The following is a 136101-nucleotide window of genomic DNA, read 5'->3' as shown; positions in this document are numbered from 1 at the left end:
TCATAGCAGTGTCTGCTATTAACATGAAGTTAATATTGATGGAAATGAAAAGTGGAGCATAAAAGACAAGAAGAAAGACAAGACTGTGGCTTTTAACCCCTGCGACACCTGAGAGGGCTTGAAATTTGATGCCTAGCTCGCGTTGATGGCTGAGAGGTAATTATCATCTTTGGTCGACAGTGTCATTTTAGGAGAAAGTAGCTACAGCATGCTCACATAGTCATTAGAAATCCCTAGGGGATGCTAGGGACTCCTTTTTTATATTAGCTGAAATGCCATCTTCATGTGCATATGTATAATGAAATGGGTAACACGAAGTAGGAAAAGTGTCTTACTCTTCCCTACCAGCGTTGTGAGACCGGGATGGAGGAAACTATTAAAAAAAGCTTAGAATGAAGAATAAAGGAGTGTACTGGCAGGACAGCGAGTGATTGGTTGAAACATACAACAATGATCAGTGATTGGGCAGAAGGTACAGTGCTGATCAGTGATTGGTTGAACAAAACAACAATGATAAGTTGATTGATTAAAATGAATGGTGGTGATCTTTGATTAGTCAAGAGGGAACGGTGGTGATCAGTGATTGGTTGAAACGAACAACAATGGTCACTTATTGGCAGGAAGGAACAATGGTGATTAGTGATTGGTCAGAAGGTACAGTGGTAACCAATTTGGTCCAACCAGATAATGCTATACAGTATTGCTACAGTATAATCTAATAAATTACTAAACTAGTTACCTCCTTAGTTTTGGTTATAAATATAATAAAATGAATATTTAAATAAATGTTGCAATAAACAAGTAAATATTTAACATTTGATTTGATTAATTAATTTTGGTTGTTGTGATGGAAGGCGGAGTGTTGCTGCCTGACAGTTTCATGGTTCAGGCTTCAACCCTGGGCTCAAGTTGCTTTTGGTATGGAGTTTTGCATGTTCTCGTCATGTTCTCATGAGTATTATGTGGGTTTTCATGTCCACATAAACTACAAAAAGAATGGTACAAAAACATTCTCTGAGAGCAACTTCTCCTAACCATCCAATAACAGTTTGGTGACGAATGAGACCTTTCCAGCAGGATGGATCAGATTGCCATAAGAAAAAAGTGATAACTGAGTGGCTTGATGAACAAAAATGTTAAAATTTTGTGTCCACCCCCCATCCTCAGACCTTAATCCCATTGAGAACTTGTGGTCAATTCTTAAAACGCGGTGGAGAAACAAAAACCTACAAATTCTAAGTTGATTGACAGCATGCCAGGGCGAATGCAGAAGTAAAGTAATATATTTGTTGAGAACTACGTGTGATGTGGTTTTGTGCTGTTGTCACATTTATAAATGTGAATTTGGAACTCTGATAGTTACTCACATCAAACAGCTTATGCAATGCAAAAAAATGACATCTCACCATGTGAAATATTCTTGAGACTAGCCAGACCTGTCTATAATTTCTTAGAAGTCTACAACAAACCAGTTATAAGATTATTAAGCATATTTGTAGTTAAATGTTACTAAAATATACTATATAGAAATCAAAAGTCCAAAAACTAGCAAAATTATCTACTATTAGAACAAGACAGTTTGCTTACAATTGAACATAAATCTGATTAGAAATAATCATAATAATATTATTGGTTAAAAAAGTGAAGATAAATATAACTATATTCAAGATATTTTTACTTTGCTAAGATATAATATTTTACATTGTATTTTAGTAGTGGGAACCATGCATACAGATAGTCACCAATCTACATTCATCTCAGAAGTATGAAACAGTCGATTGGCTAAAACATTGGCTTGTTTAAGGTCAGGCTCACCTTGAAGATTATTAGTCAGAAACAGAGGTTAACGGTTAAAGGTGTGTTCCTTTCATGCATTATGCGCCTATGCACACTAGAGACTGTTGTTCTGGGAATTTCCGTGTCCTTTGGTACATATTGTTACCTTTGACTTTGTGATATACAGGTGGAAGATCACCAGGGCTACAGAGACCCTACTTCAGGTCATGTGATCCCAGAATGGGAAAGAGACTCCCAGCGGGATTTCGGCAGAGCCTATCAGGGACGTTTGGGTATTTGTACTGCAGAGGTAGAATATCATTTCAATAAAAAAAAAGGTTTTAGAGACACTTTTTATTTTATAAAGAGCCTGTATTTAGAAAATAGTAATTCAATTTAAAAAAATAATAAAAGTACGCAAGATCAGCTCACGTTATATAGAAGCTCCTCCTCTTGTGAATTTTGACCCTGATATCTCAGTATCTCCATTTAACAGCTGGCAGCCATGCTGTTTCTAAGGCAACCCAAAGCATACCCTTGTTGGTCTTGTAATAAGAACAGAGTGTGAAACAGAAAGACAGACCTGGTCTGACAGGTAAGAAAGTTTTTCATTTTTTCAACCATTGCAAATCATAACATTTCATGGGATGATATTTAAAAAGATTTTTCTTCTGTGCATTTAACTGTAGTTCTGTTGTTATTTATATACTTGATTAAACCATATCTCAAGAAAGACCAAATGCTCAGTAATACATTAACCATTAAAGAAATCATTGACGTTCTTTCTTCCATTTATCATATAATGTTTACAGTGTTTGTCTTAGTGTCTTTGTACATGTATCCAAAACACCTTTGCATCATATTTGTACAGTATATATTTCCACAATATCTGTACCGTATGTGCAGCATGGGCTATGACGTGGAGCGTTTCGTGGGCTACGTGAACGAAGGCTTGCTGTGCTGTGTGTGTCGAGACGTGTTGGAAGACCCTCTGCAGGCTCCATGTGAGCATGCTTTCTGCAATACCTGCATTCATGCTTGGCTCGTGAACCATCAGAACTGCCCTGAGGATCGGCTTCCCCTTAGCATCAGTAACCTGCGGCCCCTCTATAGGTACTGTAGAACTAACTAAGAACATGCATATCGTCATTGTTAACATGGTATCCGACATGACTAGAACATACAATGCAATTTTAAATAAGAATATGCATGCACGTGTCTTCCCTATTCTTGTGTATGATGCATACATGATTTGCTATAAACACTTTGTATTTAAAATTGTGGTTTGTGGTTGAAGGCATCAACAGTTGTACTTGACTTTCCTCCCATAGTGTATGCTGATTGCCATTCCCAACTTGTCTCCATTTGGGGTGTTCTCCACCTTATGCCTAACTTCTTTGCTCAGTTTTGTTAATGTTTTTACATACCTACTGTATGTGTTCCTAATTGGAAAAAAAAAGTATTGTATGTACAGTTGCAGTTGGTGGTCTTCTGAATAAGTTCTGTGTGTTCTCCACATACTTATGTGTTCTTGGTTGAGAAAAGGTCAAATGTCATCCATGCATAGTAAAAACTCAAGTAAAGCTTGTTTTGCAAATGGCAAATAGGATAGTTTTTCTCTGCAACTTGGTCAAGAGAAGAAAAAGTTAGCCAACTCTATCTAGTTGTCTGCTGTACTAGTATAAATAAACAAGTAGCCAAAAACACAATCATTTTGCCCCAGGACTGCTCACTTGTCCACCGGTAGTGATATTCAAACCACCCAAGAACATAAACCACTGCACACTTGTCTGCTCGGTTGTTTCTTGGCCAGATATGCGTCATCATTCCACAATGAGTTTAGGAACAACAGGGAGTTACAAGGGTTTGATGTTGATTGTGTATGTCTATAAGATTTATTTCATTATTATAATTTGTTTTACAGATATATGCGAAATGACTTGGCACGGCTCCAAGTAAAGTGCATTTATCGCTCACAAGGATGTGAGGTCATCTGTGCATTGGAGTCCATACATCGGCATGAGGAACAGTGTGACTTTGCTCTGTTCAATTGTAGCAATGCTGGTATGTGCACACAAATACACAATATTAGCTATATATATATATAGAACCCAGAAGTTAACAGAGCTGATATTGTAAAGCGGAATAAGTGGAATTATAAAGATGATTCTCCTTATCTTTTTAAAACATCGTGAGAATTTAAAATGCCTTTCATCCCAGTTAATTTTACTAACTGTTGGTTGGTAACGGTTGGTCGCCCGATTCAACAGTGGTGGTTAGTTAGTTCGTAGCAAAAGTATATGCGTGGGCAGAGAAAAATAACTGATGGCGTAAATAAACAGATCATTATCTGTTCTGTTCTGTTTTCTCATAACTTGCATCCAAAGACTTGGAATTAGAATTTCCTGTATTTAGAAGTCTTGAGGAATCGTTCTTCAGGCTTCCAAAAGCATGTTTTTAATCCTCATTTTAAGTCAAGTTTCAAAGGGATGCTTTTTGTTTGTTCAGCCACACAGTCACCTATGAATCATTCAAGCATAAAATCATTCAAATAATTACAGCATGATCCAGTGAGAAACAGATACAGATGATAACAGATGATCAGGCCAGTAGTTAGTAAGCTGGTGATGCTGAATGCTGAGTGGTTGGAACAGACGAGAGGGGAAATGAGGTTGCTGTTGAGGTTGTTACATAAACAGTTCATTTTTAAATTGTATCTTTAGGTACTTTACCTCCTGTTGCAGTAAAACATTTATTTCTAGTTCTTTAATTTAAGGTACATAATTCAATTTAATTTAATATAGAGAAATGACGGTTTGCTCAATTATACTATGTATACTTGCATATACATAGTATAATTTTGTACCTGTAAGTGCAAAACTTTATGCCATATATCAAGTATCAAATGATATGCTATTGCCTTTTACTGAAACACACAATAGTAACAAGTGATGACTATAGAATGAAGTGACCACAAAGTCTAGGCAACAGAGCAATCATACTTTTAATTATTAATGAATTGGCCCCCTGAGCAGTGTAGTATCTTATAGAATTGAGCTCAACCAGTAGGCAAATCCACACTGCAAAATATATCTAGTAAAAATATTTTAAATTTAGTCCAACAAAAAAAAGTACATTTCTCATTATGTAATTAGGAAAAAATAAAAGCTACTAATACAATGTTAATCTAATTAATGTACCGAATCTAATCCGTGTGCCATTTTGCATAGTCTTGCATGGGTTTTTTTTTTTTAAACATTACGGAAATAGAAATTCTGGATATAAATAAAACGAATTTGATCTCAGATGAGTGCGACGATGGTGAGGCAAAACCTCCAGAGATGACATAAATAAACCTTGAGAGGAACCAGACTGAATAGGGAACCCATCCTCATTTGGGTGATACTACAAATAGTGATCCTTAGATCCTCACCCAAATGAGGATGAGTTCCCTGTTCAGTCTGGTTCCTCTCAAGGTTAGTTCCTATGACCATTGTATAATAGGAAATATGTTTAAGTTGATATAACATCCACTTTATTGTGGTTAACTGTTCACGGATGGAGACTTGAGTACAGAACTGTTCATGGCAAAGACAGTCCTTAAGTTATTTAACAGATTGCTGTCATAAGACACCATAGTGCAACTTTATATCAATGCGATTCAGGTCATTTTCTTGGTTTATTAATTGAAATTAAAAGCTCTTGACCCCCGTTTACATTATTTCATACATTGTGCTGCTACCCAAAGACTGGCAAATTGGATAATTGCATTAATGCACCAGTGTACAGGTGTTTACAAAGTGGGTGGTAAATAAATGCATCATCTTTTGAGACTTTAGAGAGATTTTAATTTCATATTTTCTATCACATACAGCCTAAAATATATATATTTTTTCATGTGCAGGTGAGGAGTACTTGTGTTACCGCTGTGGTAGGTTTACGTGTCACTATCTTGCATGTTCACAAATTCCATATTGTACTATTCTCTGTTTGAAACAACCCAAACAAATAGATGTTAAAATGCCCCAATCGCCTTCTTACACTGCTTCTATCTACTCTCTGCTTCTCACAGATTGTCCAGTGCAAGTGTCTCAGCATTCTCTGGAAGCACACCTGTGTGTTTGTGAGTACCGCAGCAGAGTGTGTGCAAATGGGTGTGGATACACACTATCAAAGGCCAACGAGGCTCAACACAACTGCATCTCTGAACTCCGAGCTGAGCTGGACATGCTGAGGTAGACGTCCGTTGGTGGTCTGGCTGACGAGCATTTTTGCACCCATGTTTAATACTGTTTTATTTATTGCTTTAGTATTATAAAATTATTATGAGTGAGCCTTAAGAGCACATTAGGAATGTAACTATTACCCATATTAAACATATTCTTTTAACTGGAATCTGTAGTCATACCATTCCTCTTAGGAACATCAAAAGAAATCAATCAGATGTTTTGCTTCTAATCACACAAATACAAGGGGTGTTTAAGTGAAACCGGGACTTTTGATGAGTCAGACGTGACTGTACAGTTCTGAATCTAAGATTCTGAAAAGACATCATTCCAAGCTTTCATGTTATCAAATCCTATATAATTCTGCAACGTTTAGTGTTGCTTTTGCCCTTGGTTCCATAAAAGTAAACAAACTTTCATTCTAAGGCATTTGTTCCCCCTGGCTTTACAATGGGTTTACATTTGCAAAGAAGAAATAATGTAGAACCTTGTGTATTTTTTTTAGAGTTTTAATCATTACTGATGGCTAGTGAGCTGTTAGATGGAAGGGCTGAACTCTATTAGCTATCAACAGATTAACAATAAAATTATTAAGGTTCAGAAATGCATAATTGTTTTTATTATAGCCATGATAAAAATTATGTGGGCAAACTCACTACTTCACCGATATTATTTAGTGTATTACATACATTAATAGAAGTCTTTACTGTCCTACTGCACACCTGCCATAGAAATAAATAAAAAAATTATTAAAACAACAAAAGATAATTTGTGCCTATCACATAGAGCAATCTGTATGTATAAAAAGAATGTTGGCGTAAATAATCCACCTTATTTGCATTCTTTACACCCTGACTGTATTTCAAATGCAGCTTTTGAATGATTGCTAAAGACATTTGCCTCACTTCATCTGATGCTGCTTCTAGTCATCCATACTTTCATATTTACCATTTTCATTATCATAATTGTAAAAACTAATTGTAATATGGAATTTAAGGCACTTCTTAAAGGTGTGTGTTTTATAGGACTGAATTGAATTGTAAGGTTGAGGAAGTGAGACGTGAGATGGAGTCCCGACTGACTTCTCAGAGAAGGCACATGGTACAAAAAGAGAACCTGCTGAAAAACGAGGTGGATGAGCTCAAGGTATTCTACGTGCACACACACACACAAACATAAACAAATATATATAAATTTTATGGGATTTCCTGCTCAAGTGTGCCAAGGTCTCCAGTGACTAAGTACAGATTTATTTAAACTTATGCATATAAATGTGTAGATAAGGCTACAAGTCATCACTGATTCAAGCCCAAGCTCCACCAAGTTGCCCTGTTGAGCACTTGAGCCAGGCCCTTAACCCTGTCTGCTCCAGTGTATAGTATTACTGTATAATGGCTGAGCCTGCACTCTGACCCCAGATTCCATTAAATGCTGGGATATTGCAGGAATAAGGCATTTCACTGTGCACATTGCACTAATGTATATGTAATTAATGAAGGCTTAACTCATTTGAAATCCATTGACTTTTTCTAACAGATATTTAAATTTTGTGTTCAGGGCCAACTGTCCCGTGTGGTGTCGGACGTGTGTGCTTTATTAGGAGCAGAGCGAACTCGCAGGCAGGAGCTAGAGAAGGCGGAGCTTGAGAAAGCCGAGCTTCTGGAACGTCTGAAGCATAAGGTTCTTAAACCAGGCACGGCTGCTCAGACGGTGATGCGTTATGACGAGGAGCACCGTAAGCAAAACCCACACAGCCTAACGTTAGACTGCCACAAGAAGAAGAGCAGAGATGTCACGGTTCTCTGAAAACCAACACAGGGTCTGTTAACTGCCAAATCCTACTGGTGCAGATCCATGCTGCTAATGAACTACAGATCAACACTTTTATAGCATTTTACCACAAAAATATAAGATGTTTATTATACGAGCAGTTTTATAAATGTCTAAAGATTTTCAAATAAATATTAAATGATTAGGGACCTTCACATGTTTTTTTAAATGATTTATTTCACAATATCTGTCCAACTATTTTCTCTAACTAGCTCAATAAAATACTTTGGAAAACAGCAGATTCTAGCATATAAAAATGGACACTTTTACACTAATGAAACTCAAATATAAAATAAAAAAAAATATTAAAGACAAGTGAATATTCACAGAATTTTAATCAGGTTTTTACACACAAAAAAAGAACAAAAATAACATTACATAAATGCATCCATTGCTTCTGATGACTAAGTCCACAACCTGGTTGGTCCTTTAGTGCCATGTGGCTGAGTCTTGTACAGTTTACTGTTTTAGCGAGTGAACGAGCGTACATGCCGGCCTCGTCCACCTCCGCTCCCGCTGCTGCTGAATTTCCCTTGACCACGCCCACTGTTACTTACGCCACCACCTCCCACATTTAGTCCTCCTCCACTTAGCCAGGAAAGGCCAGTACCTCTTCCTCTGGGGGCACGGTCTCTCGGAGCCAAACGGTATGCACCTGATGAAATTACGAAAAAATATTTTTTAAATATTTCTCCAATACCACTGTTATTTACTGACCAACTGCAAAAACCTGTAGTAAATACCTGTATTCGGGCATTCAAAGTTTAGTATTTATTCATAAGACTAAAGTTGTTTCTACAGGTCAATTAAATCCATAAACACCGATTTTATTTTTCTATTATTTTCATTGCCTTGTCTAGTCTGCTAGTTTTTATGACATTTACCACCTAACAGCTACTTTGACTGCAAGTACAGTACTGTGCAAAAGTCTTGAACCACCCCTCATTTCTTCATATTAAATAATTTATTACATTACAGCTGCAACAGGCTTTAAAGTGCCTAAAAATACAATTTAAGAATTGCTTGTTTATGCTAAAACCACAGCATCAACCTCTCATCTGTTCCAACCACTCAGCATTCAGGATCACCAGTACACTAATCATCATCTGCATCTGTTTCTCACTGGTTCATGCCTTAGATGTTTTTAAAGCTTGAATGAATCATGGATCACTGTGTGGCTTAACAAAGAAAAAAGGTGCAGGGACTGGACTAAAAATAAGAGCCTGAAAGGTCCTTCAGGAAGCCTGAAGAACTATTTCTCAAGACTACATTAAAAATAAAATATGAAAAAAATGAAAGGGCCTAAAGACACACAAACACAGTATATTTAGTAAACACCTAATATTTAGTTTATTAGATCACAGGTTCTTAAAAATTTGGCATGGACCTCCTATTTTAATGGGCCCCCACAAATAGTGTAGTAGACTTCACCTCAGAGTAACAATTCCTTAGCTATTTTTTTTACTGAAAGACGACTTGCAGGTAGCCTGGTAGTTGCAAAAAACTTGCTAATCTTTAAAAGATACCTGCATAAATTTGTGGCCTGATTAAAAAAAAAAAAAATTATTTAATTTCATTATTCATAATTTGCCAGGAATTTAAATGTACTTAATTATCTAGAAATACTAACAAACTGATATTCATACATATTTCCTTACATCTTGCAAACTTTTCATTTTATTTATTTTATGTTAAGCTGCTTTGCGACAAAGTTAAAATTGTGACAATGTTATGATTTAACCATTGTTAAATGTGTTACATAACTAAAACCGAATAGAATTGAATTGAATTAATACCTGCATGACCTGTTGGTGGCTGTCTCGATGGTAATGGCCGTGTGAAGTTACTTTGTGCTCCTCGTGGTTCACTGTATGTCCCTCTGTGAGTGACTGCCGTCACTGGTGCATTCCAAGTGGAGCCCCGCCCAACCTCTCGCCGAGGATAATTACCTTAGAAGCGAAAAAAAGATTAAAACAGCAATTTACAAAAGTTATCAGACTGCATTAAAAAGATCAGTATAAGCGCTTGAGTATTATCAGTTGTGCGTACTGGCAAGCAAGGCACTCTTGGGTGCGGGGGGAGTGAAGAAGCGGGTGTGGCTCTGGAAGCCTCGTCCTCTGGTTTCTCCAGTAAACAGTCCTCTAGTTGGTGGCTTGGCCCCTCCCCCTTTAAGTGGGCGTTTGGGTAGAGCCAAACCTGGGGGCAGGCTCACTTCCTTAAACTCTGCAGCCAAAAAGTCATCCACGTGCATGGAGGGCGGCCGACTCGTGTTCTGTTTGCGCTGCCGGAAGATGTCGTGCGGCCGGTTGAGCTGGTTGAAAGCACCACGGCCACGTCCGCGAGGAGCGACCATGATGTGAGCACGTTTGGCCGGCTCCACATACTCCGATTTGCCACTGGTAAGAGACACATGTAAATGTATAAAATGTAGTAATTATTGGGGGCAAATCTATGCTCACAAAGGGTGTTTTAATATATGCAGTATTTAGTCTATATGCAGTATTTAGTCTATTTGAATTGAACCCTAGTGTGTTTTTCTTCTTTAAACAGGTGAGACACCAGTCATACTGAACTGAGCCAAAGGGCAGAGCTGTAGCACTGTAGAAATCCAATGTGTTCTTCGCACCGATAAATAAAAGGTGAAATGTGATAGAGATTTAAAATAATTAGTTTTAAAATAAACTAATTGCTTATATAACTCCAGCTCCTTTTTTTCCTATGTTTGAGTAATTTTTGTGATTTCTCCATGCTTTTTGCAAAGCTTTTTGCATCCCTGTGTTTTTGACCAATGGAAGTGCACAAGAAAGTGTTTTTGTGTACCTAGAAGTGATAAAGGTTTCATGCTTGTGCTTCCCCAGTCTAAATCCCTTTGCTGGTTTGCTGTGGCCTGGTGAAGTAGGCTCGCTCAGGAACGACCGGTCTAACTCCGCCTTCAGGTTGAGATCAGGGCAGCACTGCTGCGCCAGCGTGACCAGGTCGACTTTAACCTAGAAGTGAATAGAAATTTCTGTAACTAAGCTGAAAGACTGAACTGGACTAAGATAAAGTAAATCAAAGCAAACAAACACACTCACCATGTCTTGTTCTGTCTCCATTTCATCTGACTGGAATGGAGAATACCAAAGAGCCCTCAGCTGATCGTCCAATAGATCCGAGAGAATATATACAGTTCTTTAGGGAGAGAACACACACAATCACACAGGAATATTAAGAATCAACATTAAACTTGTTGATTACCACCAAATAAGTTGATGGAGTAACAATTAACAATCAACAAGCAGTCCCTTTTAATACCTGTTGTTAAACTGGGTCTGGAGAGGTTCAGCAGAAGGCAGAGTTGGCTCTGTTTCATGTTCTGCTTGACTCATAGCCTCTCGAGAACTTTCCACTATTTGCCGCAGTCCCACCACGTTTTCCAGCAGAGCTTCCAAGGAATCATCCTCTTTAAGGAGTTCCTGGGAAAGTTTAGTAATAACAAAAGCATTAGATATCAAATACACCAAAATAAAAAGTTCAAACTTAGTCAGACAGCACAGTAGCTTTGAAGCAAGCATACATGTACACAAGCTAAAGACCACTGATTGAGCATACTGTTTCAAATAAACAGGACACAACATTAGTTGTGGCACAACATTAATATTCTGTGCAGTACAGGGCTGCATGAACTGATCAATTAAAAGTCATAAAATTTGATTGTAAAAAATTGTCGCCAAGAGATTTTAATAATGATTTGTTGAGCCATGTCCATGCAATATAGTTGATGGGAAATGTATTGCCACACATACTGTACATACATATTGTGCCCATAATCTAAAACACAAATTTCCAACCCTGGTCCTGAAGCAACCCCTGGTCTGCGTATTTTTAGTGCTTTTAGAAAAAAATAGCTAATGAATTAGTTCATCCAAATATGTGCAAATTAATTATTTAGCATGTTAAAGGGATAGTTTGTGATTTCTTTCGGTTCAGAAGTTTGTTTAGAAGTATAAAAAAATCTAAAAATAATCAATCAGGTTGTTTATAAAATCATAATACTTAAAGAATTGCAATACTAATCAAATCTTCATCTGTGTATTCGATATTATCATATTGGGTGGTCCTTGGTGATTCCCATTTCTAGCACTTAAAACAAATGAAACTCTTCATTCCACAGACATAGCTTTATGGCTAGTTCCGGCTAGCCATATGACGAGTTCTGGTTCGTCATACGGCGAGTTGTTACATTTCTGCTGAATACATGGTAAAATTTGAAAGATACCAACTCAGAGGGACTACAGAAGCTTTATGTGAGACTCAGCTGAAATTTGAAATGCATTTCTGCATGGGACAAAGGTTGTGAAATTTAGCTCTGATTTACTTTACTCACATTCCTGGTGACAAACTTTATAGGTTGTGACCTACTGTAATGTACTTACATGTACCTTAAATTTAATTTTAGACAGACTTGAAAAAACTATTATTACTCTATTTCCATGGCATACTTATTAACTAAAACACAGAAATTATTGCTCCACACTTTGCTTACATTGATATGTCTTGAAAAGCGTGGAAGAGCATTGCTTCTGATAAAAGTGGGCCACAGTTACTAGACCAGTGACTAGACTTGGTGCCTGCATATTGTACTTACTGCATCTGGTGCAAATTGTCCTTGTCTTTTCCTGCCTGAAGTTAAAGGCTAACACATGATTCTCTGAGACACCTAAAGCTAGCCAACCATATTGTTTTAAACAGGAAGGGAGGTGCTATCTGTATATAATGCTTTACAGATTTAGCTCCCTTGGAGTCCTGTACACGCGTGGTTATGTTATTGTTAACATTCAAACATTTTTATTGCTGATGCAGTTCATACCGTGATGTGTTTCTCTAACTCTGCAAGTGGATGATCAGAAGCATCATCTTTCCACTGGAGCAGCTGTTTCATATCGCTTACATTCAAGGCCAAAGAGCGGGAGTCTATATCTTCATCCTGTTATAGTACACAAATACTCACATAAACTCATAGTACATTTTTCATCTCTTCATATGCATGAACCTTAATTTTAACACACAATTCTGGCTTTATTACAACAAGCAAGAAGCTAGAAGTAATTTTATTGCTTACCACCGAATCGTTGTTGATGATCTGCCGTAGAAAATCCAACATGGCAGAAAGCAGTTCAGCCGATTCCTTGTTAAAAGATGCGATTTCTCTCCGTAGTAGTGACGACACAGCAGAACTGTGCTTCTTTAGTGAGCTGCAACATAAACCCATGTATGGTAAAAGGTCAATAATCGGTTAATTGCTGCAAATACATACATACATACATACAGACAGTAAGCATATCGTTACCTCTTCAAGTGATAAAGCCCATAGTCATGTTCGGTTAGGAACATCATTGTTCGGAGGCAAGTAAGCTGGAGGGTGTAGCTGCTGTGTGCGTTTCTGAGCACTTCCAACATTCTGTCACATATACCGGGCATCATGTCCTTCGAAGGCAAGGCATTAGCCAACTGCTCCACCTCAGACACACACACCTCCCCTGAGCCGCTCACAATCAGCGAAATGTCCTGGTCACACAGCGATTGGATAATCGATGCTATCAGTTCACTGTTCTGTTGCAGCGGTAAGCTGGCGTCCACCGGCGGAAGCAACATTGCAAGCAGCATCTGCAGCATCTCTGTGAGTTTGTCTTCAGGCTTCCCCTCACTCCGTACTTCGCTGCGTAGGGCTCCGCCCAGCAGAGCCAACATGGCTGCTTTACAGGAGCGCTGAGACACCAGTGAGTCTAGCAGGGCTAACAGCCTTGTCAGCTGCGATGTCACAGATTCCCTAAACAGAAAGCAAAAAATAACTTACATAAAATAAACTAACATCTATCTATTAAGATCACACAAAACCTTAAATCTTCACAGTAAATCAGCACTCCTTAGCCATGCACATATCTTACAGTTGCATCTCTTCATGCAGCTGCTCCAGCAGAGTTCTTATGACAAGGGTGGCAGTTGGAGCTGCAAGGTCACAGAGCTGCACACACACTCGCCGGAGCACAGACAGGAGAGGTGGGCAGCTGCTCACACACACACACCGCAGCACCTCCTGTAAAGTGTTTGCCTGAGCATGGAGATGCATACTCCACAGCTTACGGGTGTTCATCGCCACTCCGATGTCTTGGACTGACAAAGCCTGCCATAAAGAAAGAACAATTTATGTCATGTTTAAACAACAAAGTCTTATTCAAATGCAACTCCACAATTATGGGGCATCAAAGCGTAAGATCAAAAGTGTTAAAGAAGCATAACTTTCTATAGGGCAAAAATACAAAAAAAAATAAATTAATAAATTCTAAGAGTGCCAATAACAGAGCCATATTATAAAACAATAAAGTTCACGTATTTCAGCTACTATTTACCAAGTATAAATAAGAAAGAGAATTTTAGTATTGAGGAAATATATTACTGATAAATGTGCATTAATGTATTTAAATTTCGTCAATATAATCTACATTATAAGGGTTGGACAAGCAAAAAATTCATTAGCTAGCCCACTGGGTAAGTAAAAGGTCCACTGGCATGTTCAGTCCCATATTATGATCTCCCAAAAGTCCAATTAAAATAAGATAAAATAAGACAATGAATCTATTTCAATCAAGTATGATTAAGTTAATTAACACAGACTATAAACAATAAATGATAATAAAAACTAAAATTGTAGCTGTAATTTTGTTAATTCTGTTCTGAAGCATCATGTTCATGCCGACATTTTTGGCTATGAGCTGTGGTGGTCAATCTTTAGATGTAAAGACATCGGTAAACTTCATGTACACATGAGGAGCGTTCAAGTCCAAGCAGGACTTTTGATTGTGCCAATAACAGAAGACAGTTATGAGAGTAAAAACTAAGTTTTCTCTATATAATACCCTGCTACACTAATGCACTTATCCCAGTGTTTCACTAGTGCTTGGACACAGTCAAGGTAAAAAGTTTTCTCAGTATGCCAGAGGCATTATTGGACAGCCTGCTCCCTGTTCCTGGATTCCCAGGAACCCCTTTGATGGGCAAACAAATTGAAATGGCTTGGAGCAAGGTCAGGACTGTGACCTAAGCTAAACTATAATGTGCAAGTTGTGTTCTTGAATGATTTTCTGTATAATTCCTTCAGACAGATGCATCTCTTCCAAAAGTTGGTGACAAGTTATGGGTCAGAAGTTTTACTCGCTGAATGTTTATAGGAATGACTGCAGTGGACTACAGGTCACCTCGGCCGAGATCCCTATTCAAAGCCTTCTTTCAAACACTTGCACTATTCAAATGTTTTACTGCTGCCAAGATCTCATTACCCTTCCTGAAGGCTTGAGGCCTCTGTAAATGTTGGTTTTACAGCGTCATCCACGAGTCCCGGTTTGACTTGAACTCCCTTTGTACGTACTGGGACCAAATCATAATAATACAGTTTTGCAATAATGTGCCAATACAGGATAAATCTGTTACAATAAGCCATTGTTTTTTGTAGAATCCTGGTCATTTGCATGTTCTGTTGCTTAGCAACCAAGACTTACTTACTTAACAGACTATGTTACATGCTGAAAAGAATTTGCTTATTTATTAAGTATAATGAATAAGAAATAAAAATGTGTGTTACAATAGATTTTATCAAATTGTTTTTTGTTGCCGTTTATTCTAAAGCAATTTGCCATTTGAGGGTGTGCAGTACATGCGTAAGGACTGATTGTTCAGCATCTGTTTAAATTGATTTATGCCAGAATGCATTTCTCTCATCAGTCCCCTCCAGGTGTATGTGTGTATTACCTGTGTTGTTTGCATGGGCAGTGGTAAAGGCAGCAGCTCCGATAACAGACTAAGGCTGCTGTAAATGTTCTCCGGTGCGGCGGTAATGGAGTTGAGCACCTCTTTTAGCATCAGAGACCAGCTGTTTGCTGCCACGGTTTCCTCAGAACCTGTTTCCTGCTCACTCACTGCATGTGTGAAAGTCAGCAAAATGTCAGTGATCTCGCTCTGCAGACGCAGCTCCTCGGGATCCAGACGTCCCAACGGCGTAGAGAACGCGATCGTATGCAGGGTGACGCACACAGCCGGAACACGTACGTCCCTGAACTCGCATGCACCGCCATGCAGCAGCTCGCTGAGCATCGCTCGCATAAGCCTCAGCGCGCAGGACGCCAGCGACATCATCATTAGCCGCTGTGGCGTCGGGCCCAAGGGTCCATGTAATCGCCAGGGAGGTAGTAACACCGAGGTCAACTTTTGGAGGACTTTAATAAAGGTGTCCATTCCTTCAGCGCTGAACAGTGTGATCACTGCCTGATTCCACTTCAGGTCCTTCTGCTGACCTATATACACGAAAACAGTTTTATGATAAGTGTCCACAAGAGATGCACACACACACTGCCTCATTTTAAAGAATTTATCTGTAAAGGAAGCAGGGCTATAATAATAATTACAATAAAAAGTCAAATGTTGCAATTTTGCTATTTTCTAATGACATTTCTGCTGAAGATCAAGAGATGAATTAGACATTAGGTCAGAAGATCATGTTAAATTTTCTGATAATACAACTCGACGTGTTAAAGAACTTAAAACATGGCACCTTTGGTGGCAGAGCACCAAAGATATTAGTACACCATTTCCATTTACACCATTTACACCACAATTTCCTCTCTTTAAAGAGTTTCCCCACTGTGGGATAAATAAAGGTAGATCTAATCTTTTAGGACTTTCCAAATCATTGTATTGTCCATGCAAAGTGCTTGTGCGACAACTCTGATCAACTTCCTTTTATTTCTCGGCTTCAAAATAACTTGATTTAACTTCCCCCCCAAACACAGCCCTCTGGTCTTCATTTTGGTTTATTCTTTTGAATTTTTAATGCAGCACTAACAATCGAAAAACTGTTATTAAACTAAGAGCAAACATTAAGCACTATTAACTTTTTAAACACCTGGGCAAAAAATATCGGTCAATCACGTTTCAATACATTTGATCAGAGCTATGCGATTCATCGTTATTATTGATTAATTGGAATTTGCGGTTCATGTCAATGTTCGAAAATAAATTTAATTAATTTGATTTTAACAATGCCATAGTCTCATGCCTGATGCAGTAGACAGGCTTGTGTTTCTTGCTAACCTTGTAAAATGCTTTTTCTTCAGTAATTAAAAATATTCTATTCTTTTTTTTCTTCTTCTATTTTTACAACTATTTTACAAAAAGTCATTTAGGTCTGCAGCTTGCACTTTACCAATTCCTCATTTGCTAGAATAACCAAAAATTGTAAAGACTGGTGACAGTTTACACTTTATTGATCCCAAAAAGAGATATGTATGTGGTTGTACTGATTATGTTTTTTCTAAAATAACAAGAAACCTTGTTAGTGGAAGTAAGTTTGCATTTTGCATTTTCCAAAGAAGCAGTTTTATGTTGGGTCATATTCTTTTTGCTTAAATAAAAAAACTAATCTTATATACTCTAGCGTTTTCTTTATTTTAAGAAAAATTCTCGTTTTAAAACTCGAATTTTGTCTCAAAAAATTGGAGATTTTATTTATATCATATATCACATATCACCCAGGTCTACTTTGATAATCTGAAAATGGATGGGTTTAAACAAAAGGTGCCATGCACATAATCCAAATGCCTTCAATGTTTGGCAAAGTGGACATATTATCCTTGTCGTTCCAACATTTTAAGAGTATCATTAGGATCTGGAAGTGACCATTAAATAATTAAGATCACACTATGTATCATGTTTCATTAAATTATTCAATTAATAAACTGTTATTTAACATAAGAAATGCTATACTACATTTGACTGGACATTGTGTGTGTTTGTGTGTGTGTGTGTGTGTGTGTGTGTGTGTGTGTGTGTGTGTGTGTGTGTGTGTGTGTGTGTGTGTGTGTGTGTGAGTGTGTGTGTGTGAGAGAGAACCTGGCACAGTAGCTGGTGGACAGGCGATGTGACAAAGTACTCTTAGAGCAGTAACAAGGCCCACTCCGTTTGGTGTCATTACATTCTCCAGATTCTGCCACAAGAACCACAATCTCAGTTATGCACAGCTATACATTCAGTAGCTTGTCCACAATATAACTGGGTCATTGCATTGTATAAATGCATGCATTAGTCCCAATTATACATAAACATCTTTAATAACCGTGTGGTAAATTTTAAACTCTATAATACAAAAAAAATTATTATAGCAACATATTTAATGCAAACAGACCCAAGTCAATGGTGTATCCTGACTGTTTAAAATAATTGTAGCATATTTGTTTCCTAGGAACGGTCCGATTATTTCATAGTATACTTCAGAATATATTTATAAAATTCATTTAGAAATATAACTGTAGTAGAAAATAATATCATGCAATGGTAAATAATTTTTATCTTGACATCATAAAAGATGTTCTGTTACAATGTTCAAGATAAATGAAAAAAAAAAAGATCTACTAATTAATTTAATCAGCCAATACTGTGACAGCAGTAACACATAAAATTATGCAGATACAATTTAGAACAAAAATTAACATTAAACACCAAACATCAGAATGAAGAAAAGAACAAAATGTTAAAGAGAGACCAGGACTTGGTTTATCCCCATCATGAACTGATGACCAATGGCCATAAAATTTTACAACTTTTCTCTGTAACATTTACACTATGTGGGTTTTAACTGTCTGAAATGATACAATATTAAGTCAATACTTGTTTATACAGTCATTTACTAATGCTATTTGTCCTTACCGCTCTTCAAGTGCAATGTTAATAACTGTATTATTTTTCCATTCCAAGTGCAATATAGGTAAATTAAGTACAGTTAAATACTTATCTAATTTCTCTCACTTGCTCACCGTCTATACTGCTTTATCCTGTATTCGCAGAGGGCCTGGAGCCTTTCCCAGGAGACTTAGGGCACGAGACACCCTGAGTGCCAGTCCATCGAGAGCACACACACATACACACACTACGGGCAATTTGGGAACAAGATTTGGCCTGAATTGCAGGTCTTTGGACTGTGTGAGGAAACCGGAAAAAAAAATATTGCATGGTGACAGTGCTAACCACTACACCATCAGGCCATGTCTTATTTATTTTAAGATTAATGATAAAGTTCTTTAAATCTTAAATCGTCCAGCAGCCTATAGCCACCATAGCCTAAGATTCATGTTGCATCCCAACTGTTTGGTGATTTGTGTATATTAATATGCTTTCCTTCTTACCACGATTAAAAATAGTTACCATAATGTCCAAAAAACAGAGGAGGAGTTTGGCCTCCTCGCCCCCTAGAACTGGTATTTATTGTACACTTGTTCCCCATCATTCTGCATAAACACTAAAAATTTTTTTTTTTTGCATGATTTTGTTTTGCATATCTGTCACATGATTGGATAATTGCTTAAAATTTAATTGCAAACAGATGTTACTAATAAAATGGCCAGTGAGTGTATTTAAAACCAAATTCAGCAAATAATTATAAATACTAAATCAGACCATAATTTTCTTGTTCTCATAAGAAATTAAACAGACCTGTTTGATGTAATCAATAAGGGTTGGTATCCCACTCATATCAAAACGTAGCTTCTCCAGTGGTTCCAGCCATTTACTCAGCTCTGAAACGAAAACCACATGTCACCGACTTAAAAATACGATATCGATTTATAATATATATATATATATATATATATATATATATATATATATATATATATATATATATATATATATATATATACACACAGTATATACCTGTTGTGCTGGGCGGGATTTAGTCAGGCTACTGGATATTACACACCAGATAATTATAAACGAGTAATTTAAGTGCATTTAACGAGTAATAATATCAAGCATAACAGCACTGGAACGTCAAATAAATGTATCACTCCACATTACAAGTGTTCTAAATATCGTTAATTACACTAGGTCAGCACGGTCCACACTACTGGAAAGAGGGAAGAGCAGCTGCCTACCAAAACCCATATTCAAAACCAGTCATGTATGCAACCACAATTTAAGAAAACCTGTTTTTATTTAAATCCCCGCTTCTTATTATTATTACAGTTGTTGAAATGCTTGATTTTTATTTAATGTATTATATAATTTATTTCTGTAATAAATTTATTTTTAACATTCTCGGGTCCTGTGTCTGCCATCAAACTTTCCCACGGATCTTGGAAAAGGTCAGGCTATGCAGCATTTATCGTTGCACTCTCCGTTTTTATGGGAAAGAAGCCTGCGTATGAAGGAACCTTTGAACTAAAACAGTCCTTGTTGCAACTCTATGATGTAATCAGCCTTCAAATTTATCCTTCAAATTATTGGGTCCTGTATTGAGACACACCGGTGGTCTCCTATTGCTTTTTTTTCCCCAGCCATCTTTTCATATCATCACATTTTTTTCTAACTTTGCTCTTTATTTTGCCCACAAATTGCAGAAATATGTATGATGTGCAATGACATTATTTACAGTAATACTTTATTTCCACATAGGATGTCCTGCGGATTTGACATACCTCAGTGACATAATAATAGAGATATTTGGACATAAGTACAGCACTTCAACGTTTGTTTTTATCATGTTTCTGTGCTCACCACATAAAATCATGACTTTGGTAAGATTTTTTTTTTGTCTCACCTTGAAGTTTTGTGTTGTTCTCGTCTGCTTTGCAGATACCGAGTAATGGAGCAGCGTAGTGTTCCATCATTTTCAGCTCGGCAGAAGCCTGTACGACCAGCAGCACGAGCATGCAGGCATAGTTGTATGTCACAGACTTTCTGGCTTTTCCCTCCCTAAAAATAAATCAACACATTGGAGCACATTCATGCAGGATTCATCCACAGCTTATTTTGCTTTCGTCTACTGCGTGGTGTGTGCGTACTCACCCCTGTCCTTCTTTAGCGTGATGCTCGAGCAGGTTGACCAGGCAGCCGAGATTAACGTCCAGGCTTAGTACGTGTGAGACCGCGTTTCGTCCTGTGCTGCTGAAACTGATTAGATACAAGCTATGGAGTGTGGACAACACTTCGGGATTGTCACCTTCCTCGATCTCCAAAGCGTTCAGTTCTGCGACAGCTTGCAGGGCGTGCAGGGCCTGCATTAACCACACCCAGAAGCCATCGTCCAACGAGCTCTCAGGACCAGTGGCGGCTTCCTCCCCTTCTGCCTCCAACAGAGGGGTCATTGGGGCAATGTGAGCTAGGTTTGTAAGGGGTGCCAGGTGTGTGAGAGGTGTAAGCAAACGTAACAGGATGTTGGTGGGTTCGTGCTGGCTCAGAAGGAATAAGAGGCCTTGCTGGGATTGAGACAAGAAGCGTAGCAGCTCTCGCACGGCCTGCAGTACTCCCACGTGACTGCAAGTGGCTGGAGAAGTCAGTACAACCGCCAGTGACTCCAAGAAGTGGGCAGCATGCATATACCTGTAAGAAAAAAAATATTACTATAAACTTCATACATTTTCACTATTACAAATAATCATTTAGCTTTTTTTTTCATTTAAATTGTGTGTAAATTATTTCACACGTCAAAACTAAATATAAATTTCATCCTAAGTTACAAAGCTTTTGGTAACACTGACTCTCTTCAAACTCGCATGTCTGGTAAAGCCAAATAAGCGCATTTAAAGCACGTCTTATTTAAATTTCATGGTGCATCGACTACCACAGACACACTAACTTTTTCCTTTTATAGAAAGTCCAATACTTTAAGCTAACATGATTCTGACAATCACAAAAATAACTACCAATTATTTATTTTTTACAACAAAAAAGTCGCACAAAAATGTGACTAGGTTTCTTATCTTTGCCTAAATGAGTGAGATGAGGGGTGGTGGTGGTATGGGGTGGGGGTTATTATTAGACTAATCACCTGTAGAGTGTTGGATAAGGATCATCTCTTTCTGGAGGTCCAGTAATGCGTGCAGTGGTAGGAAAAGCTTTGCCAGGCGGCTGCACCATGCAGTGAGGCGCCGTTTCCAGCAGGTGGAGCAACTCTTCTAACAAACCTTGCAGCCTTTCCAGGTCAGCCTCTGATAGAGAGTTCGATTCCAGCAGCGTGTCGATGTCCATCGGGCTCTCTGGCTCCGCCTCGATGTTGTCCCTGTCTCCCTCCTCTCCCTCTCGATCAGTGCTTTCTCTCTCCCTCTCAGCTCCTTCTCTTTCTCCAGCCTCACCGTCTGCGGGATGGTGCTCGGCCCACACACCCGCTGTTTTCTGAAGGTCAGTCAGCACTTCGTAAAAATGTCCCTTTTGCACGATGGCAGCACCTGCTGTCGCCACTCGGACGGTCTGGTCCAACAGGAAGAGCTCGAGCAGACGCTGGTAGCCACTGGTCCCTTCGCTGTCTTGTTGGTCCGCTCTAATCAGCGCCTCCATGCCAAGGGGGTCACTGATGATGCTGTCGAGGGAGCGCAGAACACTGAGTTTCAGTGTGGATGACACATGATCGGCGAACAGGAGGTCTAGCAGGAGACCCACGACTCCCTTTCCCAGCAGGGCCTGCACAGTTTGAGTACCACAGTCGGCCAAACAAGATGCCAGTTTGGCGCCTGCTTTCAGTTGGCGCAGGTTCAAGGCGATGGGCTGTGCCAGGGCTGAATCAAGATTTAGAGCTGCGGATGTCCATTCAACCAGCAATTTCAGCTGCTCCTTCTGGCCCTCTGGGTCCTTCACCGCCATGAAGCTCAACCCTTTCACTAGCAAAGTAGAAACTTCCTCTAATGCTGTTACCCAGCCTGCACCGCGCTCTGGCTCTGGCCCCTCCCCACAGGCCTCTAGCAGTTCTGACAACTTGGCTGCAGACTCGGCCCATGGCAACGTTTGGTCCTGAATATCTGTTGCCTTAATACAAGTCAATTCAGCCTCATAGCGTGTGATATGGGGTGCAGTAAAGTGCTGGAGGGGGCGGAGTTCCCGTTCGTACGGATCGTATTGGACGGTCGGTAGTGATGCGAGGTCCTCAGGGGTACAGTCGAGATCGAAGGCTGGCAGTTTAAAGGGCCCACTCTCAAGATCCTCCTCATCACTGGAAATTTGTTCATAGCCATCGTCACCTAGAGTAACGAGAAAAAAATTACATTTTAAACTGAGTACAACAAGAATCATAAAACTAAATGAAATATATTCCCGCATGCAACATCTCAAAGTCTGCTTGCTTTCATTACGGAATTAACCATCTTGTAATATTTCCTCATATACGACTATGCAAAGCAGAATGAGTATAAGCTTGAGACATGGACATAAGTAACGAGTTCCATATCTATGCTGTGGCTGAGGGGGAGGCGGTTTAACATGCAGTGAGATTTTAGTTACTTCCTCTCTGCGCTCAGGTTAATGTGTGAGCATGCTGGGAGAAACACATCAGCACACACGCCTGAGGGACGCACACCGCGCTGCGCCTCCCCTACCTTCACCATCATCCTCCATCTCCTCCTCACCCTCTTCTTCCTCCTCTTCCTCCTCCTCCTCTTCCGGTTCGCTTCCTTCGGAGCGAGCAACTTCGTCTTCATCCTCCCCTGCGCCTTCATCTTCTTCCTGTTCCTGGTCCGAGTACGCATCGTCAGGAGGGAGGGAGCTTCGTTCGGGAGAGACCGGCTCCAAATCATCATCTCCTCGCTCCACGCTTTCCTCCTTCACTGGACCTGCAACACCATTGATTTAAAACACATGAGTACAGGATTGGATAATTTTTTTCAATTATTATTTATTTATATATATTTTATATATGGAACATTTACATACATGTGTATTGCATTCTTAATTTCAGCAGTACTGTGGGCAATATTCTTGAGCAGTACTGATTTTTCCCTGCTGAGCATTTGCCATTATAAAAATTCTAATTAATTACTTAATCATCTAGAACCAGTAGCTTAAAAAAGATAGGGAAATTTGCATTTCCACCACTTTAAGTGTATGAGAGGGTGTAATATTTTCGCCAGCTGTGCAGTCGGAAGCCGTGACGGCAATAACGAAAACTCAGCTGGATGGTGGATTTTAGGTGATTCGGTACTAATGCACAAACTGCGACTCCAAGCCCTGATGTTACATTATTTTTGTAATTTTTTGTGTTTTTTTGAAAAGTTCTTTTTCTCTTTTAGTTTTTTTTTTAGGATAAATGTTTCACTTTTCACACATTCATCAATTATCTAACTCTCCAATTCTATTACAAGGGCACAAGCTTACAAACACACACTCACCCAATCATACACTACAAGCCTCCAATTATGAGCCTCCAATAACTACCTGGACTCAATTAACATCAATTAACATCAACTGTTATACTAAACTGCCTGCTGCCTAACACACAGTATGAATGCAGATCAATTCCTGCTCTCTGTTTCACCCAAATGAGGATGGGTTCCCTGTTGAGTCTGGTACCTCGCAAGGTTTTTTCCTATTGCCATCTCAGGGAGTTTTCCCTTGCCACCGTCGCCCTCGGCTTGCTCATCAGGGGCTATCTAACCATTCTGATTCACAAAAAATTTACATTCCACATAAACTTAAATAATTCTTTTGATTGTGTAAAGTTCTTTGCAACAATCACAATTGTTAAAAGCGCTATACAAATAAAATTGAACTGAACTGAATTGAAATACAGGCAGTTTAAAAACACCAATCAGCCTTTACTGCATGTTAATGCACCATGGGAAGAAACCGGAGGACCCAGAACTATATTCTTGCACACAGACTGGAGATGAGATTTAAACCCCTAACACACTTGGAAATGCAAGGTGACAGGTGTCTCACTTAAAATAAAAAATATATATATAATAAACAACAACCAGTTCAGACACCTGATTTTCAATCTAAAAAGTTTCACACACCTGTCACCGGCAGTGCGTCCTCTTCATCATCATCCGGGGGTGGAGGCCCTGGTGGGGTTCGAGGGCCTCTGGGTTGTGGTCGGGGTGGACTTCCATTAAACTGCTCCTCGTTATCCCACTCTGACACAATAACAACACAATATGAACATAAAAACAATATACATTCCGTTACAACTGCCTCTAATGAAACTAGACTCTCCACTTTTCTTCTTTTAAATAGAGCCTTTGATTAAAAAGTAATGTTTAAATTTCTATATCATCCACATGTGTGTAAATATCTGATTTACTGACCATGCTTAACATTCCTCTTAGAGGCAGGTGCCTGTTGTTGCGGTGGCGGTGGAGGGGGTGGGGGCGGAGAATCGCGATCATGGCCATGTGAGCGCTCAGCCGTACCATACACCGCCAACGTTAGACACGTATACCAACCTCGCAGCACCAACCCGTCTGTATTAATCTAAAACAAAAATAGCAAACAATCAAGCAAGGTCTTGTCTCATTATGGTAATAACTCTTCTTCAAACCTACTACATATGTCTTGGTCACTACAACTTGAAGATGAAATAGTATGTAAGTTAATCTCATGAATATGAGGGAAACAGAAAGTATACCTTGCTGCTTATTGAGAATTATGGCATGAAATTACACAAGCAACCAGCAAGCGAACACTGATTACAGACAGACTGGAGTTCTTTATCATTAGATAAAATCAGACACTTGCAAAGTCTGTTAACAGTTACTCTATTTCCTTTAATTCACCAACTATATAATGGCTTTTTGTACAAATTAAAAGCATGACACGTTTCTTTTTATTGTTTTATTACTTCCTCATTTCATATACATGCAAATAGGAGGGCAGTCTTCATAATAAATACTAAAAAAAAAGAGCACCATGCTCAAAAGAGAAAAATATGACCCTATGCTCAAACTTCACTTTCCCTTTTTAAAAGGTCCGTGCTATTTCAGAAACCCTCTCGTTTAAAGGGGAGGGGCAAAGGGACTGCCTTATATGCAAATATGAAGTTCTTCTCATATTCAACATGTCCAATGACACAGAATTACTTTGCTTTTGTTAACTGAAACATGTCAGATGTAAAGAAAAAAAAACTTGTCTCTGATTTAATGCAGTTAGATCAGCTTGTGTTATGAAAAGATATGATATTTGATCTAAACACTTTCCCATGATAGGGAGAGGTAAAGGGAATTATGTCAAGCATGCAAACAACTGATGATTTGCATAGCCATCCTAGAGCTAGAAAGTCAAGTTAGTGTAGCACTTGTCGTATAGGAGTAGACAAAGGCTGCCATGGGTAGCATTGATAAAAACATTAGGACTTCTTTTTTTTCTTCCACGCATTTAAAATATACTTAAGGGAGAGAATGTTAGACAAATGTAAGTCTACACGTCTCTCACCTTTCCACTGGGCCTGAAGACAATTGATTTGTTCTCATCGTACTCCAAGCTAAAGAAGAATAAATGACAAGCGTAACATTAGGGAAATGACTGATATCAATAATATTTGTGAAGTAATTAACGACTATAATCATTTCATTTTAAAGCACAATAATTAACCATGTGTATATTAGTTGTAAATGTTGGCATTTGTAAGTGTGTGCGCACTGGTGTGTTGGGTGTGTGTGTATATGTGAGTGTTTGTGTGTGGTGTAGTACCTGCCCAACCGGTCAAACACTGGGGTGCTGGGTTTGGACACATTGTTAAAAAACAGGTCTAACTGGAAGGCATGAGGAGCAGTTTCTCTGAAGAAAAAAAAAGAAAGAAAATGTCCACACACACACACACACACACACACACACACACACACACACACACACACACAGTGTGTACATCAGATTCAAGTTTGACGAAGCCCCAGAAGACACACATACTTTCCATTGGTTTGGAAAGGAAATAAAAGCCCATTAAATCATGAACATCACACATTCTACTCAAACACCAATACAATACCGTATAGTTACACTGCCCAGGCCTTTAAATCTAATTCCCTTTCAATTTCATTAACAAAAGTACAATATGTGGCACTGTTTCCACTGACAAAACATGAACTTCATGAACAATACCTAACAGTCGTAACCACATTTTTAAGCAAAAAAACTCTGGTCCTACAGACAGTAACCTGAAATGACCCAAAGATGTATTATTCCTAAATCTAAACAGCTCATTAAGAAAAAAAGTCATCACAATAAGTAGAAAAGGCATTCAAGAAGACAAACACACAGATAGGTGAGTCATAACTGAAAGCAGGAGAATAGGGGGTGTGGTGTACTTGATACCTAAGACGACTGAGAACAGGAGAAACCAAGACACACACGAGAAAGAGTGAAAAAGTTAAAAAACAATCCTGTTTTATCAATACAAGCTTCAGCTAAAACTATTACTTCGACCAGAAAGATTAATTACTGTCCGCCTTAAAGAAACCAGACTAATGTTAATGATGACAGCAGCATATAATTACTAGTATTGACGACACTGTGGTTTACACATCTGTGATGTGTATTATTATGTTTTATGATGAGGGAGCAAGGAAGCAAAAACACGTGATATTTAATTTAGATTAATTTGTTAGATTAATCGATCATTGTTTCTATGGTTAATTTAAAGAATGAAGAGATTTTTTAAAATAAATACAACATGACCATCAATGATGTTATGCAGTGACTAAAAATTTTATTTTAATTAATTTAGAATTTTAGACACTGTGTTTTGTTAACAGATTATGACACGTAAATTATGGCATACATTAACTAATAATGAATAAACAAAATTCATTGGAAATCATTCATTCACATGGAAAACACCTACAGAATCTACTTACAGAACTCACTTCTTGTTAATACGAGGGTTGTTCAAGTCAAACCAGGACTTTTGATTGTGCAGAATATCAAAGTTATGAGAGTATAACTATCTTTATTTCTCTTTATAATTCCCTGCTGCACTAATGCATGTCTTCCAGCGTTTCACTAGTGCTTGGATACCAACAAGGTAGAAAGTTTTCTTAATACACCGGGCTATGACTGGACCGTCTAGTTATGTTTTTAAAAGACGATGTACAACCTCATACTAGCACCGCATCACTTTTAGATTACAGGAAATTGAATAGGAGTTATTTTCACCTTACTATATAGTTCTGAGCTTGCTTCAAGTGATTTCCACATGTTTGGATCACTACAGGGGTTCGTTGGAGGCAGTCCAATCTTTCTACCTTGATGGAATCCACTAATAAAACGCTTTATAAGTGCTTTAGTGTTGAGGGGGAGTCAAAAGTCCTAGTTTGACTTGAACGCTACTCGTATTCACAGTAAAGTCTTCATGCCTGCTAAGCCACTATTAAAATATTTACCCAAAATAAATCATGCCAAAGGTAACAACGTCTAAAAAAATTCAAGTGAAAAGCAAATATAATATCTTGAAGGAAGAAGAAGAAAAAATTGTTGCATAAGTGTGCACATTTCTTTATGCGACTGTGCTCAAAATTAACCAACCACATTCAAACTCGAGCTAAAAATGAACCATAATATGCCTGTCATCAATGTTAACTCTGATTAACACTAAATAACGATTAGCAGTTTCTGTACTGCACTGCATTGCTAAAGCCATGGTTTGCAAAGAGCTTACAGGTAAGGGGCTGGTAAAGGTTAAAAATGGTTGTCATTAGCTTTACCATGGAACAAACAGGGCACCAGTGTTGACATTACCAAGAACAGGATGTCCCTCTAAAACCGATAAAAGTACAAGAACCATTTAGAACCGCTTCCAAGAGATCCCCACAACGTTAAAGAAGCTGCTGGAAAATCTGGTACACATTCTGCACTTGTCAACAATCTCTACTATTCCTCACATACTTATATATGTTCTCTCGTATGAAGAAAAACTCCACACCAAGCAAAAGTTTGCCAAAACATGTACGCACAGTCATCGGAAAAAAAACATGTAGCAAGATATTACATGATTTATAGAGACCTGAGTGAAACTTTTGGCAAATTCAATTCAATTCAATTCAATTCTATTTGTATAGCGCTTTTAGCAATTTTCATTGCCGCAAAGCAGCTTTACATAGTCAAAAGAATTATTTAGGTTTGTATGAAATGTGAATTTGTATGAATCAAAATGGTCAGTTTGTCCCTGGTGAGCAAGCCGAGGGCAAATAAGAAACATTTTTCCCACAAGAAAAAAAAAAAAAAAACACCCCAAAGATGACATCCACAGTGAAGCATGGTGGTGGTTGCATCATGCTGTAGATATTGTGATTCAGAAATGTGTTCCATAAATTGAGTAATCATGTTTACCAGATAACACTATACTATATACTGTATACTACACATTAATTTAATTCACTTAATCAACTGATATAGTCCATCTAACCAAAGATATTTAGTAAAGTTGTGCTTTGGTAAAATTGATTGCTATGATTGTTTTTGCCTTTCAATACATTCATAAGTATTGCAATAATTTTCAATCATTATAAGGGAACTACATGACTACAGATTCTCTCACACACTCATTCACTATACTGCTTACCCTGTACAGGGTTGTGGGAAGCCTGGAGCATATCGCGGACTAGGGGCACAAGGCAAGATCTACCCTGTGCCAGTCCATCACAGGGCACAAACACAAAAACGTACACACTACGGGCAATTTGGAAACACCATCCGCACGTCTACCCTGCATGAGAATTGTTTGTGCTCTTACCCGAAGGCTCTGCTGTCCGGGAGGTTGCTGTGGGCTTTGATACCTGGAGGGATGACTCGGACCTCTGTGATCATTACACCATACGGAAACCGCACCACATCCACATTTGTGAACTACAGGACAGGAAATAACCACAGAAAAAAATGGCACATAATGTAAGAACTTTCCAACAGCTCCAACATGAATATAGAAAAAACACTGGTTATCTGCTATACAACAAATTAACTTTTTTTGCCTATTATTTCAACATTTAGTTTTTTATCAAAATGACCATCATTGAAATGGAAAAAAAATCAATTTCTACAAACACAATTTGGCAACGTTTTGATAAAACAAAAATCTCTAGTTATTTAAATAATCACCTCCAGCAATTGCTCTTATTTAAAACTGAAATAAACCTGCCCCCTTAAGTTCTACAAAACAGAAACTGGCTGAACGATGGCAGGTTTCATGTTAGTTTCAGATCATTATCATCCAAAACACAAAGTGCTAATCTCAACTGTACCAAAAATGGAATAAGTAGAATTTATGCTTTTAAATAAATAGATATAAAAATGGACAGACAGATAAATAAAACTTGGCTTGACATTATTACAGCAGAAACAACTTTATCCCACAGCACTGCTTAATTCTTTAGTCTGATTTGGTGTTGATTTTTGAATTTACTTTTGCTATTGTTTTCATTTGATTAAGTTCAAGAAACAGAAAAAAGTGGGAAGGTGTATATATATAAACATTTGGCTGGTAAGAGTAACTCTTCTGTGATTATGAGAGGCATTCAAACCAGGACATTTGATTCTGCAGAATAGTATAACACAGTTCTTAGAGCAAAAACCCTTTATTTCTCGATATAATCCCCTGCTAAACTAATGCACTTATCTCAGCATTTCACTAGGGCTTGGATACCACCAAGGTAAGGGTTAGTCCTCTCAGTTCAACAGAGCCATGATTGGACATACTGCTTCATGTCTGAAACTCTGGTCTCGTAGGGACTTTTACAATTGTCACCCACAGACATACAGGCTTCTTTAAAACATGTTTTACCATTTAAATGTTTTACTGCAGCTGAGAGTCTTAACACCATCCTGTGCTTGTGTGTGTGTGTGTGTGTGTGTGTGTATGCATGGATATATATTATTTTATTTTTATTTAAAATATCACTTAATTTCAAGGGACAGAAAATTTACTTTGAAACTAGTTTCTCTAATAACATACATTTAACAGGAATGAATGAATGAATAAATACTGGTCATTAACAGAACAGTGTAGATTTGTATAGATGCATTCAGGTATGAAGAGGTGCGTGTTTTAAGGGGATAGGAGACGGAATGACTTTTTTAATGTGATTAATCACATCTTATTAGTATCCATGCTGCAAATGACAGCACTTGAATGAGAAAACAAACAGGAGAGACAGTTATCAAGATTCTCTGCTCTGCAGTGTGCCGGTGTTTGTTGGCATCGATTTCTTGCCGTGTATAAATGTATGCACAGTCTATAAGTCTATAAGCAATAGGTACAGATGTAATGTTTACTTAAAATAATACTACTTCAACATCCTGGTTATTACAATAACCACGTCCAATAATGTTCGCTTTTGGACGTGCCAACATGCTAGTGCCTTTAGCCACTCTGCTAACTACCTTGCTTGTTTACAAATCACACAGACAAAAAAAACAAGCTCGTTAACTTGGCAGACAACATATTATTGAAACTGTCTCGCACAATAATTACATATGCAGAACGCCATAATTTACCTCTGCACTCTGGTGCTTAAACGTGTCTAAAAACAGAAGCTCCATTGAGGAATCCCCCGCCATCTTTGTTGCTAGGTCATTTGTACTTCCTGCTCAAAATTCACTTCCGGGTCACTGCAAACTGCGCCAAAAAAGAAAACAACAATAAACCAGATTAAAGCCTGATTCTCTAATGCGTTTAATGTATACAGCATGAATAGAAAACATTAAGTATTCATATTGCCATATAAAAATGCTTTATTACTGTAGGCAAACTGTATTATTATAGAATAATTATGACCAGTGAGATTCCTTTTTTAGAGACAATTCTGGCATTTTCCTACATAAGATGTAAGATGATTTATATAACAACAACAACAAAAAAAAAGGAAAAAAATTGCACTATTTCTTTTCCACTATATGGTGCTGCACATATCTCCATGGAAGAACAACATTGCTTAGTTTATTGGAGAAAACATTTCCACAGTTATACACAATTTTTAATACAATGACATACCCCCTTTATTTTATTTTTATCTTTTAATACAGTTACATTTTTTAACAATAAATGCACCCTAGTATGTTTCTTTTTTAAATATAGTTGCTTGTCTATTAAAAAAAGAAGAAAAAAGAATATATATATGTATGTATATGTATGTATATATATATATATATATATATATATATATATATATATATATATATATATATAAACTATAATACAAAGAATTGTAACTTTAAAACATGAAATTATTTCTCACTTTCAACGCATCAACATCCATATCAGAGTCTATCTCATCCAAGATAAAAAAAAAAAAATCTCACAGCATTTAAACATGTTCATGCTAGCATTTGTGGTCTGTTATTGTCAGAGACGAGGTACCCACACACACACACACACACACGCACGCGCACATGCTAACTCCATGATCTTTCTTGATTTTTATTTCTTTCTACACTGTAAAGCAATGACAAAGTCATCCAAAATATGCAATGATCTCATATATTGAGATGTGTCTGCTACTCATTAAAAGTAAAGCCTTCATAATGGCTCTAATCTGAGATGCTGTTTGTTAATTGGTGATTTCTGAGGCTGGTAACTCTAAATGAATTTCACCTCTGCAGCAGAGGTGAGTTTTGGTCTTGTTGTTCTAGCAAGGTCTTCATAAGACTCAGTTTCATCATGGTACTTGATGGGGTTTCCAAAAGCATTTGACTATACTGTTTTGCAAGAGCAATTCCAGAACAGCTAACCTTTGTTTCCTAAAATAACAAGAGTGTTGTTGTTACTTAATTACATAATTCCATATGTGTTATGTAATAGTTTTAAAATCCTCAGTATTGTTCTTGTAGAAAAATAAATCCAAGCTTGTGTCTAAACTTTTGACTTTATATATAAAATTGTGTTCAGGATTTCTTTTTGTTTAGTTTTTTTCCTGAGGTGGAATTACACTAAGCTTTAAATCAACAAATTTACAGAATATTCCTTTGATTAAATTGTTGAACAAATCCTAAATAACTACATGCATTAGACGCTGCACTCTGGCTTTAACGCTTTACTATTCAACTTTCTTGGATGTAAGAAGTGTTTGGTGCTTCTTAACTTGTTTATAGAAACACAACCAACTGAATGACATTGCAAAGACGAGTTAAGTTACAAGTAATTAGAGGTAGCTTTTTAAACATACACAATGATATATTTTTTTAAGTGTTCCTCTTGGATTAAGTTACCTGAACCTTCAGAGATCAGTTAGGATCGAATATAACAACTGGCTTCTATATAGCATAATATTAACAGAAATTGATTTGTTATCACCTCAGTTTTAAAAATACAGCTTACCTCTTGTCATTATTTATAGATTTCACTTTTGAGTTATATATTTGGGTCAAAAACAATAAAATGTATAACCATAAAATGTATAACATGGAAAACAAAGCATTCCAAGTCTTTAAGTGGCCTGCTTAAGGTATTTACAGGTTTTATATAATACAACTCTGAGGCACAATGTTAAGTCACTTGGAAGTTGGATCCTTCAATCCTTCTAGTGTTTCTTGCATTGTTAGAATTTATTTGTCAAATCAGGCCTGGTATTTACTGTTGAGCGAGGATATCTCAATATATTTTAAGGGTGCATGTAATTTTGAACACATATTTGAATAAAACTACACAATGTCTCTGTATTTCCTGGTTTATACACAGAAAGGGCATTCAAGACAAACCAGGACTTATGATGACATTTACAGAAGACATCAAGCACAGTACGGTGATGAGACTCTTAGCTGCAGTAAAACATTTGAATAGTGCAAATGTTTTAAAGAAAGTCATGCGTCAGTGAATGACGATCCCGACCGAAGTGGCTCAGAGCCCACTAATGAACATTTAGCAAGTGGAACGCCTGATCTTCTCTTAAAAATCTGTGATTAACTTGCTATCTCTCTGTGGGAACTGTACACATTATCATTCATAAATTCAACTTGAACAATGCAATAATTTGGTTTGGGCATTATTGTCACCACTTATACAGTCCTGAACTTGTTCTAAAAGATTTTTAAATGTTCTGGCCATTAAAGGAGTTCCTGGGAGCCAGCATTTCAGACATAAAACAAGCAGTCCAAAAATGGCTCTGAGATTCTTAGAAATCATTCTACCTTTATGGTATCCATGCACTTGTGAAACTCTGGGATAAGTGCATTAGTGTAGCAGGGGCTTATATAAAGAAATAAAGGTTGTTTTTATTTTGGTAACTGTGCATTACTGCCTCATAGGTCCAAGGTTACTTGGATCCTTGGATTACTGTCTGTTTGTTCTAGTCTTGCATGTTCCCTCTTTGTTCGTGTGGGTTACTTTCTGTTTGTTCTTGTTTTGCATGTTTCCCATTGTCCATGTGGGTTTCTTCCGAGGTTATTCAGTGTCTCAGTCAGTCTCCTACCTCCCAAAAACATACCAGTAGGTGGACTGGTTATGTTAATTGTGTGTGTGTGAATAAGTGTGTGAGTGAACAAGTGTGTGTGTATGTGTGTGTGTGTGTGTGTGTGGTGCCTTTTGATAGACAGGCCAACCATTCAGTCTGTGTCCACATCTCACACCCAGTTTTAAGGTCCGTATCCACCCATCTGACCAGGATAAAGCCATTACTAAATATGGTATAAACGAATGCAGGGTTTCAGGAATTTTGGGGGAAAAATTTTATTACTTAAAAACACATTTCCGAATTATTTAATATTTTATCTTGACATAGTTGATAATTCATTGTTAGTGAATAGTTCATGAAGAGTTCTATACTGTACTGTACACTTACAGTAGAAAGGTCTTAATAGTATTTAATAAGCTCAGTTTTTTCACCCTTGTATTTTCAATATGTTAGTATGACCTGAAAATGTGAATATATAATTTATCTTTCAGAATGACAAAATGTATAATTGGACTGTAATTACTAAAGATAAAGCTTTAAAGGTACAACAAATGCCACTTTCTAGGTAAAAAGATAGTTGGGAAAATTTAAATGCTTAAGAGCTTGAAGCCACAAGCAATGGAACATGGGGGATGTCCTAGGATCATGTAAACACTGCTTAACATACGCCTTCAGTTATCGTTTCTCATCTGGAATGTCTGATTTTGGTACAGATCACCATTTATTTTATTTGATGGTTACTTGAGTGGGCATGATTTAATTCTAATTAGCTTCCAGAGAAAAGCGGGTGGTAAAATGTACAATTCATATGTATAATGGACATTCGTAAGCATAAATTTCTTTGCATATTAACATCAATGTTTATGTTTTTTTTATTCTTTAAAAGAATTTAATGTTACTTTCATAACTTTAAATTAATTTTCAGCATGGTGGTACATATCTTGTCCCTTAATCTCTTTTACAAGTGGCACACATAGATCAGTGACAATTTATATATTCTGAAAAAATTATGTCATTCAATACTGCACAATTCTGAGCCTTATATTTTTTTTTAATGCAATGAAAAACAAATAATGGCTAAGACACTTTGGGTTATGAGGGCTACAGGTACACTATATCCAAGTTTCTAGGTGTAAGCATGATAATAAGGGTACAAAAGATGCACCTCCCTGCTGAAAAATCCAGTTTCTTCAGATCTGCTTTTCGACCACACAAGCTGAACTAGTCAAGCTGGTAGACCGTTTTATTTTTCTTATCAACTATTTGTCTATGATGTCGTAGGAATAGCAATTAAACCAGTGCTCTCTAATGACTGTCTACCTACCAGCTTAACTAGTTCAGCTTGTGTTTTGAGAGCTGTTGGGTTTTTCCAGCACTTTTTACCTACATATGATGGAAACGTCCCTGTGTACCTAAATGTGCAAATTAATGTATCACTTGAGGTACAGAAACACAGTTTAGTACACTATTTATTTCTTTAAAGGTATAGTGATAAACGAATTTCCGAAGATATGAAGCTGGTTTGGCTTTACTCTGTGTTTGTGTGTGTGTGTGTGTGTTTTTCCTGGTCCAATGCCACGTCCCTGTTTCCGAGCACCAATGAGAGAGCGCGCTCGTGCTGGCCAGGTAACGCGCTACCTGTGGGTCACGTGGGCGCTGGCCAGGTAAGAGGCGCGCACAAAAGTAAGCACGAGCGAGCAGCCATTACAGGGCTCGCGCGAGTGTTTTTTTTTTTTTTTGCATAGAGTTTCACACGCGATCGAAAGGCCACGGAGACATAAAGGAGCTCGGAGCAGCGCGTACCTGTTCTTAGGTGTGGGGGTGACTGGGTGCCCTTGCTTCACTGTCACCTGGGGATTTCTTTGGTATCAGGGTATCTTGTTGTTACAGGGTTTCTTTCTTTCCATTTTCTTTCTTTTTTTTTTTTTTTTACTTCTGTATTAGTTTTTTTTCGTTTTTAAAAAAAAATGACGGTTAATCCAGAATACCTGGTGCTGCTATTCACCACGACGTCGGGCGCGAGCGCCGAGCTTTTAGGATCAGACGAGAAGGAAATCGTTCAGCTGGTGTGGCAGGTCCTGAATTTAGGCACTAAAAAGGTGACTTTCATATTTTTTTAAACCGTATAAGAGAGAATAAGTTCGACTATTCATAATAAAATACATTCACGATTAACTTTTGTTTCGTTCTTTAAACTTATTTATTAGGTTTTTAAGCGACTGTGTTCGGCTTTTTCCCCCCAAACCGTGAAGAAAAACCTCCAACATATATGTTGGTTATAACAGCCACTTATAGACGGACTATTTCACCCTGTTAGACTTGTATGAGACGTGAATGCTTATTGTTGATGTTGTTGCTGTGAAGACTGGTGCAGTGAATGAAGAGCTGGTGAAGCCGGAGTGTGTGGAGCTGACGGAGGAGTGTGTGCAGGTGAGCGGCCTCACCGTGGAGGCCCTTTCAGCTGCTTCTCCCCTCGAACAAGCCCTCAATCAGGTGAGGGAGAAAACAGCGTGGAGTTACACACACTTCCACATGCACACACATGATTTTTTATTAATTTTTTTTACTTCTATGATTAAAATAATAGCACTGAGTAATTTATTTTAGACATGCAAACCACACAGTGGAAATACACATGACATTCATAATCATTTGCAGTTTTGCAACAAAAGGGAAACTATTTGGAATGCAGTCATAGTTTCTTAATATAACATTATAGCAAATAAAATAGATAATTATTTAGCATATTTCTATGCAAAAAGAAAATACACATTGATTTCTAGAAATAAACCACCAACAGAACCAGAAATCTATAAATATTAGCAGAAAGTGTCTATAAATAGGATAATATTATGTTTTGCTTTATTACTTATTTATTTATATACTTTATTTCCTATAAAAAGAAATATTAGACAAATTCGACTAGATGCAATATATTTCTCTTGCCAAGTATTTATTGATTTCATGCTTATTGGAATTTAGAGATAAATTGCTGTCACAAGGCGGACACCAGAAATGTTTACTTGTGATTTGTCCAGACAATTTGGGCTCATGAGTAGTTACGATCGGAAATCAATTTCCATGTACCACATACTACATGCTTAATAGTGCATTGCTTGTACTATGTCTAAGCTTATCAACTCGTGCAACTGTCACTCCCAGTCTGATATTATCTTTGACTTTTTTTGCTAAAAAAAATAAATGACATGAGAGATGTCATAACATAGGGTACTGTGTGCACAGCAATACACAGTCTTTGACAGTCAAAAAACAACAACAATAAGAGTGTGTAAGCAAACATGTTGATTCAAGTATGATGAGCAAAATCAACAAATACACAATACAGAGACTGTGAAAATGCACAGAGCTTAGGGGTGAAAATCCAGACCATGTGTTGTAAATAATCAATAAATAAAATTTCTTTGTATATATGTATATACTGTATGTTTAAGTAAGATGTGAGTTTTTGGTCACAGTATTTTTTAATGACATTTGATTTATTTCAAAACTTTGACATACACTTATTATAGCCAGAATTTGGATACTATTTTTAAATAATGAAATTCCTTCGGGGATTTCTTTAATCTGTATTCAGTTTTCTTTGTAATATAATCAGGAGCATAAACGTTTCAACTCTACCTATCTTTGTGTCGTGTGTCTAGTTTAACCAAAGGTTGCACTCAGAAATAAGCACAAGTTCAGAGAAGTCCTTCTGTCTCTGCACGGATGGCCAGCTTCACCTGCGTCAGGTTCTCCATCCGGAGGCTTCGAACAAGGTATGAAAGTTTTTTAACATAATGTTATAATTCTGTCATAACAGTATGTGCTGTTATACAGTATCAGTCATATCAGAGTCATGCAAAGTCATTAATGTTACTGGGATTAAAATTAACTTGAGTCTAAATGTAGTGCACTTTTTGTTGCAGAATATCCCATTACCCGATTGTTTTTTCTCATTTTTTGACCTGCGGAAAGAGTTCAAGAAGCATTCTCCAGCTGCGGCTGATCTGAAGGACTTGGACCTTAAGTTCATGGCAGATTGTATCCTTTAGCTTTTTTTTTGTTATTTATTGTTTAGCATCAAGACCATCAACTGTACAGGAATCTAAATATCCAACCTGTTTGAGAGTGCAAGTTAAACAACAAAGTAAGATGCAATGGTCAGAGGGGTGTAGAACAGGGGTAATGGGTACAAAACACCTTTTTACAGTTATAATAAAAGCTATACCATGCTCTTTGTTTGAAAGCAAAGTTTGTATTTTATGTATGTAAAAGTGCATTTAGACTGAAGTCAGATGACAGCCTAGGTGAGAGCTAGCATGCTGAAGGGTGTGTATATGTGTGTGGAAAAGGGTGTTGGCTGCAGGAGCTTAGGGTTTTGAAATGCAAATAGAGTGACAATAGTTTGTGCCCAATAAGCCTGCAAGAGAAAGCAAAGAATGTTTAGCCAACAAGCTTGAACTGCTCCACCCACCTAATGGCATCACACATACATACACACTCATACACATACTCACATATGTGCATGCACCTGCACACACATGCAAACTTGATTATATACTGTATATACATACATACATAAAGGTATAATAGTTGTTACTGTGTTGTAATAAGCTGTTATCCTGTTTTTTTATCACATGTTTATGAATTATGGTGTCTGGAGTAAACTGTTTGGTAGCTTTCCTTAACGAGATCTCTTGTCAGACCTGAATGTAAGTGTGGATCCTGATAATAACTTTACGGCGCTAAAGGTTCAACAGATGTCCAGCATTGCTCTAGCACTCCTCTCTGAGCCTGTCTGTAAGTGACACACACATACAAACACATTCTTTTATACACAAAAAGTGTATATAACATAAAAGCAGTTCGTTTAATTTCACGATTTTAAATATCATTACAGGCCAAATGTTCACATGCCCTGAGAAAGTGAATGAGAAATTTGAAACTGGTACCTGGTAAGAGTTATATATATATATATATATATATTATTTAACCAATTTTATGTAGTGTTTCTTAAAGTGTTATATATTTTGATACGTTATATAATACTTCAGGGTTATTTATACAGTATATTAGCATATCCTCCATGTGTGTGTGTTTGTGTGTGTGCACAGCAGCAAGATGGAGCGGATAGATGACAATACTGTGATTAGAGCTCGAGGCCTTCCCTGGCAATCCTCAGACCAGGATGTTGCACGCTTCTTCAGGGGTCTCAACATTGCCAAGTATAACCCTCTAATTAAAGCAATTTAAAATGATGATTTGAAAACAATTTTGCATTACATAATGCATTTTAAAGCTAACAATCTAACAATGCCAAAGCACAAGGCTTAGTTCTTATTGGTTAAGAAAATGAATGCAAATCTTAAAAATAGGACTAGATAATCATAGGGCTATGTGTGTGTGTGTGTGTGTGTGTAGAGGGGGTGCTGCTCTGTGCCTGAATGCTCAGGGCAGAAGGAATGGCGAGGCACTTGTTCGATTCGATAGTGAAGAGCACCGGGACCTGGCACTGCAGAGACATAAACATCACATGGGCTCAAGATACATTGAGGTGCTTTTTCTTAATCATCCTTTTTTACACAAAGTCTTAATGCAAATTAGGGTTTATCCATGTTAGTGTTATATGTTATCCTGGTCTCTTATTAAGAATTGTGTTATGTTATCTGTCTTTTATCTTGCCAATGGTAGTACACATATTTTATCATCTTTTTTGAAACAGATTAGGAGTTGATTTACAGTGTTGATTTAATACAAATCCCAAAACTGTGCACATCAATATTCAGAACGCCGATTTGACCAAGCATTTATTTGGTACTCAAACCAAATAAATTTGCGTGTGGGGAGTAGAGTTCTTCAAAAATGTTTGCATTTAATAATACATAAATAAGAATGAAACTTAAAATTTGTCCAGTTTCCAGTTCTGAAATCATCCAAAATTTTGAAATAAGGTACTCCGGTTTCCTCCCACAGTCCATGATCCCAAGATATGCAGGTTAGGTTAATTGGCATTCCCAAATTGCTCTTAGTGTGTGAGTGTGTGTACAGTATGTGTGTGTGCCCTGCGATGAGTTGCCACCCTGTCCAGGGTGTACCCTGCTTCGTGCCCTAAGTCTCCTGGGATAAGCTCCAGGTCCCCGCGACCCTGAATGCAGCATAAAGCGGTATATGAAGATGAGTGAGTGAGTGAAGATATAAGCTCAAGTAAGAATATTACATCTAGTGCCAAAATCTGAGAAACAGGTGTAACCAAAATAGATCATGATAAAATGTAGTCTCTAAAATTAAAAATGTACAAGACCCCATATTAATTAGAGACATCTTAGAGATTAGTGATATGCTGGGATAAATGGAGCACAGGATTATATAAAACAATAAAGGTTGTTTTTACTTTTATAAACATATTCTGTTATTCTGCACAAATAAAAAGTCACGGTTTGATTTAAAAACTTAAAAATAATACAATAACAAAAATATTGCTGTTTTATTTATTCAACCACTCAAACTTGAAAATTTAATGTATGAAAAAATAGCCTACATTCTGAATACACATGCGATTTACTGAATTTAGTGCACGAAAATGACTGTTGGTGAACAAAAAAATCATCACAAAAAATCAACAACATGCTGGTATTTATTTACTAACCCTGAATACAGCTTGTATTTATATGCATCCTATTGTAGTACAAGAATACATTAAACATTGAATCCTTGACAGTTTTACCCTATACTGTATATGTTTATAATTAAAGCAATACAAAGAGAAAATACTGTACCTTTGTCTTTCAGGTTTATAAAGCAACGGGTGAAGACTTCTTAAAAATAGCAGGAGGTAAAGAAACCGTCATCTTACAGCTTTCTTATGCACTTTTATAGCATTTTATTAGTAATGCTGCCAGGTAATACAAACATATTGTGTTTCATATTTTAATAACAGGCACCTCTAATGAAGTTGCAAAATTCCTGTCACGAGAGAACCAAGTGATCGTGCGCATGCGAGGGTTACCCTTTACCGCCACAGCTGAGCAGGTGCTGCAGTTCTTCTCTCCATCATGCCCAGTGACCGATGGCACAGAGGGTATTCTATTTGTGCGTTTCCCCGATGGCAGGCCCACCGGGGACGCCTTTGTCTTGTTCTCCTGTGATGAATACGCAGAGAATGCACTGAAGAAGCACAAGGAAATCCTGGGCAAGAGATACATCGAGCTTTTTAAGAGCACAGCAGCAGAGGTGCAACAGGTTTGTACAAATCTTCACACTGTCTATGATACAGTATATGGTGAGCATGCAACATGACTTAAAACGCGCTGTTAATTATCGCACTACTAAGCAAGATGTTTTTCCCGGAATAATTCATTAAAGTGGTATGAGAATTAGAATAATTCTTCCCTAGAAGTTGTTTAGATCAGTGGTTCTTAAAATGGTTCAATAAATCATAGTGAGAGAGTCAATGATGGTGTTTGATAGACTGGTAACCTCAATAGTCAAAAACACAATATTAAAAAATATCAGCATAGACCTACGTGTTCTTTAAATGTAAAAAAAAAAATCCAGACAGCCCTATTAAATAGACTGTGAAATAAAATTTCATTAAAATAATGCTATGCAACTAGATTTTTGATGCAGGCTCCAAATGTAAAAAGTGTGAGAACACCATGTGTAGACATCTCAAGCCAGGTAGTGCTTTTCCAGCTCTTACTTGATTTGACTTGTCAGCTACATGTCAGTCTAATTTACTGGCTCATCTCAGTGTGTTGCAGCAGGGATGTTACATAAATGTGTAGAACTGTGGTCTGTGGTAATCTATCTCTGGATTTTGACACACCTGTACTAGATTGCCTCTTGCCTAACTTGCCAATGAACTTGGGTTTGAAAGGTAACAAGAACCTTTCCTAATGAAAAGCATATTTATTCTCATACGAACAACTTTAAGTCGTTAATTTAGTCAAATAATCAGTTTCTTGTTTTCCATTTGTTGGTGAGATGAAGGCTCTGGGGAAGCACCTCCTGGTAAACATATATTCTAAATATAAAAAAATAAACAAACATTAAGTAACTTTTGAGTTTGATGGAATACACCAAAACGTGTTCATTTTTGTGAGTGTATGCAACTTATGCTGCCTTTTTAACCACCAGTGAAATGTTGATAAGCAGCACATTTTGGTGATTGCTTTCAGTTTACCCAGATTAAAACACATCTACATCTCACTTCTGCACTTCTGTGTTGTGTTACCAGATTTATCTAGTGCGAAATAACTAAGACATGCTCACTATGAAGTCACTACAACTACCCGGATGATCTTATAGGCAAATTTTCATTTGTGCACTTTATGGAGAAACTTATGGAGAAACTTATATACAAGTAGCAGCTATCATGTGAACTCCATAGCCATAACGATCACATGTCTGTCATTTATGCCTGCACAGAAGGTTGCTAATTCACTAATTTGGCAACACAGCTTCTGTGTTTTTTAGTCCAACTTAAAAGCTTTCTAAAGTAAAATAAAAGGGAGTGCTTTTTATAGACCCTGATTTAAAAAATAGATTATAAAGAATAGAATCTGTTTTGAACTACCCTATTCATTTATCAGCAAAAAGAAACTGCAATTAATGCAGGGGAAGTATGTGATAAATATAATGATGAAACTGCAGTAATTATATTGAAATAAAGTATTTGATTCCTAGAGCAGTGTTTTAATTCAGAACATTGTAAATCCTGGTGTTTTTGTTTAATAGAAGGAAAGAAAAAGCACAGAAATCTTGCCTTTGGTGGTTTGCAATGCTAGCAAATGATGCTTATAATGTCTGTGTGTGTGTGTGTGTGTGTTTCCTCCATCTAAATTCCTTATTGAATGAGCTTTTTGAGGGGTAACACTTCACAGCAATCCGCAAAACATATTTCAGTCAAACTATATGTGGCTGTCCTGAAATTGTTAGCGTTGAATGTCATTGAAACGTATATTCTTATTTGTACATTTAATTATTTTCTTATTAGTTAAATGTTTTACATACATAATTATTTTTAGTTAGTTTGTTTCTAAAAAGCAGACTCTCCAAAAAGAGCAACATATCATACATTTCCCTTTATTATGATAAGTTAAAAAAAGTTGAATATCGTTTGCTAGTACAGTAACTAATTCTTTCTTCACTCAGTTCAGTTATACCATAAAAGACTTACTCACTCACACACACGCAAACACACAGGGTGTGTATCAGTGTGTTGTCATTTTATTGCCATTCTGCAGAAAGCAAACACTGGTATCCTCTTGGACCAGTTCCATAACTACAGTAAGCTGTGGATTGCTATAATATGATGTAATGTGTGGAAACCTTTTCATTTCAATAAATGGTGGTTTGTTTGTGTCAGGTTTTAAACAGGTATTCTTCTGCTCCACTGATACCCGTGGCCCCCTCACCTATCCTGCCCTTAGTGGCTCAGCCAGCATTTGTGCCATCGACAGTTGCTGCCATACCAGGAACGAGGGACTGTCTAAGACTGAGAGGTCTGCCATATGACGCTACCGTTCAAGACATCCTGCTGTTCCTGGGCGAATATACAGCTGATATTAAACCACATGGAGTACACATGGTCCTCAATCAGCAGGTAAGACATTTCTACACACAAATTCTTCTTCCTATGGTTAAGATGTTAACATACGTAATGCAGAGACAACATCTACAAAGACTATGCAAAGGCAAAGCCACCATAGCGAGCCTAGCGGTTTGCTATTGGTTTGCTCTGTACAAGTGCTCCACTCCTACAGGTAGGTTTATGACAGGTTCCACAACCTCAGACAGAAGGCTGCCACTCCCTAAATTTATCCTTTGACAGAATCAGCTTGGGCATGCATTTTTTGTAACACCTACTGTAGTCACAGGTTGGGTCACATCATTTTTTCTCTCTCTCACTCTCTCTTTGTTTTTTTTAACTGACAAGTGCACAACACTGAAAGTCAAGCCCTTTGCCGAAGTCTGTGCTTTCTTCACGATTTTCACGATCTCTTGTTAATGGAAACCAATGAAACGTTGTCACAGCATGAAGTACATAGAGTGCTTCAGGGCAGCTGGTTCTTCTGTCACTGTGAAGCTATGTATTTTGCAAAATGAGACAAAGAAAGCTATAACGCACTCACTAATTTTTTTTAAATTTTTTTATTTCAATCAGCCCATACAGTAGATAATGTGGTAACGTGCTGTGGAATGTGAAACTTTCAAAGATAGACCTCAGCTTCTGTCAAAAATAATTCAGCCCAGCCCACTCATGACAGTTATTATAAGTGTCATGTTTTGTAAATAAAAAACATATATGGGTTTGTTTTTCCTTTTCATCATGCAGGTTCCCATTTTTGTTTCCTATTGGTTATATCGCTGGGAAAAAAATGCTAAATAATATGAATAACCCATAACTTAAGGGTTAAAAAGGTTTAGAGGATTCATAATATAATTGAAACAAATAAACCAGAAAATCTACATAATGTAAGCTTTGACTGGACTTTGCCTCTTGAAATTGATTGAAATATTTGCAACATATATATTTTTCAGTATCATATATATATATATATATATATATATATATATATATATATATATATATATCATTTTATTTTTTTTATTATTATTTATTTTTATATGTTTGTTAGATTTTTCCAATTTTTATAAATATATATTTATTTTAAGCATTATGGCTAAAAAGAGACATAAGGCATGAGCTTATCTTTAACATCAGCGTGTGTTTCTATACATTCGTGCGTGTGTGTGTGCATGTGTGTAGGGCCGTCCATCAGGTGATGCATTTATCCAGATGCGATCAACAGAAAGGGCACATGCTGCGGCTCAGCGATGTCACAAGCGCAGCATGAAGGAACGCTATGTGGAGGTATTCGCCTGCTCAGCACAGGAGATGAACGTGGTGCTGATGGGTGGCTCGCTCTCAAGGAGCGGCCTTTCGCCGCCACCATGTAAGTTACGACGTAAGTGCTAATGGGCTGCGGGGCTGCTTCTCTCAGCTGCGGGTAGGTGTTGCTTCTCGCCCTTCTCTTCCTCCTTTTCCTGCTCCCTTCCTCCTTTTCACTTAGAAGTCCATGGCACTAAAAGAAGAGGCCAGGAAGTGGGAACCGGCAGGAGCGAAATCATCTTCGTGGATGTTCCTTTTTTTGTGATTATTTGCGGTGACTGATTCCATTTTCACTCATTTTCCAGCTGTGGAGGGTGGGGCTCTAATTTGGGACTGATTTGGGATTGGTTCAAGTCTTTGATTTATGAATTAATCTTGTGATTCAGGTTCATTTGTTTTAAAAATTGTATGGCACTCTGATCGCATGATGCACAACCTCTCAAGCACAAGACATGGCGTAGACAAAACAGTAGTATAAATGTCTGATTGCAGTATAGATTTCTTCACTTCCTTCACTTTACTGATCTAGACTAGATTATCAGGTTGCTAACCTTTTGACCCCAACAACAAGCACTCACACCAGTAGAAGCCAGATCATTTGAAAGTCCCACAGACACCACATGTGCTTTCTGCATGTTGTTGTAGGTGGAGGAGGGTAGCACACCTGACTAGTTGTTGAATGATGGTGGCAGTCACTGATTGTTGAGTGAAGTTTAGACCAGATTGCTTGATTTTATGAAGGGGAGAGAATTGTAATAGTTGAGATGTATAAGAATGGGATTTTAAGCTTTAAGTAGAAATTAAAATGGGAATTTAGACTTGGTCAGAATATGAAACATTACAGGGCAGATGAACAGGCTCATTTATAGTTTGGAAAACGGAGGAGTTCATTGTTTGTGTGCATGGGTGACTGCATGATTTTCTGACAACAAACAATGAACAAGGTCAAAAAAATAGGTCACGAGTTACAATGGATTTCAGATATTGAACTGAAGACTATAAATTGGTAAATTGAAAAAGATAGTGCTGTAGACCAGGGGATTTATCTGCCCTTTCACTGTTTTTCACATCTTCTCATCTGGTTTGCAGTGGTTCTTTGGAGCCACTTCAGCCTGGTGAGTAACAGTGATTGGTGCATTAACGATGACTTTATTTTGAAGCGTGAATGGGCATGACGTGAGGTCTGAAACTCAAAATACTAACAATAGGATTTGCCTAGTCACTTGGACTAGATGCGAGAGGTATTCGTTTTAGGTTATCCAATCTTAACCTAAAACTCTTTCAATTATGTTCTGCAATTGCAGGTCTATCTCCTGCATCTTACTCTTTCCCACCTGCGGGGGCTGTACTTCCTGCTGGAGCAGTGCTCCCAACAGGGGCAGTTCTACCTATGGAAGCAGCAGCGCTCTACCCCTCCCAGTTCCTGTTGAGTCCTCGCCCAATAGCACCTGCTCCGTTTTACCCAGCTAACAACCAGATGTATGTAAACTACACTGCCTACTATCCAAGGTAAGATCAAATACACGGTCATTAGCATATTAAAAGATACACAAACACATTCGTCTTAAGTTCTGTTTCCGTGAGTGATGGGCCAGGTTCTGATAGAGAATTGTGACTTTTAATGTTATTGATAAATGTTGTTTAATATTACAAAATAAAGAGAAAATTGTCAACGCCTACTTCCCGAACAACGTTAGATGATTTATTTCACCAAATTATTTCAAAAAAGTTTAGTACTAAATAAATTTAGTAGCAAAACTTGTGTGTAACACTTAAAGGACAACAAAAAAGTGAGTCAGTGTCAGGCTTTAATTCTTTAAGAAGTCTGACGGCAAGTCTGAAGTTTGGGCAATTTTATTATTAAATTTGGTTTAATTTTAACTCTTAATAAAGCTGGTTTTAAGTTAAACGTCAGATATACTAGATTGTCTTTTGCCATGTTTTTAAATGTTGTAATGCTACCGTTATAAAGTCATTCAGTTAATGTAAAGTTTAAAGATATCCAAAAAGAGAGAGAGAGAGAGATTGGAAAACAACCTTATTTAAGGTAGAAAATAAGGGTGTAAATAGGTTGAGAAATGTTAACTACATTTTTTGAATTAAATGTTTGAAATGACTGTTTACTTATAACAGTACAATCTAGATGTAATCTAATTGGAAAGAGCTGAAGATCTTCATCACTCTAATTAGGCACAACACAAATTTATGTTTTACAGTTGCTATGTACAATATGCTGTTTATACTCCAAGTATACCTGTTCTTGATAAAACACCCATTTAAGGTGTAATTTCATCAGTTTCATAAACTCCAACAAATTTGTGCTTTGATCACTATTTGTTTAATTTCAGCAACATTAGTAATTACACTGTAATAAAACATGAAAAACTCCAAGGTGTCCACAACCAGTGCAATACAAAACATGTGTGTGGGTTGTCTCCTAATTTATTTCATTCTTACTGTTTGTTTAGTTTGGTAAATCTGTATTTTGATAATGTATTTTTTTTATACATAACACAATACAAAAGCAAAACCCTTTTTTTTGGAGTCTGTGAGTTACTGTAGAAGTCTCAAGACCTAATAAGCTCTAATAAGACCTTGTGGCCTGGAAGGAGTCTTTTTTTATTATTATTATTATTATTATTCATTGTTTTTTGTTTTAGAAGAGCAGCTAAATTATTAGATTATTTTCCCATTATTTTAACATAATATTACAAAATTATCCCAACTAATCAACCAATATATCAAGGTGTGTGTGACTGTGTTATGAGTCACCTTCAAATAAATTGTGGAAACTTGTTACATTTCTTAGTAATACACAGCATTTACAATAATATAGTTTACATTTACTAATGAGCAATGAACAATAATTGAAAACTTTTTCTTTTTTTTTTTTTTACATGTATTTATTTTTAATAGCAAGTGTGACTCTGCATTAGGCAGCTCCACAAGTCACTAACAACTGTTACAGCCTTCAAGAAAGACTTGCGCAACCAGCACAGCATGAATTAGCTGGGTGTGTTACTTTATTCCCTGTGTGTGTGTGTGTGCCTGTGTGTGTGCGTGTGTGTGTGTGTGTGTGTGTGTTTTTTACACACCCAGCTCCTATAACCCCTTTACGGAAATGTGTGTGGGAGGACTGGATGGGTTACCTGCTGTACATTTGAATAAATCAAATGAGAGTTACAGTAGGTTGACCTAGGTCTGAACAACTCTTAATGAAACAGGAATCATGACTTTTATATATACTGGTGCTAATTAATTGGTTGCTGTTTTATATGTTTTAAATTTCTTACAGAGTTTCTGGTTGTTATAACAATCAGGTTTTATTGTTAGATCCTAAAAAATCTTTTCTCATTTAAAATTTTCTAGCGACTTTTAGAATATCGTTGGAAAGGAAAATTTTAACATTTATTAATGTAAAATTTAAAGCCTTAGAACTTTATTTGTTTAAGCAGCATTTACTGAAAATTAGGTGAGGAGGCTAGACAGGATAAAGGCCTAAAGGCATCCCTCTCTTTAGGTAGAGATAAAGCAAGGCTTGAATTCCTTTTGTCACTTACAATGCTACAAACATAAAAAAATACAGTATAGTACAATATTGTTATACTTCTACACCTTGCTTTAAAACGACTTTGTCTTTAGCCCCCCAGGCTCTCCACCCAATGTGGGCTACTTCCCAGCAAGTACACACACACCTGGCTCTATCCTCTCCAGTCCACATGCAGCACTGATCCGGATGCAGGGCCACACCTCCACTCATACCTACGCCACTGGAGTAAAGGAAATCCTCAGCATGGTGCAGGCTTATCAGGTGGGTGGAATAAATATATATTCGTTCTTCGAATATTTGTCCTACATGATGGTGGTAAGAGTGTGTGTTTCTAGGAAGGAGATTTTGATGTCATTCCTTATGTCTCTCACTAGTCTTTGCTTCTGTCTTCAGTGTCTGGCTGAGGAAGGGACATTGACCGGCTTGCCATTTCACATCTTATCAATCTTAGATGAGACTAAATTCTTATGACCAATCACGACACAGAAGGTGAAATTTGTCAGAAAAAGATATGAAGATCTCAGATTAGGTTCACAGCGTTCAGGACCACTTAATCTAATCAGAGTGAAAAAGTATTGTCCATGTAAAGACAACATACAAATCACTGCCATTATAGACACTACACTGGAATTTTTAAATCAGTTTAAAGTTAGGGGACATCTTTAGATGTTTAATCTAAGTATGTGGTGTTAGTGACTAAAATCATAAACTGATATTATTTTTGTTATTTAAGGAGAGCAAGCGCTGTCCTCATGTCCTGCATGCTATTCCAATAGTTCACTGTGAAAATTAAAGGTGTGTGTGTGGCTGGGTGTTTTTAGGTAGGGCTTGGTTGTAGAGAATATTTGGGTGTGTCCTGTGTCCTGTGGTGTTAAGCATTTAAACGTTTTTGTGTTGGAAGAGTCGCATACTTCTTTTCTGCATTGAAGTGAACAGGTTCATCTGGTCTGAATTCCCTCACTTGCATTGCACAGGGCGTGGTACGCTGGCCTGCTGGAACACGATTCAACTGTTTGGTTATCTCTATACCTGTTTGTAGCTGTTCATCCTCAGGCTTCTTCCCATGTTTTGAAGCAGTGAAAGTTTGAAGGAAATTCGTTAGTAGTAACATATTTCTATGCAAAAGAGACTGCGCTGAAATAAGGAATGAGGTTAACTTAGAAAAAAAATGATGCATATTTATTTTATCCATGTCTATCTGATGCTGAATAGGCCAGTGATTTGAAACCAAAAGTCAATAAAGTTATTGCAGTATGCTCTCTAGGAAGAGCGGTAGTTTCTCTTCTCACACTGGAACCGAAGGATAGTGGACATATTACAAGATGACAAAAATGTTGATCAGAGTGATAGAAGATTCAAAAACATTGCAATAACTGTGTTTTAAGGCACCTGGTATTCACTATAAGCCGAAACTGAAGCATACTGTTGTATAAAGTAGCGTTCTGACCCATGAAACATATAAAAGCATAAAAACAGCATGGTGGTTGGAGGACCTGCAAGCAAGATGAATTTTAATTAATGAATTAACTTCTTACTAAATAGCTCTTATAAAAATGCACTATTGTTTCAGAGAGTTATTTTCTTGCCACTGTCACCTTCGGCTGGCTCACCATCTGGTGTTAAAAAAAACTTTTTGTTCAGTAAGCCAGTATATAAAAAACACGTTGAAATGTATCTGGTTTAACATAAAAATCAAAAAGAAATTTTATCAAGTGTTGCAAATTAGATCTTACAAGCAACACACGCCTGTATGTAAAGGATACTTAGTTAATGAGGCTTTTAGCGCCGTGCTATAGAATGGTGTGGAGGTTAAACTAGCTGTGCAAGTTATAAATAGTAATATTTCTTTCTTTCTCCCTCACAGCCCAGCAACAGTGAAGCCTTGGTTACTCTGCCCCCCCTGCTCTCCGCCAAACAACCTATTGCAGATCAGAGTCTCGGAGGAGGAGCCTACCTGGACTTGCAGTTGATATAGACTGTGCCAGTCATAAAGCCACATGCCTAATTGTAAACGTTTGGCCCTCAGAAACATAGCTTGTTTTGTCGTTCTTGCTATTTATGTGAAAAAAAGAATATGTTCGAATCTCTGTATATATATATATATATATATATATTGCACACTTTTACTGCATTAGTATACGAGTTCACTAATAATCTGCTCTCGTAGACAAGTAGTAGTTTCTGTCAGAGATTTGTGCCTTTGTTTTGAGTGTGTGTGTGTGTGTGTGTGTACATGTCAAAAAAGAATAATCGCTCAGGAAAAAAGTTAAACCAGAATGATCTTTTTTTGCCGTTTGATTTGAATCAAACATTTTTAGCCAAATTGTAAGACAAAAATGCATATTTCTTTCTGTAGAGATCTCTAGGAACGTGTGTGTGTGTGTGTGTGTGTGTGTGTGTTTGGCCCTGTCTTTACACATGCTGATGTGAATGTTTGCCTGCATGTAAAAGTGTTTGTGCTTTTATCCCAGCCGATGTGACTCTGCAGATAGCATGTGGCAATGCATATAGACGTCCTCAAGCTTGACTCAACTATTATTATTTTTTTAAGCTTCCAAAATGAAGTTCAAAAAGCTATGTAACGCAAAATGTTTACAAGGTATGCCACATTCTTACGCGTGGCATCGTGCAGTAGGTTCGGAGCACAGGTGTCGTCGCTCACAGAAGTTTTCTTTAATCATTTCGCCAAATAGCCGTTCAGGGTCAAAAACAGGAACAACCAGTACTTACTGTACTCAATATATGTATGTATGTATGTATGTATGTGTGTGTGTGTGTGTGTGTGTGTGTGTGTGTGTGTGTGTCATCATTTAAATACACAAGTGTCATTCTCAACTACTCCAAGGAGAAACATTTGTACCACTTAGTTTTAATTGATGTAAATCTACTGACGTTTTTATGTGTGTGTGTGTGTGTGTGTGTGTGTGTATGAGTGGCTGCAATAATCAGTGTGTGTACTTACTGTGCTCAATGACTGTTTTGGGCCTTCTGGAACAGACATACACACACATGTATTTTAAATTATCAAGTTTGTTTGTGCATGTTATGTGATTTAAATTACAAGCCTGTTTAAAGGCACAGGCTTTTTTTTAATGCCCATGATTCTCAAAGGCTGGTACTCTGCTTTTTTTTAGTAAAGAATTTTTGACTATGCCTAGACTTTTATAAAATGTAGAATTGAAATATTTTTCAGTAAAATGATTTTCGCTCCATAGAGTTCTTTCCAAGATGTGCCAACAGAAAGTAGTACAGAAAGCACTACTTAATTATACCAGGAAAATCTCAGTTTATGCCATATCAGATTTCAGATATCAGATATGTGTTTGGATATAATGTTATGGAGAAAGTGTTATTTTATTTTGATATTTTATGTTAAATTAAAAAAGAAAAAAATAAATAAAACTGAAATAAGACAACTGTAGCGAATTGCATTATGGAGTTAATATTGTAATGTTCTTTAACGATCTTTATGTGTAATCCATCAGAATGCAATAAGGGCAAAACGAGCACTTATTTCCCATCTGACTCTGCATCATTGGAAACCTTGGCCTTTCAATAAAGCACATAATTGCCATCTAGTGGGCTGAGAGAATATTCATGGTTTACCGGATATTAATGATTATGCACTTTCATTTTACTTTAGAGAGCAATTTTCCCAGTTAAGGCATGAGCATGGTTTAAAATCTCTAAAGCTAATATATTTCAGGTTAAATTAGGTTTTAAAAATATGGTGAGCATTCCTGCTAAAAATTGGTTTCATGCACAATGAATACTGCATTTGCTGAGAGAAAAATCACAGCGCTAACAAGATTGGAAATAATCGTAGAAGGACCATTTCTTTTCTCTTCACTCAAATCCACAGGTTAATTATGACTGAAACATTGGATGGTCATTGGAAAATGTCCCCTGCACCCGACATTATGCAAGTTTGGAGGCATCTTGCAGAGGCAAGAAAAAAATAGTGAATAAAAATTTCTTATGCAGAATTCAGTATGAACCTACTGCCATAATTTAAGCTGGGTATCTAATATTTATCTCTGCTTGCTTGGTTACAACCAGGAAGAGCATTTTATGGCTTGGTGGCTCATTTAAATGGTTATTTATTGTTCTATTGTTCTTTTAGAAAAGGTTGTTGGGTGGCACCTTCCATTTAATTCAATTCAGTTCATATAGCACTTTTACCTATAGACATTTTTATAAAGCTGATATCAATGCACTGAATTTACTAGATATTTAAAATTTAATTGTTGAATAACCACATTTGGTAACATACAAGTGCCTGTAATAGTACTTTTTTTATGTAGTAAATTATGTAAAAGAAACTTTTCTTTATGTAGAAGAAAAGTATTTTTGCACATTTCTTTTGTTTAATTGTATCTGTTTTACTGTATACTGTTTTAACTAGTTGGACGAGGAACCATACATTGTAACTTCACTGACTTTCATTTGCAACATAAATTGGCAACAATTTTTTTTTTTAAAGAAAAAAAAAAAAAAAGTAAAAAGGTATTGGCAAAAATTTTATTTTAAACATCCAAGTTTTTGAATGAGCGCCTTAAAAAAGGTTAAATTTCTGGCAAACTATTCAACCTGGTTAAATTTTAACTTTAGGTGTGATGGCATTCTGAAATGCTTGTGTAATGTTATATCAATCAAGTAAAGCTTAGCAACTACTTTATGTGTTAAAAGGACATTGGCATTTCTCATGAGGGTACTGTACATGACAGATTTTACAAAAATGTGCAACTTCATGTTTATGTTGTTTATGGTTGCAAGGCGAGTGAGAAGCCCAAGTCACCAATGCTCACATAGGTGGTTCAGGCAGTTGAGGTTAGGTTAATGGTCAGAGGGTGGGGGGTTCAAGTCCTGCCATGGCTAGGTTGCAACATTGCACCCTTATTCCCATATGAAATACCCAGTCACTGAGATGCAGGGCCTCACCAGTGCCAGCCCCACGCCTAGGAAGGGCATCTGGCATAAAACCTGTGACAAATCATTGTGGGTCAAATATACACACACACACACACACACACACACACACATATACTAAAGGATTATTAGGAACACCTGTTCAATTTCTCATTAATGTAATTATCTAATCATCCAATCACATGGCAGTTGCTTCAATGCATTTAGGGGTGTGGTCCTGGTCAAGACAATCTCCTGAACTCCAAACTGAATGTCAGAATGGGAAAGAAAGGTGATTTAAGCAATTTTGAACGTGGCATGGTTGTTGGTGCCAGTCTGCTCAGTTACTGGGATTTTAACGCACAACCATTTCTAGGCTTTACAAAGAATGGTGTGAAAAGGGAAAAACATCCAGTATGCGGCAGTCCTGTGGGCGAAAATGCCTTGTTGATGCTAGAGGTCAGAGGAGAATGGGCCAACTGATTCAAGCTGATAGAAGAGCAACTTTGACTGAAATAACCACTCGGTACAACCGAGGTACACAGCAAAGCATTTGTAAAGCCACAACACGCACAACCTTGAGGCGGATGGGCTACAACAGCAGAAGACCCCATTGGGAACCACTCATCTCCACTACAAATAGGAAAAAGAGGCTACAATTTGCACGAGCTCACCAAAATTGGACAGTTGAAGACTGGAAAAATGTTGCCTGGTCTGATGAGTATTGATTTCTGTTGAGACATTCAAATGGTAGAGTCAGAATTTGGCGCAAACTTTAGGCCCCTTAGTGTCAATTGAGCATCGTTTAAATGCCACGGGCTACCTGAGCATTGTTTCTGACCATGTCCATCCCTTTATGATCACCATGTACCGATCCTCTGATGGCCACTTCCAGCAGGATAATGCACCATGTCACAAAGCTCGAATCATTTCAAATTGGTTTTTTTGAACATGACATCTTTGGGATGTGGTGGAACAAGAGCTTCGTGCCCTGGATGTGCATCCCACAAATCTCCATCAACTGCACGATGCTATCCTATCAATATGGGCCAACGTTTCTAAAGAATGCTTTCAGCACCTTGTTGAATCAATGCCACGTAAAATTAAGGCAGTTCTGAAGGCGAAAGGGGCTCAAACACCGTATTAGTATAGTGTTCCTAATAATCTTTTAGGTGAGTGTACATTGTGGCAACCCCAAGAAGAAAAAATAAGGAGGGGAGGAGCCCCAAAAAGATAAACTAAAATTTCTCTACTAAAAGAAAGTTTTTTTTTTCATTCATCAATTTTTTTCAAGAATAAAAAACTTAAATTGATGAGTGATTTTTTTTTTTTTTAAACCCTAGCCCCACGGTGGTTCAAACTAAATAAAAAATCATGGTCATTTAATAATTTGTAAAAAATTATATCATTATATCATTAAATATAATTATGTCTGTTTTTTTTATATTGTTAAATTTTATGTCAGTAATTAAATTTTATGTGCAGTTGACTCCACATCGCAAAGTCATAAAATCCGGCAAGAATGACCTTTAAAACACACTACACCATTCTGTTTTGATTACCATGAGAAATCAATTAATCCGTTCATTAAATAATTCAGTTTTTATTATATTGTGAGATACTGTAGTGATGAATATAAATTTAAATACTGTATAGTGTTTGTGCAAAGCGTTTCCTCAAAATGTTACAAAACCTGGGTGAAAACAAACGACAATGTGAAAGATCCCTGGTTTTTACAGTGTATGTACAGTAGCCATGTGTCATGTGTTATTTACAATAATCATATACAATATGCTCTAAACATGGCATAAACAATCATAAGGAACAAATTAATAATTAAAGGGTGTCAGGGGGGAATTACATAAACATAGATAGATAGGATTTTTTGAAGCATGATTTTGCATGTGTGTTGGTAAAGGTATAAGCTTTACAATAAAAAACAATAGAATAAAAAATTAAATTAGACTTAATGCCATGTAAATTAATAAAATTTGTACAGTGCAACTGATTGTGCAGGTGTGCGTATAGTGTTAGAGTTCAGTCATTTGTAATGCTCTCAGCAGTTTTTCTCTATCCATTCTCAGGTCTTCATTGCTAAATACAAACAAAAAACACAAAAGAAAGATTAAACACCTTATAGTGTAAAATAATGGCAGATAAAAATACTAGTAAAAATAAAAGCAGTACAGATCTCATGCACAAAATGTTCTTGCAGATTCTTATTACATTATGGTACAAGAATCAATTAAGGACTTAAATTAAAGTGACTTAAATATTAAGCCTATAAACTGATCAGCCACAACATTAACACCATTAATCACCATTGCACATTGATCCCAAAGATTCCTGAAAAATGTTGATGCTTGCTATGATAGAAAGGGATCAGAACATCCAGTAGATCCAAACAAATGCGATCCATGAAGGCCACACCTTGCAAATTACAGCACTTTAAGGATCTGCTACTAACATCCCGAGGGATCAGAGCTGTTTTGGTGGTACAAGGGGAACCTACAACTTAATGTTTTTCATTTAATGTTGTGACTGTTCGGTGTATGTGCATCCTCCATGGCGGAGTGCGCATTGAAAAGAAAGAGTTGAGGGACTAACCCTGGATGAAATGGAGATTTGTTGCTGTGCTCCAACGGCGAGACCTTTTGCTAATTAAAGAACAGCAAGAATGTAACGCCAATGGCAATCATTATTATTTATAATGACAGCCTAAGATTATTGAGAATTAACAGTGGAATAAATATTACCTGGGGGTAGATTGGAGGCTGGACCTGTTTGTCCAGTGAGCTGTTAGATGTAGATCTTCCCATGTTGCTCTCGGAAGATATGGCCGCGAGCGCATCTGGGAGGTCATCTTCATCACTGTGGTTACTACAGGACAAAGCTGTGGGTTTATTCCCATATATACTATATTGGCAAAAGTATTCACTCAACTGTCTTCTCATGCATATGAATTTAGGTAACATCCAATTCTTAATCCATAGGGTTAAATATGATGTTGGCCCAGTCTTTGCAGTTATAACAGCTTTAACTCTTCTGGGAAGGCTTTCCACAAAGTTTAGGAGTGTGTCTATGGGAATTTTCGACCATTCTTCCAGAAGCACATTTGTGAGGTCAGACACAGATGTTGGACAAGAAGTCCTGGCTCGCAGTCTCCACTCTAATTCATCCCAAAGATGTTCTATCGGGTTGAGGTCAGGACTCACATCAAGTTCTTCCACACCTAACTTGCTTATCCATGTCCTCATGGACCTTGCTTTGTCATATTGGACCTGGTGTGGGGTTCCTTTATAGGAGTTGGGCTCGGCCCCTCACTTCTAGTTAAAGATTCTTAATGCTTCAAGACAATTTGGACAATTTCTGTGTCTGACCTCAACATTGTGGAAACAGTTTGGGGACGGCCCTTTCCAGTCTCAACATGACTGCACACTAGTGCACAAAGCAAGGTCCATAAAGACCTTGTGGAAAGCCTTCCTAGAAAAGTTGAAGCTGATATAGCTGCAAGGGTCGGGCCAACATCATATGGATTAAGAATTGGATGTTACTCAATTTCCTATGCATGTGAAGGCAGGCGAGCGGATACTTTTGGCAATATCGTGTTTCATCCTCGCAGAGAGCAATGAAAAACATTCCTCATAATTAAAATGTAAACACGTAAAAAGTTTGGAAATTCCTCTCGCCTGATTTTAGTGATTTGTTCAAAAGAAATGTGTTTAAACATAAATGAACATAAATTAAAACAGTTTTCTCTTTTTTCAATCGTTCCTTAATCCTTACATAAGGTCAAACCAATCTTTAAGGACTCACAAGCTGAACTGCCTGACCAGGCGTTTGCGGCGTTCCACCCGCGGCCTATCCGTGGTCACAGTGTTGGAGGCTGAATCCTGAGAGGAGCTGGGCATTCTGCGAAACCCCACCACAAACAAACATATATTAAAAGGAATGTGAGAAAGACTGCCAGAGTTTGACCACGATAGTTAGAAAAAAAAAAAGAAAAAAAAAAACTCAAAGCAAAGCAATAGTACCACACAGAGTTGCGTTTTCCTTGATTAAATATACCCAATTTAGCGCTTCACCTAATTATCAAGCTCATTATGAGTTGGGCTTGATTGTGTTAGAGTAAAATAAACACTAAATTCTGCATCGCTGGAGCTCTGTTCCACTCGAATTCAATACCCATGAGATAAAAAGTGAGCTGAAGAGCAAGAACCAATTACACATCCACACACCTGTTGTTCTGCTCTCCGCTGGAACAATTCCCCTTTGAATTCGCACTCTCACTGTGCATTACATGCTGTGGAAAAAGAAAGAAGCACAGCTTTTGTGAACCTTGACATATAGACACACAGGGCTTCAATACTAAACCGTATCAATAAATAAATTTAGTATTTGAATCAAAGTGTGTTAGAGGACCATCTTTTGCATATGATGCATATTAGGATCTTGCGTATACCCTAAATAATTTCGATACAGTTGGAAGCCAGGTTTTACCAATGCTATAGACTCACCCGCCACTTGTTTGTTAAAGCAAATATCTAATTAGCCGATCAACTGGTACAAATCAATGCATTCAAGCATGTAAACATGGTCAAGACCATCTGCTGAAGTTTAAATCAGAAGGGCAAGGAAAGGTGATTTAAGCGACTTTGAACGTGGCATGGTCGTTGGTGCCAGACAGGCTGGTCTGAGTATTTCTGCAACTACTGATCTACTTAGACAATATCCAATGAGTGGCAAAAAAATGTCTTGTTCATGCCACAGTACAGACTAAAAGACTGGTTAGTGCTGTTAGAAAAGCTATAGTATAAATAAAAAATAATATTTCATCACAACTGGATATGCTGAAGAGCGTCACTATCCAAAAACAAAAAGCACCCTGTTGAATTTATGCTGAAAAGAATAAAGGCATGTAAAAAAAGTTTACCATCAAATGTAAGATGATGCCCATTAGCTAATAAAATAAATGTGAAACAAGCTGTGATTAGAGGTTTGATTCTTCTGTCCGACTAGGACTAGTCTGTGAACGGAAATTGATTGACATGGTAACAGATCTTCCAGTTTCAATTAAAGTTGCACCTTCCTCCTGTTATCTTGTTGTTGTTTTTTTGTAGAATTTGGTGTTTCAGAGACAATTAAATGCTGGTTACATATGTAACAGTGGTTCTGAAAACCTCGGGTATCCATTGGATACCAATCTAGTGGATAAGGTTCCGGGTATGTGTGCATGCATGCGGAGACATGTCAACAAAGTTAGAATGATTTATGATTTAGTATATCTAATAATGAAAAGTTGCCAACTGTTTCAAAAACTACTGGGCATACCCTCCAGGGAATGCCCTCCAGATTCACTATCATAGAATGCTACATGGTTATTTGATTAAGCCACATAACTTGGTTCAACACACAAGAATCATCTGGCCACCACCAAAGGCAAGCAGTTCTACCTCCATTAACCAAACAAAACAACAAACAAACAAAACAACAAACAAACAAACAACAAAAAAACCCCTCTGTATTTTAAGAAACTGGCATCTTACCTACTTGAGTTTATAAGTCTCTTAATCTATTAAGGTATTAAGGCTCCTGGGGGTGAAGTGGATGATCAGACCGATAGTCCCAAATCTGTCCATTTATTACGCTCATTTGGGAGAAGAAATATACTTAAAGAGGAATCTGCAACACTATTCCTATCACTAATGACCAAAACCATTGTCTTCCTGGCTGTGGGGGAGGAGACCATAGAATGCATTCTGTGCAATCTGGCCTGAGCAGATTTGGTGTCAGTAATTGGCAGTGTGGCCAGTTTTGAGCCCATGTGTCGTGTCCCAGCAGACTATCTGGCTGTACCAGGAGACACTATGATCACAAATGAGTTTATATGGCTTCCGCCAAGAAATTCCAACTGGCCCTTAACAAACCATGAACAGAAGACCGCTTCTGAATGAAGACGTCCCTCTACCAGGCATTTATGCTGCCTTAAGAGTGTATCTGCGGCACTTCCTGTTGGTCAGTGGTTCTTACTGACATTAACCTTGACTGTCATATCTTTTGAACAGACCAACTCATGGTGATTTCTACAAACCATACAAAGACCTTGAGGGCTGGATATATCCTGTTGCCGCTCTTAATTAAACTATTTTAGAGGGGACAAGGGTGGAAGGACTGGGCATGCCCCTGAGGTGGCAGAGGTTATTTTAGTGGCTGCTCGTTGATTCTGCTTGGTCCGAAGGTAATGTCAGTACTGGTAGAAAAATTGGGCCTTGGCCATTTAGGGGTGTCCTGATGTCCACATTCTCCTCTCCAAGACTTTTTGGAAAGACAGGGCAAATTTGACAGGGTTAAGTTGCATGTATATGAACTTGATTGGTGGAGAGATCGTCACTTGTCTTGACCGAGGTGTCGAGTCTAGTTGCTAGGCGTCATATTCAATCAGTTTTGCAGCTTAGGGATTGATAGCTACAGATGGAAGTGATTCTTCCGATCCAGCAAAATGGCTAACCATCGGCCTCAGTGCACCATTAAATTCCTTCCCTGGGCTACTAGTCTTGATAGTTCTGTCCCCAACTTCTACACCCCCAACTGTCTGACAGACTAGAGGGCATGTGGCTACATATTGTTAATGATCTGACTGGATTTCAGCCCCAGCGCAAAATAAGTTTCTCTTGGTTAGTTATCTAGGATTTGGACCAGAAGTTGTCTTGGTTTTGCACATTTACACATTTGTAAGACTAAACTTAATGTATACGCTAATCTTAATGCAGTTTGTAATGTGTACACCGTAGGTGACTCACTCTGAGAATATTGCTTTTGCGCTGATCATGTATGCAAGCTGGAGACGAAGGTAGGCTTTTCTCTGACAGTTGCTTTTCTTCTGCCTGCATACAGTAAAATAGTGAGGATGGAAGACTTTAGAAACAATTTTAAGAGATTTTATGATCGTCATTTGAACAGTTACAAATATCATCTAATTTCCTTCTTCGCAAAAGTAGAAGTACACTGACTGTATCAATGTTGATGTGAAGGGCTGGCCAGGGTATTGAATCCGGCTGTAACTGTTTCGGGCTCCGTAAAGGTCGATCGAGATCTTCTGTGTGTACCGAGGGAACATCCCATGGCTCTGAAACAAAAGTAAGGAACAACCACTGCACAGGTAGATTCAATGGATTTATTTAGATGATATGATATGGTTCATTTGAATTCTTACTAGGCTTTGTTAAAGTGAGGCACGGGACTTCCTGTTTCTCATAGCCATGCCATCGATAGCAGTAGTGGAGCGTTGCGGAAAGCAGAGTTTCATTCTCTTCCACACTAAACCTTTGGGTATCTGCACTGCTCAGTGGGAAACTAAAAACATATTACATAGTTTGCAAGGTGGCAGTAAACATCCGAACATCCGAATACCAGTACGGACTTACTCATCAGCATAGTACAAGCGACTATTGCTTATTCAGAGTTTCCAGGTCAATCATAAATTTATAACTATACTGTATGCACTATGTACCAATCAAAAGTCTGGAGTCATAGAAAGGTTTTCACACTGTTGGCATTTCTAATACCAGTTACAAATGTATGATAGAGCTTCACCCTGGAGGTTCTCATATAGGGTACGCAATTGGTGTTAGCTTCTGCCAGATTGGTCATGAAAAAGTACATTCAGATGGAGATGATACATTTTGTCTCATAAGCAAGTTAAAAATCTTCTTTGTCTTTCAGCTGTTCCCTTTTAGGGGTCGCCACGGCCAATCATCTGCCTCCATCTAACCCTATCCTCTGCATCCTCTCCTCTTACACCAACTACCTTCATGTCCTCTCTCACTGCATCCATAAATCTCCTCTTTGGTCTTCCTCTAGACCTCCTGTCTGGCAGTTCCAACCTCAGCATCCTTCTACCGATATATTCACCATCTCTCATCTGAACATCAATCTGGTCTCAAACCACCTCAATCTGGTCTCTCTTCAAAACATCTAACATGGGTTGTCCCTCTGATGGACTCTTCTCTCTCTTCTAGGATTCTTGATCCTATCTATCCTCGTCACTCCCAAAGAGAACCTCAACATCTTCATCTCTGCTATACCTTCAACTCTGCCTCCTGTCTTTTCTTCAGTGCCACTGTCTCTAAGCCGTAGAGCATCGCTGGTCTCACCACTGTCTTGTACCCCTTTCCTTTCATTCTCGCTGATACTCTTTTAACGCACAACACACCTGACTGTGGGTTTTCTCCACCCATTCCAACCTGCCTGTACCCGCCTCTTCACCTCCTTTTCACACTATCCGTTGCTCTGGACCGTTGACCCTAAATACTTAAAGTCCTGCACCTTCTTTACCTCTGCTCCCTGTAGCCTCACCATTCCACTTGGGTCCCTCACATTTACACACTCATGTATTTTGTCTGGCTAAACTTCACTCCTCTGTACCTCCACCTCTCTAGGTATAAGCAGGTTACAAATCTTTTGTCAAATCCACATCCCCCCCTCCTCCAAAAGTAAAAATGATATATCAAATCTAGAAGCTACTGGCTTTGACTGGCAGATTTACAGAAAAAAATACTATAACTACCAGGATGTAGTGTAAACTGTGCATTTATTTACTGAGGCAGTTTCCATTGCAACAATTGCTGATCAGTGACAACCACAAACACCTCATACTTTAACGCTGCTATAGTGAAACTACAGTCAAAATGTCAAAACACAGGCACTACTGCAACCGGTTGTGACGTTGCAGTGATTAAGGCAAGAAAATGGTTTTTTTACTATACAGTAATTGCATTAAATCTTGAAGAGAGAACTTTGTAATAAAAAAACAACAACATCTATGAAGCCCCAGCATATATGACGTCAGTTCTTGTAACAGTTTGAAGATGATGCCATAACTCGTTTTAGAAGAGATTATTACACATACCAAGATTAAATCCCACCAGCCCCCAAAGCATGTAGCTTAATTAAAACAATAAAACAAGATTTGCCTAACAGATTTATTGAAGTGACCGATGCATGCTTCATTTGTCAGTTATGGTTTCTAAGAATCTGAGAAAGTAACTAAATCAGCCATACAGAAGCCTTTTTTTCCATTGAGTCCTTGGTAAAATAGGCTTTTTGTCCAATAAGAGGACCGTTAAGGAGTTGAGTCCAGTCGCATGAGAAATGGGTGGATGGGTGGATGGATGGATGGATGGATGACTGGATGAGTTAAAACACACAGTGTTAGTATCCAAAGGGTAGGATGAGATGCAGATGTTGAACCAGCTGTGATGATACTGTATGATGAGCAGTGGAGCATTCTGTTAGCTGTTCAGTGCAGTCCGTCTCATTAGGGTTTGTGACTCCTACGCACTCAGAGTGCAGTCATGACTTTGTCTTTGTATTTGACGGACACACTTTTGTTTGCGTAGTCATATGAAGTCTCCAATACCATGTCGCTGAATGAGGGTCTGCCTGCATGGGGTGGTCTGGAGCAGACATAACATGCAAGATACATAAGTAATGTAACATAAGTAACAGAAACATACATGTGAAAAAAAAAAAATAATGGACAGATTTGTGCACATTTAATATAAACGTTGAGTGGAAAAGAATGTAGTCAAGCCCAGATTGATAGTAATAAAAAGTTGGGGAATCAGTCAAGCTTAAGAAGGAAGAACTGTGATAATAACACACTATACATCTTGTTGCTCGATTTGGTCCTACATGCATGCAAAATTTTGCATTTGGTTTTACATTTTAACAAAAAAAATCCATGCTCAAACAAAATGTGCAGATAATCCCAGAATTAAATACAGACCTGAGCATTTATCAGTACGCGAGTGTGTGTTTACCTTGGAGGTGGTGGATTGTGGCCCATTTCAGTGGGCTGGATGAAGAGTGGTGGGGTCAAAGTGGGTGGGAGTGGTCTGGACCAAGGCTCCTGACCAATCGGAATGTTGTGCGGATACTTCAATAAATAAATAAATAAATAAATCACTGACTGAATAATCATTTATCGCGAAAACTTAAAAAAAGCTTATATTCCTACGATCTTGTAATAAGAAAGGAAGTGAAGTATACCAGTTTTAAGCCAGGATCAGGACTGGGCTGGGCACTGGAGAAAAGACACACAAAAAAAAAAAAAAAACGCTTAGCGTAACAGAAACAGTTAAGCTCTGTTGAAATAGTGATAATGTCGTTCCATTTGCAAGCAACACTAACCTTGGATGGTGGTGCTTTGCTGGAGTAATGGCTGTAAAAAACAAACAGAAACCTAAGAAACTTTTACCACTTTAATAGGAACACCTGCATATTCTTTCATGGCCACAGGAAAAGTGAAGCAATTCCAAACCACCACTCTCAACTCTCAGAACAAGCAACAAATAAAAAACCCAGAGGCAGTGCCAGCTCAGCGGATAGGGACGTGCACTACTGTTGTTAGGAATGTTGTTGGGCCAAGCTGCTACACTGCTGGGCCCCTGAGCAAGGCCCTTAACCCGCAACTGTTCAAACCCTCAAAGTGATTAACGTTAGGTGCTCTGGATAAGAAGCATAGATGTAAAAGTAACTCCTCCAGCTCAGTGCTGAGTTAGTTTTGAGTTACAGCCCGATCCATAAGTATTTGGACAGTGACTGTTGTGCATCTTTTCACCACCACAATCAATTATTGGGATTTAAAAACTTTCAGCTTTAATTCATGGGGTTTAACTATAATTAGGCTTAAAAAACAATAAATATTTGGGATTTTAAAATATTTTTTTATTTTATTATTATATGTTTTTCTACATAGTTCCTATATTTTACAGACTCAACAGCAACTGAATAACTGACTGATTTTGATGTCAGTTTGATAGATGCTTGATGCATTGTATAGATACCGCTTTATTCTGTATTGAGGGTCGCGGGGGACCCGGAGTCTGTCTCAGGAGACTTAGGGCACGAGGTGGGGTACACCCAGGACAGGGTGCCAATCCATCACTGGGCACACACACACACACACACACACACACACACGCACGCTCGCACGCCTACACACACACGCACACACCTACACACACACGCACGCCTACACACACACGCACGCCTACACACACACGCACGCCTACACACACACGCACGCCTACACACACACGCACGCCTACACACACACGCACGCCTACACACACACACGCACGAACCAGGACCCTGAAGGTGCAAGGCCACTGTGCCGCCTACTTGCGTTCTGTTTATTATTATATCAGAACAAATTAAGCAAATAAATAGTCTGGCATTGATCCTAAGCGCTACATACAGTATGCAGGTCTGGAGACCTTTTTTCTTATGTGGCCCAAAGACATGTTGTTGCAGGCCGTCTAAAATAATAATGTTAACAATAATAATACTAATAATAATCCAGACATATCAAAAGGACAACAGGAGTGATTTCTTTTACCTAAATGGCTGTATTTTCTAAATGGTTAACGCAGTATTTTTGTCAAACCACTTGAATTAATGCTGAAAGGGCAACAGAGGCAAAATCACAAAAAGTGGTTTCTTTAAACACACAACCTTAAGGACTCCTCCAAATACCTACTTTATCACACAGGTAAGTGTTCAGGTAACAGATGTAAAAGATGTGTGCTCCGGGCAGGTCAATACTTTTATTGGCTATTGGAAGTTATATTAAACTTAAAAAAAATAAAAAAAAAAATTCAAGATTGAACAAAAGAAAAGTGAAGTAAAGGGAAGGTATTTTCTTGATCGAGAGAAGCATCTGTGCTCTTTGACATGAACAATTCTTAACGTTTTTAGAGAAGAAGTGGTAATAGCTATGATTTTCAGTGCTCTTACACTGACCGTGTGAGGCAGACAGCTTGACTGTAGTCACACACTTTTTGAAATTCCTTGCTTCAACAGATTTTTAAAGCACATTCATACTCAAGAGCAGAAACTCTGATGGCGATATCGAGTAAAAGAAATGAACATGCGGTAATGGTGCAGTAATTAAGATGATGTGTTAGTTTTTAACACCAGATTAAATAAAACAAGAGCTTGGTAGTGCATTCAGACATCTGGAGTCTATTACGGTTACATAATAAACTTAATACATTTAATTGCACCAAATAAAACAGTTCAGTTCCTAGAAAGCATTCGGGGTTGTCTAGTATGGACACGTGTAATACACTGTCCATGGGTAATGTAAACGGCACGCACCTTTGCCGAGTGATTGTGTCCTTGATGGATATCTTTTGCTCGGTCGTCTCTCGAAAGTGCTTGCCCTCCTGACCCTTCCTGAGTGAGTCGCCTGATACTCAGTCCTTCCACTTAAAAATCCACATTAAAGTTGATGAATGTGTGTAAATGTCATTCAGTTAACAAATGCCGTTTGTGAGTTATAAACAAATCCTCCTGACACTAGGCTGTAATACCTGAAGCGAAAGCGTGAGCCGAGGCGTGTGAAGTCGTTGCGACTTGCTTTGTTCTGTGCCGGCTGTCTAAGGCGGAAGAACGCATGGCTCTCGACGGCGCACTTCCATAGTTGCTTACACACCACTGAGCTGGAGAGCTGGAAAACAAACGTGTGCTCCTGCTCACGACCCTGTGCACAAACAGACACAGACACAACACATTTCGCATCAAATTATTTATATCACTTCCTTATCGTCTATACCGCTTTATCCTGTATGCAGGGTCACGGGGACCTGGAGCCTATCCCAGGAGACTTAGGGCACGAGGCAGGGTACACCCTGGACAGGGTGCCAATCCATCGCACAGCACACTCCCACTCAATCACACACTATGGGCAATTTGGAAACGGCAATCAACCTAACCTACATGTCTTTGGACTGTGGGAGGAAACCCACCAAGCACAGGGAGAACATGCAAACTCCATGCACACAGCCTGACTGGGAATCAAACCCGGACCCTGGAGGTGCAAGGCGACAGTGCTAACCACTACACCAACGTGCCGCCCAAAATTATTTAATATGATGAGTAATTTTTGGGCATTCTGTGCAAACATATATAGATAGTTAAGGGCTCTTGGCTTCCGTACTAGGTTATATTTGTGCCTCTAAACCTCTAACCTTGTGAGCCTCAGGTAGAACCTTCAGTTGGTTCTATTTTAAAACATATTTGCAGTTTAAACCACAATGACCCTGACCAAGGTACTGAAGATGAATAAATAAAAGCATATGTTATAACAATAAAAGAATATGGTCTTACCTTCTCCACCAAATTTTAAATTTCCTGATTCTTACCCTTGTCTATTAAAATAAAAACTACCTGATCCCTGAACCTTTTGATGGCTCGAAGTACCAAAGTATAAATTTTAAATATATATGAGTGCCAATACATGACTTACCTGGTCATCATCTTCCACCACCATTAGCGTCAGCCTGTTTTTCTTAAAGTCCAGACGTGTGATTTTGGGCCTTAAAATACCATTACAAACAAGATTTTTTTAAATGACGTGCAAGATTGTTAAACACAACACAGCCTTACACAAGAGATTACATTCTTACCAAAAGAAAAGGCCAATTTTGTTGGATCTTTCAAATACCAGAATTCCTGTTGGAGTAAGACCCAGAGCATAGTCTCCTCCATCACGACCCTGAACATGGACACACACACACACACACACTTACTGTTGTCTGATTGTAGCCACTGTTACGATCACAATGAGTCACTCAAAGAAACTTTAAACTGAGAAAACACCATGCGGGTATATTGTAACTGGTATGAGAGCTGTACGTTCTCACCTTCACAAAGTGCATGTCAACTCCATACATCTCCAGCCACTTACACTTATTTAGAAAGTTCAGCTCTGCCTGTGATGGACTCATCCCCCTGCCAAACACATGAGCGGAAAAAATACTCAATCATACATACTATATACAGTGATCAACCGTAAAAACTACACCAATGCCAGCTATGCCCCCAACTATACCCCAGTAAACTGGGGACGGGATCACTGGCACCCAAGGCTCACTTATGCTCTCGGGGAATAAAGGCCAGCTCGTCTGGTCCGATTCCACAGAAAAGTCAATGCAGCACTAATTGCACAAAAAAAATCAATACTGGCCCCGAGAGCGACAACAGGATACACAGTGCACCACAGCCTGTTCGCCCAAGGTCACAAACACAGTCTCCAAACTCCCGGGAATCCCAATCTGCTCAAGCATCCATGGGATCCACCAGACAAACAAGTCAGATTCAAGGAGACCTGACTCTGCAATACACAGCACCCAAAGGTTATTCTGCCAATGTCCACGACCAGAGGTATAGAGTTGCCTTTGTGGCACAAGCAAACCCGAAACCTGGGTGGTTTTAATGTTATGGCTGATCAGTGTACATACATTTAATCAGCCCTAAGATCATATTGTTTAAATGATTCATTTTCTTCCAGCGCTTTAGGTTTTCTTCCAGGGCTCCCTTCCTTTCCTTTCTATGAATTAGTATTTTTTACTAATCATAGTTCTCATCATAGTTTATCAACAGGCGTATTTTGGAATGTTATTTATGTACTTTTATTTAGCACATGTGTTGGAAATTTTTTTTTTCATTATTTTAAATATTTATTATAATAAATATTTCTCGTGCTGTACATTAATATTTGATCCAAAACCAATTAACTTAATATGAAATCACAGAGCCGAGAACTTGACAGTTAGAGTTTTTGCTTAACGAACGAACAATGGCTCTGGCAGGGCAAGAATTGAAAGTTATGCTCACCAGAAAAGAAAAAAAAGGTTTCACTTCTCGAACTAGTTGTAAAACTAGTTGTAAAACTAGGTGTAATTGAACTATTCAAGGTCTGTATCTGCAAAGAAAAATAAAGAGGCCCGGTGCATCTTTGTGATAGTGATCGTGAGTGATCTTACTGTGATAAACCAGACAGTACACAACAAACAGGATCAAAGACAGCATTCTGTGCCGGAGTAGAGCCATAACCAGGAGTGTCAGGGGACAACGCCTACCAGTGGGCCAGGTAGACAAACAAGAGAGATAGACAAAGCATCCAGAAAGACTAAAGTCCAATTGGCAAAAGACAGTGAGAAACGTCTAGGCAAGACAGGACCAGTACTGTACTGCAACACTGCTTCCTCTGCAGATCAGCACAGACACCAAGGCAACACCCCCCTCTTAGGGTGAGACATCTATGAATAATGCAGCTTTAGAGATATTCTACAGAGTACTCCTGAGGAGGACCTGCATGAGGATGAAGGGCATGGAAGAAGAGAGGGTTGACAGTTCTGTGGAGCCTTTAAAGCACTGATTCTGTTACATTATTTTTGTTTAAAACATTTTCAGGAAAAAGGTTTAACAATCAACAGCGCTCATTACAATGAGATGCTTACTGAAGAACTGAAGTCTACACGTTTGATAGATTAAAGTCAGAGGGTGGGTCAAGGGTGTAGTGATCTCGCATGAGAATGCACATCTGCCTAAGTTAATGAAAAATTCGTGCAGATCATTTTTGACTCGGCCTTGTGCTTCGCAGATCAAAACCTTTGCATGAGGACATTTAACAGCACAACAGCTCGAGGTCTCTAGAGTGTAAAACTGTAAGGTACTTTCATGGTGGATCGCCATTTAGTGCAACGCTGTGATGGTGCATGACTCACTGTCTCATTACTCACTCAAAAGCTCATGCTTTTATGACGCGAGTGAAGAAATCATTTCAAATAATTGTTTTCAGTAAAAATACATCAAATGCAATAGGATTTTAAGATAACCAAATTTTTTCCAAATTCACAGAGTTGTTTCCTGTCTGCCCTCCGGCTGGTTGTGGTGTTGATGACTCTGTATGAAATGTGGGTTTTGCCAAAAAAGTGCAGAAACTGAGAAGTATCGCAGTATGAGAATTGAAAATCCTGAACTCCTTTTTGGTCTATGAGGTTACTAATGTGCTTTTTGGATAGAAGGTCATAAGGTCATTAACCCTTAGGGGTCGCGGGCATTGTCAACGATGCCTATCATTTTTTTTCCGCTTTGTAAATGTGTTTTTAGAAAATATGTAAACAAATGGTAGATGATTTCCTTACCAAAAAGTGTATTGCCTGATAAATGTTTGTTATTAAATCAATGTTAAAAAAAAAACAAACAAACACAAAAGTATGTCCCACGCGATGGAGACTCTTTATGTAAGTAAATGCTAAAACTTATCATTTCTGCATTTTTTTGTTTTTTTGATGGAGTGGTGTGCTAGTGCATGCCCGTGTCCTTTTTGTGATCTGAGTACATTATGACTGCTTACATCGGCCCGTGCTTTCACTTTGCAAGAGGCAGCGTCCTGATCAAAGGGGAGATAAAAGCGCGCGCTGATATGAAAAGCTTTATTTCGGTCATAAAGAGCGCACAATGCATGTTGTCTGTGAACGCCCATAATGTGTTTGTGAATACATCTTCTCTCTGTGCAAATGTAAAAGAAGCTTGTAAACCCTGGGTGTGTGCTTTCACTTTGCAAAAGGCGGCTTTTTATTAAAAAACTTGGATAAATGCGCGCACCAATATCAGCAGATTTATCAATGAAAATCAATAATAGTACCCCAGAAATTAAACTAATATATAATCGCTATATAAACGCGGTCTTTTGCAAGGCCAAAAAAAAAACTGCACGCCAATGAGAGCAGCTTTATTTCAATCATAATAAACCATACCATATTTTTGCAGTTTTTTTATTTTTATTTTAGTGCTCCTAAGAATTGCAATTCAATGAATGTTTCAGAAACTATGCTTTGTTTTTTGTTTCTCTCCCTGACCTCAGTGAACTCTGTGTATAGGTGTGAACAGCTAAGACATCAATAGAAGTCCTGTGGAAACCTGATGAGGCAGGCGGCAATAGGTCTTACATATTCATGAAAAGTCGTGGATTATTCAGTGAAACAGAGGCTCTGCTTTAAAAAAAAAAAAGTTAGGTACACAACGTTATTCTCAATTTTCACAGTTTTTCTGCTAGAGTTTGAAATTGTATTTTCTTGCAAGTGTACTCTGGCATAAGTTTAACAGTCATACATGAATCTAACATACTTACATTAGTAAGTTGCTCTTGCTGCTCTAGTTGGCTCCGCATGACCAGGGAAGTCATTTTGGTCAAGATCACAGACCTAGTTTGAAAGTGCCTTAAGATGCATATGGCCACTAATAACAGTCGTATGTTCTACTCTGTCCGCCCCATGGATCGGTGGTGTTGTGCATTCTGAAAAGTTTTTTTTTTTTTCACAATTTACTGTAAAGAGTGATTATTCGAGCGATCATAGCCTTACCGTCAGCTCAAACCAGTCTGGCCCGTCTCCTCTACTGACTACTCCAATCAACAAAGTGTTTCTGCCAGCAGAAGTGCCACTCACTGGATGTTTTTTGCCTCCCCCCACACCATCCTGTGTAAATGCTTGAGACTGCGATGTGTGGTAAATCCCAGCTCATCAGCAGTTTGAGTTTCTGAAATACTTAATCCAGTCTGTCTGGCACTAATAACTATACACAAGTCTCACACTGGTAAAAAGACCATGGGTACCCAAGATCACCCATGTTTGTGGGGACCGAAAGCTTGCCCATCCAGTTCCATCCCACAAAAAAGCCAATGTAGCACAATTCACCATAAAAGAGTCAATGTTGTCCATCATAGAAAGATACCAGAAAACCCAGTGCATCACAACCTGCAAGGAGCCCTGGCAGGCAATGAGCCCAAAGCTGACGATCCAAACACTCCAGATCCTCAATCTGATCGAGCATCTCTATGAGAAGCCTTAAACGAGTCAAAGTCAAAGCATCAAATACTGATCCAAAGATGTCCCCACCCCTCAATCCATTGCATCTATAGGGTCCACTACCAATGTCCTGATGCCAGACACCACAAGTCTTTTCACCACAAGTGTGTTTATTTTCCAATATATAAAGTGTGTGTGTGTACTGTGTACTGTGTATAGGACTTAGGCAGGTGTGAAAAATGCTTTGTGGATGTAAGTAGGGTGCCTCAAATCTTTCTGTCCCTTTTATGTTATCCCGGACAGACTCCTGAGATCATGGCTCTGTGGGGTCCAAACCACCACTTCCAGGACTCCTTGTTCTTCTCTACACTGAAATAGTTCTTAAGGAAATTGGCTGTATTGTTCGGGGTCGTTAACCTGCTGCAACTTTCCGCAGAATGCATTTGGCTCCTATGAGACGCCTCATGGACAAGTTGCAGAATGCAGACCCAAACTTGCAGGGAACCTCCACAATGCTTCACGGTTGCCTGCAGACGTTTCTAATTGTACCGCTCTACAGCCTTACGGTAACGACCCGTTACAGCCAAATTTTTTCACAATTTTTACTCAGCCCAGAGCACCTGCCGCCATTTTTCAGTACCTAGGTTCCTACAGTATGTTTTCATCTATAGTTGAGTCGCTCGTACCTTGTTTCCACATAACAGACCTTTGGGCAGCAACTTTTCCATAATGTATTTTGACCAGAATTCTCGGGCGTACCTTGGTCTTTAAGGATACCTGGGTTTAAGTAGCCTTAGATAGGTAGATAGGTTTAGGTAGTTTTAGATGGATTTAGGGTGTACCTGGGTCTCATTGGTTTTCGTAAGTTTCTTTCACTGTTGGACATCATCTGATGCTTCCTTCATCTGTTGCATGTTCATCTACTGTTTCTTTGTACTTGAATCTTGAAACCCCAGCCTGCTTTAAAATCGTTGGCTGGAAGAGACCTTGCTGATGCAGTAGAACTACCTTGTATTTTGTTGCTGTGTTCAGTCTTGAAACTGACGTCCCACAACCTCACCTTAGTAGCAGAGTTTGGCTGTTCCTTTCCCTCGGTTTTAAGCTTCTTACACAGCTGTTTCTGTTTCACTTAAATGACTGTATTTCAACTTATACAACTGGTTATTCATACACCTGACTCTGATCCTACACATTCCCTGATTTTATGCAAGCGTAAGAACCGATGCACCAAATATTGATTCGATTTAGGTTTTTTCTTTCGTTTGTTCTTCAAAATCATAAACAATTTAAATATGTATATTTGAAAGCAGTCTTACTTTACAGCGTTCCTTCACACCTGCCTACAACCTTTGCACAGTACTGTATATACACATACATATATGCAATGAGAGAGATTAAACTTGTAATCACGTCAGAGGCGGCTGAACAGTACGCGTTTCAGCGGTGTAATCAAAACTCCACGGAAAATCTCTTTAGGGAAATCTTTTTGGCTCGTTTCTGTCAGCAGGATTACCACTGGGTCAATAAGGAGGTTTTAATCTGACGCTGTGTGAATGACTGTGCCACGCTTAAATCAGTGCCAGGGACACTCACCCACACACAGCCCAAGACAAACACACAAGTCATTCAGACATCTTTCAGAGCTCTAATGATAACCCAGTGGCTGACAGAGAGTCCCACAAGGTAGACTTCTTAGCTCACCTGCACTCGGCCCATTTGCGGTAAATGTCCGCCTCCATGATCTCCGTCTGGTTGGGTGAGAACCGAAACTCTGACACCAACAGAGGAGTGTGTTCCAATGGGTCGCAATCTCCCAACTCACCTGCACAAGACGGGGCACACACAGGACGGAGAGGTTGGAACAACAGCACACACTATATTGTAAATACACCAATGCAAGAAAAAAAATAAAAATAAATTGTAGACACCTAATACCCACACCCAAATACATGTACATATACACACACTAACACACATATAAGGACTCACTCTGTAGGCAATAAGCCCCAAGATCCACAGATACATCATATGGACACTTTAATCTGCTCAGGGAAAAGGAAAGGCTTATTGATGCATCAAATGGCTTGTTAACGTTTTATTAAACCAGACTTTATAAACATAAGGCAAGTATAAGAGGCCAAGAGAGTGGCTGATAAAGACCCAGTAGACGTACAGTATCTCTCTCTCTCTGTATGTATGTGAGACAAGAGATGCCGCTGGAGAAAGAATAAGTTATAAGAAAGAGTGTATCCCATGTGTGGGAAAGTGTGTCGATGTTCTTAAATTAGAAACTAGTGTTGGTTCTCATCACAGTTCCTTTTATTAAAAGAGCAGAGCAGCTCCCAGGGGATCAGACCCACATTAAGACACTGAAACTGAGCTGGTACTGGACTGTAGCAGAAAGCAAGACCTTGTACGTGTGCGTCTGTATTCTTACATGATAGTGTAAACAATCAGTTATTCCCTATCGCACTTTCACCACCACTCTGTGGAAATTTGCATGAATAGGAAGTCGCTTATCGCTATCCCACTGCCACAACCTCAATCACACTTCCCAGATTTAACATCACACTTAAGCGTTAAATATCATTGATGGTTACATAAGGAGAAGAGACTACAAAACACAGTGCAGAAGAGTTATTACTATAGTGTGTGAAAGCAGTTCTTACTTGCCAGACAGAATGTCTTGTCTGAGCTGCAGCACGAAAAGGTACCTATGAAAAATTCAGTCAGTTAGAAGATCACAGAATTTTCACTTCATTTTTCTTACTGGTTATTGTCCTTGATTAACAGTGCGATCATACATAGGAATAGCTGCAGATTTTTTGGTTTATGTACTGTAACAACCTCAGCAGCAACCTCATTTCCCCTCTCGTCTGTTCCAAGCATTCAGCATCACCAGTACACTAATCACCGGCCTGATCATCTGGCATCATCCGCACCTGGTTCTCACTGGTTCATGCCTTAAGTTAGAGGGTTTTTATGCTTGTATGATTCATAGGTCACTGATAAAAAAAAAAACATTCCTCTGAAACTAGTCAGGTACAGAAACTGGCCAAAAAATGAAAGGCAAAAAAAAAAAAAAAAAAAAAGAAGTAATTCCGGAGCCCTGGAGAACTATTCCTCAAGGCTAGATTAAAAATACAGACGTCTAGCTCTTTGGAAGCAAAATCTGAAGAAATAAGGTGGGGTCTAGACATTTGAACAGTACTGTATATATCCAAGCTTTAACACACACAGGAAATATTCAAATAGATAGGTTTTTCTACAACTAACACAGCGTACTGTACTGTGTTAAATCTGTCCTGCTCTACTTTTTACCTCGTGAACTCCTCATGAAGGTTATTGGGCTCAGAGGAGTAGAACTTCACCCTGAAAAACAGCCTGTATGGAGGGCCGTCTGAAAGAGAGAGAGAGAGAGAGAGAGAGAGAGAGAGAGAGAGAGGGGGAGAGAGAGAGAGGAAAAGGTAACCAGAAGTGGAAAAAAAAACGTGGCTTATTAGTGAACGAACACAGTGTAGACATGCGACATGCAACAGAAAACCATTTGTATACTGAAAAGTAAAAAAAAAAAAATTTAATAAATAAATAAAAAAATAAAAACCCAAGGCCACACTAAGTTGTCATAGAGACACGTCAGTCCGCTGACATTTTCAGTATGACTCAAGAGCAATCTGAAGCCGGTATAAAAGAGAAGTGTGTAAAAATGTAAAAAGGCAAACAGCAATTTCTTGATGTGAGATGTTGAAAAGATGTTTAGATTTTTTCCCCCCAAATGTTAATAAGTAAATGACTTGCAAACCTTAAAGAACAACAGAGAAGTGATCAAAGGAATATGTGTAAATCGCATGCATAGCCCAGGGCATCTTGCATGTAGTCATTAAACAAATCAGTAAAAATGCTCAATATGTCAATCATTATTATAACCTGAGACCTGGTGAGTAATGGAACCGACCTTCTCATTTTACCTTGATGGACAGCGAGAGTGCATGTTCCATAGGTAATGTTTAAAGCTTTAGATTACTAATTTCAGATGATACTGCGAAGTTTTTTTTACACGCACTCTCGCACACGTTAGGCATGTACACTGTTTGGCAAAAATAAAAAAACATCACACACTCCAAGAGTTCATTTGTTCACCCTTAACTTTGTTTACAGCACACAGTTTGGTGGCCAGTTTATGTGTGAAAATGATTCCTCATCCCCCAGAACCACTCGATCACATAATGTTGCAGAGTCTAGACCTGACCAACTGAAGCAACACCAGATCATAACACGGCCTCCACAGGCTTGTACCTTGGCCACTATGCATGATGGGTGCTTCACTTCATGTGCTTCCCCTCTTACCCTGACGCGCACTTTGCTCTGGCATAGGGTCAATCTGAACTCATTAGAGTACATTAGAGCACTCATTAGATCTTTTTCCATTTTTCCAAAGTCAAATCTTTATTCGTCCTTGAACATGAAACCCCCCTTTTTCCTCCCTGATTAGTCCTGATCACTAGCAAGTGGTTTTCTTATGGCCACACAACTGTTTAGTCCCAATCCTGTAAATTCCCATCACATTGTGTGTGTGGAAATGCTCTCACTTTCACTATTACAACATTGCTATGGTTTTTACTGTTGATTTTTTTAAAACTATATAACTTGAATTGTTTACGTGATCTCCATTCATGACTTTGACAATTCAGCTTTATACTTCGATAGAGGTTTTGATATCGTCTTGGGTTGTGTGTTATTAACTCAGTTCTGGTCATTTTAAATCTCCTTAGTTGTTTTCTTTGCTTGATGCAGCCCAATGATTTGTCCCTTTCTGAAATGGCGATTTTAAAAGGTACACAGGCTTGATTTATTGCTATAAATATAAATTGTGATTTACGTGCCAGTCATTTCAATTTCTCACCAGCTACCAGCAGTGGGTGTGTCTTTGCATGGGCTAATAGGACTGGCTTCTGCCCCATCCACAGAGTAAACACTCTTACACCCACTCATAACACATCACCATGGCAACCAAAGATAACAAGCAAAAGGACATCAGACACCTGCTATGACCCAACGGTTCAACTTTATTATACCTTTGTGTGTTTGTGTGTGTGTGTGTGTGTGTGTGTGTGTGTGTGTAAGAACTTACATGTAATCTGCTTTTTTATGGGTTTGGCGGCATCCAGCCAGTGCTAAAGGAGAGAGAGAAAGAGAGGTTTAGCACGATTGCAGCGGGAAAGTAAATTGCTGTTGCTCTGATTGATGTGCGGCGGCTCCATCACACACACACACACACACTTTTAGACTCAAGTTCAGTTCCTCCTTCTCTTTCACACTCACACACAAGCCTAATATAGAATAGCACTTACCACAACCTGCTCCGGATCCATGAACTGCAGTCCAAAATAATCAGCCTCAACAAGGTCCAAATGATACATGATTTGATCAAACAGGTCCTGTCCCTTTGCATGTTTCTGTCACAAACAAAATCACAGAAAGCTAAGCATAAATCTGGAGTGCGACACTGCTTTTAAAATGTTCAGCAGGCTTTTGTGGGGTCTGGAATAACCTGCTTGCATAAGCCACAAACATTTACATGACTGCATGATGGCACCTTCCTGACGCACCATTCAAAGGAGAACAAATGAGGCAGGATTCAAATGAACCAAAGCAGGAAAAATATGACAGGGAGTTTGTTATCCGCAGTAATGAATCAAAGTTGCACTATAAGGATGCAATTTAAACAAGAAATTGGAGGAAAATCAATCACCGATCAAAAACTGAGATTTAGATTGGACTTAAAAACTCATTTAATTAGGATTGATTCTTATTGCTCATTATTTGTTAATTAAATACATGACACGGGGAGAAAAATACGAGCTGAGCTCACAAAAGGTCCTCCTTTTTAGCTCGTTCATTTAATTAAATTGCCTTTTCATGGCATCTGTGTATGATCAAACCATAAATGTAATCTAATAAATCCTGGAACAGACCATGACCCACCTTACTGATGTATGGAATAAGCCAAGTTTAAGGATCATCTTATTTATGATCAGTTTTTTAAAAACATGTTAAGACCTCCAAAAGCCCAAAGAATCTGCAAGATTCCCACCCAGGAACATTATGCAATCAGTATGTTTTTTTTTTAAACCTGTTAAGATCTCCAAAAAGTCCCGGATGCTGGTAAACAACCCAAATTAACTGGCTTCCTGTTGAGTAGAGTCCATGACATGCATAGTGAAAATTGTCCATCTTAATGAGCTCCAATGGTAGTAATAGTGCTTGGGCCCTAATAATCCTATAAATAGTAGTACTCGTGAGAATTTCGCACGGACGAGTTACACAGATGGATGGATGGATGCAAAAACAAACAAACAAAAAACAATGGCTCCAACACGTAATGTAAGTATAATGGGTTTTTCAAGTTAAACCAGGGCTTTTGATTGTTTAGAATAGCAATTAAAATTGAAAGTCAAGGTAGAAAGTTCAGTATGCTTAGTATGCTGGAGCCATGATCAGACTGCATGCATTACATCTGAAAATGTAAGTCTTACTGTATGTAAATGTCAATCGTATCCATGTCAATAGTGTCCATTAAGCAGTATAAATCACAGTCTTATTACATTATACTGTACATGGAAGTAGTGGTATACTATTTAGTATGATTGTAAACAGTCTGGGACGTACCCCAATTATAGACTCAATTACAATATATATATATATATATATATATATATATATATATATATATATATATATATATATATATATATATTATTATTATTATTATTATCATAAAAAATTTATTGTACATATTCGTACATTATGAGTCACTGTGAGCACCTGATAAAAACACAAAACCTCCCACCATAATGTCTACTTTAAGCTGTGAGTGCTTGACCCAGCAGCCTTGTTTGTGCATCACTAATACTGAGGTGTGGCCAACACAACGACCTAGTCACCCAAAGTTTAAGTAAGCTAGTTAGCTACTGTAAAGCTAGCCAGCTACAATAAAGCTCTGGTTGAAGGGAAAAGATTTGTTTTGCATGCATAGAACTATGGGCTAAATGAAAGGGCTAGCCCAATGGTTCTGGTTAGGGTTGGCCGACAAATTGATCACAATCTTATAGCACTGTATATTCATTTATTTCCTAAATTATTTCACAAGTTACTACAGTAAACACTACAAACAAATTGGTGAACCTACTGATGAGCAATAACAATACAAGCACCTGCCTAATATTGCGTAGGTGTAATATCTTGCGTCATCAAAACAACTCTGAACCATCTAAGTCTGGACTCCACTAAACCTCTGAAGGTGTGCTGTGGTATCTAGAACCAAGGTGTTAGCGGCAGATCCTTTAAGGACCGTATGTTGCAAGAGATCAGACAGAGATTCATGGATCAGACATGATAATCCAGCACATCCCACAGATGCTCAAAGAGAGTGAGATCTGAGGATTCTGGAGGCCAAGTCTACACCATGAATTTTTGTCATGTTCCTGAAACCATTCCTAAATGATTTTGCAGTGCAGCAGGGCGCTGGTGGGTGCTATGTGTCAAAGTAACATTTATGTGAATGCCAGGACCCAAAGGTTTTCAGCAGCATATTAACACACAGTTATTACGGGCATGATTTCTTCTCATAGTTTATCCTGAAGCTACAAAGGCTGTAAAAGAGAATGTGTTCATCAAACCAGGCCTTCTTCCATTGCTCAGTGGTCCAGTCCTGATGATCAAGTGTTCATTGTAGAAGCTTTCACTGTAAACAGGAGTCTATCCAGACTGTGCCGATGCAGCCCCATACCCAGCAAGACGTGACTCACTCTCTGGGTCAGCCTTTGCATCCCATGAGTTTTAATAAGCCTTGGACAGCCATGACTCTGTCTCCAGGTCACCGGTGGTCCTTTCAAGGACTGCCTTTGGTAGGTTCTAACCACTGCATACCACAAACACCTGGGATTTTGGAGATGCTCTACTCCAGCTTTTTAGCCAATCACAACATGTTCCTTGTTAAACTCTTTCAGATTCTTATAATTGACCACTTTTCCAGCAATTTTCCACATTACCTTCAAGAACTGACTGTTAACTTGCTGCCTAATATATCCCACCTCTTGACAGGTGTCAATATAAGGACTTAATCAATGTTATTCACTTCACCCGTCAGTGCTTTTGATGTTATGGCTACGCGGTTTATAAGAATTGTTGCTTTATGGTAAAATACAACCCCTAAAGAAAAAGTATAACAAGAGACATCATGTAAAACAAAAAACATATTATCAAGCTGCTTTTAAAAATGTGCACTTTTATGCACGTTTAATAGGGTAAACTATTATTACTAAAAGGGAAACAATACATGGTGTATTTAAAAATGTTTAATTAAAAATTACATCATTTTAAATGTCCTATTAATTGCAGTATGAAAATGAAGATGAGTGACAAGTGAGTAAGTATTTAAATGTTTAAATACCGAATACATCGATGGTGTTTTATGTTTTATTATCTGGTTCAAATTTGCTCCTCATGTTTGAGTGTTTTGGTACACTTCTCAGCATTCTGTGTACAGGCACAGCAGTGTTGCAACTCGTAACAGATATGCTCATGAGCCATTTCCAGGATTTTTGCATAATCTTTTTCGTGTTAAAAAAATCTGTTGTGCTTTCTTAAAGTGCCAATCATGCTGTGCCAACCAAACTCCATCGGCTTAAATGTTTTCAATAATGCAGCGTATTAGAAACTGTACTCATTCATTTATCCTCTCTCAGTATCTCTCTCCTGATTGGCTGCACTCCCACCAGACTCTACGTAGCTGCACGTCTTTTGTGACTGAACCTGGGTTGTGATGACCTTTGACATATCTGAGCTGGTTTAAAAATGCCTTTTAAAAGGGCCCAACACCTGTTAAAGTGATTTACTTTTTATTACATTACAAGACTGTAAGGATGCTGACAACAAGATCATAAAGCTTATTCCACCCCCCTTTAAAATCATATTTATTTTTAATTCTAACATGATTTTTGAAATGTCTAGACATTAAAGCTACATAAAAGGAATGTACTGTAGCTTCTCTGTTATTACAAAAACACTAATACCGTCTGGCTGAATTGATTCACCCATAATGACCATGAGATTTATTTAAGTACATTGCATCTCCAAAAATGTGTATACTGTTTTTTTTTTTTTTTTTTATTTAATTCAAAAAGTAAAACTCTCATAATCGAGATTCATTACATCAAGTAAATATTATTAATATTTCATAATATATAATAAGCTTTACTTCTGCTGCTCCAATCAAACAGTCGTCATAGCAGACCATACAATCCGCACACAAATTCGTCCATTTTGACGCAACCCTCACATTTTTCTAACTGTGCTTGGCACCAGCACTCCACACAGTGGCTGGGTAGTATGGGGTGTGACAGCTGGGCTAGAACCCGGATCCTCTGATCCTCAAATCAATAACCTAGAGCCTTAGCCGCCTGCCCGCTCACCTATTTGATAACATTAAATATTAAATATTATATTATCAAGGCTTTTTTCAACGATTATGACCTACAGCATATGAAAATCAAAACGGTTGAAATAATATATAAGAATAATCAAAAAAGGATTTACAATACAGAACTATCCAGCTTCTGAAAAGTATGACATTTTATGGCCTTAATCCTTGGTCGGGACAGGATCAGGATCTGCAAGACCAGGTTGCTTTGATAGCAGCCTTTAGCTCGCCTGTATCGTTGGGTTGGGTGTTTTCCATCTACCTCTTAAGTAAACCCCATAGATTCTCTATGAGGTTCAGTTCAGGCAAGTGGCTGGCCAATCAAGCACAGTAATATCATGGTCAGCACAGCATCAGTTAGGCAGTGGTAGGAGGTGGAAAAGGAAGTCTTGCAGGAAAAGGAAATTGGTATCTCCATAAAGCTCGTCAGCGGACAGAAGCATGAAGTGCTTTAACTACTTCTGTCCCTCTCTATTCTTCCTCCAGACTCTGGGAGCTTGATTTCCAAAAGAAATGCAAATTTTACTTTCATCTGGAAAGAGGACTTTGGACCAGTGGGCAACAGTCCAGTTTTTTTTTCCGTATCTCAGGCAAGACACTTCCGGTATTGTCTCTGGTTCAGGAGTAGCTTGATATTTAGAATGTAACAGTTGTTGCCCATTTCCAGAAGGCTCTTGAGGTACTGACTCCAGCCTCACGCCACTCCTTGTGAAGCTCTCCCAAGTCGAGATAAAAGAAACACCTTTGAAATATTTTCTTTTTCACAAATTGTCATTAGCTGTGAATAGCATCCTTCAAAATGATCTTAGTAATCCTATTAGAATAGATTCCAAACAAAAAATCCACCATAACCTGCCTAACTCCTGTTCTAGTTCCTCAAACTAAAAATTAATTACCTTACCCATGTAAATATATCTTTTGCAGCTAATGTTATAAACCTTATAAGTAAGACTATAAATAGTTGTAGAAAACCTGTTAGGTGTCAGGTTGGCAGCTTGGAGGCACTAAACTACACTAGTCACATGCCTGTTTTGAGTTCTGATTTTACTGTATGCAGTAATGAGCTTGGGTCGGAAAACCAGAAGTAAAGAGGCATTTCTGGAAGTATGCTGCTGATACACTAGCTTAAACCTTACCCTACCTTCTCTTGTGGGAGACCTGCCATGCGTTGGTCCAACTGGGCCTGGACAGGGGCTTTACTTCATTACCGAAAGGACAGAGCATTTATAGCGCAGCTGTAGCCATGTGAGACAAGCACCCCAGCCATGCTCCCGCCTAAACTCAAGTCTCCTTCTGCTTGACTTGATATCTATCATTGAGTATTCAGACATTATACTGATTCCCTGTGTTCCTGCATCCAATACTCTGTTTGCCTCATTCATCCTGCAGTATGACTCCTATAACTTTTGCGGCCCTAGAGCCCTTCCAGGTTAACATAATTCCCACAAAAGTTGGGAGTAATCTCTTTTATCACTTTCATCATAATTAGACATAACCATAACAACCTTGATATTACCTTATACATCGTAATCTCCATCATAGTCACATGACTTTAATCGACCCCCAACCATGAGAGAGCCATGAGCCTAGTGAACAAATCACATGCACGTACAGTCTCCCCATATTCACAAATATGCAAAAAGGCAAAACCCAGGCCTTACTGGTGTAGTTTTGTGTGTGACGATTGCCCAAGGCATGATTTAATTAGTAGTTTTTAGTACTCAATATAAAAGTCAAAATATGCCGTAATAGTTACGGGGTACATGAATCAGCAGGCACAGTAGTCAATAAGTTGCTGTTTCAGTCATTAAAGCTTTGTGCAGTAAGAAATAGAGGAATTGTTCTTAGTGCTGACAGCTATCACTGACTTAAATTCTTACATTTCTATGGCCTATAGGTTTTAACTAAATCAAAATATGACCCTAATATAATACAAAATTCTGCATTTAAATGAATGATTATGGCAGGAACTCTGCTTTTGCTGAAAATAAATTCATTTAAATAGAATGTGTGTGTATTATCAGTATATTATCTATATCAACAGATCCTTTGGTCTTTAAACAGTGTGGACAGATTTCAGAAGAATATAATAGGCTATGGGCCAGTGTTCTGGTTACCTTACAATCATATTAAGGAAACGTAATGTGGTAGCCTATCTTTAAGCTGTTAGATAACATTTTTCAAATATACCGCATTGTCAAATATTAGCAACATGAAATTTGGACACTTTGGGAAGTGCCGGAGTTTCCCCAAAGCCCCTGCGGGCACTTAAAGGCCTCTTGGGAGCAAAGGGTGGATCTCTGGCCATAGGGGGATAAAAAGCAAATTGACAAAGCACATTGAATCGAGGCACTCAGAGATATAAAGGGATTTATAAGAGGCTCTTTTTTCGAGAGGCGTTCATGTCAAACCGGGACTTGTGCAGCCATTGTGAATGAAGTTGTAAAACCCACTGACATTACAGAAGACCTTAAGCACAGTACAGTAATGAGACTGCAGTAAAACCTTGAAATGGTACAGATGCTTTACTAAGGGTCCCATAGCTGAGGACCCCAGCCGAGGTGGCTTGGAGCCCATTGCAGTCTTTTCTGTGAACATTTAGCAAATGCAATACCAGATCCTTGAAAAGTGACATAACTTGTCACAAACATGTGGAAGAGACCCATTTGTCTGTGGGATCGGCACACCCTTATTGACAAACACCACTTGCACACTACAGGAATTTGGCCCAGAGACATATTCCATACAGTGTTGACCTCACTCCAAACCATACCCATTATTCATCCACGTATGCACATAATCTACTTTAAAGGAGTTCCTGGGAGGCCGGTGTTCCAAACATGAAGTGGAAAGTCTGATCATGGCTTACTGAGAAAACTTTATACCTTGATGGTGGTGAGTGCATTAGTGTAGCAGGGGATTATATAAAGAAATAGAGTGCGTTTACTCTGTTATTCTGCACAATTAAAAATTTTGGTCAGACTCGAACACCCCACATAGTTCCTAGAAGTGTTAAATGTCTGCAGTTAAAACCTACTGTATATTGCTTTTCTACAGCTACACTAATTAAACAAGATTGAGAAGACCAGACCGGTTTTTAACATGATACAGTTTTAATATGAAAAGTGTCTTTGTACAGTCAGTGAAGGCTTAATCTCAGTTTGGTCAAAACCAATCCAGTCCAATTGAGTTTTTTTTTTTGTGTAAGCGCTAATAAGTTTTTTTTATTTTTTGTTTATTTTATTTATTGATGTGAAAAAGTTTTGGCCGCATCCTATTTAGCTACAGACGAGACAGGTGCATGCTTATTGTCCTATAAATGCGACATCACACACTATGTAAATAAGCAGAAAAGCCCATTATTAAGTAAAAAGGTATTATGTTTCCAGTAATCCCCACATCAAAGATGCATTAAATATTGAACTATAACTATTGTGTAACAAAGATGTGAAGTCTCTCGCTGTGGCATTTTCTTAGGTATGCTCAGATATCCAGTCTTGAAGTATCTAACAAACTTCTATTTGCAATACAAATCGGATACTTATTTGTTAGATGGAATTGAAATCCTAATGTATTATACCCAGCACTGAATGAACAGCAGAACTGTTTGGGGGGAAATAAACTGCATACATATTAAGCTCAGTAATGTGTTGCCCAAACAACCTGCCAGTATGTCTGCTCTGCGGGATGTGACATGATGGAGCTTCATTTTTAGCTGGGATTAGAAACATAAATAAAGGCAGAGAGTTTTGCCGAATATAAATCGGTGTCCTTTATCATGTGTCATGTTGGGTTGAGGACATGTCAGTTTGAAAGCAGATGGCAGGGGCGCTTTGCAGTACTGATGACGGGACTTTTGCATTATTCAAAAATAATTAGCAGCGTCTACACCGATTTCATCTCTCAAATAATTACAAGTGCAACACCAGTCGAATAACAATACATTATACAGATAAAGGTTACATATCTAATGTGCATGCTTCTGCATAAAACAGGATCGTGTCATGTTAAAGCAAAAAAATTCTTGTTACATGCATGCTTTAGAGCGTTTGTGTCAGAAGGTTCAGTGGGAGGTTTTACTGTCCTCTACCTTTTTAGCCTCATTTGACCTTCAAGCTTTTAATAAGGCATGTTCCCAACAATTACATGCCCATATATGACACTGCATTACCATTACCATTTTCTTCTTCAATTTGTATTAATACTATTATAACTATTGTACTGTAGATGTCACAGGTAAGTTGTAGATACTAACTGGCCACTTCATTAGGTACAACTGCACTTTAATGCAAATATTTAAAATCAGCCAATCACATGGCAGCAACTCAATGCATTCAGGCATATAGACATGGCCAAGTTCAACCAAACATCAGAACAACTTTGAACATGGTAAGGTTGTTGGTTTCAGACAGGCTGGTCTGAGTATTTACAAAGCTGCTCACTTACAAATATGTCTAGGAGACCTACAGAGAATTTACAGACTGGCCTGAAAAAGAGAAAATATCCAGTGAGCAGCAATTCTCTGGGCGAAAATACTGTCCCTCGTTGCTGCCAGAGGTCAAAGGAAAATGACCAGTCTGGTTCGAGCTGATAAAAAGTCATACAGTAACTCAAATTACCTACTGAAGCAGATGGGCTGCGGAAGCAGAAGACCGCACCAGGTGACACTCCTGTCAGCTGAGAACATGTAACTGAGGCGATAATTTGCAAGAAATCGCCAAAATTGGATAATAGAAGATTGGAAAAAAACAATGCCTGGTCTAATGAGCCTCAAATTCTGATTGTAGAGACAGAATTGGGCCTAAACAACATAAAAGCAAGGATCCATCCTGCCTTGTACCAACGGTTCAGGCCAGTGCTGGTGTAATGACGTGAGAGTGTTTTTGAGCCCCTTAGTACCAACTGAGCGACGTTTAAATGCTACAGCCTACTTGAGTATTGTTGCTAAACATGACAACAACATAACACGCCATGTCACAAATCCAAAACGTTTTTTTTTTTTTTTTGAGCTCATTGTACTCCAACGCCGTCCACAATCAACCACCTGTCAATCCAGTAGATCACCTTTGGAAAGCGGTGGAACAACAGATTCGCATTATGGATGTGCAGCAACTGCGTGAAGCCATCATGTCAATATGGACCAAGATGTCTGAGGAATGTTTCCAGCCTTGAAGATGGGGTCCAACCCAGTACTAGCGAGGTGAACCTACTGGAGTGACCGGTGAATGTACTGTAGATTAATTCCGAGGTCTAGTTTAAGGCCTGCCTAAGGAAGAAAATGAGAAATGACTAGGCCGACATAACTTCATTCCTGATGGACATGTCTGTTCCTGAACACGGAATGTAGAAACGTTAAAGAATACCGCAATAACCAGTGATCATGAGACTGCTAAAAGTTTTGTCTGTCGGAAATATCATTCTACAGTATATCACTGGTACACAAGTTTTTATGAGTAAATTGACTACTGCCATTAAAGTGGTGATAATTAAAAAAACAATAGTAATAATAAAGACTGTAAAACTGAAATGCATTATTTTCTCCTGCCATACAAATACAGCAGGATAAGAAAGTGCTCTGCATCATGCTAATTATCAGGATACAGGAGCCTGAGTGCTCAGAATGCTAAAGCAACTGTGTGAAAAAGAAGACAGATGGATATGCAAGTAGCCATGGTCCTAATATTAATTGAAGAACCTCCAGGGAATTTTCCTTCAGGGCTTGTGGAGTATCTCTGTGCATTTGTTTTCTTGCCGAATACCAATCGTTAAACTGTCACCTTGTGTCACTGTGACCCCTCATTGCTTGCCCATGAAAGATCTTCACCATGTCACACTTGTAATCGAACTTAGTCTCATCGTCTGAGCGACCCTGGTCACCTGGTCTGAAGGTTCTTACCACATTATGAAAGGGGGACCCCACACAGATATAACAATATTTGCAGTTTAACCACAAAAAAGTATACCAGCGAAAGTTTCTATGAATGCATTCTGGATTACACACTGCATGGCACACAACCATATTTAGGTTCTGGGTTGCATTGTCACACGACTTGCCCCATCTGCTGTTTAAGATTTTTTAAACCCAACTTTGTTGCAATATTGTGTTGCCTGGCACAGGCAACCAAGGGTATCCTGCTGCCTCAAGTGTTTGTTTCATGTTTCAGACAGAAGGAGGCAGATTATCTAGTGCTTCCTCTGTCTGTGCACCAAAGACTTGCCTGAGTACTAGCAGCAGGTGGCAGTGGATCAGGCATTTGATCAGCTGAAACGATTTAGTTTTAGTTTTGCTAAGGCAGCCTTAATTCCAGCTCATAGTGCGTTTGCTGCTGCTCTACATTCCACGATGGTCTGATTATCAGATGTTTAAAGAATGAAAAAAAAGTGCCTTTCTGTATATGCTAAGCAGCTATAGAGCTGTACTGGCCATTTCTGTTCCTGCCAAGACAATGCAGCAAATAAGCGTCCTTTTTTTTTTTTTTTTCTTCCTAGAGGGCTCTGCACCCCTTTGCTTGCTCAACTCCGTCTTATGACTTTGCAGCATCCAGAGAATAATGACCACCAGCATCATGCCAAAACACCTGATACAGATGTAGTCCTAAACAATCTGGGCATAAATAATGACTTTTAACTACTGTAACTCAGTCAGGGCCTGGCGAAGCAAAGATCTCACCATTCTGCCCTGAAATACAACAAGTTATTTTTGAAAATAAAAGAGAAGTTATACAGTGAACAATATACAACATTATGGAAATATGTAATGAGATACACAGTATCTGTAGCACTCACACGGCAAGAACCAATAGATCATGTATCTGTATCTATAACACAGTATACATAATAACGATAATACCCCCCCCCAAAAAAAAAATAAAAGCATGGTCCTCACTAATATTTAATTGGACCTTCTTTTGACAAACTTATGCAACGCTATAATACTTATTCCTGTCCAGAGTTCAAACCACTGTGTAAAGCCTTCTCTAGAACATCTACTGTATAATACTTTCAACCGAAGTTAAGGTCAGAACTCTGCTGTGGCCAATGAATGTATGAAAATGATTCCTCATGCTCAAAGAACCTCTCTTTCACAAAATAAGCCTTTCTTGCTTTTAAATGTGCCTGTGCCATCAATAGATTGATGTAATAACCTGGTCATTCAGTACATTCAGGTCATCAGCTGACTTCATTTTGTTGCCCCATAACATAGTTGAGTCTAGACCTGACAAACTGAAGCAACCCCAGATCATAACACTGCCTCCAGAGGCTTGTACAGTGGGCACAATGCATGATGGGTACGTTTGCTTTATGCCCTTCTTAGCTTTTCTCATCAGACCACATGACCTTTTGGCATTGCCTAAAAGTCCTAGCAAATTAAAGCCTTTTCTCCAGATAATCCTCACTAATGAGTCGTTTTCTTCGAAACCAAACAGATGTTTAGTCTCAATTATATACAATAAATGTGTCGCATTGTTCACATGGATATGCTCTTTTGTTTCATGATTAACTATAGCTGTGACATCATAAAATATGAACAGTATTTCTTTTGTATGTCTTTTTTGACATTGACAGTTCAGAAGATCCTTCCAGGTTTTGTAATGCACTTTTCTCCTTAGTTGTTTTCTTTACTTGATGCAAGCCAATAACTTGACCCTTCTGCACCACTAAAGAAAAATGTTGCCAGCTGAAAAATATTAATCACTGCAGTAATTATCCAATCAAAGGCTCTTATGTAGTTGCTTATTTAAATTCGAATAATAACTTTTTTTTCGGGCTGAGCAGCGTCGAATAATGCAAATAACATGTTCCAAGCTGTTCATCAACACGCATTCATTCTATAATGCTAATTTAACAAAGAAAAAATATTAGCGCGCTATATTCAGCATCCTTGAATCCATTTCCCGAAATGCTCCACAGGACAAGAATGTTTAAAAGGATCCCCACAGTGTAGTATAGACCTTTTGTAGGATCCCCATGTGGTGTCATGGTTCCGAGGTGTCAAATAACGGTACTGGGAAAGGGAGCAAACACAGAGGGATACACTACTAGAAGGGCATTTATGACAAATTTAGCAACCTTGAGAAGACATTAATGACTGTCCTGCACCCGATGTGACTCCCCGGCTCACATCATTGCCGCTTGTTATATAAGATGTGAAAGCAGGTTGATTCTTAACCTGCCTGAGCTGCATTTGTGCAAACCTACAGTTTGCTCCAAATTAGCGATAATTGATTTAACCTCTAATCAATCACTGACAATCATTTTGTCCCCTACTTTGTTCTTTATTTTAAACTCTTGGCAACTTTTCCAAGTAAGAAGGCAGGTTATTCCACTTGTAATCATTTCCATCCTGTCCATTTCTTAGTTTTTTGTAACTACCGTGCAATGAATAAGTCAGCTTTTATTAATCAATCATTGGCTATATCGCTTTATCTCGTATACAGGGTCATGGGGGACCTGAAACCTATCCCAGGAGACTTAAGGAACGAGGTAGGTTTCACCATGGATGGGGTGCCAATTCATCGTAGGACACACACACTACAGGCAATTTAAGAACGCCAATTAGCCTCATCTGCATGTCTTTGGACTGTGGGAGGAAACTTGCGGGGAGAACATGAAACTCCATGCACACAGATCAGTGGGAGGAATCGAACCCGGAACCGGGAGGTGAGAGACGACTTGGCTAATAAACTTTACATTTTTCTAAAAGTCTACTTCATTTAACACATTTTAATATGCAAACAATCATGAGGATTTAGTGGCTATGCACATTTTCTACAATATCATGTGTTGACCTTTTGTCATTTGTGCTCCTTTCCCCTGAAATAATTAACAACACTGATACTTTGGAAAACACCCATCTTTCTTTCTTCTTCCTACAGTATGAATAACTTCTGCCTAACGTCATTTTCTTTCATGTTCACATGTTTTCTGGTGTTTTGTGTTCCTGTTTAATCCTCTCTCCCCACCTTTGTTATTACACCAAACTTTTCCTTCTGTTTTTATTTTCTATCAGTTTCTTCCATATTTTATTTTTTATAATTCAAGTAGACAGCATTTCTATAAACTTGTGTACGTTCTTTATAAATAAACTAGATGTTACATGTTACACGTTATAGTTCAGTGGTTTAAGATCTTATGAGTGTTTTGTGATTTCAATTTTCTCCACATGTTTGACAAATTAAAGTCTCTTCGATCTTGCGAACTGTTCCTTACCTTTTTAAAGCTTGTGTGTGTGAATTAGGCCAGCTGGCAGGAAAATAAGGAAAGCTCCTCTCTGGCCTTTCAGCGCTGTGCCACTAGAGCAGTGTAGGCTAAAGGCTAATGACTTGAGGTTTTCTGCCTTGAAAATATTTCATGTTAAAATACGCCAGCTCTGTTGTAACACGATACAAGCACGACACATGATCCTGCACTTAAGCCAGCACCTACTAATGTAGCCAGCAACAAAAACATCTTTGTTGTGAGGAACAATTTGGTGTTAAAGTAAATGCTCGAGTCAAACGTTTATCTGCGGACATACAATCGGAAATAAAGGCACCGTGCTGTACTTGTGTAGGTGTAGCTGACTGTAGTTCGTATGTACCAGAAGACGGCTCATGTGGTGTGTTTCTTTAAACAGGTCCGATTTTTTTAATTGATGTTTTTAAATGTATACAATGTTTATGTTACTAGAGTGAAAACAAAATATTTGATTTTGAAAACAAACTGACTTTGATCTCAAGGCTGACCTTTAGAAGCTACTTGTTACATTAGTTCCATTTAAACACACAAAAGGAAAAACTGAAACTACTGTAGAGATACACAGGGTTTATAGAAGACACCAGGCTTGGACTATCTGTCTCATTTGCCTAACTCAGGTGCAACCCTGGAGGGCGGAAGTTGAAAGCTAAAGCACGCACTTTGACCTCACTGAGGCAATCATTCTCAAATCGTTGAGATTCAGTTGGGTTTTTATCAGCAGCCCGTTTGAAGGATTAAGGCCGTGTAGTGTATGAACATGCTGATTAGTGAAAGAGTGATCTCGCTCCGTTGGTAGGAAGCAAACCCGAGCACCATCTGTCAGCGGAAGGGAAGCCCATAGGGAAACACAGTGGCACAGCAAGCGCTCAGCCAAAGTTTTGCAGATGAGTAAACAAACAAACAAACAAAAACAGTTCACCAAACCAGAGAAGGTGTATTTTTAAATCTTGTCTTGGATGACAGCACGGCGTGTTCACAAAGCAGCAATTAAATCATAATCCGCTTTATTATAGTATTCAATCAAATCACGGAGCATGTGTGTGGGAGTTGTAATAACTTCTAGATTGACTTTTCCACAGCACGCTGTTGACTCACCGGTAACTCAACGCTGACATCCGAGCCGTCTAACAGCAGAACTCTGCAGGTGATGGCCGATTTGCTGTTGCCCGCGGCGGGGATGTGAACCACAGTGCCTCCGGTCACCACGGCGGGAATCGGCTGCTGCTGCTGCTGCTGGTGCGCCTGAAGCGCCGCGTTCACGCCTCGGCCGCCACCATCGAGCTCATCGGACGGTCGAAAGCGCCTCCGTGAGCGGAGACTGAACGTCCTGCGCAGGAAGCCCATCATCCTTCAACTGAAAGAGACGCGGCGAACCGCGCAAAAGTGACGATGTCCGTGGACGCGCTCCGATAGGGGGGGGGGGGAAACGAGATCCAGCTGTTTGTTTGTTTTTTTCCCCTCACAGATGATTATCACGATCACACAAGTCCTGCGGCAACAACAGGGATCTGTTACAACGCAGACCTGTAGAGAGCTGGATCGGAGCACTTGTCACGCAGGACGGCCAATCACGGGGAGAACACACACGCACATACATACGCGCGCGCGCACATACATACACGCGCGCACTCCTGCCTCGGAGCGGATCAGTCGTTTTCAGTCTCCCCACTGCGTAATGTTTATTTCATTAACGGCACTAAAACCCCCCGCAGATCCCGACTGCGCTGTTCGGATCGTGACGGCGGCTGGGAAACGCTTGTATGTATTTTTTCCGCTTTCTCTACTGACCGAAACTGATGCACCTTCCAGGTAACTAAATCCAGAAAAACTGGCCAGGCAGCTTTGAGTGCGCATGCTCGAATCACGGAGAATAACTCAAAACTTTTTTTTTCCTCCCTGTGAACGCGCGACGCAGCGCTACCTGCTGGCTGTGAAAGGTCTGCTATCACGCAATCCTTTACTGGGACCTGGTCAGCCAATCTGACCTCAAACACACTTCACAGAACACCACACACAGTACACTTACTTCTCATTCTCATGACCAGTGCGTTACTGAAAGGACTCATCCCAGCACATTGTCTGGCCCAAAAATCACAACTCACACCACTCAGAAACGAAGGCCATAAATCAAAATGTATTTATTTCATTATTAATACAGTGATGATTGATTGTTGTAGTATTTATATTTAGACAGTATTTGTTTGTATCCTAGAGAATTATACAGATCTAAAAGTGGCAAAGTGCTTTTTGTCTTCTTAAGATCCACATGAGTTTGGATGCAGCTGTCCCTTGTGGCTTCCTCCAGGTTGTTTCTTCTCACCTCCAAAAAATGTCACTAGGTGGAGGTTAATTAAGCGAAATTGCCTTAAGTGTGAATGCATGTGTATAGAGATGAAATGTGTGCAGTCTTCAACAGGTTCCAGATCTACCCCAGCACTGACCAAGATTAATTGAATGAATGAGTGAATTAAGATACACCCGATTCTGAGGGCACCACTGGTGTGTTTTTTTTTTGTCTCTTGATTGTAAAATGTTTTGGAAAGTTTGCTCTTTATCAGCATGGCAGTGCATCAGTGTCAGTAAGTGCTAGGGATGATACCCATGCAGTACTATTGTATATTTATCTACTCTGAATAATGATAAATGTTAGTAACGTTTCTACTGCATATCAGTTTACATTCTATAAATCCTATGACAACAATTTTAAACATTTCTCTCATTTTTGGAATGAGTGCAGCTTCAGGCAGGACTATGATCTGCAAATCAAAGCTGCAGCACTACAGTTAGTGTATATTGTGCTGATCCCATTTTTTCTTTACTATACTTTTTTACTATACTATCCTATTTTTCTATGAATCGTTTTTCTTTACCCTTTACTGCTTTTCTTTTGCATCAGTCTTTATCCCTGCCCCATAGAAGCAGAAGCTGTGGAAACCAGGTTAAAACTCCCTCTTATAATCCATCATCCATCATGTCTTACAACCCACTGGCTTTTATTCGCTTTATAATATCTGTATGTGTATCCATTTCTCCTGTTCTCTTCTTGTCAGCTGCTAACCGTTTGGCTGTGTTTGAATCTCTCTCGGTACACATGCAGGATGGCCTGACATACAAAGCTGAATTGGCACTGAAAAATACAAAGACAAAGACAACACACAGATGAACAATGGTCTGCAATGCCATGCGTATAAAAGATATTAAAGCACTGGGACTGAAAGTACTGTGTGTACCGAGGTTTGGACCATCATGGCTCTTTGCTCCCTCAGTGAAGCAACAATCTCAAGAGGATACACTGGTTGTGCCCTCTCCATCAGGATCAGGGCTGTCTCCATGGTGATGAGCACACCTGTCCGTCCAATCCCAGCACTGAGGAACCCATACGTTTAGAGTTACTAACTTCAGCATGTGAATTTAATAGGTAGTCAACAGAATATTTTACACTGTTCAGGAAATTACATTTAAAACAACATAGAAATTTAATAATGCATGCAACAAATTACATTTTGTTTGTCAAGTTAATTTTTTTTACTTATGCAAACTTTTTTTTACTGTCAAACACTTATTTCAAAATGATCACAACCTTACATTTAATATTTTATAATGCCGGCCCTGTAGATAAAAAAAAAAAAAAAAAACAGCGCTGAGCCTCTTCCTTTAATGTCTAACAAGACTACAAAACCTCTGTAGAGGGATGTAGAATCACTCATCCTTTTCAAGCTGCTTTAAACTGAAAGAATGATTTCCTTTCATAATTTGCCACTGATTCTATTATCATTTTCCAAGGCTGCAGTTCTTATTCCTTCCTATGTTTTGGTACAATGGAAAAGAACACACCAAGGTCAGTGGTGATAGCAGTCACTGGTTCAAGCAGCTTATCCATCTTTCTCTCCCGTATTATGTACACCATGGTTCTCCAGTTTGTAGATTGAGCGGGTGTAGCCTTTCGTAAGTCATACTTTTCTGTTAGCCAATAAGGCTGTGCCATAGAGTGTCCAAGATTGTTTATGAACATCAAGAATATGAAGATCAAACAAATCTGCTGCCTCATTACTGAAAATTCTAGCAAAATTCTAGCAACCTGGTACTTTTAATATAGGGGCAATTGGGCAAATATAGGCATAACAGTATAACAGTTGAACAAATCCTAACATTGAGATGGCCATTATAAAAATTAATCTGCCTCTTTGACTGACTGACAGGCTGACTATCTGTCTGTCAGATATACAGACACAAAAAAAAAAAGACAGTACACTCTTATCTAGTTATATGTTTTCAGTACCTACATCAATTGTGCAAGAGAGACTTTTTTGCCTGTTTGGTTTTCTGGTGCCTTTGGGTGTGTGTCAAGAAGAAAGAACGTCAGCAATGACCTCATTAGAACAATTACAGCTGTTCATCAATCTGGAAACAGTTACAAGGCCATCTCCACACAATTTAAAATTCGCCCATTTAATATGAGAAAGACCATGTGACCTACACGCCTCTGTAAGCACATTAAATGTTTATGACAGCACAATCCAAACAAGCAGGGAAAGGTGAGAAGAAAAAAGTCCCAAACATATACAGCAGTATGGCTTAGGTTTGTAAAATGTAACATTTAAACAAATCACAAAAGTTCCTTTGGACTGATGAGTCAAAAGTAGAGACATCAAAGAGTGCTGTGTTTGGTGAAACGACAACCAACTGCTATTCTGCCGTCACAGAACTTGGGGAAATTTGGAGAAAATAATAAACGCCACTTTATACAAGAATAGTGTGAAGACAAATGTAAGGCTGTCTGTTTAACAACTTAAGTTGAGCCAAAATTGGGTCATGTAACAAGAGTGATACCTATATACAATATAAAACAAGGTGTTGGAATGGCCGAGTCAAAGTATAAATCTCAACCTCACTGAGAAGCTGTGATCGGATCCTAATAGAGCTGTGCATAAATAAATGCCCTAAAATATGGGGAAAACTACAATGTTTTGTTTTTTTTCACCAAAATATTGTAGGGAACTAATAATCTATTACAGAAAATGCTTACTTTGTTATTGTTGCTAAAGGCAAAAGGCTAATTACTGGGTGTATTTTTGTCCTTTGACTTTTAGATGTTTTTTGTTGTTGTTTGTTAAAGGTAAATCTATTCTTAAATTGTTTAAGGGGAAAATTAAAATTGATCCAAATTGTGTATTGTTCATTTGTGCTATATTTCTGTTCCCATCCTCTTGATAGGTGCCAATAGTTTTAAAGCTTGTGCATACCTGCAGTGGACCATAAGTGGTTCAGTATCTCTTCGCTTGCTTCTCATTGCCTGAACAAAGTCCAAGAAGTCTGAAGATTCTTCCGGGACCCCATGATCTGGCCAGGCCACATACTGTAGGTGTGTGATGGAGCGCTGTTCACCCAGCTGAGAGAGACCGAAAGAAAAAAAACAGAGAGAGAGAAAGAAGGAGAGGGAGATAAGTGCAATTGTTTGCTTAAAGGAAACTACATGTCTGGGCATGCTTTTATTCCCTACTAGACTGCAAAGATACTGAAGCGGAAAACAAGAACATATAAACAGGTACATGCAGACACGCCCCTGCACATGGTCAACTGACGAGAGGTTTTCAGCACACCCTTGAATATCTCTTCCATACACATGGTTATGATTAAATGTGACAACCAATGTTACCCATACTTAATCATTTATCAGTACTTAGGGAAAGCTGGGAAAAAGTATATACTCTAGCAGTTTTATAATTCATAACACACTGAATCACTCTTAGGAAGAATGGGAGCAATTAAACCTTGCTACAGTGACAAATTCCTCTTGGATAATTAGCATGATGATTTTGTGGCAGAGTAATTTTCAAAACAGAATGCCTTACAAATTTTAATTTTGTGCTGACAGAAGTGCAATGTATTAGTAGAGATAGAACAAATGTTTTCTTTTAAAATGATTTAGGCTACATTTGAAAAACAATAAACTGGAATAAAAATAATGAAAACCTATGACTCAATCCACTAGGTGTGTAAACCTCAGGCTTCCACATCATGCCATTTTAATTCTTAAAGCAGTAAATCATTAAAAGGGCATTCAAATTAAACCGAGACTTTGGATTGTACATAATAACAGAACACAGTTATGATATTTAAAAACTGCCTTTATTTCATATAATACCCTACTACACTAATGCACTTATCCCAGCATTTCACTAGTACTTGGATATCATCAATGTAGAAAGTTTTCTTAGTATACCAGAGCCATGATCATACTGCCTGCTACACGTCCCAAACTCTGGCCTTACGGGAACTCCTTTAATGGCCCAAACATGTGGAGATGGCTTGGACCCAGGATGGGACTGTACATGGGAAGAGCGATAACTCCCAGACAAGCTCCCGTAATGTGCAAGTGATGTTGTAAATAATAGTACAGTTCAGCTCACAAATAAATGGCTCTCTTCTGCAAGTTGGTGACAAATTATTGGATGATTTTCAAGGCTCAGACATTGCAGTTGCTGAATGTTCACAGAACGCTTGTCATTCACATACATACAGCCTTCTTTAAAATGTTTGCACCATTTGCATAAATGTTTTACTGCGCTTGAAGTCTTTTGTAAATGTCAATCAGTTTTACACCTTCATTCAAATTTAATAAATCCTGCTTTGAATGACTTAAATGCCCCTTGTATCTGAAGGTATCACTGAATCTGCTACAATAAGATAGAATATCATATGATACAATCTTACTTAGTAGCTTTTAATTTAATAAGAGAGCAAAATTATTTAGAATCTGGGGTAGCATTAGGCCCACCATTCATTTGCTTAGGTGGACAAATTGAAACATTATTTTAAGCATAAGTTACTGGCAAATCACAAGAACAGCCTACTTCCCTATCAGTGCACTTTCACAATCTTCTATGCTAGATACCCTTTATAGGGTGGATAAGATAAAGATACTAGAGGAGGATTCTTTCTTACCCCATTTGTTGTTTTTCAAAAGCTGATTTACCATTAGATAACGGTCAGTTCTGACCGAGTAATCTGACTGGAGGAGAGCCATTTCACGAGTTGTGATAAGAGACAGCAACAGCAACGGGACACTGTGAACTATACTGTTCACTGTTCATGTAGCATCATACACTAGATAGGCAAAAGTATTTTGCCAAACCTGTTTATTATTTGACTCGGTATTTTAATCAGGGCCCTCATGCCCAAGACATCTTGAACAATGCTATGAGTCCGCACCTTCACCTCATCATCCTTTGGGATAAATTGGACAGAGATTACAAGCCGGCCCTTTTCGCCTAACATTAGTGCCTGACTTTAAAAATGCTTCACAGATCTAATGGTCAAGAATTCCCACAGAAACACTCCAAAGTCTTGTGAACAGCTTTTTAAGAGTGGAAGCTGGTATAGCTGCAAAAGGGCGGCCAGCCGGTTTTTTGAAGTACAGTGGAACCTCGGATTGCAAGTAACCCGGTTTGCGAGCGTTCCACAAGATGAGTTTTTTATATATACATTTTGACTTGAAAAACGAGCTAGTCTTGATATATGAGTACCAAGTATCATCGAGTATCATGTAACACGCACGCGCTTCCTGTTTTAATGCCAAACGTAACATAAGCACAACTGGTTTTTCCCCAAAGCATCTTTTATTTTGTGTTTGTGTTTCTCCCCTCCTCCTCTTCTCCGATTACAATTACTACAGTTACGAGTCTTATCAAAGATAAAGTGCAAGTTATATTGTTTTATTTTCACTTTATATTTTGTATTAATTATTTTCATATGAATATTTTTGTGTTGTGGAATGAATCGTCTGAGTTTCCATTATTTCTTATGGGGGAAATTCACTTTGATATATGACTGTTTTGATATACAAGCATGCTTCTGGGACAAATTATGTTCACAATCCAAGGTTCCACTGTTTATACAATGTCATTGCAGGTTTGGCAAAATACAATGGCTTAAATTAGTTCCGCCACTTGTGACAGAATATGTGTTGGTGGAGCAAAATAACTTTTTTAAATAAACAAACAAATCATAATCTGTTGATAATAAATTGCGTTTGTGGAACTGTTGTAAAAAAGCGATATCAAACTCAAGGTCGTGCTGTTGTGCTGCCCCTTTTGCATGATATTGCTTAATTAAAGAGATGATACAGGTGTACTACTGCAGTTAAAAAAACACTCTATATTGTACACAATTCCTTAAAACATCATGCTAAAACGATTTGAACCGACACTATTACACTGAACTAAGATTTTTACTACTACTGATAAGAGGTGCCAGAGGCTGTGCGTACAGGTGCGTATACAGTGCGGCTTGCTTCAGTGTGAGATCTGGAATAAAAGCTGCAAGCATCAAGGTCACAGTAGAAAGACTGAGTCAATTGTGGTACCATGAATTAATCTACCTTTTCATCTGCATTTACACACACAGGCATTAAATAAACACACACACACTGTGTATGGCCGACAAATGTGTGATATAACCTCCGTCTGCTGCCTTTGCTGAGATTAACTCCCACCAACAGCTACAACAGATGGGTCTCTGTTCTCCAGCAATCATCATGTAAGTGTGCATGTATGTGTGTGTGGTCCTGTGGTGTTGCATGTAAGAACGTGTGATCAAACATGCAAAGTATTGGTATGAACACACACACACACATAAATAGTAGCAGTTCCTGACTGAAGGTACTGTATTACAGTTTCTTTGGTTTTGGTTCTGTTTGACACCTCTTCAATAAGTTGAAAGTAAAGAAAGAGGAATTGTGCAGTCACAAAAACAATAACCGTACATAGCAATCTGCTTTACTGCTTTGGCATACTGAAAATACCTGGTGAAATCGAGCTTTTTCTCTTTTACACAACTGCGTGCAAGTGTTACCTGAGTGTGTGTGAGTGTTAGCTTTCTGGTGACGTAGGCCAGGTTACACTCTTCGGAATGACAGCACACTTGAAGGTAGTCATAGTCCTTCACTTCAGGAGGATGAGGCCAGTATTGGTGGCATTTGGTCTAAAATAGTGCCAAGATTATTAAGCAAAGCACGCACATGCGCACGCGCACACACACACACACACACACACGCAAAATATCAAATCACCCTAGGAAAAAAATTAGACCAAATGGTTACCAAGCAACAGTCAAGCTGAGCTCAAGAATACAGCAGTCACAATTAAACTGTGTGTGTGTGCGTGTGTGTGTGTGTATGGTATCTGAATAGGTTTCTTCTGTGTAAAATATCCAAATACAGTTCCCTTTATTTATTAAAAAAAAGAGCTGCGTGTAAGCTGCATGTGCATGCCAATATATACAAAATATGCTTTATAACACATCCCTGAGCTTGTTTATAAAACCTACCCGTCCTCTCTCGGTCAGTGTGGTCAGCATGATGATCACACTGACTCCCTGCTCCCATACACTCCTCCAGAAGTGTGTACATGTGTGCGGCAATGGCCCCTGTGCTGCTATATACTGCAACGTTGTACTTGCTGGCTCGGTCTAAATCACAAACACACAAACAAATACATATTATTGCATATTCTAAATATACATAAAAACATGACCTACTGTGGGAGGATCATAGTCCTTATAAAAATTTTGCTTTGGGGATTCCTTGTTTTTTTCATAACACCTATTCAGGAATACAAGCCCTAAAACGATTCCTCAGCCCTCTCTGACAGTCACAGCCGAATCGGTCACAACAATCAGTTAAATCAATGATTTTGGAGTTAGATGGTGGGGTTTTCTTAGTCCTCAGCACACCTGATTTAACAGCAATTTCCGAAGTGACATGGTGTGATAAAGTAGGAAAAAACACTAAAATGTGCAAGATCAGGGTATATCATAATCATATTCTTTTTACTTCTATTCATTTAGCAAAGTGCTTAATTAATTTTCCAGGTCCTTATATTCAAAAATGGAAACCAAAGCATTAGGCAGTGTTTGGATGGAAACGATGCAGGAATTGAAGAACCATACAGGAAATGGTTAGAGAAAAGTAAAAAAAAATATGTGGAAAAAAAATAGAAAAGAGCATGACTCGCCATTCATTCAAAACAAAACAAAATATCAAAGCAAAAATAACTTTTCTTAATACAACTCTTAAACAAGTGCAAAAGTATAGTGTGCTATCATTCTCAGTCAAACAATACCAGTAGCATTGCTTGTCATAGTTTTCCCAGTAATTACTTTCTCCATTTTTCCCCATGAAGTCTTCTAATAAAGCCTGGGATCTTTGTCTTCGCCATATTTTTCACAATGTGTGACTTTAAAATCAGAGTGTATAGAAATGTAAATCCATTTCAACCTTTTAGCTTGAGTTCATCATGAAGTGTTCCGCCTAGAGTGCTTAGACTTGATCCTTCCATAAGGATATTGCTGTTTTGGTTTGTTATTTTCCTTTTTAGAGGGAATTCTGGGAGAAGTGTACTTTCCATTGAGATTCTTGGCGCTCACTCAAAAGGGTATTGCGAGTTAAGAATTCAAAGCTGCCCGAAATCTGGTACGTTTCCAAAGACTAGTGAGGTTAATTTGTAAGATAAGCAGCAAACTTAAATGGCTCCAATTGATCTAACAGGTTGCTACTGGTAACAATATCCAAATGGAATTCTGGTATGATATTTGGTCATTTCTTTCTTTTGTTTCTTTTTTGTGGGAGAGACCTTGTATACATAACCTTTAAAATATGCCAGGCTAAAAATGACTGACTATAAGAAGTTGAAAAAGTTGAGAGTTATAATATATTGTCATTAAGCATACAGTCAAGCAGCTTCTCTAAACCACCTTTAGACGCACATTTGTTCAACTGCTATCATAACACATTCAGGGTGTGATGCATACACAGACGGTTATATAATGATATGATATCATTAACTACGGTTGTCAGGTTGTTCAACAACTTTTTCAGCCCAACTACACCTTGGGCACAGAAACTAGCCCAAGAATTCGGAAAATTAAGACACATTTTTCTTTTTTTTCCTTTTTTTTTTAACAAGTCTTTGTAAGGGAAACAACAGTGCACACATACCTCATTTAAACACTTTTACTTTAGATTGTGCCACCTAGGAGGTAACTCTAAGGTACGGTACGTGTACTGGTATTTTATGGTTTAATTTCTTATGAGCTATTATTTTAGCGGTTTTTAATCAGTTTCTCTTCATCAATTTGCACAGTCTGGTGTTTGCTTAGTGGTTATGTGTAACAACCTGGTTTAGGTCTGATTATTGGACTATTTACTACATTAAACTCATTACATCAAAGTCTCATGAGTCACAGGTTGCTACTTAGTTTGTAGCTCTAAAACTTATTTGTAATGCATTTCACAATGTAGGGTAATCTTTTGTGAGATTATTTTTAGTTGTACCATAGTGTGTTTTCTAGGTCTGGACCCTGATGAGCATGTTTTAAACAAAGGGTGTTCGAAAGTGCCAGTATATTTAGTGCTTGTGATTTTATGCTAAACTAGTTTATTGTGTGGCTCCTAGACTGGCTTTGCTAGTGTATTCATAGCAGATTAATTGATTGATCACCCCTTTGAAGAGAGACTAAAGCTGTACTGATATTAAGCTAAAAAAAGATTTTTTTGTTTTTTTAGGAAAGAAAATTTTTGATGGTTTCTTTAGTGAAAAAAAAAAAAAGATTTTTTTGTGGAAAAAAAGCACAGGAGCCAAGCCTTACTGTGTTGTTCGGCAAGCATAGCATGTGAACTTAAATCAAAATAGGTTAAAGCTGTCATGAACTGAATGGGAGGCTTAAGCTATTAAAGAAAAAAAAATACAAGAGAACGTTGAGTTTTTGAAATATGATGAAATAGAACATGAATGTTAGTATGAGGCCCGAGAACTTATGATTAAAAAACTGGAAATGGAATTGATTATGAGGCAAGTTCCTCAGTCTGCATCTTCCGTTCATGTTTCATCTGCAGATCAGCATTTGACAAAAGAGGGACAAAAATAAAGGAACTCGTAAATGTTTTCCCTACAGGATTGTGTGGCGACCTCTTTTAAGAAGCCTAAAGATGTTTGGACTCTGCTGCTACATATGATAAAAGAAAAGAACAGGATCTGAATGCATCCTTTACTGTTGATCAAAGCCTTATGAATGCTGCTGTTAATATTGTGGTCTGTTGTGCCTACTGTTAACATTTCAGTACACTGACTCTCTCTCTCAAATTCTATAGTGGTTAAATGTTCTGAAATGTTACCAATAGGTACAACAGCATATTAAGAACATCATACATAAGTCATGTCTGCATGTCTGAAACTGGAGTATCCAAAGAAAACCCGCCAAGTATGGGAAAAACATACAAATTTCATGCGCACAGACCCAAGGCGCGAATCAAACCCAGGGTCAGGGGTAGCTCAGTGGTTAAGGCATTGGACTACGCCTCGGAAGGTCCCAGGTTCAAATCCCACAACCACTTGTTGTCCCTGTTGGGCCCTTAAGCAAGGGCCTTTAACCCCTTAACAGCTCAGATGTATTATGAAATAAAATCGTAAGTTGCTCTGGATAAGAGCATCTGCCAAATGCATAAATGTAAACCCTCAACCCTGAAGGGTAAACCTGCCCATGCTCTGACAGCAGGTTTGACATGGTTTGCATTTATTGTAAAAGCCTGAGCATAAATCTTGGTATTCTTTATGAATGAACTGCAAGTCAAACCAGTTGGTTAAGTCACTTGTCAGTCCATAAGTGAGTCTTTTGAACAGCATAATACTCTTTATTATTAACTATTCAAGCACTGTTTTAGTTTAAAAAAAAAACTCCATATCATACTGTCTATTAGTCTGATCAGGAATGTAGTGTGCCTGTCTGCTTTTTCATTCTCATATTTACATTTAGGCATTTGCCAGACGCCCTTATCCAAAGAGACTTTTATTTTTATTGCATTATACATCTGAGCAGTTAAGGGGTTAAGGGCCTTGCCAAAGGGCAACTTGGTGGTTTAGGATTTAAACCTGGCACCTTCCTAACCGTAGTCCAATGCCTTTGTCCAATGCCATAGTCCAGTGCCTTAACCAGTGAGCTACCCCTGACTAAGTTACCTGTCTACTAAAGACCACAGGGAACCAAATGCTGATCAAGGGTTTTGAAATGGGTTTTTACGAATGCCTGGTGTTATTTTTATTTTAGACAGGGGTAGCTTACTTGTGGAAACTACACTGTGTGGTGATGTCACCTGTAGTATTTGAGCCTGAAATTCTAGATAAACCAGATTATGCTTAAAAGTTGTTTGAGGTTTTTTCTGGATGCACTGTTTTTGTTTTCTTTCCCACCATCAATAGATAAATCAGGTGATTGGAGCGATGGGTTTTTGACAAGTTAAAAAAAAGAACACCATGGGAACACAAGAAGGTCATAAAGTTGTAAGGTGAAAACTGGTTGCAGTCATCACGGTCAGATGTGGTTTAAAATATGTTGGATACTTTGTGCAAAAATTTAACTAGGGTTGTCAGTGTAAAGTCAATGCAGCACAGAAACCATCAACATGGTAAAAAAAATGTAGTTAAAATTTGTTAACTATGTTTTCAAGAACATGTGACAGAAATGCTGTGCCAAAACCCGAGGCATCTGGAGATCGTGCCAGCTTCAGTAGACAAAGGACAACCCTGCGAGAATCCTGAGGCATCCAGAGAAAGACCAGCTCCAGCTGGATTCTGCTTCATGATGGTTTGGAGCTACACATGCTGCTCCTGTGCTCCCAGTGATCCAGACACCATCTGCCCTCTGCACCTGCTGACTCATCCCTGTGCTGAACTGGACTTTATGTTAATTTAAATAACTTTCAGCTGCATGACACACATGATGTTATATCATTTCTATCCGTTATCACCCAAATGAGGATGAGTTCCCTGTTGAGTCTGGTTCCTCTCAAGGTTTCTTCCTATTGCCAGCTCAGAGAGTTTTTCCTTGCCACTGTCGCCTTCACCCTTCGCTTGCTCATCAGGGACAATCTCATTATTATCTAGACACATTTTTCTCACACATACACACTTCCGAAAATTATCTTTTCAAAATTCCTTTTCATTTTTGTCAGGCTGCTTCGAGACAATGACCATTGTTAAAAGCGCTATACAAATAAAATGTAATTCAATTAAATTTAATTATGCAGCCCTGATGATCCACTGTAGTGACCCCTAATGGGTACAGCCCAAAGCGGAACACTAATCCCACAAAAAGTCAATGCAGCAGAAATTGACAAAAAAATAAACCATCAAAGAAAGGTAAGAACATCCAGTAACTCACAGCCTTCTAATTCCCCAGATCCCAATCCGATCGAGCACCCATGGGACAACTCCAGGCAAACAAGCCTGATCCAAAGAGGCCCAACACCAAAACCCGCAGCATCCATACAGATACATTCTGGTGCAGAACACAAAAGCACATTAGAGGTAGAGGTCCCGTGGGCCATGCACTAAGGGGTCAGAGCTGCCTTAGAGGCACAAGGGTAACCTAAACCATTGTGGCTTTAATGTTATTGGTTTTAAAGTTATGGCTGATCAATGCATATGTCTGCATTATAATGTTTAAAATTATCCTCAAAGTCCTTCTCAATGGCATGAGTTGTCATGAATTCCACCATTGTTTTACTATCACAACGGTGTTTGTCAAACTGTGATGTGTACAAAGTTACCAGGGATCATGAAAAACTATACAATGCTATGACACCCCATACAATACGAACATTTTGCCACAAAATTGAAGGCATATGGTTATCGACAATAAATTTGTATGTTGTAGCATTATTATTTCCCTTCAGTGGAACTAAATGGTTTAAATATGTTCTGTACACAATGTAAGCTCAGTGAAAAATGGTTTGCTAAAGATGGTGTAAAAGATCTTTACTGGCATGCACAGAGCCCTGACTTTAACCACACTGAACACTTTCGAGAACAACATTTGTTTGGGCCTCTTAGTACCAGTAAACAAATCGAAATACTACAGTATACAGTACATATACATTCTATACATAAATAGTGTATAGTGTACAATATGGCTACTGCCAATTTATAATAAAACTAAAGGTAGACCACAGACACCTACAAATGTAATGATAGAGTGATAACTCAAAAGACAACCTGGGAGTGACAAACTTGTTCATACTTGCTAGTGTGAACACACAGTTAGCATAATCTTTATGGTAGACATCTTCTGGAAATGCAAGATAGACAGCATTGACAGAAAATATGTAACTACCACCATCACTCACCATTACATATATAATGTAATGTAAATACATATTATTTCTGAAAAAGCAGCCTAACCTTTAAGAGCTTCCAAAACATATTAAAAATTTGCTTAAGTAGAGGTGACTAACAGTTAAGTATATGTGTTTGTATTGGTGTGTGTGTGTGTGTGTGTGTGTGTGTGTGTGTGTACTAGCCTTCACATGACTCGCATTGATGTAATTATCCTCCTCCGTTTGTAACGCCACCCTGGTGATGTCATCTAAAAGGGAGCAAAAGGAGAGAGAGTAAAGAATGAGGAAATAGCGATTCAGGGATTATCTAAAAATGCTTCATCTAACAAGTTTCTAAAGAGCATTCTGTCTGAACTTGAAATACATGTTTTATATACAATTTAAAAAAAATTATACATTTACTATAACTGTAATCCACTCGTGTCTTAGAGCTTTGCATCTGTAATCATAACATAGCTCTATCATAATCACAAAACAATGAAGACATTCAGGTTCATATTCAAAAACCCTTTTAGATATGCTAAACAAAAAGAATCTAAAAATGCAATAACAATAACTGAAGCACTGACTGCTGACACTTCTAAGAAAAAAATTACAAACCATAATTATTGTGATAATGGCTTTTCCGGGATTTTGAATCAGTTCAATACTCACATAATTTTGCCTGTCAGGGAGAAACAAATGTGTCATCACATGTGTGATGTGTTTTTTATCATCAGGGGAAACTTACATGGTAACACATCTTTGTACCGATTCTTTTCCATGTTCTCAGACTGCTTTGCACAAGACATTAACAGTCCAGCTTTCTTCCTGTGTAACTTCTGTTAATGTCAAAAGACACACACACATACACGGATCATTAACCAACTTAAGCACATACTTAGGCTGTAGGCAGACATGCCTATAGCAAAAATATGCGTTCACACATGCACATGGTGGAATATACTGACCTCAAATTGCATGAGCAAAGTTCCAGAAGTCAGGCCTCTCTCCAGGCGAGTCATGGAGTCTTCTAGTGATTCTCCAGATGGGTGACCAGGAGATGGAGGAATTTCATCCTGAAGGTTAAAACTGCCAGGAAATTGTAGTGAAGCTTCAGCTCGCAAAGAGATACCTGAAAACACAGAGCATTTAAAAAAAAAAAAGTTAATAAAGTTAAAGTTAATATAAGACAAGTTGCTTCAATTTCACACAGCTATCTGCAAAGAACAGTAAGAGTCGCCACTTTTGCATATAACTGCCATAAAAGTCATAAAGTGATGTTTGAGGTCAGGACAATGTGTCGTACATGTCCGACTACACAAAAGGAAAATCATCATTTCCTCTGTCAACTATTAATCCTTTATATTATAAAAAGTCTAGCAGGACAACTTAACCTGACCCCAGGGCCTTACCAGTTTATCAAACCCCAACAACTTATATACAAAATTCAGTCTTCCCCGTCTTACCAAAGAGTGTAATACTCAACACTTTTTCAGCTTTAAACCCATGGTTTGCAACCACAGAACTGGTTCTCTTCTGCCGATCTGCATGGTGCCAATGTTCTCATGACACAACAAGACACATTATATATTTTTTAACCTTTTTTAAGAAATTTAGGTTATACAGTACTGTCAAGTCTCTGCCTATAACTGAACTCAATCCAGCCCCATATGAAGCAAGTATGTTCTGACACCTTCCTATAATAGCTGATGTTAACTTATTCTACAATTTGTGTGACGGTAACACTTCTGAGACCTTTGCTTCTCATGGACATCAATGAACCTGGGGAGCTCATGTCATTGTTGCCAGTTCACCATTCCCCACCGCTTAGAGATGCCCTAACCCAGTCGTCTTGTCAAAGTCGCACAGATCTCCTCATGCTTGCCCTTTATTCTTGCTGCCAGGGCATTAACTTTAAGAACAGACTGTTCACTTGCTTCTTAATATATTCCAACACTTGACAGACGCCATTATAAAAATATGATAATGATTGTTATTCATGTCATCTGTCGATGGTTTTCATGTTAAGGCTGATCACTATACAGAGCGTGGCGGTCACTGCTTCACATCAGGGCACCATGCATGGTACCTCTCATGAGATTTAGAAACTAATTTTTTTTTAAAGGGGTTTCAGTTTCGGCATACGTTATTCAGGTTATTGTCAACCAGATCACTACACAGGACTAAATCATCTTTGCATTTTTGCACATTGCACAATGCACAGTTATGGACACTATACAGGACTAATCATCTCTGCATTTTTGCACACTGCACAGTAATGGACACTTATGGAAATACACTCACGCACAGTTGCACATACCCCGGACATTCATGGACATTGTACATTTGCACATTCATGCACATTTGCACTAACCCTTAACTTTCCATCTCACTTTTTCACATACCCCGGACATTTATGGACCATAGACATCTACGCACACATGCAGATTTGCACCTTCTGGACATTTCCATTTATTTCCATTTAAATTCATCTTTAAAATTTTTCTACATTGTATAGATAGGTTTTTTTTTACATTTCTTATATATTTTTTGTTCTATTTTCTACAGCTAGGTTTCTCTAGCTAAAGTTATTCTTATTTTATTTCACTATTTATTTCTTGTTAATTGTTTTTAAATTTTTAAGGTCACAGGCGGTCCTTTAAGCATTTCACTGCATATCGTACTGTGTATGACTGTGTATGTGACAAATAAAATTTGAATAAAAATTTATTTCCACCAGTTCTGGTGGTTAGGGTTTAGGTGTATAGAATGCTAGTTAATTATGTAATTGCATGTGAGCCCTGGATAACAAACAGGCTTCCTGGTAATTATGAGCCCTATCAGGAGCAATTCAGCAGAATTTCCATTATTTATTGCATGGCTCTAGAAGAGCAGTAATACTTGCAAATACTGTACCATGCGTGCTTACTTGTGGGTGCAAAGGTGATTTGTATCTAGGGTACATCAAACCACACAACGAGTGCTCCTGGTCTAATAGGAGTGACTGAAAAATATTGGTTAACTGAACAGCCCACTGTTCAAGTCCACTGTTCCAGCTTCTAAGGTAAGGCCTGATGAACAAACACTAGCTAAGATGCACATCAACAAACCTTTTCGACGTACAAGCAGGGCAAGTTCCTTGCTGTGGGACTCTCTGCTAGCTTTGATGAACATGACCACTTGTTGATGTGTGTGTTCTGAAATGTCACGCCCATTAATCAAGAGCACTTGATCTCCCTCCAGCAATGCAGGCACACAGCGCCCAGCCTGCAAGAAGGAGGCAGAGCTACATCTAGTATTGCATGTTGGGGGGGACAAGAGAACGCAAATCCAATATGTTTATACTGTACTTCTTACTGGGGAATTAGGGTTTACATGAGAAATTGCCAAAGGCATCTTCTGATCCACACCTCCCTGAAATGAACAACCAATTAGTAAAACATTATGTTTAATGCAATCAATAAAAACAAACATAATAACAAAATTCACTCACTTTGACATTGAACCCAAACTTGCCATCTTTGTCAGGGCTGATGCTAATCAGCAGAAGCTCCCCATCCGCTGCCATATCCTGCAACAACAGGACTAATAAGTAGCAGAACAAAAGGTTCCACAAAATCAAAAGCAGCATTTGCGTGAATAGTTTGTTTACGCCGTCTTTATATGGAGTCAGATTAGTCTCATAACACACAAATAAATGTCACACAATTCACAACTTTATTTAGTAATTAATGTAACACAATTCACAAATGCTTCATAATTCACAACTAAATGTCATGCGATTCACAACTTTATTTAGAAAGTTTAAATGTCACACAGTTGAAAAATGTGATTACTTTCATTTACAGTCATTGACATAAACATAAATTCGAGGTTATGATTGAAAATAGACCATAATATATTACATCTGCGCAGTGTGCCAGTCAGTACAGGTTTACAGCCAATCATGATTATACATATTAGTTAAATATAGTATTGATGTGGCATGTACATGTAGGTGTCATGTCATTCGGCTAATATACAGTATAGATAACACCTGAATTTTGCTGCAGGAAATTCCCTTTTTTTTATCTAAACGCATCAGGGAAAATCTCAAAAGTCCACATACAAATAAAGGGATGTTTGCAAATGGCCGAGCAGTTTGTAAACGCAGATTTGTTAGTCTGTGAATAAATGTACTCACGAAATACATTTGTGAATCACTCGACATTTATATGCAGGTCACGAAATGCATTTGTGACTCATGTTACATTTATATGTGAATTACTAAACACATTTGTGAACTCTGTGACATTTATTTGTGAATTATGAAACTGATCTGACTCAATATTTTCATACCTAGTATGCTACAGTCTGTGACTATATCCTTTACTTTTTATTTCATTTTTACTTTATTAAATGTTCAACCATGTTAACATGTTAGTATGCATTTTTGTAATTAGTTGGTCAGCAAACTGAATTTGATGGTCATTAACAGTTAGATATTAAGGTGCAACCTTTACCCATATACAATTTTTCTGCCATTTCTGAAGCTGTTACTATTTTTAAATACCATTTCATTTTCTATGAAGCACTAAAATGCACAGAATAATGCACAGATTCCAGTAGTTTTATTTGGAGCACTGACAAGAGACAGTGATCTGATATTCTGGGTTTTCTAGGATATGTAAAATAAGAAAATGAACATGAGCATGAGTATTACAATGATTTGAAGGATTTAGTGTTCTTGTTAACCACACCTCATTAGATACACTTACTTGTGAGTCAAACTTTGCATGATACCTCTTGCCCTGAATCAACACTGTGACTACATTCAAGACAATATCTAATCCAATCCCAGAGAGCATCGAAAATGGTTGTCTGGTTTTCTTTAGTGAGAAGAGAGAAAGAGAGAGAGAGAGAAATCTATACCTGACCATATAAACTCACCTTTTCCCAGAGACACTGCCAGTCTTCCTCATCTAAAGTATTTTCATCAGGTTGGGACTGGACTCGGGGCTTCTCATCCTCCTGAGCTTTCCTTCATTATACAGATTTTTACAATTTAAAGTGCTTCACTTTTTCCACATTTTATGTTAGAGCCTTATTCCAAAATGGAGTTATTCATTTTATTATTTTCCTCTAAATTCTTCAAACAATACCCAATAATGACAACATGAAAGAAGTTTGAAATCTTCGCAAATTTATTAAAAACAAAAATGAAAATTACATATACATAAGTATTAACAGCCTTACTCAAAATTGAGCTCAGATGCATCCTGTTTTCTATCTGGTCACTCTTCCATATAGACCTAATTGGTGGAGTGCTACAGAGATGTTTGTTCTCATCATGTTCTTGGTCACCTCCCTGACTAAAGCCCTTCTTCCTTGATATATACAGGTGTTTGCCTTTCAAAGTCATGTATAATCAAATGAATTTACCACAGGTGAACTTCAATCAAGTTGTAGAAACATCTTAAGGATGATCAGTAGAAACAGGAAGCACCAGAGCTCAATTTGGAGTGTCATGGCAAAGGCTGAAAATACTTATGTACATGTGATTTTTTTTTTTTTATATAAATTTAAAAGGATTTAAAAAAAACTTTTTTAATGTTGGCATTATGGGGTGTTGTTTGTAAAATTAAAAGAAATAAATAAGCAGAAAAAAAATTATCTATTTTGGAATAAGGCATAACAAAATGTGGAAACAGTGAAGCTCTGTGAATACTTGCCGGATACACTGTACTGATTTGAACAGATCAACCACAATTGAGTCATTTTTGTAAAATATGTTCAAAAGGAGCAGACTAAGGCGATTGTATACCTGTAAGTATAGAACACGTCCTCACTCTCGGTCACATAACTCATGTCGTTGGTAAGATTGTCTACAGAAGATGGACGAGGCTTTCGGAAATCATGGCGCAACCGAGGGCTACGCCTAAAATGGGGATGATATGTATTCAGTCATCAAAACAATAATTCTGTATCCTATTAATAATCAGTGTTTATAATTAATAGCTGTGTAAACACAGTACCAGTTAGGTGTACTAGGTGGAGATCTTGAGGGGAGACTTTTAGTTTCCAGATGTTCAGAGGAAAGAGACTTTTTTAAAGGGCTCCATGTCACCTCACCTACTAGTTTCCGATACAGAGGGAAGGACCTTTAACAAACCCAATTCCAAAAATGTGGTCATTAGAAAAACTCAAAATCACTATGAATTCATAATTAGACATATAGGAATATATAGAAATCAGAAATCATGCCAGCATAAAAATGTACCTAGGTTTGGAGACGGCAAGCGAGTTTTTTCTGTTGTAGAACGCGTGATGGTCAACGCAGGATCGCCAAAGGTTTTTACAGCAACGAGAGCTGGGCAGGCATAGTGCCACCATTTGTTGTCCAACCTCCCCCTACATAAAAGCAAAAACATTAACTATTTCTGCATAAATGGCAACTATGGCAAATATTTTTCTACAAACTTACATGTTTCCGTCGAAGGTGAATGAAGAATCGCTTTCTTTTAAAAGAAATCTTAATTATGTTGATCCTGAGAGTGAAACAGATTAGCATTAAAGGGCGTGCCTTAAAAGTTGGCAAATGGTGAGTCATAATAGAAGTTAATAGTAGTTTATGGTTCATGGTAATGATCATATTATATAGGCAGAATGACAAGATTATGTTACTAGATCCTGCAATTGCAATAATAAACCTAAGTCAATTAATAATTGTTTTAAGGTTTATCTGGCCAAAAGTTAGGCCCATCACTGATCATTTTAGGAAGCCTTAAAATCTGAGCCCAGGTCCAGTTTTAGTAAAACTGATGGTGTTGCAATTTTTCTGGTCATGTAAATGTTAAGATTGCAATAAGCATTTGAAACATTAATCATCCTTGACTGTGTCAGAGTGCACAATGAAAAGTAGCTGAATATTCAACAGAACTACAGTGAACCAGTGATTCAGTCCTCAGAGAAGCAGATGTTGGTTTCAATTATTGATAATATTAAAGCATAGCAATAACACAAACTGTTGCCAAAACACATCCTAATACAATAGTTTTATTGTATGGTTTTTGAAAATATTAATACTGATACAGCGGTATCAAATGGTCAGAAATTCCAACTCACCAGGGAAAGAAATTGGAGCAAACTAAATTGCAAAACATAGCCACGCCTCCTGATGCAATTCCAACCCAAAGAGAAGGATTGCTAACATCCTAAGAAAAATAAATCATTTTTGTATGAATTCAAATGTACATCCTGTCTAATAAAAGCAGTGATACAATTTTGTGAATCAAAAATGTTGATATGACGCAATGGTTGTGATACCCGTGCACTATGAAGCTCTACTCCATACAGATCTAAAGTTCTAGCTGTGTTCAGATAACACAACTCTGCCTCACTCTGAGACAGGCCTCTGCAATGCACACAAGCATACAGTTAGTCACTCATTCCAGCCTCCTCACAAAAATACTCATACAAAACCACATACAGATGAATACACACCAAAATATGATACAGGCACATCCACAAATGCATTACCGCTACAATATGCCTTCTGCATATGAGTACATGTACATACTTGTGCTGAGGATGCAATGATTCCACTTTCAAAAGGAAGTCCTTGCCCTGATCAGGGAGAAACTGGATATGGTCAAGATATCCAGAAGGAGTCTCAGGAACATAGTCTCCAAATTCAGCTTGTTATAAAACAGAAAGAGAGCTATTAATATAATTAGCCGCGTCTATTGTTTATCATTCATTCATCCTCAGTTACCAAGGTGATCAAGGCCATGGTGGCCGGTCCATTGCTGGACACCCTGCACACATATTCCCACACATATTCGCACACATATTTACACCAAGGGCAATTTAACACAATTAATCCCCCCTACATGCATTTTTTAATAAGTTTAGAAAGGGTCAGGAGAAATTATTCCGGACACGCAATACTACGTGCAGTCAGTAAACCCGAACTCAGGATCAAACTGGGGGACCTTTGGGCTGAGGTGAAAAACCTACCCACTGCACCAACGTGCCACAACTGTATAGGATTAAAACAAGGCAGAACTGTTCGGTCAGTGAGCATGTTTGAAATATCAGGCTTACATTGAACAGCATAGGATGCCAGCACCACAGCAGAGCTTAGTGGACACTTTAACCTGTAAGTAAAGGACATTAAAATTATGCTTAAAAATTGAAATATTCGTTTGTTTTATTTTCACTTTTTTTTGCATGCAGAACCAAAAAACTTCCAGCTCCATATTCTTTTTTTTGTTTGTTTTTTCTTTAGAGGCCTGGCATCTAGCCTTTCTTATGCATGTAAAACTGGCTTGGAGTCAGGGAGGGGTGGGTGCTATAGGGTTTATAAGGGGGTTATAAAATCTATATTGAAACATTACATGTTTACCCTGTTATATCTCTGTTTAAAATCAATAAAAATATTGTTGAGAAAAATCAGTGATACTTCACAAGAGTGTATAAATGCTGGGTGTGCAACCTTTCTCCCTCAGAAACACACTATTACTGTTAAACAGCTTAAACTAAATCCATTTTTAAATATGTATAATGTATAAGAATTAAAATCAGCTATAATTATGTAAACAAAAGACTGAACTCTGAAATCATGTAGTGTGGATCACATGTGCCTTTGACAGTAAACACTGACTAACATGATGGAAAAAGTATTACCTCCCCTCCAGAATGTCTTTCTTAATTTGCAAAAAATAAAAATGCCTGAAAAAAAAAAAAAGATAAAGATATATAAATATACATTCACACATGTACATGCACACACTCGCACATAAATCCTGAACAGCCATAACATTACAATGTAAAACATTATTCCCAATACTGTGTAGGTTCCCCTTGTGCTATACAGTATGGGCAGCTCTGGCCCCTTGGAGTGTGGCTCTGTAGGACCTAGGGGGTGTGCTGTGATGAAGGGCGCTGGGACATTCTTTGGGTGTTGTGGGGTTGTGGGATGGTGCCTCCTTGGATCAGACTTGTTTGTCTGGCTTTTGTTCTATCTTAGACAGCATTGACTCTTTGGTGATTTCTGCTGCATGAATAGGACCGGACAGGCTCGGCTTTGGTCCACATGGGAATTAAGTGAGCCTTGGATGTCCATGAGTTTGTCACCAGTTTACTGATGTATAGTTGCTAATGTTTAATGTTGATAATGTGTAATAAATTTAGTATTTTATGGTGTTAATGGTATGGCCGATACTATATATACAGACACATAAAAAGACACACACACACATACACACACACACCTGGTCTGTTCATGCTGAAGAGAGTTAGGGTCAGAGATGAAGAAACGCACTCGGAATATTAAATGGAATGGGGCAGAACCTGAGAAAACAAGAATGACTCAGCTGTGACAACATTTACAACTGGCTATTTATTTTAGTACTGATTAACTAAAAGAGTATCTGAGGGAACTGATCAATAGTAAAGGGCTGTTGGTTAATAATTAATCCTTAATTTAAAAACATAGTAGGTACAGTAATATAGGTTCCTGACAAGCTAATGATTTTTAGACACTGTACATGAAACACCATGCTTATACTCTTTATACTCCCGAGTCATTTACTATCCAGATGATGTGGATTTTTATGTAATTCAAATAAATGCTTTTTGGTGAGAAATTAATTTGGCAGGAGACACAACTTGATATTTGTGATATAGTATGAATTACATATTTTAGATTTTTTTAAATTACTCATATTTACTTGCTTTAATAAACACATCTGTAAATAATCCATTACTGACTATAGGCCATATGTTATGTAGTGGTCTATTTCTGTTGAGATACAACATGAAAAGCTGATAAACAGCACCAGTCAGTAATTGCATATATACCAACTGGTAGTTACATGATAAAACATAACAGTTTTATCCATCCAGCTAGTCCAACCAACATCCAACCTTCTCTTCTAAATGAACAGGCAATGTTTTTGCAAGACTTCTGAATCAATTTTGTTGCTACCATCATGACTTACAACAGCAATAAAAAATTAATGCATCACCAATACATGACAACAACTCTGCCATGCTTGACTGAGGAGATTTTATGTTTTGGATCAGAACAGATTGTTTTCTTCTGGTTTTTTTAGCCTTTCCATCACATGACCAAATGTAGATGGTAATCATATTGTAGAACTTTTATGAATGTTTGTTTGTTTTTTTTGGGTGAATTCTGATCTAAAATTCTGATTCCTCCTGATGATAAGTGCTGGATTCATCCCTTCCTGTGGATGTGTAGATGCTCTCATAGCTTTTCTGCCATCAGCTTCTTGTTGTTTTCGTTGGTCGACATTGTCCATTTCTGGTTGTTAGACATTGCAAATTGTATTGACTATGCCCAGTGTTTGTGACAACACTGTTTTGTGAGCATTTAGAATGATTCAGAATGCTTTTCTCCCATAAACAGCTCTCTATTTTCAGTATTCCCAAATCCTCTTAAATGCAGTATTCACAGACAAAACCCATTTCTTCAACCCGGAGTAGTCATTTAGAGCTCTTTAAACAATCAACCTAACAGGGCACACCGGCAACAAGAATATTTTTGACCACTTAAAAAAAGCATGGTGGTGGAGATTCAAACTAATTTTCCATTCTCTAAACTGTCTAATTTCTCTAATCAGGGAATAACAACAGAAGTTCTCATCTATTATCTGTATGTCTTCGGTGTCCAGTACATGCTTTCCCTATTTCTTCAGATAACAAAACATAACAGTGAATGCAGTGTCTGTGTGTGTGTGTTTTGTTAACTTTGTTTAATTATTACCTTTAAACTGCTTTTTGAAAGGTTTGCTGGGGTCCAGCCATCTCTGAAATGCAAAATGTAAAATTTACTACTGTACCACAATTTACTATCTTAAAATTTACCACAATACTGATGCTCATTAAAGGGCAGGTGTTGATAAGAAATTTTCATATCACCTTATCCACCTTTTTATTACACCACATCATATTTTGGTTAAAGAAAATATGATGCCACTGTGACTACTTTGTCCTTTACTAATTTTCTAAATTGTATTTGGAAATACAACTGAAAATCTAAAATTTCTTTCAACATTTATCCAAATAATTGGTACATATACTGTACACTGCCTGGACAAAAAGGTTGCCATTTCAGAAGAGTCAAATTATTGGGCTGCATCAAGCAAATAAAAATGACTAAAGGGATTTGTAATTCCTGAAACTGGGTAAGAACCCCCTTAACACATTGTCAAAACCTAGGAGGACACTACTGAACTGTCAATTTAGTGGAAGAAATGTAGTGGAAGAGAAAAAAAAAAAAAAAAAAAAAAACATAGATCACTTAAACACTTGGAGAAGTGGTATGTTAAAAATTCAAGAGTTGCTGTAAAACCAAAGCTATGTTTAACAGTGAAAGTAAAAGCATTTTTATACGCATACAATGTGATAAGAACTCACATGATTGTGACTAAATGGCTCTGTGACCATAAGAAAACCACTTGTTAATTAGACTAATCAGAAAAAAGCTTTGAATTTGCTAGGGAGCATATATATTGTACTGTGAAAAGGTCATTTGGTCTGATAAGTTATGTGGTCTGATTGACCCTATTCCGAAGTGATGGGTACAACAGGGTAGGAAAAGAAGAGCATAAAGCGATGCACCCATCATGCATAGTGCTCTCTGCACAAACCACTTGTTATAATCTGGGGTGCTTCAGTTGTTAATGTCCTGACTCAGCACTGTTATGTGGCAATAAAATAGTCAGCTGATGACCTGTATGCACTGAAAGACCTGGTTATCACATCATTGGAGTTTTTCTTCCCTGATGGCATATGCCAGGATGCAAGTTGTTAAAGAGTAGTTCTGACCACCACATTGTGTGCTGCAATCAAAGTTAAAGCTAAATAAATGAAATCTAACAGTGTGCGACATTTATTTATTTATTTATTTATTTATTTATTTATTTTGGCCAGGCAGTGTATAAACATTAGAAGGTAACTTCTTGGAGTTATCCTTGGAATGCAAAATTTTTTACTTTAAAAGATGCCTCCTGAATGGTGTGTCAATAGCAGTAGTGCTGAGTATTAAAGTACATCATATAAGTGACTATCAGTGCATGTTTAACCTGTACCATAAAACTGAATGATTAAAAGGTCTTTAAACTTCCACTTTCGCCAGTATAACTACATACACATATACTCACAGGTGAACTAGAGACGTCTTCTGTGATCTGGAGACCAAAGTACTGCTTCTCCATTATGCCCAGGTGTTCAAAAACAAGGTCAAATAACAAATGTCCAGCATCATGTTTCTACATTTTAAAAAAATAGACACATATGTTAAGTGTGTTATGAGCATACAATATACAATATATGAAATGAGACTTTTGGAGTGCAGATGATATCGTTTTTAAATAACATCTGTGGAAAGATACCCAAAATTTATAAATGCAGTTTGGCAAGAGTGCCACTTTATCATTATGTGCTGTTATTTTGTGTGTAAGTGCCCTAAAATCAATGAAGCCAAGATTGCATCACTGCGGTTAAATATAATGTTCATTTCACTCCACATGCCAATTTAGGTCTTCTCTTATACTTTAATTACACAGCACTCCTTTCTTAGACACCTCCGTCTCGCACACTCGTTTGTACTTACACTGACGGTAAAAGTATGTGTTGTGCTGTCAGGAAGTAGCACAATGCAAGATATGCCAGAGTTTGACATGTGTGCGCGCTTGGAGAGGTCAACCAGACCCAGAGAGGTGATTTTGTTTCCAAGTGTACACCATGGGGAAGTCATCTTCTACACACAAAATACACCTGCCAGAACGCAAAAAAATTAATAACATGGTGTAAGACTTACTTCTTAACATATGCACACAAACAAAAAACAAGTGGCAGTTAATTCAACATACTGAACCTGTCCTTCAAAAAATAAATCTTCTCCCCAACAAAACTATATTTTATTAGAAAGAGGATTTGCATTAGCAGGCTCCAAATGTCTTCAGATTGTCACATTAATTATTTCTTTTTTCTTTTTTACCCCCCTCCCAACAAGTAATTTAATCCCTCAACTAAACCGAAGTAATCTCCCATATGAATTTTCTGCAAAACATTCCAAGCTGCCAGAGCAATTTTCAGTCTATCACTTTTAGATTGACTTGAGTATAAAAAAAAAAAACAAAAAAAAAAAACTCTCAAGTGCTCAAGGGCATGGACCGAGAGTCTGACTTGCTGGCACATCTAAATAAAACACATTTCAACTAGGTGTCAGACTATCTCCCATGATGTAATACTTGTTTGTCATTTGCTATTTCATTTTTTTGGTCAATTGGCTAATTACTTTTTTCCTAAGGATGAATTATTTTGTATGTAATCATTTTTTTTTTACTTCCACACTAAATGAAGTTTCTAAAATGTAATAAAGTAATGACTGCATCATTTCTATCTGTTGTTACCCTGCTAAGCCTAATGCTCCTTACTGATGACACCAAATGTGCACCATAACTATTGACCTCCCTTGAATGGTTATGCATTTTATAAATCTCCACCTGGAAGGGAACTGGATTTAACTTGAATTGCTTGTCTTATTTTTACAGGAAATTTGTTTATTAATAAAAAGTAAGTAATTATTTTATAGGTATTTACACCCAAACACAACCTCTATGTTATTTTTGGTGCAACCAGTTGCTATCAGAAACCATTAAATAAGCTGAATGCACTTTACCTGTGGAAAATAAAAAAAACGTCACATTAACTCTATATAACTTAACCTGCCCCTGGATGACACAAAAATTGTCATTCTTAATATAACGAATGATGAAAACCAATGAACTATCCAAACAAGTTTGGGACAATAACAGTTAAAAAATTCCTAACTGAAAACATGGCACAACAATAATTCTGTAAGTACAGTACACAAGGATGTATGAATTAGTGTTGAGCCTCATGAAATCCTGTTTGTAGGTGTGTTAGACACGTTGAGTCTTAGCAAACATGGTTTTAAAAAATTTGTTTGTCTAATGAGACTAAAATTGAGCTTTTTGATTACAGTTTAATGTTAATTAACATATTATGGAATACCAGCGAATGACAAATAGCCTACTTTATTATCTGTTTTTTAACAATCTGTTTAAATGATTGTGTATCAAGTTTAATGTAAAGATACAGGTCTATCTTAATAAATTAGAATATCATTGAAAAGTTAAATTATTTAAGTAATTTAAATTAAAAAAAAGTAAAACTCATATTAGAGATTCATTACATACAGATTGATATATTGATCAGAATATTGTGAAAAAGTTTAATATTGAAGACTCATTGTGTCACACTCTTATCAGCTAATTAACTTAAAAAGACCTGCAAAGGTTTCCTGAGTCTTTAAAGTGTCTCTCAGTCTGGTTCAGTAGGCTACACAATCATGGGGTAAGCATTAATGGAAAGTTGAATAGAAGAAAAAAATGTGGTACAAAAAGTTGCACAGGCAAAAGGGCTAAGCGCTAGTTAGTGCTTTAGGAGCCACCCCACACAGACAAATCCAGGACAGGGACAACAGTTGTAGGCCATGTGTCAAGCCACTCTTGAACCAAAGACAATATCACAGAATGTCATGACCTTACCTGGGCCAGTAAACTCGCCCGAAGTAAACTTCATAGAAAATCTATGGTATATTATGAAGAGGAAGATGCAACACACCAGACTTATCATGCAGAAGAGCTGAAGGCTGCTATAAGAGCAACCGGGGTTTTCACAACACCTCAGCAGTGCCACACACTGATCGCCTCCAGTAATTCATGCGAAGGGAGCCCCGACCAAGTGTTGAGCGCTGTACATGTTCATACCTTCTTAGTAGTCCAACATATCTGCATTAAAAATCTTTTTTTATTGGTCTTAAGTAACATTCTAATTTTGAGACACTGAATTTTGAATTTTCATTAGCTGTAAGCCATAATTAGCAACGTTTAAAGAAATAAACACTCAAAATATATCATTCTGTATGTAATGAACCTATACAAAATAAAAGTTTCACTTGAAATAAATCAACCATTCAATGATATTCTAATTTATTGATAGTGATTAATTAAGGTATGCATACCATCAATAGCGACACCAATTTTCAAAGTAAAAAACATACAGTTAATCCAACCTTATATAATCAGTAAACACAAACACTTTACACTCTTTCTTGCCCATATGTCTCAGCATGTTTATGGAATAGAACTTACACTAAGTTCCAAATTATTACGCAAATGATATCTTTCTCTGATTTTCATAATTATTCAATGCAAATGACAGTCAGTATAATTTTCTAGTTATCAACCATTAGTGTATAATTTTAATTTTATTGAACAAACGTCCTATTGATAATAATATTTATTTCAAAAATAAAAAACTGAAAATGCACTGTTCCAAATTATTATGCAGAACACAGTTAAAACATTTTATAGGCTGTAAAGAACTGAAAATGGGCTTTTGTTGAATTTGCAGCTTTAGGGGGTCATATTTACTGAAATTAAAAGCTATTTTAATCAAAAACATCCTAACAGGGCATGTTGCATCTTGACATAGGACCCCTTCTTTAATATCACCTTCACAATCCTTGCATCCATTGAACTTGTAAGTTTTTGGACAGTTTCTGCTTGAATTTCTTTGCAGGATGTCAGAATAGCCTCCCAGAGCTGCTGTTTTGATGCAAACCGCCTCCCACCTTCATAGATCTTTTGCTTGAGGATGCTCCAAAGGTTTTGGGTTTGAGGTCAGGGGAGGATGATGGCCACACCATGATCTTTTATGCCCATAGCAGCCAATGACACAGAGGTATTCTTTGCAGCATTAGATGGTGCATTGTCGTGCATGAAGATGATTTTGTTACGGAAGGCACAGTTCTTCTTTTATTACCATGGAAGAAAGTGGTCAGTCAATATACTTTGCAGAGGTAATTTTCACACCTACCAGCTCTCTCCCCATGATTTTGGCCCAAAACATGACTCTGGCACCTCCTTGCTGATGTGGCAGCCTTGTTGGGACATAGTGGCCAGCCACCAACCTTACACTACTTCATCCATCTGGACCATCCAGGGTTGCACGACACTCATCAGTAACCAAGATTGTTTAAAAATGAGTCCTTATGTATGCCTAAGCCCACTGCAACCGTTTCTGCTTGTGAGCATTCACAGTATGATGATCACGCTTAAGTTTTCTTGAAATATCTAATGTTTTCATACCTTGTCCAAGACATTGCACTATTTGACGCTTTTCGGCAGCATAGAGATCCTTTTTCTTTGCCATATTGCTTGAAACCTGTGGCCTGCTTAATAATGTGGAACATCCTTCTTCAGTACTTTTCCTTTGATTGGGTTTATCTGGCTATTTATCACACATGTCTGAGATTCATTTCAGTAATCCAAAGAGCCCCGAGACACAACACCATCCATGAGTTTAATTAAAAAACTAAAAATTTTATGTTTATGACACTTACATCCAATTTGCATAATAAATTGGAACACAGTGTACTCAATAAACTAACTTTCTAGATCTCATCACTGTTCCTTGCCACCTTCTTCATTTAAATTTGCTTTAAATAATTAAAGGTGTGTTCATGTTACACAGCAACTTGAATGAAACTTAAGTAACAGCAAAAGTCTGACTCAACATGCAATCCCATCTGGGCAACATACTTTTCCCTTTAATATTTCTCCTCCCCCATACAGGAGAAAACCTCTTTAGCACTGTGGTACTACGGTTTTTATCCTTGGCTTCTAAAATACTTTTTTTTATCAAATGAATAATGCACACCAACACTAAAGCATGCGTTACAAAAAGAGTAACACTCCTAGGCAATAAGTTTTAAAGTACAACACAGTATAAGAGAGTATTTGTCCAGATTGCACAACCTTAACACAAACACACATGCACGCCTACCTTTTGAGCCTAAACATGTCTCTACATTGTTTTTAATTCTCTTCTCCACTCCTCAACTAGTACAGCTTAGGAATGCGAAACATTTTACTACTGAGTCAGGGACGCAGCTAGCAGACATCCTTTAGTGTACAAAACAGAGGACAGGAGGGCTGGACAAATCTGTCTCCTTAAGCAAAAAATATCATAAAACAAATTCATTTTTACAACATACAAATACTGTAGTTTCGCATAGTTTAGTTTGCAAAGGCAAAAACAAATGATTGTTAACTGGCTTCACTAATATTAACTTGGAATATTAAAAATATTAATGATATGTAGTCAAGGGAAATTATTTGTGAAGAAAATAACTAATTCATCCAACAAAGTGCAACTACAAAGGCAACAGAATTTTCCAGAAATTCTTTCCACAGCACACACATCATAAATAGCGTACTTCAAAGTGGCCACGAATTAAGCCTATGATGCTTTACCACTGAAACCGAAAAATGTTTTTCAGTAAACTCAGCCCTGCCGACCCAGCATTGTATATAAAATAAAATTATTTACTAAATAATAAATACTTTCACAAAGCATGCATGGTACACATTTTGCAATTGGCTCCCAGAAGCCCTTTTTTTAGTTCCTAAACCTGGATATTTAAAGGGTGATGATTAATTTCCTGTGAATACAGCTGAGGCACATTACAGGTATGTAAGTAATAAACACACTTGTTCGAACACTGTCATTTTTGTAGTAACAACCAGTTCGGTGGAATTTGTAATGCTTCTGCTGAAGGCTCTTAAACCATCATCTTTTGACATCCACATGTTCACCGGTGTTACATTTTTTTGTATTTTGCGCCACTGTTGTCTGGATATTATCTTGCTTTACTGACACTTCTGTTTGATTTCGAGTTTTTGTACTAATAAAATTATCCACAGAAAAAAATATACAGGACATTAGGAAAAAGACATGAACCAAGAAAATATCCAACATGCCTCAATCAGTATATGTAATAAAAATAAGTCTGTGCAAAAAGAATCTTATTTAAAAATGACTATGCTCCTAGGTTAGCCTGGTGTTTCCCCTCTCTCTTCTGCAAAACCTTGTTCTGTCCACCTCATTTAGTCCTCCTAAATAAATCTGCTTAAAAATCCAACACAAAGTGTGTCCGTCAGCATGCCAGCTGAAAACCCTCAGATAATGTTTTATTATTATTACTATTATTATGATGATTATTATTATTATTATGATTATTATTATCATTATGATTATATCTCTACACTCACTTTATTTTCACCCCTTCACCAAACATACTGTTTCTGTGTCTATGTTAACAATCTACTTCTGAGTCATCGTCCCCACTCCCTCACCAGAGATCAGCAGAGCTGAGCATCAAACCGGAGCAGGTTTGTGCTTCATATATGAGGTCACAATATATATATTTTTATTGGGCTTTGGCCCTTTTATCCTAGAGGCCACTAAATTAGATAAGTTGATCCTTAAGATCTGGCACAAGTTTTGTACCAGATGCCCTTTCTGTCTTAATCTAACCACTATCTAAACAAAGTTGGGACTGGCACGCATGCAGTGGTTGCATTGTCTCGGAGTGTAGGTTTAAGGGTCTTATGCTCATACCCAATAATGGGAACCTGGTGGTTGTGAGGTTCAAACCTCCCTTGACCCTCCAATCAGTGACCTAAACCACCAAAAAAAGGGAGGTATTTATTCTCATGTTTTTTTTGTTTGTGCACATACACACGCACACACACACACTCAAGACCTACCTGAAAGTCTTAAATTAACTAAAAAATAAAACAGGTCTGCTTCAGTGGAAAGCACTCTCTTGGGATGGTGCATATTCATCTGTTTTTCCATCTGTTTTTTTTTTTTAACTCAACATGTGAGCTAAAGTTGTAACTCAACCCAATCATTTTTATCACATGAAGAGTCACTTTAAAAGCATAAAATAACCAAGCTACAAAACATGTAGAAACCAAATGTATTCATCATCAACAAAAACAGCAATAAAAGTAAATAAAAAGTTTGGGCAAATGGATCATTAAAGGGGCAAACTGACCCTACCCATTTCCACAGTCATTAAGAGTCCTAAGCAGGCAGGTGTTGTTAATAAAATCCACAAGATAAGTTTATCATCATTAAGTGTGACTACATCTATACAACATTTGGCAGCTTTGTGTTCTGGAGCTCGCTGTGTGCTTACATCATCCCAAGATAAAAGGGCGTCAACCATGGCATCAGAAGCTCATTTATTCTAGCAATATAATACATAAATATCGGCACAGCTTGGCACGAGGCATCACAGCCATGCTGATATTCAGCACAACAGCATAACCTCAAGTTTTTTTTTTTTTTTTTTTACAGATTATGATTCATTTGTTCATTTAACCAGTTCTTTTTCTTTACCAACACATATCCTTCCACAACTGGCAGAACTAACTACCCGAGTCTGGTAGAGCTGGTGAGAAACAGTTAGTGACTAAAAGTTAGAAGAATAGAAGAAGAAGAATATTCAATTATTTGTCACATGTACTTTACAGCACAGTGAAATGTCTTCTTCGCATATCCCAATTAGAAAACTGGGGTCAGAGCGCAGGGTCAGCCAGCTTACAGCACCCCTGGAGCATATAGGGTTAAGGGCCTTGCTCAAGGGCTCAACAGTGGCAACTTGGTGATGCTGGGGCTCGAACCCCCGACCTTCCGATCAGTAACCCAGTAACCCACAGTCTTAAACGACTGAGCCACCACTGCCTTCAAGATAGGGTAAGTTAGGGTAAATAACAGGGGTAAAAAGTAGTTTACAATTCTTACCAGTACTATGTAGCCAAAAAGGTGAGAAGAATAAAACTTGGAGATGGTGGACAATCCTGTAAATCACAAAAGTTCTCTTTATATAACTTCCCATTTCCAGGATTGAATTCCAAATAGCAGTAAATGTGATTCAGGGGTTGGAGAGTGATTCAGGATTCAGTCTTTTGTGAGAAGCTAGTTAGCTTTGTAGCCATAAACAAAGGGGCACGGATGGTTCTGAGGTGATTCGGAATGACACAAAGTGTTCTTTAAGATGTCATCAGGCGTGTTTTCTTGCTGAAAGTGCTTCTGTGTCTCGTTTTGATTATGGGTTTTCCGTTGCCTGTTGCCCTCTCTTCAATAATGACCTACTTACACCCACGCTGGCGACCGACAGTTAAGGTGATTAATGGTTATTAAAACACCTGTGACGTGGAGTGATACATATAGTTACACGTTCCAGTGCTGTTTTTGTCCACTATTATCACTGCTCTTGTCCAAACAGACTGCTTAGTAATAACTTTTGTATAATGCTCCTCATTTATCAAAGAAGTGTTAAAAGGCCAATTTGAAATTCACTTTTTCACTGAGTAATACTGCTCAGAAATGTAGAGCCTTCAAAAAGAGTTGCCAACCATTCCAGAAGTGAGCATCCCAGTAAATTCAATACAAGGTCAATCAATTTAATAAAGAGAAACTACATGTCTTTGGACTGTTCAAGGAAACCCACCAAAGCTTGGGAAGGACGACAAACTCCACAGGTATAGACGCAAAGGGATTCGAACCCTCGACCCTAGGTGTGTGAGGCCACAGAGCTAACCACTACACCACAGTGGCACCTATTAATTACTTAAAGAACATGATAAACAAGCACACACCTTAACTAAATCCAACCAAAGTAGCAGTATGTGTGAGGTATGCAAAAACAACATCTAGATCAGCTAAAGTCTTTTTAGAATAAATTAAGAGAAAATAAAAATCAACCAGCGGCCTTTGGCACAAAAATCCGGTGGTAGATGGAGAAATGGATTTCACTAAATATCAGACTATCCTGGAAGCAAATATAAAAAAAAGTCAGTCAAAACTGAAGCTGAAAAGAAGCTGGCATCCACAACAGAGCAATGATCCACTATGATCAACAGCAAGAAATATAAGCTGAAACTTTCAGAACGGGCCTCACAGTCCACTGATAAAAATACGCTATACACGTGAAATGGTACCAAACTATATCTCTAAACCTAGATATATTTTTGGCTGGAAAATCTTTAAATAAGAATGGAAACACTGTGACATCTGCTAAAAGTGGGTATTACTAAGTAATGACTTTGCAGGGTGTCATCACTTGACATGACAGCACATGCCACCTTTACTGTTTTGTTTTTTCTTTCTTTTTATGAGATCATCTTATAGAACATAGCATAACAAAATGAATACCACTAACACGCTCTAAACTTTACCACTGTATATGGGCATATGTGTGTGTGTAAAAATCATTTACCCTCTTGGATTTTTCCATTCAGTCTTACACTTGCACATGCTCTGAGCCAACAGTGGACATTAATGTTTATTAAACAAGGTCTCTTATTCCAGGTAGTCAAATGTTTCTTCTGTGGATTTCTCCTTAAATGTTATTCTGTTCTGTTGTTCTAAACGTCCACAGATAGGAGACATCCACGACAAGGAATCATCAAGATGACACAAATGATCCTCGGCATTTCACTCTAATTTAAACCACACCATATTTGAGGAACATTAGTACTATATAAACTTGTTGTCTTTAGTGATTTTCAGGGTACCAATAACATGACATTTTGTTTCAAGATTAATTCACGCTTTTTCTTAAAAGACATATTGAATAAAATGTCCTATTTACATAAGTATTCAAATTCTTTGTTGTGACTATGGCTTTTGAGGACTCCACCTACGCCTAACTGAATTCACTGAATTCAAGTAATTAGGAAAGGCACACACCTGTGTCATTGTAAATGGTGTATGACAGAGTGAACATGAGAACAAAGCCATGAGGTCAAGGTACTTAACTGTAGACAAGAAAAGATTGCACCAGGACATTTGGGGTCAGACAGGTAACCAAGGACCCGATTGTACACTATAAAGTAGATCCTGAGGTCCCATGTGGAGATGGGAGAAGCCATACTTCACAAAAAGGTGCAGGTCAGCCTGCTGGGAGTTTGCCAAAAAAACCCTGAAGGACTCTCAAACCATGAAAAACAAAATCTTCTGGTCCTATCAGCAGACAGTACACATCACCCTATTAAAACCATCCCTACAGTCAAACATGATGGTGGCAGCATCTTGCTGTAAGTATGTTTTTCTGCAACTAGGATTGGGAGAATAGTTAGTTTGTATAAAGGATGGGATTCACCACGAACCAGCTGAATATTATCATGATTCCTTGGTGCTAATTAAATTTGTATTGGGGTTCTGTAACTACCATGATTTTATTAATATTTCTGATTCAATAGTACATTTTATTTTACATTCTAAACGAACTTAGCAAATTATTTGCTCCTACCACATGCGGAACTTTGCTGCCTGGCGATGTATGAGCAGCTTAAAACACACCACCTGAGGGACTACAAAGGAACGACAATGTTTTACCACAATTTGAAGAGTGGCTATACATGAATTGTCATGTATAGAGGACGAAAAATAGATGCTGAAAAATAAAGACTTTTCTTAAGTGAAAACTTTCCCCAAAGTGCTCAGGATCTCAGCCTGGGATAATGGTTTACATTTCAACAAGACAAGGACCCAAAACATTTTGCCCAGAAACCACAGGAGTGGCTTCAGTACACCTCTGTAAATTTCCTGCAGTGGCCGAGCCAGAGTTCGGTCCTGAACAGAAAAAAGCATCTCTAGAGAAACCTGAAAATGGCTGTGTGTTAATGTTGCCCATCCAACCTGATAGAGCTTGAAAGTTTCTGGCAAGAATAATGGACGAAACTTCCAAAAGAAAGATGTGCCAAGCAGGTAGCATCGTTCACAGACCTGAGGATGTCTTTGCTGCCAAAGGTGCTTTAAACCATTACTAAATTATGGCTCTGAATACTTTGGTACAAGAGATATTTATTTATATTATTTATTCACTTAGTTACTTAATTATTTATAATAAATAAGCAAAACACACCAAGCACTTGTTTGTACTTTGTAACTGTGGAGAATTGTGTGTAAAAGGATTTGAATCCATTTTAAGAGAAGTCTTAAACATGTAAAATGAGGAAAACTTGAAGAGGTCGGAAAACTTTCTGTCAGTAGCGTAGATAATAAAAGCACCCATAATTTTAGATTATAGCTAAATTAACAACAATTACCATTAAACATTTATACAGTGACACAAGTTGAAACACTGGAACTGCGTGGCTATTGTCTGGTTATTATCACTACGGCTGTGATCATTGTAGAAATCAAGCTAAAAGATTAGCAGTAATAGTAGGCTATAATACTACTTATTCTTTACACTGCAGCTGTGGATTTATTTATTTGTGGCAAGCCATTTTACATTTCAATCGTGGAATACAGTATTATCTATTTCTACCAAAACGGTGTTTTTATAAACCATATCTGGGCATTTAAGTGATGATTGGTGTATTCAATCATTATGTGAAAACACCTTTAATGATCTCAACAGTTTATACAGAGGGTCGAGTTTTATACAGATTCTGGGTCCAACTACAAACAAGTTTCTTGGCATTATGGTTTTTCAGAAACATGGCATACACTAAATAAATGTATATGGCTATGCTGAGAACTTTCGTATTTTAGGATTTCACCATGATTTCCTTTCTATTCCTGACTGAGATGGTAGTAGAGTTAAGAAGCATGTCTATAAAAGATATGGAGGTCCATATAAACACATTCCGTTCCAACACCAACACCATGCCACGGCTTGTTTTCCTGTGTTCTACATATTTTCCATGTTATCTTGTGCTATAAAAGGACGTACAGTAGTTGACAAATGCCAAAAGGCTGTGGGTGGTTCATGTATACCATTATTGTGCTACTGTTGTTTGTTTAAGCTTTATATTGGTTCAAAATGTATATTCCTTGCTGGTTAAATTAAATAATAGCAGCTCAAGGGACTTGGTGTTAAAAGCTGCTGCACTCACTAAATTTCGCAATTACAACACCCAGAGTCAACTTCTCAACATGACAACATTTTGCATATTATAAATATTACTACCCTCTTTGAACTTTCGGGACTGTGTGGATTTGTGTAAGCATCACACTGTTATTATTCATGTAATGACAATATCAACCTCACACAATGTCCATTTGTTTGTAAGGCAAAAGTTCAGATGGAAACAGAACATCTACAGGATCCACCACTAATGAACACTCTGGAAATACTTTGCATACCACAGCATGATTCTTGGGAAAGAACAAAGGCTGACGACGGCATCAAAGCCGGGATGCGCGATTAGCACAACCTTTAGCATAAAAGAAAGACTTGGTGGTCCAGAATGTTATGGCCAGGTGTACTTACATTCATCATATTCAGTAATACAGCACTGGCCATTTTCAGCACTAATATTTATGACATTCATACTTAGGCAAACAATCAGGTGAATTTTAATGATCCTTGACAAGCTTCTATAGTAAACAAAAGCCTGTTCGGACAAGAGGCCAGGAGAATGAATTGTTTATTATTAAACTTATTAAACACCAAGTGTGCTCCGGTGAAGGTTGCGGAAAAGGGTTACATGAGATGATTACTCTATATCCACCATGCAAAAACTCTCTCCAACAATTCAAAGTCAATGCGTCCCCTGTTTTTGTAAAGAAGAGGAAATAATAGTTTAGCCATATAAGGATCCCTCAGAAATATATTTTTATTCATATTACCAGGGAAAAACCCACTCATGTATCTAAAATAGGAGTCATGCTTAAAACAATATGATGTAGAAGGAATAAGTGGTTCATCAGCAAATCAGGAGGAAAGGTTTAAGTTCACAGACAGTCTGGACAGACACATGATGATGATGATGATGATGACGATGACGATATTATTAGCAGTAGTATTAATACAGTTCCTTTAATGTTTAAATTAATTAAATACGATGTTTGATGTTCAATGTACTGATCAAAAGGAAAGCAAATGAAAACACTTTATTATATAAAACACTACAATTTTCTAAAATCATTTTCCCCAATATAATAAAAATTGCACATTGTAAAAAATATTTGAATGTACCTTGAGATAGTTAGTCTTATACATGATGTGTCCAAACACTGGGAGATGCAAATGTTTGGGAGGGCAAACATCCATCAGTGACAACAATATGTGGTTGCTGTTGTGATAAAGTTAGATGCGCAAAACTGCCATTACATAATGTTTTTGTTTGCTGTAAATTTGTATATTTCTCTTTACCTGAAATAAGGAAATCATACCAGTTCTAGGATGAACGCCGTTGTGCAGAAAGAAGGCACCATTAAGACATGGTTTGCTAAGGTTAGTATGGAAGCATCTGCATCCTACAGTAGCACTTTTCATCAGACACCAGTGAGCCAAGGCAAACCAACTACAGCCAAGTTCCACAACCTAATGCAAAGCCTGCCCATAAGAGTGGAAGTTATTGTAACAGCAAACAAAGGACTTAATCTGAATTGGGATGTTTAAAAATCACACATTGTTCCTTAGAAGAAAAAAAAGAAAGAAAAAAAATACTATAGTAAACGCTATGGTGGATTTGGACCTTATTGTGGTAAAATTACTATAGCAAAATATATATAATAAACACTACAGATTTCTCCAGTATATTATAGTAAATAAACGTGCCTTTGTTTCCTGTATATGTCAAAATGACAGGTTGATAAAAGACGGTAATGAGTCTGTTATACGAAAGGTATTCAAGTCAAACTGGGATTTGTGATGAAATTTTTTGCAAATGATGGCATAAAAGTGATTGAAAGTCTTTTAAAACATTGCAAATTTTATAAAAAAGACTGTAATAGCAAGTAGAACAAAATAACACACAATCGACAGATAATTTGACATCAACTTGCAGAAGAGACGCATGTGTCTGTAAGAACTGTACACTTAATCATTCGGAAACACCAATTGCACATTACAGGAGCTTCACTGGGGGTTACTGCTACATTCAACGTTCAGTCCTGACCTCACTACAAGCCATTTTAAACGAGTTTGGGACATTAAAGGAGTTTGTGACGTGGCCAGTGTTTAAGATGTGAAGCAGCATGGCTCTGCCACACCGAGAAAAAAATTTAGCTTTGATGTTATCAATCACTGGTAAAATGCTGTGATAATGGCATTAGCATAGCAGAGAATTATACACAGAAATAAAGGGACTGTCATGACTGTATTCTGTTATTTAATTTACAGCATGATAAATAATAATCTTAAATGACAGATGTAGTCAAAAACAGCTTTTTGCATATGGGCATGCATTCTATTTTCTTAAAATCTAGACATAAATTCATATGAAATGTGTTCTTAATAATACACCCACTCTGTTCTCCCCTTCCTGTTTCTCTCCTCCTTCTAGAATAGTTTAACAAAGACTGAACAACTATGTGCCGCCAACTACTGCTTACTGAATAGCGAGCCCATGTGACCATGCCTGATTTTAATACCCCTGATATGAAATAATCCCTTGCATCTATACACCTGTGAAACAATAGCTTGGTGACTGAATAGTGTGTGTGCAAGATTTTTGCATGCAAAGACAAAGTGCATGCCAGAGTTGTTTGTACTGTAGTGTGTAGGGTCATGTATGCGTAAGATTTCAACTCTTAAAATGAATAACATTTTAAGAGTTGGTTAAAAGAAAAAAATAGTGGACGTCATGTTCTCTTGTGTTTTTTTAACTTCTCAGTCTCTGTTATACAAACTCATGCTTCTGTTCACACTAAAAAGCACACTGAATGTGTGTATATTGACACGTTTTAGATGTGGTTAGCTTCACTGGTACTAGTTTGATGCTTGCTGCTATATTTCTGTTGTTCCTGTGAGAAGTGGTTAAGTGCAACCCTGATATCATAAAGGTCTACTTCTGGTTCAGTCATATTAGTGTTTAATGGAAGAACAATTTTAGACAATCTCAATGGGGAAGTGACCATGTTTCACTCCTTGCTCCTATCTACAAAAAAGCTACTTTATTCACTCATCACAGCAAACATTGGATTCAAAGTTTCAGAATGCAGCCACACTAAAAAAAAGACATGTATATAGACACTTGACCACACACCATGTGGCTTTTTTCCCCAAAACCATTGTTACTTGAAAGCATAAATACCTAGAATGTCTTTTACTAAAACTAAGAGACCCAAAAGAAGTCCAGCATGAGAATGTCCCTGTGCACAAAACAAGACCTGAAAAGACAAGGTTTGCCAAGCTACCACTTTTGGGCCCTTAAACGAGACTATTAACCCTCAACTGCTCAGATGTATAATGAGATAAAAATGTACATCACCCTGGATAACATTGGGCAGCAGTGGCTCAAATGGTTAAGGCTCTGGGTTCAGGTTGGGGGCTGTATCCTGCGCTCTCCCACCCAGCTTCCAAACTGGAATGTACGGCAAATAAAATCATCTTACTCTACTATAAACATTCCCACCTCAGGGTCTGTGTGCATGGATTTTATATGTTCTTCCTGTGCATCGTAAGTTTCCTCCAGGTACCCCAGTTTCCTCCCACGGTCCAAAGACATGTAGATTAGACTAACTGGCATTCTCTAATTGCCTGTGGTGTGTGAATGTAGCCTGAAGGTCCAACCAAGGTCGTAAAAATTGGACTAAATACAATGATCACCATTGGTCTCTACCGTAGTTGGACTACAGAGGTTCCTAAATGGATGGATTACATGATCAATATTGCATGTAGATATTTAATTAATCAGTTTTTATTATTTTGGGGAGTTTTTATTGTTTTGAGGAGAGCATCGGCTGTTTTAAAACCCTGCCTGAAAAAAACCACTAGTTATTCCATTTAAGAAGAAGCTTTATGTCAAACTCCACTCATGGCCAAATGTCTTTCAGCGCAAACTTTAAGAATATAATTAAAATGTTTTATTTAAACTTTGTTTAACAAAAACGCAAAGAACTTCAGTTTCATAAAGCTCATTAAAATAACAGTTTTTCTTCGGTTTGTTTTGCGTTTTAAAACGCAAGTCGAAACTGAATCCCAGGGCCGAATTCCAATTGCCTCCTTGTCGTCGATATGCGTGCACTACAAGTAAGGGTTTTTACCCCCTATGTAGCGCACTAGGTTCGGGAAAGGGATGGGTTTGGACTTCGGCCCCTTCTTTACGGTTTTTAATTAGAATGAAGCAACCACGCCTTCATGTTCTGCTCCATGGCGAAGAGTTTGACATGCCTGAGCAGAGAAATACGTGTGTTTGTGTGTATTTTAATCCCCCTGACCCGTGTTCAAGGTTGAGTTCATTACCCAAACCAGACGCCATTTGGGAAACCTCAAACTTACTGTAGTGAAAAAAGTTGTGTTGTTAGCGTGAAGCTACTGTATATCGAGTACACAGAGAAACTGTTAGAGATTAATGTAGTCTGTTTGAAACGACTTACCTGCGTCCGAAGTCCTGCTTTCCTCACTCTGCTTTGCGTTGTCTCGACATCCCCTGCGAAAACCCTGCTGCTGCTGCTTCCATGTTTCGACAAGCGTCGTCGCAGGTGTTGGTAAACTTCCGGAAAACGCCGCGTCTCTCTCTCTCTCTCTCTTTTTACAGCTTCCTTCGGGAGTGTGGTAAATTCAGTCGTCAGCGCGCGCGCGCTCGGCTCATTGATGTCTGACCTGCAGCGCGCGGAGTTACAGTTAAACACAGCCTAACTGCACGTGCGATTATATATCCCTTCTCTTTGTCTTCTCATGGCAGCTAGCATACCTTAATGCTTCCTGGAAAACCAAAAAAACTCACAACTGACATTTTTTTGTACGTTCTTAAATTATTATTATTTTTTAATGAAGTTCTGGTTATAAAGAAGAAGAAAAAGGAGGAATCAGAGGTGCGCGTGCCCGGAGCAGGGCGCTGTCTCCCTCGCGTCAACAATCCACGCCCATGTCTACCTGAAGATAAACACTGGCAAAAACACCACCACTGCGTCCTTTATGTTCAGCATACTGTACTTAATTCATAAACCTTTTCCCATCGTGTGTTTTAAATACACTGTATTGAGTTGGATTTGGTTTGCACATTTCTCCTTCTTTAAGTTACACACTCACAAGGGTGTAACTGACATGCCAAGTTTGTTACTTTAGGCTGCAAGGCTGACCCTGATGCTGGTTGATGATTTTTATAAATATTTTTTTTAGGAGTCATTCACTGTGCCAGGTATTCTTAACCGCAAAGTTACTAGCATTGTGGCTGATCATACACACCCCTCATACACTCTCTTCACCCTCCTGCCATCTGGAAATACCTGTAAGTGCTGAAGCATTCGGGCCCTTACACCCAGACTGTGTAACAGTTTTTTTCCCACAAGCCATCCGCCTCCTCAAAATGACTGGAGTGGACTGACAAACACACACACATACACCCAAATGATCACCATCTAGCAATTTTGCACACCAACCTGCAATTGTTGTTGTTTTTTTTTTTGCACAATATTTACTAGATGCCATTTGCACAATAACTTTTTTTCGCTGCTACTTCAACAAAAAATGCTGCATTTACCATCTCATGGACAATTTATTTGCACTACATTTACTCAGCTCTGTGTACTATGTAGGTAGTCACTGCAAATTGGCTGAGTATTGCATTGTGTTGAATTGTGTTGTGTTGTTGCTCTTGTTTGCACATTTAAACTTGCACTGTATGTTGTCTTTTTGTACAGTTCTTAGCTAGTTTTGTTAATTTAGGTTGTTAATTTAGATTGTAGCATCTTGGTCTTGGAGGAAAGTTGTTTTGTTTTACTGTATACTAAAATGTATATGGTTGAAATGACAATAAAAGCCTACTTGACTTGACTCAAACTCTCCAGAGCTACTCATACAACCCACTATAGTAGCAACTAGCATAGATTATACACTTACAGTTAAAAAAAAGTTATTATACACCAATGAGGCAAGAACAGCACATATGTTTTTATGATTTCCTGTCCGTTATATAAGGGCCTACAAGCACAGGCTTTCAGCCTTACTGTTTCTGAGGATCACACTGTAACTTATCAGTCAGGAGACAGTACTATTGTTCTGTGCATCCTATAAATAAGTGTTAGCAAAAGCATTAGTTTGTCAGTCTAGTCTGGTTCACATGTTGGATTTCATCTAACATTCCAAACAAACATAGTACAAATCAAGTTATTGTTTGCACTCACAACTTGGCACATGGCACAGGTTTGTTACCATGCTTAAGACTAGCACTGCATCCAGTTTAGGCACTGGCTGACCTTTAATCACATAGTGGTTTACAAAAAACATGCATGACAAAGTAAGAAATCAAAATGTAAATAATTTTAAATCTTAAGTTATACTCTGTAAATGCCATTTATATGCGTAAAGATAAAAATCTCCTGCAAACCCATCAGCATCTCAGGCTATACTAAGAACCTGAGAGCAACACTAATGTTTACATGTAAATATTATAGAAGTGCATGACACAACTCAAAAGCACCACTAAACTGTAGTAATAATAGGCTAACATTCAAAGTTTTTTATTGAGCAAATTCTCATAAAAAAACAGTAATTAAAATGATCACTAAAAATCTATCTTTCATGTTTCAACCATCTTTTAACATATCATTCTTTAGACTCTTAAAAAAGACCCACACCCACACAAGTCTCTCACCCAGCAGGCTCCTTAGTTCTCCCTATGGGGGAAGTGATAAAAGTTCTAAGAACAAAACACGTTCCGTTTTCAGAAAAAAAGGTAACAAGTATAATCACTGCAGAAAGCTTTAAGGCAAACTAATATAAAATATAAAAAATATAAATGTATAAACATTAATCATTCTGTTTTAATAAGGTTATAACAGTGCCTCTAGCGTTCATAACGGATACTGCATGTGGGTAGTTTTTTTTATTTGGGCTAGAGGTCACCTATGACAAAGCAATACAGCCTTTATAAATAAGGAATAAGGAAGCTACATAGATTTTGTGAAAAAGAAGGATGAAATAAATGTTACCTGTAAAAATAAATATATGTCCAAAAGTTTGTGGAAACCTGACCATCACATTTATATGTTCTTTTTAAACATTTCATTATAGATTTAGTCCTCAATATTGGACCATGTCTTTGGGGATTTGCCAATTCAGCCACAAGACCTTTAGTGAGGTTAGGTACTGATGTAGAGCCTCAGTCAGCTCTTTAATTAATCTCTGAGGTCAGGGCTCTGTAGTGGCCACTAGAGAGCTTCAATTCCAGCTTTGGTGAACCCCGTATTCACGGCGCTAATTTTCTGCAAAGGAAACTTGTCATAGTGGAACACAGGTTTGGCCCCTTTGTAGCAATGAAGAAAAACTGTAATGACAGAAAAACATCCAGAACAGTTATGTGCTTTCAGTGTTATGTCAATAGTAAAAAGTGGAACAACTTATGGTCGACTTATAACAAACCTTG

The 136101-nt window shown here is 38.0% G+C and overlaps 5 protein-coding genes across 8 annotated transcripts; 2 read left to right on the top strand and 3 right to left on the bottom strand.

Annotated features, from left to right (window-relative positions):
• The first annotated feature begins 2010 nt into the window (after positions 1-2010).
• rnf41l (ring finger protein 41, like) lies at positions 2011-7975 on the top strand. Its single transcript, XM_053487844.1, has 8 exons — positions 2011-2086; positions 2273-2371; positions 2683-2889; positions 3701-3840; positions 5681-5707; positions 5849-6011; positions 7028-7148; positions 7560-7975. The coding sequence occupies exons 3-8, from the start codon at positions 2684-2686 to the stop codon at positions 7806-7808; spliced, it is 906 nt and encodes a 301-aa protein (XP_053343819.1). The 5' UTR covers positions 2011-2086; positions 2273-2371; position 2683; the 3' UTR covers positions 7809-7975.
• Positions 7976-8148: 173 nt separating this feature from the next.
• virma (vir like m6A methyltransferase associated) lies at positions 8149-31179 on the bottom strand. 3 transcript variants are annotated; one of them, XM_053487841.1, is made up of 23 exons: positions 31104-31179; positions 29347-29459; positions 26310-26396; positions 26052-26100; positions 24929-25094; positions 24638-24757; positions 23222-23455; positions 21685-22867; positions 20703-21236; positions 20455-20609; positions 19350-19432; positions 17754-17847; positions 15618-16159; positions 13760-13995; positions 13162-13641; positions 12934-13066; positions 12682-12798; positions 11127-11287; positions 10907-11003; positions 10653-10819; positions 9882-10228; positions 9629-9781; positions 8149-8487 (listed from the first exon to the last, which is right to left on the bottom strand). In XM_053487841.1, the coding sequence occupies exons 1-23, from the start codon at positions 31164-31166 to the stop codon at positions 8300-8302; spliced, it is 5502 nt and encodes a 1833-aa protein (XP_053343816.1). In that variant the 5' UTR covers positions 31167-31179; the 3' UTR covers positions 8149-8299. The 3 variants fall into 3 exon arrangements, with proteins under 3 accessions (XP_053343816.1, XP_053343817.1, XP_053343818.1); XM_053487842.1 differs by having other exon boundaries at positions 12937-13066; XM_053487843.1 differs by having other exon boundaries at positions 23252-23455.
• A 4507-nt stretch (positions 31180-35686) lies between these two features.
• On the top strand, positions 35687-52001 carry esrp1 (epithelial splicing regulatory protein 1). 2 transcript variants are annotated; one of them, XM_053487333.1, is made up of 15 exons: positions 35687-36093; positions 36359-36487; positions 37657-37770; positions 37921-38035; positions 38699-38794; positions 38895-38949; positions 39109-39219; positions 39416-39548; positions 40784-40826; positions 40932-41233; positions 43362-43598; positions 44766-44952; positions 46193-46397; positions 48531-48699; positions 50303-52001. In XM_053487333.1, the coding sequence occupies exons 1-15, from the start codon at positions 35962-35964 to the stop codon at positions 50411-50413; spliced, it is 2139 nt and encodes a 712-aa protein (XP_053343308.1). In that variant the 5' UTR covers positions 35687-35961; the 3' UTR covers positions 50414-52001. The 2 variants fall into 2 exon arrangements, with proteins under 2 accessions (XP_053343308.1, XP_053343307.1); XM_053487332.1 differs by having other exon boundaries at positions 44766-44964.
• Positions 52002-54969: 2968 nt separating this feature from the next.
• On the bottom strand, positions 54970-91308 carry epb41l4b (erythrocyte membrane protein band 4.1 like 4B). Its single transcript, XM_053487556.1, has 23 exons — positions 90820-91308; positions 76358-76462; positions 76138-76180; positions 74328-74406; positions 73676-73720; positions 72996-73048; positions 72708-72828; positions 67056-67143; positions 66819-66907; positions 66659-66728; positions 65724-65893; positions 65509-65618; positions 63538-63568; positions 63397-63430; positions 63168-63283; positions 60560-60699; positions 60357-60472; positions 60147-60230; positions 57585-57649; positions 57163-57258; positions 56103-56226; positions 55954-56003; positions 54970-55440 (listed from the first exon to the last, which is right to left on the bottom strand). Exons 1-23 carry the CDS (start codon positions 91069-91071, stop codon positions 55377-55379), a joined length of 2145 nt encoding a protein of 714 aa, XP_053343531.1. The 5' UTR covers positions 91072-91308; the 3' UTR covers positions 54970-55376.
• Positions 91309-91839: 531 nt separating this feature from the next.
• Positions 91840-133526, bottom strand: ptpn3 (protein tyrosine phosphatase non-receptor type 3). The gene is made up of 26 exons (XM_053487555.1): positions 133112-133526; positions 117498-117661; positions 117046-117153; positions 115647-115689; positions 114130-114208; positions 113543-113587; positions 112961-113013; positions 112434-112551; positions 112181-112268; positions 111980-112068; positions 111339-111402; positions 111135-111265; positions 110890-111015; positions 110679-110792; positions 109805-109895; positions 108369-108446; positions 108233-108289; positions 107986-108142; positions 105844-106007; positions 105624-105714; positions 105077-105141; positions 99052-99192; positions 98578-98706; positions 94968-95113; positions 92955-93090; positions 91840-92851 (listed from the first exon to the last, which is right to left on the bottom strand). The coding sequence occupies exons 2-26, from the start codon at positions 117639-117641 to the stop codon at positions 92771-92773; spliced, it is 2538 nt and encodes an 845-aa protein (XP_053343530.1). The 5' UTR covers positions 117642-117661; positions 133112-133526; the 3' UTR covers positions 91840-92770.
• Positions 133527-136101: the final 2575 nt, after the last annotated feature.

Source organism: Clarias gariepinus, chromosome 26, assembly GCF_024256425.1.
Source record: "Clarias gariepinus isolate MV-2021 ecotype Netherlands chromosome 26, CGAR_prim_01v2, whole genome shotgun sequence".
Lineage (NCBI taxonomy): Eukaryota > Metazoa > Chordata > Actinopteri > Siluriformes > Clariidae > Clarias > Clarias gariepinus.
The sequence above is the reverse complement of the archived record's forward strand: the minus strand, read 5'-3'. Positions and strand labels throughout refer to the sequence as shown.

Excerpts from the sequence above, each read along its gene's own strand:
- rnf41l (XM_053487844.1), top strand. The coding sequence starts at position 2,684 with ATGGGCTATGACGTGGAGCGTTTCGTGGGCTACGTGAACGAAGGCTTG. Across the intron at positions 5,708-5,848 it reads GTACTTGTGTTACCGCTGTG|ATTGTCCAGTGCAAGTGTCT; the intron begins GTAGGTTTACGT and ends TGCTTCTCACAG. Across the intron at positions 7,149-7,559 it reads ACGAGGTGGATGAGCTCAAG|GGCCAACTGTCCCGTGTGGT; the intron begins GTATTCTACGTG and ends TTTTGTGTTCAG.
- virma (XM_053487841.1), bottom strand. The coding sequence starts at position 31,166 with ATGGCGGGGGATTCCTCAATGGAGCTTCTGTTTTTAGACACGTTTAAG. Across the intron at positions 25,095-26,051 it reads TCTTCAGGCCCAGTGGAAAG|ATTAATACAGACGGGTTGGT; the intron begins GTGAGAGACGTG and ends TTTTTGTTTTAG. Across the intron at positions 16,160-17,753 it reads TCCACCAGCTACTGTGCCAG|GTCAGCAGAAGGACCTGAAG; the intron begins GTTCTCTCTCAC and ends TCGTGTATATAG.
- esrp1 (XM_053487332.1), top strand. The coding sequence starts at position 35,962 with ATGACGGTTAATCCAGAATACCTGGTGCTGCTATTCACCACGACGTCG. Across the intron at positions 46,398-48,530 it reads TACACTGCCTACTATCCAAG|CCCCCCAGGCTCTCCACCCA; the intron begins GTAAGATCAAAT and ends CTTTGTCTTTAG. Across the intron at positions 48,700-50,302 it reads GCATGGTGCAGGCTTATCAG|CCCAGCAACAGTGAAGCCTT; the intron begins GTGGGTGGAATA and ends TCTCCCTCACAG.
- epb41l4b (XM_053487556.1), bottom strand. The coding sequence starts at position 91,071 with ATGATGGGCTTCCTGCGCAGGACGTTCAGTCTCCGCTCACGGAGGCGC. Across the intron at positions 66,908-67,055 it reads TTGACATGCACTTTGTGAAG|GGTCGTGATGGAGGAGACTA; the intron begins GTGAGAACGTAC and ends GTCCATGTTCAG. Across the intron at positions 63,431-63,537 it reads GCAAAGCACCACCATCCAAG|TGCCCAGCCCAGTCCTGATC; the intron begins GTTAGTGTTGCT and ends TCTTTTCTCCAG.
- ptpn3 (XM_053487555.1), bottom strand. The coding sequence starts at position 117,641 with ATGACTTCCCCATGGTGTACACTTGGAAACAAAATCACCTCTCTGGGT. Across the intron at positions 117,154-117,497 it reads CACATACTTTTACCGTCAGT|AAACATGATGCTGGACATTT; the intron begins GTAAGTACAAAC and ends TTTAAAATGTAG. Across the intron at positions 112,269-112,433 it reads TCATTGCATCCTCAGCACAA|AGGCCTGTCTCAGAGTGAGG; the intron begins GTATGTACATGT and ends TGTGCATTGCAG.